Source organism: Crassostrea angulata, chromosome 5, assembly GCF_025612915.1.
Source record: "Crassostrea angulata isolate pt1a10 chromosome 5, ASM2561291v2, whole genome shotgun sequence".
Lineage (NCBI taxonomy): Eukaryota > Metazoa > Mollusca > Bivalvia > Ostreida > Ostreidae > Magallana > Magallana angulata.
The window spans coordinates 669,365-813,543 of record NC_069115.1 but is presented as its reverse complement, the minus strand read 5'-3'; the positions used below and the strand labels follow the sequence as shown (position 1 = coordinate 813,543).

General features: G+C 32.9%; 4 protein-coding genes and 5 pseudogenes across 7 annotated transcripts in view; 4 read left to right on the top strand and 5 right to left on the bottom strand.

The window, feature by feature from the left end:
- Positions 1-45,645, bottom strand: part of LOC128186191 (E3 ubiquitin-protein ligase TRIM71-like) — a 59,408-nt gene extending 13,763 nt beyond the window's left edge. For 2 of the 4 annotated variants that reach the window (XM_052855962.1, XM_052855961.1), the window contains exon 1: positions 1,329-1,449. Coding sequence is in view for 1 of the 4 variants with exons in the window: in XM_052855964.1 (XP_052711924.1) it covers positions 45,597-45,615 (19 nt within the window). In the remaining 3 variants the exon portion in view is untranslated. Of the gene's footprint in view, positions 1-1,328; positions 1,450-45,596 lie in introns of those variants that run through there. The other 2 variants (XM_052855963.1, XM_052855964.1) reach the window with 2 other exon arrangements.
- On the bottom strand, positions 42,300-44,896 carry LOC128186217 (E3 ubiquitin-protein ligase TRIM71-like; annotated as a pseudogene).
- An 8,820-nt stretch (positions 45,646-54,465) lies between the features above and the next one.
- LOC128186193 (E3 ubiquitin-protein ligase TRIM71-like) lies at positions 54,466-61,030 on the bottom strand. The gene is made up of 3 exons (XM_052855967.1): positions 60,921-61,030; positions 57,663-57,753; positions 54,466-56,956 (listed from the first exon to the last, which is right to left on the bottom strand). The coding sequence occupies exon 3, from the start codon at positions 56,923-56,925 to the stop codon at positions 55,246-55,248; it is 1,680 nt and encodes a 559-aa protein (XP_052711927.1). The 5' UTR covers positions 56,926-56,956; positions 57,663-57,753; positions 60,921-61,030; the 3' UTR covers positions 54,466-55,245.
- Positions 61,031-65,138: 4,108 nt separating this feature from the next.
- Positions 65,139-66,302, top strand: LOC128183604 (uncharacterized; annotated as a pseudogene).
- Positions 66,089-67,177, bottom strand: LOC128183603 (uncharacterized; annotated as a pseudogene).
- A 2,887-nt stretch (positions 67,178-70,064) lies between these two features.
- On the bottom strand, positions 70,065-99,981 carry LOC128186215 (uncharacterized; annotated as a pseudogene).
- A 10,018-nt stretch (positions 99,982-109,999) lies between these two features.
- On the top strand, positions 110,000-115,600 carry LOC128183602 (multiple epidermal growth factor-like domains protein 10; annotated as a pseudogene).
- Positions 115,601-117,855: 2,255 nt separating this feature from the next.
- On the top strand, positions 117,856-130,835 carry LOC128186213 (multiple epidermal growth factor-like domains protein 10). The gene is made up of 16 exons (XM_052856001.1): positions 117,856-118,124; positions 120,998-121,228; positions 121,869-122,123; positions 122,996-123,130; positions 123,444-123,581; positions 124,253-124,390; positions 124,531-124,668; positions 125,371-125,508; positions 126,703-126,840; positions 127,159-127,296; positions 127,527-127,664; positions 127,977-128,117; positions 128,474-128,608; positions 128,982-129,119; positions 129,216-129,245; positions 129,725-130,835. Exons 1-16 carry the CDS (start codon positions 118,040-118,042, stop codon positions 129,991-129,993), a joined length of 2,385 nt encoding a protein of 794 aa, XP_052711961.1. The 5' UTR covers positions 117,856-118,039; the 3' UTR covers positions 129,994-130,835.
- Positions 130,836-133,712: 2,877 nt separating this feature from the next.
- On the top strand, positions 133,713-142,819 carry LOC128183601 (multiple epidermal growth factor-like domains protein 10). Its single transcript, XM_052852703.1, has 13 exons — positions 133,713-133,720; positions 134,417-134,532; positions 135,472-135,690; positions 136,103-136,320; positions 137,361-137,373; positions 137,547-137,642; positions 138,223-138,360; positions 138,585-138,722; positions 139,243-139,380; positions 139,674-139,811; positions 140,574-140,711; positions 141,003-141,140; positions 141,466-142,819. Exons 1-13 carry the CDS (start codon positions 133,713-133,715, stop codon positions 141,768-141,770), a joined length of 1,803 nt encoding a protein of 600 aa, XP_052708663.1. The 3' UTR covers positions 141,771-142,819.
- Positions 142,820-144,179: the final 1,360 nt, after the last annotated feature.

Here is a 144,179-nt window from a genome sequence, read left to right as displayed (position 1 = left end):
ATCAGAGAATGAAAAATTCACATGGGTACTCGTGACTGTCGAAATTGGGCTATTTTTCGAAAGTGTACACTTGTGATAAAACAATACATACGGTACATAACATATATAGCTGTAGCTCTGTGAATAAATTTTGGGTTAGAAAATATAAAGCTACAGTCATACAATACTTACATGTACAAAAAAACTTTAAGGCAATTTGCCGCGTATAAAAATAACAGTATTTTTTAAAAAGATTTACATCATACCATACCACATTTTGTGCAAATAATCCATTTAAATAATTCTTCATTTAGTTTACTACTGTTAATAATTGTAGCTTTACCCGCCCCAAACTTTCTCCTATTAAACAACCTTTAACCGTACTCGGAAAGCGGATCAAGAACTGTATTTTTTATGTATGTAAACAAGCCGGTGTTCATGTATGGAGCGGGTGATCGGGGGTTCAGAGACAGGTAAAATAAAGAAATCTGCAGTAAATGGTTTGTGGATATTTTAGTATATATATTTACACCGAAAGTGATAGGGCAACAGAAGAGAAACGAATCAGACACTTGCCTAATGAAGACGCACATGTACAAACCTCCTTGCACTCTCCACTTCCGTTTCGTTCTTTCACACCATCGCTCAATACTTTTATTGACTGTCGATTGCCGATCGAAAGGTGTAGAAATCGAGGAATTCATACCTATCACTTTGACTGGCAAGTTAGTAGGTAATACATGTGCATTATACATTTACGGTATTTACATGAAATGAACGCTTAGCACATGCAACTTTTAAATATTATATTTTTTATAACGCCGTACTCTGGACCGTAGCTTGAGGCTATGGTTTAACGCCCGTTTACACAGAGAGAGAGAGAGAGAGAGAGAGAGAGAGTAGCACAGAATTTAAACATACGGGATAGTCGATTTTGAATGAATATTGGGGGGAAATAAACTGTTCTGAGAAATCCTTCAGCTCTGGCATTGCATAAGCGTATACTGATAACTCGGCCTAAAAATAGGAGTGAACCAATCATATAGTTTTCACACCGGCGGCGTGTATAATTTATGCATGACGTAGCTGACAGAAATGATCGTGACGCTATAGGAAAAGTCAAACCAAATCGGTTTTGATAATATCATATCGTGATCTTGGTTTAGCTGTTCTGGGGAGTATTGTTTCTATAAATAATACGTGTAAACCCAGTGCAGATATCTCGATAAACAGTGCACTGCACTTTCATTGCCCAATGAAAATACGAAAACCATGTTCTTTCAACTATAACCTATTCTAACATTCATGCTCCTTGAAAAAAACCCACAACATGTAGGCCTAGCACTTACAATGTTTCTTGGCGTCAATATCATTTACATTTCAACAGCGTTAAACGACCGATCGAGCTCCTCCAAAAGTTCGTCCAACATGGCGATTGCAGCAGGCGTTCCGACCGTGACCTAGACCTATTTGGGTTACGGGGCAATTCGTACCGAGACGTTTCGCTCCGACTGAGGATTTGTACCGAGACGTTAAATCTATCGGTTTATTCCCACGTAGCTATAATTCTGACATTCTTATTCCCACCTAGCTAAAATTGTGGTTTTCACACCTGAGTGAGCACTGAGTATAGTCTGTTTTAGGTGTGAACTAACGTTACCTGTATAAAACTCACTTGTGATATACTTTTAGAAATTCTTGATAATATGGATTTACAGTGTTATAAAAATGTTAAGAACTATCAATTATTAAAATGTTTCATATTTATAAATTAAATAAATAAAATAAAATTAAATATAAATAAATTAAAAAGGAAGATGACCATATATTATGTATTCTCATTTCTGATGTTAACATATTTTAATTTGATTTCTATTGTCATTCTTTTGAGCTACATGGATAAATATGATTCTGGCTCTCCAAAACCGTCAGAGTTGTAAATGTAATCATCCCTAGATAAACGCCTAGATAAAAAGGTGGAACTTTATCCGTACATATTTTCATTAACCTATTGCTTCATCACCGATTTATACTTTTTAATGATTTTTTGTTTGCTTGTTTGGTGTTTTTTTTTTAGTTTTTTTTTTTTTGGGGGGGGGGGTTGCTTATAACAACCTGTATATGTGTCTTTGAAATCAACAGATCCGGTTTTTTCATAAAAGGGGGGAATCAACTTTTCTACATTGCTACGTGCATTGTTTTAAAATCCATTGTAAAGAAGAAAATGTTTGTAATGCAAGTTAATAACGGGGACTTCACACAGTAATAATGTTGAAAAAAAAATTAAGCACGCATGCAGAATATTACATTATCAAGCGTTTCAGTAACTTTATTCTAACATTCTTAAATCATCTATCCACATACCCTTTTCATGTGATTAAAAAAATCAAATTTATAAAATGTTCTTATAAAAGTTAGTACAAAGTTTCCAGATAAAATTCTACACTGCTTTATATGCAATGTTGCAACAACAAAAAAATTACATCAAATTCATTTACTTTGATTTTTTCATTTCATCAGCAACTCCTTTCGGGAAAATTAGCATAGGAAGTGCAACACCATCTTTGACCAAAATCGTGACCATGCCCATTTAATGCAACTATGTCTGTTTACCTTCTCATCACTCAAAAGAATGAATATTGAGTAATTTTAAATAAAATAAAATTAACTCCAAGATGAATCATAAAACAAACCATTTTAATTATTAAAATTTACATCTATTAAATGTATTTAATTAATTTTTTTTTATTTTAAAACATAATCTTGAAAATTTGTCTGTTATTTTTTCATTTAATCAAAAATGTACCTAAGGTCAATAATTGAACAGACTATAGTTCACCTGTAACTAATTTCCTTTGATCTTTGACACCCTTACCTGTGCACCGTTCCCACTTAGCTAAAATCAGTCACCCATAGAAAATTCAGAATTTTAGCTAAGTGGGAAGACACCAATCTATCACATGACCCACAGTTTTAAAAAGGACCATCGACCAAGACGTTTAACGTATTTAATTGAGCTCAAAACTTATTGATAATGAAATTAATGATTTCAGAAAGTCTTATTTGGTGTTAGATCCATTATGATGCCTTCATTGATCAATTTAGTAATATTTTATGTTTGTTTATTTTTGCATTCTAATTTTATTACGTACCTTGTATCCGTGCCCCTGGTCCCTGTTTGTAGGCAGTGGCGTAGCTGCCGTTAGGCACTTAAGGCACGTGCCTACACATCATTTTAAGACCAAAAATTAAAAATGTTAAAATATCACATTTAATTAAGAAATTTTTTTTTAAAAAGCACACAGCAAATATCTTTCTTTTCCCTATTTCAAAACTCTGATTGTTTGAGGTCACAAATATGTGACGTCGATGATGCTAATGATTAATATATACGGAAAAAATCTTTTAAAAAAATCAAAATTTTATGTGCGAAAAGTGCCTAAAATTTGTTCCTGTGTGTTCCATAAGACATGAAATCTGTTTTCCGTCGGGGGGCTTCGCCCCACTGAACCCCCCACCAGGGCGCTGCTTTTTAAATAAAATCAAAAACGTCGTCTAAGGCAGGTTTTGCAGTTAATACCTAAGTTGCTAGTACACGCATTACAGATATAGACATAATATTTAATTAAAGAAGATGGGGGTAGAAGCCATTTAAAATGCCTTTTCATAAATGTTCGCTTATTGGGCTTTAGATTTTGTAAAGTTTGTCATGTCTCGTGCAAAAATATATAAACTTAACACAATATTCAATGTACAAGAAGTCAGTTTAAAATTATGGTTAGTCAGAACATTCATCAGAATCTGTTTGGCGTTCGTATGCATCATTAATGTTTGAAATGGATTGTTTATTAGCATTAACAGCGTAATTACACTGATGGCGAGAGTACGCAAGATAGCAAATGACGCCACAGATGCGGGCACAACTTCCTACAGTGCGGGCGCCAGATTTACACTGACAGTACCAACCATTCTGTTGGCATAGTGTACTTTACCCAAAGGTTGTAAGTGGTACTGTTTCGATGTCTTGATTGAATTCTTGTATAAATTAATCCAGATTCCATTTCAGACACGTCTATGTGGTACTAACCGTTTTCAGTGTGCTCTATGACGTAGGGAGTTGCTTGTCGAGCTTGATAGACACCAAATGTTAACTCTCTCACTTCATCCTCACTAATTAAGGACAGGAAAATCAACAAACAACATCCTTGAGATCAATTCTTTTCCAGGATTTAGAATTAGCTCTAAATGCTTGTTTGTCTCTTGTACTCAATTGTTTCAGAGCATTTGCGTTTTCTCGAAGATTGTATCAATTTAACATTTTGTAACAAAGACTAAGATCAGCATTGTCGCTGATTTGATGTGGCGGTCGGTATTTACTAATCATGCTGCACATTGTACGCACAAAATCACCAATATAAGGAATGTGGAATTTGACTGTTATGGAGCACATTGTTAAGATATGGCCATTTCTCTATCCCTCCGTTAGTTGCCCCAATAACCCACCAAATTTTGGTCACCAATCTTGACGTATTGGCTCCTTTCGTTGTATGTTGTTTTCTAGTTTTATGTAGAAATGACGGCATTTCTATTTGAAAGCCACATTCTTGAAGAAATCGCACCGAGTACCTAAAACCTCTGTCAACGATCAAAAACGTCTTGTTCCTTAAAAAAACCATGAAATTTCCGGCATTTGTTTTCGTAATGCGAGGAAGAATAGAGGAGTCATTATAGCGGCTTGACTAAGGATTTTTTATGTACTGAGTATCTAAGGCGTCGGAACTTGTAAGACAACCTTTTTGTATGTTAATAAATGTCCCATATAAAACAAGTATAATGTTGTCGGAAATTGGATTGGTAAAGAGTTGTGTAGAAATATCTATGATGTGACGGTCAACAATGATTTCCCGAGAAGTGTGATTGAAGCCAAGATTCATAGGAACAAAATCTTTAATTATTGCAACACGCGCAGTTCCTTACAATTACAGCTACCTGACGTCTGCTACGCATGCCACAGAGTGTAAAAAGAACTCAATTTGACAGATTTGGCCCCGGGGCCATAAAACTTAGACAAGCCCGGGGCCATAAAATTAAGACTAGCTTACTATTAATCTAAGTCTCACTTTTACAAAAGGAAAAGTGAGACTGAAATCGAAAGTGAGCTTGTCTAAGTTTTATGCCCTCTGTGCCTGATTTCCATTTGAACAGAAGTATGCCAATCGCAGTTTGTGTTTCGAAGCGAGGTTATATTTGATCTTGAATAAAAAAAACGTGTACTTTGAATACCTATCAAAGTGTTATAGTCTTTCAATATCAAGATTGAAATTTGACAAATTATGTGCATAATGCTCTTGTTTTGATTCCATTTGAGGTGAGGATAGACGTTTTCTTCCTGTAAGAGGACACAATAATATCTTGATTGGAATTCCTGTTTTTTCTAAGAAATGTTTTGGACAACATTTACATCCTACCGACACAAGCAAACCAAACAAAACAAAGCAATCAATTTTGGCTTCCGTTGAAATTTTCCTAAGGTTCGCTTAGAGCTACAAAATGCACACTTATAATGTGATTTTCCCACAGAACAAAAAGGAACATACACTGAACTAGAGCAGAGCTCGTGGCAAAGCCACGAGTAGGTCTTCCGTTGTTGCTGCGGGTTGAAAATATATGTGATATGGTGTCAAACGATTATAATGACTAAACTTTCAGTTCTGCTTTTGTTATAAAAACGTGTTGTGATTGAAAGCCTCTATATAAAACGTGTTTTGAAAAAGAAAGGAAGAAAATGTTTAAGAAAAACTATTTGTCGAACACAGTTTGTGTAATCGTTTCAAAAATTCTTCAAAAAATGAGATGTCTAATGGCGAGTTAAATTTTCAAAGGGTAGCAAGCATTGTTATAAACAGTATGTACTCATGATTCATGTCAGGAATTGTATTTTTTCTAAAAACCGAACCCGCCTACAAAACACGTAACCTTTTCTATGGGATAACTTCTTTATTTAAATCTTTCTAAATTTCTGAAGACTATGTGCAAGTTTAGAATTATTACGTGCTGACAAAATTTAGTATTAAGTCAAAATTGATGGCTTTTCTGAACTTTTCTACAGGGAAATGTGTGTCATCTGATATTATTTAATGATACGAGTAGACTTGGACATTCAAAATAATATATAATCAGCTAAAAAAAAGATAAGCGGGAGAATTTATGCGAAAGCGAGCATCTAAATTTTACACCAGATGGTGCTGTTTCATAGAGACACCGCTATGTAACGTGAATTAAATAACCTTATTTACAGAAATGAATATTACTTTTCTCGACAATGTAATCATATGAAAAATCCTTAATTTTATGTCAGTGGGTTGACTAATTAGATTGAAAAAAAACTTCAATTGCGCTTGCGTAAATTGGAATTCTGGGAAGGAATTAGACAGTCCGTGTTAGAGAAATTCGAAGAAGTTATGAAACTGGTTAGTTTTTAGATCAAACTGCGCATTGATGTATTAAAGGACTTTCATGGGTATCGTCTGCCCACGGTCCGTAATCCGTATGTGCAGTCATACATTGTATGTACATCGGATATTCATTGTTCAGCTAAAATTAGTATTCCACTGGCTGTAGCTAATCTTGTAAGTAAATTAAGTTGCATTACAACCTCATGATACACAACTTCAATTTAAAGGTTTTTTTTATCAATTTTCATACAATTAGCAATAAATAAAATCCCCAATAACGCACATCTACTTTACTTAAGTGTAACTTTGAGTAGCGCATATATTTTTGGGAGGCAGATATGTCGCTATATTATAGTCTGCAAGTCAAGTGAATTATCATGGTCTTTCAAAGAAATAGGAAATCTGTCGACACTTGCAGAACAAAATTTCCTTTGACTTCAAACTTTTAATTATAATACATTATGAATTATTCTGTTCATAACTATAGAAGTTTAGCGTGTTTAACAGGTTAATTTATTAGCCACATTCTCAGGTTACGATTTCACATCTTCAATGTGAAGATGATTGACTTCAAATAATAGTCTTATTGTTTATAAAAGCACCCTTCCAACTGTTACTCAATTACATATATTCTGAGAAGCGACACAAGATTTTCGGTCGCACGTGGCGATTGAATTAACACAGACTGACCGAATAAACAAACGAGTGGGAAAACGATACACGTTGAGGAGAAAATGTTACACATTAGGAGAAGTCACCAAAAATGATTTTCGACAGATCTGGATATCTTTTCGCCAACTTAAAAAAATCCAGCGCGAGCACTTGTCAGCGGGGCGGGAGGAGGGGGGGAGGGGGGCAGCAAACGAACAACCATGTAGAAAAAACTACAGAGTGATTAATATGTGGCCGATAGAATCTAATCTTAATTTGTTTAAAACTCATGTGAATATTCTTTAAAATAATCATCAAATGCCTCAATTCAGGACAATTCAGGACATTCTTTTATCGTGCTAGCACCTACCGCAAACATGTAACATGGGACTTTGATTATAATTTGATTTGATTTGATTTTTAAACTACCTTGTACGCTGTCGTATAATTAAATCAATGCTTAATCAACTGTACAAGTAAAATAAATTTATCTTTTCCCCTTAAACCTATAATAGTTGAAAACATAATAAAATATAGTTCTGTCCGTGCAAAATATGAAACATGAACGCGTGATAAGGTACATGTAGAATAACACGAGCCGACCGCGGATCATTGTCCACTCGCTTTGGATCTCCTCGGCCAAGTGCGAGGGATGATCATCATTTAATATTTGTGTGTGTGTGGGGGGGGGGGGGGGTAAATTTTTTTAGATATACAAACCAACCATTAATTTATGTCTGACGATGTTTCCGATTTGGAATAATATCGTTCATTGATATTCACTTACACTCAATTTTTAAAAAAAATGAATACAAGATGGACAAACTTTTATAACATAAATAAAACAGTTCTTGTATTTACGGCTATATAAACTCAAACACGTTCATATTCATCAAGTGTGCGACGCGGTGTGCGAATCTTATGTATTAGATAACCGCTTATCGCTAGCTAGTGCAGCCGTGGCTGATCACCTCGGCCGTGGACGAAGGATAGATTACGTAAAGGTACAACGCACAGACACGCACAGCTCAGAACCCAGGAAGATTTGAGAAGTTTGCAGTATAATGACCATATTCTATCATATAGAATTTCTTTATTTTAAACTTGAAACCCACAATTGATATATGTCACATATTGCTTTAGATTGAGAATGACATTGCTTTTTTTAATTAACTGAACGATTTCTTAATTGACACCTAATCGTTTAGTCCATAAACTTTTATGTGTAATCAAAACTAAAACAATTCTTGAGTTTGCGGCTAAATAAACTCATATATGAGAGACGCACTCTCGTGTATTAGATAACCGCTGACCGCTAGGTAGCCCAGCCGCGACCATGGTGACCGATTTTCTCGGCCGCGGGCGAGGGAGAGTTTCGTTAACTTGGCCAAATTGCCGCAAGTACTGGTCAACACGTATTACTTTTTACCCTCATATTATGCAATACCCGAACACAAAAACAGTTTTATCAGATCAATTAAGTCACAAACAACATTTTTTGCAGCGACGCCGATATCGAAAAATTTACCGTTTTAGAGTTATGAAGCAAAGACTTTTAAGGAATCTGGACCCCTCATTTTAGGGGCTAGCCCCTTTTTTATGGTATCAAATGAAAGCTCTTAATAGTTTGCACAACTTTTGTTCTTTATGTGTTTTGAAAAAATTTACAACTAAAAAGTTATTGAGCAAAGATATAAGCAAAATTTAACATTTTTTGAAACATAAATTTCGATGTAATTTTTAAAGAAGTAAACGTGGGTTAATCAAACATATAAAACTAGGAGGACAACGTTCAAGATGTCTACTTTAAAGATTTGTAAATTAAAACTACTTGCTACGGATCAACTCGGAGCCTTTGCAGGTACACGAGACCCACTAAAAAAATATTCAAAGGGGAATAACTCAAAACCGGAAGTAGCGATTGCGAAATATTTTGTGATATAGTAAGCTATTGTCATTTCCAATAAACCCGGAAAATTTGAATAAAATCTAATGACAAACAAGCGAGATATTACAGTTTAAAGAAACGTCTAGAAGAAAAAGAAGAAGAAAAATAATAATGAAGAATTTCCAACAGAATCAGTACAAGGTCTTCCGTTGGAAACGGAAGACCTTAATTAGTACTTTTTGGTCTGATCTGTACCTCTTTAATTTAGCGGTTCTGTGTGACACTGTAAGTCTGCACGGATTGCAAATTTGACTGTTTTTGTCGATATTTTCGCATTTCGAATTTTTTTGTCGATATTTTATTTAACATAATGTGTAATCCTATCACTTTACACACTGCGCTTCATCAGATCATAGTCATATTACATTTATATAAGAGTGAATAGTTACAATTGCTGTAAATGGACGTAGAAAGTTTTAGAGAGAAAGTAAAAAATTTGTACAGAAAAAATGTTCTATTTTTCACAGAAAGTGGGTCTTGTCTTCATGTTTTTGGCTTTTGAAAGTCTTTTGTTTAACCATTTCAGTTCAGTAATGAAACAAATGGAGAGTTGATCCACTCATTTCCTAAAAAATATTGTTTATTCATTTTGTGTGTTTTTTGTCTGTTTGTTGGTACATGCCTACATGGACATTTCAAATAAAAGTGTAGGAAACGTTTTTAATATTCAAAATAAATTGATGCCTCATATTATAAATATGGAAGCTTTTAAAGTGAAAATTGGATTTTTTTTTTATATCAAAACATCAACTGTCGCTGTATGGGCATTCTTTTCGCCCTATTCACTCATCATCTTTAAAGATACATGTATATTTGAAAAAAAAAAGACCGGGATACGTACTGCCAAGGAGTGTAGCATGTCCAGTACACTAGTACATTTTAAAATTATCACGTACATGAATCACTATCTGACTCTCAATAGGCCACCGAATGTATTTTCTTGATTAAACGCGAGAAATTAATATCAGCGTAAAATTCCGATATGTATACGTTAATTGCAAGTTTTAAACTTTCACTTATTTTTTCTGGAAGTTGAGAACTTTTAGAATTAAAACAAAATTTGATGCACACGAGAAATCACTCGCGTCTATTTTTTGATGTCGCCTCAAAATTTTCAAATGACAGTTTTTTTTTTTGAATTTTAAGATTAATAAATCACCCGCTCATCCCAATATTTTTTGCCTAGAATCCGGTGAAAATGAAATCAAACTGGTGTGGCCTTAAGGAAAGTATGTAGAAAATAAATTATCAGGAGAAAACGTATCCTGGAGAAAACAAACGTACCTCAGAGGCGGATCCAGCAATATGGAAAAGGGGGTGTGAGGGTTCTAATCGACGAATTGCAATACGTGTAAATTTGGTGTTTGCCAAAAAGCAATAACTTTTAAACGATTATCGTGCGTGCTCTCTTTAGATTTTTTGAAATGGAATGCCTACAAAAATGCTATTTATTTCACTACACTTTTACAAAGTAAGTCAACAGCTAGGGTGATTTTTCCACAACTTGCTAAGTATTGTTTACATAGGCTAAAGGTCAAAGGTGAACAGATTATTGATGTCAGACAATCTTACGAAATTTTTAATGTTACTTTTTTTTATAATATACACATTGAAAGAAAAATCAAACTTAAAAAAATCAAGCATTAGATTATTCCTGTAACTGTTAAAAACCTGAAGATTTATGTTCCTACAATATATTACAGGCGAGACTGGACAGGTAAATACAAATTTGATAACGTACGTTCACATATTTCAGGCATATAATATTATCTCTCCGCATTTCTTCGATTCCGTTTTCTGTTTTTATTTACTAATTGATCTTTAGATTCAAAATTGTATGATCGAGTAGCCCCACCCCTTTTTGAAAACGACATTTCTTTCCAGAGCTAATATACATGTTACGGTACATAGGCAGCGGAACCGGAGGGGGGGGGCGCCCTTTTTTTCTCGCAGCAAAGATAATAGTTCCTAAACTTATCTTGAAAAGATTGAAATATTGAGAAGTTGAAGTCATAGGTATACTATATATGGATCCGAAGCATTTATATATAGGTCTATACTGCTGTAACAGCAATTACGTGAAACTATCTCTCTCTCTCTCTCTCTCTCTCTCTCTCTCTCTCTCTCTCTCTCTCTCTCTCTCTCTCTCTATTAAAGACACCATGAACTCTCTGTTTATGCCACCACGAATTATTTCCCCGATTCCCGATCAAACAACAATGCAAATAATAACCCCCCCCCCCCCCCCCCAAGCAGATGAGCTACAATTATGTGCATAAACCATATATATTTTTGGGAATGTTTCAGGCACAGATTATATCATTTTTCTTTAAAAAAAAAAAAGTCACAGAGCACACGTATATATATTCACACGTATCATATATTCCATATCAACTAAAACAATGCTGAGTTTCTCCACTTGTCTACAAGAGTCTCAGTACGCCTATAACGGAGACTCCCCTTAAAGTGTGTAAGTACATGTAAGCATGACTGCATGAACACGTGCCTTTTTCTATTACTCTGAATTTAAAAAGTATTACATTAATTTTCGATATCGAAAGAGGGCAAGATCTGAAAAGTACGTCCTTAGGGCAGGCTATGGTTATGACGGTGATCAGTTTACCTAAAATTCTATAGGGACCATCTCTTATAATGTGAATACCTAATTGATCTGCAAAAAAGTAAGATAATCATATGCCAAAAGAGAAGATAGCAGGAACTTCATTTTCATTAAGGTCTTCCGTTTCCAACGGAAGACCTTATTGTTTTCGTACTGTTTCTTATTATTATTAAGGTCTTCCGTTTCCAGCGGAAGACCTTATTGTTTTCGTACTGTTTCTTATTATTATTATTTTTTTTTTCCAAATTTTGTGCACGAGATTTCTCGAAATCTATTCGACCGATCTCAACCATTTTTTCACAGATGTTTTGGCGTGATCTAAACTTAATACATTTTTCTTAATTTTTTCGTAGTCACTTCCGGTACCGAATTATCGGCCATTTTGTAATTTTCGACGACCGATTTTGTGCAGCTATAAACTCGGAAACCATAAGAGATATGAATATGAAATTTTCAGGATAGGTAGACGATAGTTTGAAGTTGTGCAACATGTAGTTGTTTAATGCCTGTTGCGCCATTTCTTGGAGCTCGCCTGGGCACGAAAATTGGGTACGAATTTTCATTCAAAATTTTCACACGTTTTGATTTATATCTTTTTATTAGTTGATATTTTGTTAAGACATGTATAACAAAAGTGGTAGATAATCAAAAGTTCTTTCCAACGAAATCAAGAAAAAGGGGCTGGCCCCTTTATTTAGGGGCCAAGGCACTCTTAAACTCTAATACAAATAACTTAAAAACGATAATGATTTTGTAATGCATTATAGAAGCAAAGTTGTTGATCGTACCAATATCTATTAGAAAAAATCATTGCCAAGCCCATTTATTACGTAATTAGGGATTTTTAGGGGCCAGAGTACTTAAACTTTGACGCAATATAACTAGAGAAGCAGAAATATTTTGTTAGACATCATAGAAGAGAAAATGTTTGAATTTATGATTTAAATCGATTCCACTTATCAAAAAACGAATTTCCGTCCCCATTAAGGATTTAAGGATTTAGAGGTCTGGCCCCTAAAATATTCAAACATTTGTATTTCAAAAATGAAGAACAATTTTAAATAGATATCAGAACAAAAAATGTTAGAATTTATGAGACCTTTCGATTTAATTTAAGAAAAAGGGGCTGGCCCCTTAAATTAGGGGCCAAGACACTCGTAAACTCTTTAACAAATAGCTTAAAAATGATAAAGATTTTGTAATGCATTATAGAAGCAAAGTTGTTGATCGTACCAATATCTATTAGAAAAAATCATTGCAACGCCCATTTATTACGTAATTAGGGATTTTTAGGGGCCAAAGTACTTAAACTTTGACGCAATATATCAAGAGAAGTAGACATATTTTGTTAGACATCATAGAGAAGAAAATGTTTGCATCAATGATTTAAATCGATTCCACTTATCAAAACACTAATGTCTGTCCGCATTAGAGAACTACAGGGCTGGCCCCTAAAATATTCAAACATTTGTATCTCAAAAATGAACAACAATTTAAGATGGGTGTAAGAGCACAAAATGTCTGTATTCTTAAGACCTTTTCACAGAAATCAAGAAAAAGGGGCTAGCCCCTTTAATTAGGGGCCAAGAGACTCGTAATTTCTATTACAAATAACTTAAAAACAACGCTTACAAATACCTTAAAACGATTAGGATTTTGTAAACCATTATAGAAGTAAAGTTGTTGATTGTAACAATATTAGTTTGTAAAACCCATTGCCACACCCACTGATGACGTCATTAGGGATATTAGGGGACTAAAATCTTAAATCTTTAATGTGCTGTATGTGATAAAGCAAAACTCTGAAAGGGAGGGGTTGAGTGGAAATTCTGAAATTTCTTTGATATTTTAATGGAATCGTTTAAAAAATTGAACGGAAGACCTACTCGTTACTCGTAACGAGATCGTATCTAGTTATTATTATTATTTTTTTCCACAAATTTTGTGCACGCGATTTCTCGAAAACTATTCGGCCGATTTCGACCATTTTTTCTCAGATGATAGCCAGTGGTCATAATTCTAGAAGTTTTTTGAAATTTTGAAATCGGCACTTCCGGTTCCAATTTACGGCCGATTTTGTCAGTTTTTACGACCCAATTTGTGCAGACATAAACTCAGAGACTATCAGAGATAGGAATATGAAATTTTCAGGATAGGTAGACCATAAGTTGAAGTTGTGCACATTGTAGTTTTTTGGCGCCAGTGGCGCCATTTCTATGAGCTCGCCTAGGCTCGAAAATTGGGTACGAATTTCGAATCAAATTTTTCATACGTTTTGATCTGTATCTTTTTATGAGTTGATATTTTGTCAAAACATATATAACAAAAAAGGTAGATAATCGAAAGTTCTTTTCAACAAAATCAAGAAATAGGGGCTGGCCCCTTAAATTAGGGGCCAAGGCACTCGTAAACTCTATTACAAATAACATAAAAACGATAAAGATTTTGTAATGCATTATAGAAGCAAAGTTGTTGATCGTACTAATATCTATTAGGAAAAAAACATTGCCACGCCCATTTATTACGTAATTAGGGATTATTAGGGGCCAAAGTACTTAAACTTTGACACAATTTATCTAGAAAAATAGACATATTTTGTTAAGCATTGTTGAAGAGAAAATGCTTGCATTGATGTATTTAATCGATTCCAGTAATCAAAACACCAATGCCTGTCCCCATTAAGGATCTAGAGGGCTGGCCCCTAAAATATTCAATCATCTGTATCTAAAAAATGAACAACAATTCTAGATAAGTGTAAGAACAAAAAATGTTCGTATTCGTGAGACCGTGCAAATGAACTCAAGAAAATAGGACTGGCCCCTTAAATTAGGGGTCAAGATACTCGTAAAGTCTATTACAAATAACTTAAAAACGATCAAGATTTTGTAATGCATTATAGAAACAAAGTTGTTGGTCGTAACAATATCACTTTGTAAAACTAATTTCTAAACCAATTAATAACGTAATTAGGGATTTTAGGGGACTAAAATCTTAAACCTTAAATGTGCTGTATGTGAAAAAGCAAAACGCTTTGTTAAGCATTTCAAGGGATATTGACAATCGTATGCATTATCTGAAAGGGAGTGGTTGAGGGGGAAATTTGAAATTTCATTTATATTTTAATCGTATCGTTTAAAAATTGAACGGAAGACCTACTCGTTACTCGTAACGAGATCGTATCTAGTTTTTGGAATATCTTCGCATCATCACACCATTGCGAATTTATTTAATATTCTTTAAATCCTACTGTTTTTGTGTTGTTTGTCCTCTATGCAAACTGCATGTTAGGTGAGGATTAACATTTCCTATAGCACCGCTTCCTAGCTTCTATTGATCAGCAATCAATCTTTACATGTACTCAATGCATTCCTTCACATACATCAACTCATGGCATAAGGGAGCTAACTCGCATTAAATACTCAAGCCTGACCAGTTTACCTGTACTGTTTGTAATTCTACCAAGTGTGTCTCAGTTCAGTTTATTTTCTCTCAAAACCATAAACTGATACATGAGGTACATAAACAAAAGGAATATTTCTACACAATTATATACACTGACACCGACGGTATAATATAAGCCCCCCCCCCCCCCCCACCGGACTTCGTCACTCTATCACATATTTGACCGACATAAACTCCCTTGTAATAATTTTACCAAGGACATCCCAAAGGATTTTTAGGCATTACTGTAGACATGAAGATTTATGCTATTTGCATATAAAGGCTCTCATAAAAAGGATTTATGGATATAATTCTGAAAAGGATTAAAGGCACTCACAAATCATATGCCATCATGAATCTTGAGAGATCCTATATATTATAACATTGGTGATATATGTACATGTATCCATTGCATATATCAAGAATATCATTGCTTTTTTGTGTCAGAAAAGAAAAGAAATATAAATTAGATCTGTACATTTAATTAACAAATATTTTTAAGGTCTTCCGTTTCCAACGGAAGACCTTATTGTTTTCGTACTGTTTCTTATTATTAAGGTCTTCCGTTTCCAGCGGAAGACCTTATTGTTTTCGTTCTGTTTCTTATTAAGGTCTTCCGTTTCCAACGGAAGACCTTATTGTTTTCGTACCGTTTCTTATTAAGGTCTTCCGTTTCCAACGGAAGACCTTATTGTTTTCGTACTGTTTCTTATTATTATTATTATTATTTATTAAGGTCTTCCGTTTCCAACGGAAGACCTTATAGTTTTCGTACTGTTTCTTATTATTATTATTTTTTTCCCCAAATTTTGTGCACGCGATATCTCGAAAACTATTCGGCCGATTTCGACCATTTTTTCACAGATGATTGCCAGTGGTCATAATTCTAGAAGTTTTTTGAAATTTTGAAATCGTCACTTCCGGTTCCGATTTACGGCCGATTTTGTAAATTTTTACGACCAATTTTGTGCAGACATAAACTCAGAGACTATCAGAGATATGAATATAAAATTTTCAGGATAGGTAGACCATAGATTGAAGTTGTGCACAATGCAGTTTTTTTATGCCAGTGGCGCAAACTTTAGGAGCTCGCCAGGGCTCGAAAATTGGATACGAATTTTGAATCAAAATTTTCATACGCTTTGATCTGTATCTTTTTATCAGTTAATATTTTGTTAACATATATATAACAAAAGTGGTAGATAATCAAAAGTTCTTTCCAACAAATTCAACAAAAAGGGGCTGGCCCCTTTTTTTAGGGGCCAAGACACTTGTAAATTATAATACAAATAACTTAAAGACAATAAAGATTTTGTAATGCATTATAGAAGCAAAGTTGTTGACCGTAACAATATATATCAGGTAAAATCATTGCCACGCCCATTTATCACGTAATTAGGGAGTTTAGGGGCCAAAGTTCTTAAACTTTAACGCAATATATCTAGAAAAGGAGACATATTTTGTAATGCTTTATAGAAGAGAAAATGTTTGCATTGATGATTCTAATCAGTTCCATTAATCAAAACACAAAAGTCTGTCCCCATTAAGGATCTAGAAGCTGACCCCTAAAATATTCAATCATTTGTATCTAAAATATGAACAACAATTCTACATAAGTGTAAGAACAAAAATTGTTAGTATTAGTGAAACCTTTCGAATGAACTCAAGAAAAAAGGGGCTGGCCCCTTAAATTAGGGGGTCAAGACACTCGTAAACTCTATTACAAATCCCTTAAAAACTATCAAATTTTTGTAATGCATTATAGAAGCAACGTTGTTGATCGTAACAATATAAATCAGGTAAAATCATTGTCACGCCCATTTATTACGTAATTAGGGTTTTTTAGGGGCCAAAGTACTTAAACATTGACGCAATATATCTAGAAAAGGAGACATATTTTGTTAAGTATTGTAGAAGAGAAAATGTTCGCATTGATGATTCTAACCAATTCCATTAATCAAAACACCAAAGTCTGTTTCCATTAAGGATCTAGAGGGCTGGCCCCTTAAATATTCAATCATTTGTATCTAAAATATGAACAACAATTCTACATAAGTGTTAGTATTAGTTAAACTTTTTGAATGAACTCAAGAAAAAGGGGCTGGCCCCTTAAATTAGGGGTCAAGACACTCGAAAACTCTATTACAAATAACTTAAAATATGTCAAAATTTTGTAATGCATTATAGAAACAAAGTTGTTGATCGTAACAATATAAGTTTGTAAAACTCATTTCCAAACCCATTGATGACGTAATCTTGGATTCAAGGGGACCAAAACTTAAATCTTAAATGTGCTGTATGTGATAAAGCAAAACTCTTTGTTAAGCATTTTAAAGGATATTGACGATCGTATACAATATCTGAAATGGAGTGGTTATCTGAAATTACATTGATATTTTAATCATATCGTTTAAAAATTGAACGGAAGACCTACTCGTTACTCGTAACGAGATCGTATCTAGTTAAGGTCTTCCGTTTCCAACGGAAGACCTTATAGTTTTCGTACGATTTCTTCTTCTTATTATTTTTTTCCACAAATTTTGTGCACGCGATTTCTCGAAAACTGTTCAACCGATTTCAACCATTTTTTCACAGAAGACGAGACTTAATATAAACTTCATACATTTTTGAGATTTTTCCTGTCGTCACTTCCGGTACCGATTTATCGGCCATTTTGCACATTTTTACGACCTTTTTTGTGCAGAGTTGATCTCAGAAACTATCAGAGATATGACTATGAAATTTTCAGGATAAGTAGTCTATAGTTTGAAGTTGTGCACTATTGTGTTGTTTTGCGCTAGTGGCACTATTTCTTGGAGCTTGCCTAGGCACGAAAATTGGGTACGAATTTTCATTCAAAATTTTCACACGTTTTGATTTATATCTTTTTATCAGTTGATATTTTGTTAAGACATATATAACAAAAGTGGTAGAGAATCAAGAGTTCTTTCCAACAAAATCCAGAAAAAGGGGCTGGCCCCTTTATTTAGGGGCTTAGGCACTCTTAAACTCTATTTCAAAAAACTTAAAAACGATAAAGATTTTGTAATGCATTATAGAAGCAAAATTGTTGATCGTACCAATATCTATTAGAAAAAACCATTGCCACGCCCATCTATTACGTAATTAAATTTTTAGGGGAGTAAAACCTTAAATCTTTAATGTGCTGTATGTGAAATGTGAGTGGAAATTCTGAAACTTCATTGATATTTTAATGGTATCGTTTGAAAAATTGAACGGAAGACCTCCTCGTTACTCGTAACGAGATCGTATCTAGTTATTATTATTATTTTTTTCCAAATTTTGTGCACGCGATTTCTCCGAATCTATTCGACCGATCTCAACCATTTTTTCACAGATGTTAGGGCGTGATCTAATCTTAATACCTTTTTCTTAATTTTTCGTAGTCACTTCCGGTACCGAATTGTCGGCCATTTTGTAATTTTTGACGACCCATTTTGTGCAGCTATAAACTCGGAAACCTTAAGAGATATGAATATGAAATTTTCAGGAAAGGTAGACGATAGTTTGGAGTTGTGCAGCATGTAGTTGTTTAATGCCTGTTGCGCCATTTCTTGGAGCTCGCCTGGGCAGGAAAATTGGGTACGAATTTTCATTCAAAATTTTCACACGTTTTGATCTATATCTTTTTATGAGTTGATATTTTGTTAAAACATATATAACAAAAGTGGTAGATAATCAAAAGTTCTTTTCAACAAAATCAAGAAATAGGGGCTGGCCCCTTAAATTAGGGGCCAAGACAGTCATAAACTCTATTACAAATAACTTAAAAACGATAAAGATTTTGTAAAGCATTATAGAAGCAAAGTTGTTCATTGTACCAATATCTATTAGAAAAAATCATTGCCACGCCCATTTATTACGTAATTAGGGATTTTTAGGGGCCAAAGTACTTAAACTTTGAGGAAAAAAAACTAGAAAAGTATACATATTTTGTTAGACATCATAGAAGAGAAAATGATTGAATAAATGACTTAAATTGATTCCCCTTATCAAAACACGATTTTCTGTCCCCAATAAGGATCTAGAGGGCTGGCCCCTAAAATATTCAATCATTTGTATCTCAAAAATGATCAACAATTTTACATGGGTGTAAGAACAAAAAATATTTGTATTCTTAAGACCTTTTCAAACAAATCAAGAAAAAGGGGCTGGCCCCTTTTTTTAGGGGTCAAGGCCTCCGTAAACTCTATTACAAGTAACTGAAAAACGATAAAGATTTTGTAATGCATTATAGAAGCAAAGTTGTTGATCGTACCAATATGTATTTGAAAAAATCATTGCCAAGCCCATTTATTACGTAAGTAGGGATTCTTAGGGGCCAAAGTACTTAAACTTGGACGCAATATCACTAGAGAAGTATACATATTTTGTTAGACATCATAGAAGAGAAAATGTTTGAAAAAATGATTTAAATTGATTCCCTTTATCAAAACACAAATTTCTGTCCCCATTAAGGATCTAGAGGGCTGGCCCCTAAAATATTCAATCATTTGTATCTCAAAAGTGATCAACATTTTTAGATGGATGTAAGAACAAAAAATGTTAGTATACATGATACCGTTCGTATAAAATCAAAAAAAGGGGCTGGCCCCTTAAATTAGGGGCCAATAGACTCCTAAACTCTATTACTCATACCTTAAAAATGATCAACATTTTGTAATGCATTATAGAAGCAAAGTTGTTGATAGCAGCAATATCTGTTTGTAAAACTCATGTTCAAACCCATTGATGACGTAATTAGAGATTTTAGGGAACTAAAATCTTAAATCTTTAATGTGCTGTATGTTAAAAAGCAAAACTCTTTGTTAAGCATTTTAAAGGATATTGACAATCGTATACATTATCTAAAAGGAGGTGGTTGAGGGAGAATTCTGAAATTTCATTGATATTTTAATCAAATCGTTTAAAAAATTGAACGGAAAACCTACTCGTTACTCGTAACGAGATCGTATCTAGTTAAGGTCTTCCGTTTCCAACGGAAGACCTTATTGTTTTCGTACTGTTTCTTATTATTATTAAGGTCTTCCGTTTCCAACGGAAGACCTTATTGTTTTCGTACTGTTTCTTATTATTATTATTATTATTTATTATTATTATTATTTTTTTCCAAATTTTGTGCACGAGATTTCTCGGAATCTATTCGACCGATCTCAACCATTTTTTCACAGATGTTAGGGCGTGATCTAAACTTAATACATTTTTCTTAATTTTTTCGTAGTCACTTCCGGTACCGAATTGTCGGCCATTTTGTAATTTTTGACGACCCATTTTGTGCAGCTATAAACTCGGAAACCATAAGAGATATGAATATGAAATTTTCAGGATAGGTAGACGATAGTTTGAAGTTGTGCAGCATGTAGTTGTTTAATGCCTGTTGCGCCATTTCTTGGAGCTCGCCTGGGCACGAAAATTGGGCACGAATTTTAATTCAAAATTTTCACACGTTTTGATTAATATCTTTTTATCAGTTGATATTTTGTTAAGACATATATAACAAAACTGGTAGATAATTAAAAGTTCTTTCCAACAAAATCAAGAAAAAGGGGCTGGCCCCTTTATTTAGGGGCCAAGGCACTCTTAAACTCTATTACAAATAACTTAAAAACGATAAAGATTTTGTAATGCATTATAGAAGCAAAGTTGTTGATCGTACCAATATCTTTTAGAAAAAATCATTGCCACGCCCATTTGTTACGTAATAAGGGATTTTTAGGGGCCAGAGTACTTAAACTTTGACGCAATATAACTAGAGAAGTAGAAATATTTTGTTAGACATCATAGAAGAGAAAATGTTTGAATTTATGATTTAAATCGATTCCACTTATCAAAACACGAATTCCGTCCCCATTAAGGATCTAGAGGGCTGGCCCCTTAAATATTCAAACATTTGTATCTGAAAAATGAACAACAATTTTAAATAGATGTCAGAACAAAAAATGTTAGAATTTGTGAGACCTTTCGATTGAATTTAAGAAAAAGGGGCTGGCCCCTTAAATTAGGGGCCAAGACACTCGTAAACTCTATTACAGATATCTTAAAAACGATAAAGATTTTGTAATGCATTATAGAAGCAAAGTTGTTGATCGTACCAATATCTATTAGAAAAAATCATTGCCACGCCCATTTATTACGTAATTAGGGATTTTTAGGGGCCAGAGTACTTAAACTTTGACGCAATATAACTAGAGAAGTAGAAATATTTTGTTTGACATCATAGAAGAGAAAATGTTTGAATTTATGATTTAAATCGATTCCATCAATCAAAATACCAAAGTATGTCCCCATTAAGGATCTAGAGGGCTGGCCCCTAAAATATTCAAACATTTGTATCTCAAAAATGAGCAACAATTTTAAAAAGATGTCAGAACAAAAAATGTTAGAATTTGTGAGATCTTTCGATTGAATTTAATAAAAAGGGGCTGGCCCTTTAAATTAGGGGCCAAGACACTCGTAAACTCTATTACAAATAACTTAAAAATGATAAAGATTTTGTAATGCATTATAGAAGCAAAGTTGTTAATCGTAGCAATATCTATCAGGAAGAATCATACTGACACCCGTTTATTACGTAATTAGGGATTTTTAGGGGCCAAAGTACTTAACCGTTGATGCAATATATCTAGAGAAGGAGAAATATTTTGTTAAGCATACTGGAAGGGAAAATGCTTGCATTGATGATTCTCATCGATTCCATCAATCAAAATACCAATGTCTGTCCCCATTAAGGATCTTGAGGACTGGCCCCTAATATATACAATCATCTGTATCAAAAAAAAATTGATCAACAATTTTAGACACTTGTAAGAACAAATATTGTTAGTATTTGTGAGACCTTTTGAATGAACTCAGGAAAAAGGGGCTGACCCCTTACATTAGGGGCTAAGCCACTCGTAAAGTCTTTTTCACATACCTTAAAAACAATCAAGATTTTGTAATGCATTACAGAAACAAAGTTTTTGATCATAACAATATCAGTTTGTAAAACTCATTGCCACACCCATTGATGACGTAATTTGGGATTTTAGGGGACTAAACTCTTAAATCTTTAATATGCAAAATGTGAAAAAGCAAAACACTTTGTTACGCATTATAAAGGATATTGACAATCGTTTTCATTATCTGAAAGGGAGTGTTTTAGGTGGAATTCTGAAATTTCATTGATATTTTAATCGTATCGTTTAAAAATTGAACGGAAGACCTACTCGTTACTCGTAACGAGATCGTATCTAGTTTCTTATTATTATTATTTTTTTCCAAATTTTGTGCACGCGATTTCTCGGAATCTATTCGACCGATCTCAACCATTTTTTCACAGATGTTAGGGCGTGATCTAAACTTAATACATTTTTCTTAATTTTTTCGTAGTCACTTCCGGTACCGAATTGTCGGCCATTTTGTAATTTTTGACGACCCATTTTGTGCAGCTATAAACTCGGAAACCATAAGAGATATGAATATGAAATTTTCAGGATAGGTAGACGATAGTTTGGAGTTGTGCAGCATGTAGTTGTTTAATGCCTGTTGCGCCATTTCTTGGAGCTCGCCTGGGCACGAAAATTGGGTACGAATTTTCATTCAAAATTTTCACACGTTTTGATTTATATCTTTTTATCAGTTGATATTTTGTTAAGACATATATAACAAAAGAGGTAAAGAATCAAAAGTTCTTTCCAACAAAATCAAAAATAAGGGGCTGGCCCCTTTATTTAGGGGCCAAAACACTCGTAAACTCTATTACAAATAACTTAAAAACGATAAAGATTTTGTAATGTATTATAGAAGCAAAGTTGTTGATCGTACCAATATCTATTAGAAAAAATTATTACCACGCCCATTTATTACGTAATGAGGGATTTTTAGGGGCCAAAATACTTAAACTTTGACGCAATATAACTAGGGAAGTATACATATTTTGTTAGACATCATAGAATAAAAAATGTTTGAATTAATAATTTAAATTGATTCCACTTATCAAAACACGAATTTCTGTCCCCATTAAGGATCTAGAGGGCTGGCCCCTAAAATATTCAAACATTTGTATCTCAAAAATGAGCAACAATTTTAAATAGGTGTAAGAACAAAAATTGTTTGTATTCTTAAGACCTTTTCAAAGAAATCAAGAAAAAGGGGCTGGCCCCTTTAATTAGGGGCCAGGGTACTCTTAAACTCTATTACAAATAACTTAAAAACGATAAAGATTTTGTAATGCTTTATAGAAGCAAAGTTGTTGATCGTACCAATATCTATTAGAAAAAAATATTGCCACACCCATTTATTACGTAATTAGGGATTTTTAAGGGCCAAAGATCTTTAACTTTGACGCAATATAACTAGAGAAGTAGAAATATTTTGTTAGACATCATAGAATAGAAAATTTTTGAATTAATGATTTAAATCGATTCCGCTTATCAAAACACGAATTTCTGTTCCCATTAAGGATCTAAAGGGCTGGCCCCTAAAATATTCAAACATTTGTATCTCAAAAATGATAAACAATTTTAAATAGGTGTAAGCACAAAAAATGTTAGTATTCTTAAGACCTTTTTCAAAGAAATCAAGTAAAAGGGACTGGCCCCTTAAATTAGGGGCCAGGGCACTCTTAAACTCTATTACAAATACCTTAAAAACGATAAAGATTTTGTAATGCATTATAGAAGCAAAGTTGTTGATCGTACCAATATCTGTTAGAAAAAAATAGCCACGTCCATTTATTACGTAATTAGGGATTTTTAAGGGCCAAAGAACTTAAACTTTGACGCAATATAACTAGAGAAGTAGAAATATTTTGTAAGACATCATAGAAGAGAAAATGTTTGAATTAATTATTTAAATCGATTCCAAATATCAAAACACGAATGTCTGTCCCCATTAAGGATCTATAGGGCTGGCCCCTAAAATATTCAATCATTTGTGTCTCAAAATGATCAACAATTTTAGATGGGTGTAAGAACAATAAATGTTAGTATTCTTAAGACCTTTTCAAAGAAATCAAGAAAAAGGGGCTGACCCCTAAATAAGGGGCCAAGGTACTCGTAAACTCTATTACAAATAACTTAAAAACAATAAAGATTTTGTAATGCATTATAGAAGCAAAGTTGTTGCTCGTAACAATATAAGTTTGTAAAACTCATAGCCACACCCATTAATGACGTAATTAGGAATTTTTAGGGGATTAAAACATTAAATCTTTAATGTGCTGTACGGAAATGTGAGTGGAAATTCTGAAATTTCATTGATATTTTAATGGTATCGTTTGAGAAATTGAACGGAAGACCTCCTCGTTACTCGTAACGAGATCGTATCTAGTTATTATTATTATTTTTTTTTTCCAAATTTTGTGCACGAGATTTCTCGAAATCTATTCGACCGATCTCAACCATTTTTTCACAGATGGTTGGGCGTGATCTAAACTTCATACATTTTTCTTAATTTTTTCGCAGTCACTTCCGGTACCGAATTGTCGGCCATTTTGTAATTTTTGACGACCCATTTTGTGCAGCTATAAACTCGGAAACCATAAGAGATATGAATATGAAATTTTCAGGATAGGTAGACTATAGTTTGAAGTTGTGCAGCATGTAGTTGTTTAATGCCTGTTGCGACATTTCTTGGAGCTCGCCTGGGCACGAAAATTGGGCACGAATTTTCATTCAAAATTTTCACACGTTTTGATTTATATCTTTTTATCAGTTGATATTTTGTTAAGACATATATAACAAAAGTGGTAGATAATCAAAAGTTCTTTCCAACAAAATCAAGAAAAAGGGGCTGGCCCCTTTATTTAGGGGCAAAGGCACTCTTAAACTCTATTACAAATACCTTAAAAACGATAAAGATTTTGTAATGCAATATAGAAGCAAAGTTGTTGATCGTACCAATATCTATTAGAAAAAATTATTGCCACGCCCATTTATTACGTAATTAGGGATTTTTAGGGGCCAAAGTACTTAAACTTTGACGCAATATAACTAGAGAAGTAGACATTTTTGTTAGACATGATAGAAGAGAAAATGATTGAATTTATGATTTAAATCGATTCCACTTATCAAAACACGAATTCCTGTTCCCATTAAGGATCTAGAGGGCTGGCCCCTAAAATATTCATACATTTGTATCTCAAAAATGATCAACAATTTTAGATGGGTGTAAGAACAAAAATTGTTAGTATTTTTAAGACCTTTTCAAAGAAATCAAGAAAAAGGGGCTGGCCCCCTTTTTTTTGGGGGGGGGGCAAGAAACTCGTAAAGTCTATTACAAATTACATAAAAACGATTAAGATTTCGTAATGCATTATAAAAGCAAAGTTGTTAATTGTAGCAATATCTATCTGGAAAACTCATTGCAACACCCATTTATTACGTAATTAGGGATTTGTATACATTATCTGAAAGTGTGTGTGTGTGTGTGGGGGGGGGGGGGGTAATTCTAAAATTATATCGATTATTCATGGTATGATTAAAAACAGAAATCGCAAGGAAGACCTACTCGTTACTCGTAACGAGATCGTATCTAGTGATACTAAATATTGGACCATCTTCTACAGAAGTCTTTATGTGTTTGGCGTTTAAGAGTGGTTGAAAAGAAGTTAGTGAAGTTTTGTCTGCGGTGGGTATGCAACGCACCCTTGGGTCCGCGCGTACGAATTTCATTCAGAGAGTGCCATCAAAAACATTTAATTTATGCACGTTAGGGTGTGTAAATGCCAAGTCGATGGACATAAATGGAGAGGCTAGGTCTGAATAAGGTTAGTAATCGCTTGAACATTGGGGGAAATGTCAGATTTAAAAGATGCGATCGGAAGGCAAACCGAAAGTAGAAATCGCGGGTTCAGTTTACACCTACGCGGGGAAGTCCAAAAACAATGGATAATGCATTCTGCACATGTAATACAGTCTTTAGAGAATGCATTCTGCTCATTTATTTCAGCCTTTAGAGTTGTTGTCACGTCGTTTACGAGAATTTTCTAATGTTTGAATTAAACGGGATCGATCTATTCTTGATAAAGGAAGAAATGACAAAATACGTAACATGTAAATTTATTCAGTATCAAGTCGATGACTTATATTTTCACAACTCTAACATTCGTAAGTCATTCATACGCTCTCTGTGGTCTAGATTTAATGGAATACAAAAATTATACATGCACCAGAATTATCATACGAATACTTACATCCCATGCATTGTGTACATTTGGATTCCCCGTACAATCACTAAGTGCCGTTTGATTTCAGGATTTCCTTATAAATTGTTCATTCCGCTCTATATTTAGCAGACAATAAGAATGAGGTCCGATGTACATTTACACCAGTTTCTATTTGGGTTGAGTGTAAAGTTTTGGAGTTAGAATTTTTTTCTACAGTACAAGTCAAGCAAGGCAACTGAAACCCAAAAGCCAAAAAAAGTATAACTCCGCAAAAAATGAACGCGATGGTCTGGTCTTTGGTACACTATTTTTTTAGGACATGAAGTTGATGTTCAAGACAAAACGAGTTTAGAAATCTGAATGACTGATGACTGAAAAAGGGGAGGGGGGGAAGGGGGGGGGGGAGGTGTTACGGTAACTTCTAACGTACGTTGTAAATAAATGCTATCAAACATTGAACGATTTTCTTGGGGCGTTTTTTTTTTTTCAATTTTTTTTGGTATGTTGCGTATGAGGGCTTCAGATAAAAATATCAAGGTCAAAGGTCATAGGTCAAGGTTATATTAGGAATAAAAATTAAAACACCACGTGTTATTTTTCATAGTCTGTTAGGAAGATCAATGCATGTCACTATGGACGGCTCTAAAGGGGGGGGGTCAAAGGTCAAAGGTCAAGGGTCAAGGTCAAAGGTCAAGGTCACTCTGAATTTTCGAACATTCATTCTTCAAAGAGAGAAAACTCTTGGGGAGAAAAAGCACAACTCGGTTAGGGGGGAGGTCAAAGGTCAAGGTCAAAGGTAAAGGGTCAAGGTCACTCTGAATTTTCGAACATTCATTCTTTAAAGAGAGAAAATTCTTTCGAGAATAATTTTAGTTTTCAAGTTATAATAGTCATTTTTAGGCCCCTCAAACCCCTTTAAGGTGTCAAAAAGTAGCCCCTCGGAGCATGTTTTATAAATTGTACTTTTCGATCTGAACAATAAACCGAAAAAATTTTGAAAAACGGATAAATAGTAAAACAGTTACAAATTAAGGGCTGTTTTTTTCTTTGGCCCTTCCAGACCCCTTATTTTTTGCAATATTATTCCTAGGACCCTTTTCAGGTCTGCGCATTGCGTTTATCATTATGTAGATGAAATATTAAAAGCTACACTCTTAAACTATGCGAGAAAACGTAAAACGCGTGAATTCGTACTGTTTCTTATTAAGGTCTTCCGTTTCCAGCGGAAGACCTTATAGTTTTCGTACTGTTTCTTATTATTTTTTTTTCCAAATTTTGTGCACGAAATTTCTCGAAAACTGTTCAACCGATTTCAACTATTTTTTCACCGAAGATGGGACTTGATGTAAATTTAATACGGTTTTGAGATTTTTTTTTGTCGTCACTTCCGGTACCGATTTATCGGCCATTTTGTACATTTTTACGACCTATTTTGTGCAGAGCTGATCTCAGAAACTATCAGAGATATGACTATGAAATTTTTAGGATAGGTAGTCTATAGTTTGAAGTTGTGCACTATTATGTTGTTTTACGCCAGTGGCGCCATTTCTTGGAGCTCGCCTGGGCACGAAAATCGGGTACGAAATTTTCATTCAAAATTTTCATACGTTTTGATCTGTATCTTTTTATCAGTTGATATTCTGTTAAGACATATATAACAAAAGTAGTAGATAATCAAAAGTTCTTTCCAACAATATCAGGAAAAAGGGGCTGGCCCCTTTTTTAGGGGCCAAGACACTTGTAAACTCTATTACAAATAACTTAAAAACGATAAAAATGTTGTAATGCATTATAGAAGCAAAGTTGTTGATCGTAACAATAACTATCAGAAAAAATCTTTGTCACGGCCATTTATTACGTAATTAGGGATTTTTAGGGGCCACAGTACTGAAACTTTGACGCAATATATCTAGAAAAGGAGACACATTTTAATAACCATTGTAGAAGAGAAAATGTTTGCATTAATGATTCTAATCAATTCCAGTAATCAAAGCACCATTGTCTGTCCCCATTAGGATCTAGAGGGCTGGCCCCTATAATATTCCTTCATTTGTATCCAAAAATGAACAACAATTCCAGATAAGTGTAAGAACAAAAAATGTTAATATCCGTGAGATCTTTTGAATGAACTCAAGAAAAAGGGGCTGGCCCCTTAAATTAGGGGCCAAGACACTTGTAGAGTCTATTACACATACCTTTAAAACGATCAAGATTGTGTACTGCATTACAGAAACAACGTTGTTGGTCGTAGCAATATCAGATTGTAAAACTCATTGCTAATTGATGACGTAATTAAGGATTTTAGGGGACTTAAATCGTTAATGTGCTGTATTTGAAAAAGCAAAACTCTTTGTTAAACATTTCAAGGGATATTAATAATCGTATGCATTATCTAAAAGGGAGTGGTTGAAGGGGGAATTCTGAAATTTCATTAATATCTTAATCGTATCGTTTAAAAATTGAACGGAAGACCTACTCGTTACTCGTAACGAGATCGTATCTAGTTATTATTATTATTATTTTCCAAATTTTGTGCACGCGATTTCTCGAAATCTATTCGACCGATCTCAACCATTTTTTCACAGATGTTAGGGCGTGATCTAAACTCGATACATTTTTCTTAATTTTTTCGTAGTCACTTCCGGTACCGAATTGTCGGCCATTTTGTAATTTTTGACGACCCATTTTGTGCAGCTATAAACTCGGAAACCATAAGAGATATGAATATCAAATTTTCAGGATAGGTAGACGATAGTTAAGAGTTGTGCAGTATGTAGTTGTTTAATGCCTGTTGCGCCATTTCTTGGAGCTCGCCTGGGCACGAAAATTGGGTACGAGTTTTCATTCAAAATTTGCACACGTTTTGATTTATATCTTTTTATCAGTTGATATTTTGTTAAGACATATATAACAAAAGTGGTAGAGAATCAGAAGTTCTTTCCAACAAAATCAATAAAAAGGGGCTGGCCCTTTTATTTAGGGGCCAAAACACTCGTAAAATCTATTACAGATAACTTAAAAACGATAAAGATTTTGTAATGCATTAAAGAAGCAAAGTTGTTGATCATACCAATATCTATTTGAAAAAATTATTGCCACGCCCATTTATTACGTAATTAAGGATTTTTAGGGGCCAAAGTACTTAAACTTTGACGCAATATAACTAGAGAAGTAGAAATATTTTGTTAGACATCATAGAAGAGAAAATGTTTAAATAAAGGATTTAAATTGATTCCCCTTATCAAAACACGAATTTCTGTCCCCATTAAGGATCTAGAGGGATGGCCCCTAAAATATTCAAACATTTGTATCTCAAAAATGATGAACAACTTTAAATACGTGTGAGAACAAAAACTGTTAGTATTGTTAAGACCTTTTAAAAGAAATCAAGAAAAAGGGGCTGGCCCCTTAAATCAGGGGCCAGGGTACTCTTAAACTCTATTACAAATAACTTAAAAACGATTAAGATTTTGTAATGCTTTATAGAAGCAAAGTTGTTGATCGGAACAATATCTATTAGAAAAAATATTGCCACGCCCATTTATTACGTAATTAGGGATTTTTAGGGGCCAAAGAACTTAAACTTTGACGCAATATAACTAGAGAAGTAGAAATATTTTGTTAGACATCATAGAAGAGAAAATGTTTGAATTAAAGATTTAAATTGATTCCGCTTATCAAAACACGAATTTCTGTCCCCATTAAGGATCTAGAGGACTGGCCCCTAAAATATTCAAACATTTGTATCTCAAAAATGATCAACAATTTGAAATAGGTGTAAGAACAAAAACTGTTAGTATTCTTAAGACCTTTTCAAAGAAATCAAGAAAAAGGGACTGGCCCCTTCAATCAGGGGCCAGGGCACTCTTAAACTCTATCACAAATAACTTAAAAACAATAAAGATTTTGTAATGCTTTATATAAGCAAAGTTGTTGATCGTACCAATATCTATTAGAAAAAATTATTGCCACGCCCATTTATTACGTAATTAGGGATTTTTAAGGGTCAAAGCACTTAAACGTTGAAGCAATATAACTAGAGAAGTAGAAATATTTTGTTAGACACCATAGAAGAGAAAATGTTTGAATCAATGATTTAAATCGATTTCTCTTATCAAAACACGAATTTCTGCCCCTATTAAGGATTTAGAGGGCTGGCCCCTAAAATATTTAAACATTTGTATCTCAAAAATGATCAACAATTTTAAATACGTGTAAGAACAAAAATTGTTAGTATTATTAAGACCTTTTTAAAGAAATCAAGAAAAATGGACTGGCCCCTTTAATTAGGGGCCAGGGCACTCTTAAACTCTATTACAAATACCTAAAAAACGATAAAGATTTTGTAATGCATTATAGAAGCAGAGTTGTTGATCGTACCAATATCAGTTTGTAAAACTCATAGCCACACCCATTGATGACGTAATTAGGAATTTTTAGGGGATTTGAAAATTAAATCTTTAATGTGCTGTATGTGAAATGTGAGTGGAAATTCTGAAATTTCATTGATATTTTAATGTTATTGTTTGAAAAATTGAACGGAAGACCTCCTCGTTACTCGTAACGAGATCGTATCTAGTTATTAAGGTCTTCCGTTTCCAACGGAAGACCTTATTGTTTTCGTACTGTTTCTTATTAAGGTCTTCCGTTTCCAACGGAAGACCTTATTGTTTTCGTACTGTTTCTTATTATTATTAAGGTCTTCCGTTTCCAACGGAAGACCTTATTGTTTTCGTACTGTTTCTTATTATTATTAAGGTCTTCCGTTTCCAACGGAAGACCTTATTGTTTTCGTTCGGTTTCTTTTTCCCTATTATTATTATTTTTCTTTTTTTTTCTTACAAATTTTGTGCACGCGATTTCTCAGAAACGGCTCAACCGATTTTCATGAAACTTTCAGATCTGATAGACAGTGATCTGAACCTTATAGGTTTTTTATTTTATTGATGACGTCACTTCCGTTTTTGAGAAACTGACGTTTTAGCGATTTTCAGAGGGGTGGCTTGTTCCTCTAAGTTCTCCTAAACTATAAGAGATATTGAGTTCAAACTTTCAGGGAAAGTAGACGAAAGATTGTAGATTTGCAATTTTATTTTCATTTTGATCTAGCTTTAAAGGCGCCGAAGCTCGCCTGGACCCGAAAATTGAGATAAAAAATTCCTTATTTTTTTGTGGTTTTCTACAATTATCTCTTTTCTGAAAAATATTTTGTTAAGACATGTAATGTAAAAAAAGTTTTAATTTACAAGACCTTTTCTTTGAAATCAAGGAAAAGGGGCTGGCCCCTTAAAATAGGGAATCAAAGGGCTCTAAAGTCTTTTATCTATAGCCCTTTACCGAGGCATATTTTGTTAAATGTTATAGAGGCAAATATGTTTATATCACAGTTATGTATCCAAGCAATGTTATGGTTTTTCCATGTGTTACGTAATTAAGGGTTTTTAGGGGCCGAAAGTCCAAACTTTCGATCACCCATACCTCAGAAAGGAAAAATATTTTGAAATGCAGTACAGAAGAAAAGTTGTTCAAAATGATGTTCTTAACAATATGCAACCTTCAAAATTTCGTTAAACGGCCCCTTAAAGGAGATAAGGGATCAGCCCCTAAAACCTTCTTTCTCATATATCTCCAGAACGGTAACAAATTTCTAAACACTTGTTGAACAAAATGTGTTTAGAATTAAGAGACCTTTTATTTAATATCAAGAAAAAGGGGCTGGCCCCTTAAATTAGGGAACCAAATGGCTCTAAAGTCTTTTATCTATAGCCCTTTACTGAGGGATATTTTGTAAAATGTTATAGAAGCAAATATGTTCATCTCACAGTTATGTATCCAGGCAATGTAATGATTTTATCATGTGTTATGTAGTTAGGGGTTTTTAGGGGCCAAAAGTCCAAAACTCTGATCATTCATATCTCTGAAAGGAAAATTATTTTGAAATGTAGTAAAGAAAAAAAGTTGTTCAAAATGATGTTCTTAACAATATGCAACCTTCAAACTTTCGTTAAACGGCCCCTATAAGGAGATAAGGGATCGGTCCCTAAAACCTTCTTTCTCATATATCCCCAGAACGGTAACAAATTTCTAAACACTTGTTGAACAAAATGTGTTAAGAATTAAGTGACCTTTTATTTGATATCAAGAAAAAGGGGCTGGACCCTTAAATAAGGGAACCAGAGGGCTCTAAAGTTTTTTATCTCTAGCCCTTTGCTGAGGGATATTTTGTAAAATGCTATAGAAGCAGATATGTTCATCTCACAGTTATGTATCCAAGCAATGTAATGATTTTATCATGTGTTATGTAATTAGGGGTCTTTAGGGGCCAAAAGTCCAAAATTTTGATCAACCATATTTCAGAAAGGAAAAATATTTTGAAATGCAGTACAGAAGAAAAGGTGTTCAAAATTATGTTCTTAACAATATGCAACCTTCAAAATTTCGTTCAACGGCCCCTATAAGGAGATGAGAGATTGGCCCCTAAAACCTTCTTTACCACATATCTCAAGAACGGTAACGATTTTCCAAACATTTGTTGACAAAATGTGTTCAGAATAAAATGACCTTCCATTTGATTTCAAGAAAAAAGGGCTGGCCCCTTAAATTAGGGGATCAAAGGGCTCTAAAGTCCTTAATCTATAGCGTTTTACTAAGAGCTATTTTGTGAAAGGTTATTTAAGCTGAATTAGGTATAATACGTTTATATATCCTGACAATATAATGATTTTCTCTTGCGTTACCTAATTAGGGTTTTTAGGAGCCAGAGGTAAACAAGTTTAATTTTTTCTATCTCAATTTGGAGAAATGCAAGTATTTAAAAAAGCAATATAAGGGAAGTTATAAAATGCGATACAAAAAAGCATAAGTTCTTCACACTTTTTTCCATATCATGTGTTTTTGTTGAAAATCAAATGCGATGATGTCATATTTCCTTCTAAAAATCGGACGGAAGACCTCCTCGTTGCTCGCAACGAGATCGTGTCTAGTTATTATTATTAAGGTCTTCCGTTTCCAACGGAAGACCTTATTGTTTTCGTACTGTTTATTATTATTTTTTTTTTCCAAATTTTGTGCACGCGATTTCTCGAAAACTACTCAACCGATCTGAACAATTTTTTCACAGATGATGGGAAATTATCTGAATTTTATATGTTTTTGAATTTTTTGTCGTCGTCACTTCCGGTCCGGATTTACGGTCGATTTTGTAATTTTTGACGACCAATTTTGTGCAGAGTTGATCTCAGAAACTATAAGAGATATGACTTTGAAATTTTCAGGATAGGTAGAGCATGGTTTGAAGTTGTGCACTATTTAGTTGTTTTGCACCAGTGGCGCTATTCCTTGGAGCTCGCTTAGGCACAAAAATGGGGTACAGATTTCGAATCAAAATTTCCATATGTTTTGATCAGTATCTTTTTATCAGTTGATATTTTGACAAGACATATAGAACAAAAGTAGTAGAAAATCAAAAGTTCTATCCAATAAAATCAAGAAAAAGGGGCTGGCCCCTTTAATTAGGGACCAAGAGACTCGTAAATTCTATTACGAATAACTTGAAAACGATAAATATTTTGTTATGCATTATAAAAATCAAAGTTGTTGATCTCTACATTATCGGTTTGAAAGAGTCATCGTCAGGCCCATGTCTGACGTAATTAGGGTTTTTATTCTTTATCTTCAAATTTTTTTTTTTTTTTGGGGGGGGGGGGGGTAATTTTGAAATTGTATCGATATCTCATGGTATCATTTTATCTAAAAAAAAAAAAAAAATTCGGACGGAAGACCTACTCGTTACTCGTAACGAGGTCGTATCTAGTTATTATTATTTTTTTCCACGAATTTTGTGCAAGCGATTTCTCGAAAACTATTCGGCCGATTTCGACCATTTTTTCTCAGATGATAGCCAGTGGTCATAATTCTAGAAGTTTTTTGAAATTTTGAAATCGTCACTTCCGGTTCCGATTTACGGCCGATTTTGTCAGTTTTTACGACCCATTTTGTGCAGACATAAACTCAGAGACTATCAGAGATAGGAATATGCAATTTTCAGGATAGGTAGACCATAGGTTGAAGTTGTGCACAATGTAGTTTTTTGGCGCCAGTGGCGCCATTTCTATGAGCTCGCCTAGGCTCGAAAATTGGGTACGAATTTCGAATCAAATTTTTCATACGTTTTGATCTGTATCTTTTTATGAGTTGATATTTTGTTAAAACATATATAACAAAAAAGGTAGATAATCGAAAGTTTTTTTCAACAAAATCAAGAAATAGGGGCTGGCCCCTTAAATTAGGGGCCAAGACACTCATAAACTCTATTACAAATAACATAAAAACAATAAAGATTTTGTAATGCATTATAGAAGCAAAGTTGTTGATCGTACCAATATCTATTAGGAAAAAAACATTGCCACGCCCATTTATTACGTAATAAGGGATTTTTAGGGGCCAAAGTACTTAAACTTGGTAGAAAAATAACTAGAGAAGTATACATATTTTGTTAGACATCATAGAAGAGAAAATGTTTGAATAAATGATTTAAATTGATTCCACATATCAAAACACGCATTTCTGTCCCCATTAAGGATCTAGAGGGCTGGCCCCTAAAATATTCAATCATTTGTATCTCAAAAGTGATCAACAATTTTAGATGAATGTAAGAACAAAAAATGTTAAAATTCATGAGACCTTTCGTATAAAATCAAGAAAAAGGGGCTGGCCCCTTTGTTTAGGGGCCAAGGCACTCATAAACTCTATTACAAATAACTTAAAAACGATAAAGATTTTGTAATGCATTATAGAAGCAAAGTTGTTGATCGTACCAATATCTATTAGGAAAAATCATTGCCACGCCAATTTATTACGTAATTAGGGATTATTAGGGGCCAAAGTACTTAAACTTTGACGAAAAATAACTAGAGAAGTAGAAATATTTTGTTAGACATCATAGAAGAAAATATGTTTGAATTAATGATTTTAATCGATTCCACTTATCAAAACACGAATTTCTGTCCCCATTAAGGATCTAGAGGGCTGGCCCCTAAAATATTCAAACATTTGTATCTCAAAAATGATCAACAATTTTAAATAGGTGTAAGAACAAAAATTGTTAGTATTCTTAAGACCTTTTCAATGAAATCAAGAAAAAGGGGCTGGCCCCTTTAATCAGGGGCCAGTGAACTCTTAAACTCTATTGCAAATACCTTAAAAACGATAAAGATTTTGTAATGCATTATAGAAGCAAAGTTGTTGATCGTACCAATATCCATTGGAAAAAAATATTGCCACACCCATTTATTACGTAATTAGGGATTTTTAGGGGCCAAAATACTTAAACTTTGACGCAATACAACTAGAGAAGTAGAAATATTTTGTTAGACATCATCGAAGAGAAAATGTTTGAAATAATGATTTAAATCGATTCCACTTATCAAAACACGAATTTCTGTCCCCATTAAGGATCTAGAGGGCTGGCCCCTAAAATATTCAAACATCTGTATCTCAAAAATGATCAACAATTTTAAATAGGTGTAAGAACAAAAATTGTCAGTATTCTTAAGACCTTTTCAAAGAAATCAAGAAAAAGGGGCTGGCCCCTTAAATTAGGGGCCAGGGCACTCTTAAACTCTATTACAAATACCTTAAAAACGATAAAGATTTTGTAATGCATTATAGAAGCAAAGTTGTTGATCGTACCAATATCTATTAGAAAAAAATATTGCCACATCCATTTATTACGTAATTAGGGATTTTTAGGGGCCAAAATACTTAAACTTTGACGCAATATAACTAGAGAAGTAGAAATATTTTGTTAGACATCATCGAAGAGAAAATGTTTGAAATAATGATTTAAATCGATTCCACTTATCAAAACACGAATTTCTGTCCCCATTAAGGATCTAGAGGGCTGGCCCCTAAAATATTCAAACATTTGTATCTCAAAAATGATCAACAATTTTAAATAGGTGTAAGAACAAAAATTGTCAGTATTCTTATGACCTTTTCAAAGAAATCAAGAAAAAGGGGCTGGCCCCTTAAATTAGGGGCCAGAGCACTCTTAAACTCTATTCCAAATACCTTAAAAACGATAAAGATTTTGTAATGCATTATAGAAGCAAAGTTGTTTAACGTACCAATATCTATTAGAAAAAATATTGCCACGCCCATTTATTACGTAATTAGGGATTTTTAAGGGCCAAAGAACTTAAACTTTGACGCAATATAACTAGAGAAGTAGAAATATTTTGTTAGACATCATCGAAGAGAAAATGTTTCAATTAATGATTTAAATCGATTCCACATATCAAAACACGAATTTCTGTTCCCATTAAGGATCTATAGGGCTGGCCCCTAAAATATTCAAACATTTGTATCTCAAAAATGATCAACAATTTTAGATGGGTGTAAGAACAGTAAATGTTAGTATTCTTAAGACCTTTTCAAAGAAATCAAGAAAAAGGGGCTGACCCCTAAATAAGGGGCCAAGACACTCGTAAACTCTATTACAAATAACTTAAAAACAATAAAGATTTTGTAATGCATTATAGAAGCAAAGTTGTTGATCGTAACAATATCAGTTTGTAAAACTCATAGCCACACCCATTGATGACGTAATTAGTAATTTTGAGGGGATTAAAACATTAAATCTTTAATGTGCTGTATGTGAAATGTGAGTGGAAATTCTGAAATTTCATTGATATTTTAATGGTATCGTTTGAAAAATTGAACGGAAGACCTCCTCGTTACTCGTAACGAGATCGTATCTAGTTATTATTATTATTATTTTCCAAATTTTGTGCAAGCGATTTCTCGGAATCTATTCGACCGATCTCAACCATTTTTTCACAGATGTTAGGGCGTGATCTAAACTTAATACATTTTTCTTAATTTTTTTGTAGTCACTTCCGGTACCGAATTGTCGGCCATTTTGTAATTTTTGACGACCCATTTTGTGCAGCTATAAACTCGGAAACCATAAGAGATATGAATATCAAATTTTCAGGATAGGTAGACGATAGTCTAGAGTTGTGCAGCATATAGTTGTTTAATGCCTGTTGCGCCGATTCTTGGAGCTCGCCTGGGCACGAAAATTGGGTACGAATTTTCATTCAAAAATTTCACACGTTTTGATTTATATATTTTTATCAGTTGATATTTTGTCAGGACATATATAACAAAAGTGGTAGAAAATCAAAAGTTCTTTCCAACAAAATCAAGAAAAAGGGGCTGGCCCTTTTATTTAGGGGCCAAAACACTCGTAAACTCTATTACGAATAACTTAAAAACGAGAAAGATTTTGTAATGTATTATAGAAGCAAAGTTGTTGATCGTACCAATATCTATTAGAAAAAATTATTACCACGCCCATTCATTACGTAATTAGGGATTTTTAGGGGCCAGAGTATTTAAACTTTGACGCAATATAACTAGAGAAGTAGAAATATTTTGTTAGACATCATAGAAGATAAAATGTTTGAATTATTGATTTAAATCAATTCCACTCATCAAAACACGAATTTCTGTCCCCATTAAGGATCTGGAGGGCTGGCCCCTAAAATATTCAAGCATTTGTATCTCAAAAATGATCAACAATTTTAAATACGTGTAAGAACAAAAATTGTTAGTATTCTTAAGACCTTTTCAAAGAAATCAAGAAAAAGGGGCTGGCCCCTTTATTCAGGGGCCAGGGCACTATTAAACTCTATTACGAATAACTTAAAAACGATAAAGATTTTGTAATGCTTTATAGAAGCAAAGTTGTTGATCGTACCAATATCTATTAGAAAAAATTATTACCACGCCCATTTATTACGTAATTAGGGATTTTTAGGGGCCAAAATACTTAAACTTTGACGCAATATAACTAGAGAAGTAGAAATATTTTGTTAGACATCATAGAAGAGAAAATGTTTGAAATAATGATTTAAATCGATTCCACTTATCAAAACACGAATTTCAGTCCCCATTAAGGATCTAGAGGGCTGGCCCCTAAAATATTCAAACATTTGTATCTCAAAAATGATCAACAATTTTAAATACGTGTAAGAACAAAAATTGTTAGTATTCTTAAGACCTTTTCAAAGAAATCAAGAAAAAGGGGCTGGCCCCTTAAATCAAGGGCCAGAGCACTCTTAAACTCTATTACAAATACCTTAAAAACGATAAAGAATTTGTAATGCATTATAGAAGCAAAGTTGTTGATCGTACCAATATCTATTAGAAAAAAATATTGCCAAGCCCATTTATTACGTAATTAGGGATTTTTAGGGGCCAAAATACTTAAACTTTGACGCAATATATCTAGAAAAGGAGACATATCTTGTTAGACATCATAGAAGAGAAAATGTTTGAATTAATTATTTTAATCGATTCCACATATCAAAACACGAATTTCTGTCCCCATTAAGGATCTATAGGGCTGGCCCCTAAATTATTCAATCATTTGTGTCTCAAAATGATCAACAATGTTAGATGGGTGTAAGAACAATAAATGTTAGTATTCTTAAGACCTTTTCAAAGAAATCAAGAAAAAGGGGCTGACCCCTAAATAAGGGGCCAAGACACTCGTAAACTCTATTACAAATAACTTAAAAACAATAAAGATTTTGTAATGCATTATAGAAGCAAAGTTGTTGATCGTAACAATATCAGTTTGTAAAACTCATAGCCACACCCATTGATGACGTAATTAGGAATTTTTAGGGGATTAAAACATTAAATCTTTAATGTGCTGTATGTGAAATGTGAGTGGAAATTCTGAAATTTCATTGATATTTTAATGGTATCGTTTGAAAAATTGAACGGAAGACCTCCTCGTTACTCGTAACGAGATCGTATCTAGTTATTATTATTTTTTTTTTCCAAATTTTGTGCACGAGATTTCTCGAAATCTATTCGACCGATCTCAACCATTTTTTCACAGATTGTTGGGCGTGATCTAAACTTCATACATTTTTCTTAATTTTTTAATAGTCACTTCCGGTACCGAATTGTCGGCCATTTTGTAATTTTTGACGACCCATTTTGTGCAGCTATAAACTCGGAAACCAGAAGAGATATGAATATGAAATTTTCAGGATAGGTAGACTATAGTTTGAAGTTGTGCAGCATGTAGTTGTTTAATGCCTGTTGCGCCATTTCTTGGAGCTCGCCTGGGCACGAAAATTGGGCACGAATTTTCATTCAAAATTTTCACACGTTTTGATTTATATCTTTTTATCAGTTGATATTTTGTTTAGACATATATAACAAAAGTGGTAGAGAATCAAAAGTTCTTTCCAACAAAATCAATAAAAAGGGGCTGGCCCCTTTATTAAGGGGCCAAGGCACTCTTAAACTCTATTACAAATAACTTAAAAACGATAAAGTTTTTGTAATGCAATATAGAAGCAAAGTTGTTGATCGTACCAATATCTATTAGAAAAATTATTGCCACGCCCATTTATTACCTAATTAGGGATTTTTAGGGGCCAAAGTACTTAAACTTTGACGCAATATAACTAGAGAAGTAGACATTTTTTGTTAGACATGATAGAAGAGAAAATGTTTAAATTTATGATTTAAATCGATTCCACTTATCAAAACACGAATTCCTGTCCCCATTAAGATCTAGAGGGCTGGCCCCTAAAATATTCAAACATTTGTATCTCAAAAATGAACAACAATTTAAGATGAGTGTAAGAACAAAAAATGTTTGTATTCTTAAGACCTTTTCAAAGAAATCAAGAAAAAGGGGCTGGCCCCCTTTTTTTTGGGGGGGGGGGGGTGGGGCAAGAAACTCGTAAAGTCTATTACAAATTACATAAAAATGATTAAGATTTCGTAATGCATTATAAAAGCAAAGTTGTTAATTGTAGCAATATCTATCTGCAAAACTCATTGCAACACCCATTTAATATGTAATTATGGATTTGTATACATTATCTGAAAGTGTGTGTGGGGGGGGGGGATTCTAAAATTATATCGATTATTCATGGTATGATTAAAAACAGAAATCACAAGGAAGACCTACTCGTTACTCGTAACGAGATCGTATCTAGTTATTATTATTATTTTTTTCCACAAATTTTGTGCACGCGATATCTCGAAAACTATTCGGCCGATTTCGACCATTTTTTCACAGATGATTGCCAGTGGTCATAATTCTAGAAGTTTTTTGAAATTTTGAAATCGTCACTTCCGGTTCCGATTTACGGCCGATTTTGTCAGTTTTTACGACCTATTTTGTGCAGACATAAGCTCAGAGACTATAAGAGATATAAATATGAAATTTTCAGGATAGGTAGACCATAGTTTGAAGATGTGCAGAACGTAGTTTTTTTGCGCCAGTGGCGCCATTTCTTTGAGCTCGCCTAGGCTCGAAAATTGGATACGAATTTTGCATCAAAAATTTCATACGTTTTGATCTGTATCTTTTAATCAGTTAATATTTTGTTAAGACATATATAACAAAAGTGGTAGATAATCAAATGTTCTTTCCAATAAAATCAAGAAAAAGGGGCTGGCTCCTTTGTTTAGGGGCCAAGACACTTATAAACTCTAATACAAATAACTTAAAAACGATAAAGATTTTGTAATGCATTATAGAAGCAAAGTTGTTGACTGTAGCAATATCTATCAGGAAAAATCATGACCACGCCCATTTATTACGTAACTAGGGATTTTTAGGGGCCAAAGTACTGAAACTTTGACGCAATATATCTAAAGAAGTAGACATATTTTGTGAGCATCGTAGAAGAGAAAATGTTTGCATTGATGATTCTTATCGATTCCATTAATCAAAATAACAATGTATGTCCCCATTAAGGATCTAAAGGGCTGGCCCCTAAAATATTCAATCATTTGTATCTCAAAAATGATCAACAATTTTAGATGGGTGTAAGAACAAAAAATGTTAGTATTCTTAAAACATTTTCAAAGAAATCAAGAAATAGGGGCTGGCCCCTTTAATTAGGGGCCAAGACACTCGTAAACTCTATTACAGATAACTTAAAAACGATAAAGATGTTGTAATGCATTATAGAAGCAAAGTTGTTAATCGTTACAATATCTATCAGGTAAAATTATTGGCACGCCCATTTATTACGTAATTAGGGATTTTAGGGGCCAAAGTACTTAAAATTTGACGCAATATATTTAGAAAAGGAGACATATTTTGTTAAGCATTGTAGAAGAGAAAATGTTTGCTGTGATGATTCTAATCGATTCCATTAATCAAAACACAAATGTCTGTCCCCAATAGGGATCTAGAAGGCTGGCCCCTAAAATATCCAATCATTTGTATCTTAAACATGAATAACAATTCTAGATAAGTGTTAGAACAAAAAATGTTAGTATTCGTGAGACCTTTCGAATGAACCCAAGAAAAAAGGGCTGGCCTCTTAAATTAGGGGCCAAGACATTTGTAAACTCTATTACACATACCTTAAAAACGATCAAAATTTTGTAATGCATTATAGAAACAAAGAGGTTGATCGTAACATTATCAGTTTGTAAAACTCATTTCAAAACCTATTGATGACGTAATTAGGGATTTTAGGGGAATAAAATCTTAAATCCTTAATGTGCTGTATGTGAAAAAGCAAAACTCTTTGTTAAGCATTTTAAAGGATATTGACGATGGTATATAATATCTGAAATGGAGTGGTTATCTCAAATTTCATTGATATTTTAATCGTATCGTTTAAAAATTGAACGGAAGACCTACTCGTTACTCGTAACGAGATCGTATCTAGTTATACATCCAATTCCAACTGCATGCAGTACACACATGTACATTAAATTATTTCTTTGGTTTACAATTAACGATGATATACACACATTTTGTGTACACAGATATTATACACAGTTTTTCTTAAAAATAAAATGCATACACATAGTTTGCATGTTTACATAAAGAACAAAATAGTTTATTTACAATGATACATACATACAGTTTGTTTCTCATCTATATAATATGATACTTGCACATGGTTCATTGACATATACACATACAATATACACACAGTTTGTTAACATAAAATACCCACACACAATTTGTTTACATATAATACACTCACAATATGTTTACATCAGATTTTGTATTTTCTTCACTTTACCTGTGTAGTGTTCAGCCACAAAGAGGTTGTCTCTGGTGTCCACACATAAACCCGATGGATCCTGTAAATGACAGTTGTCAATGTAGCGGAGGAACTGTCCGTCCTGATCCCGGATGTGGATACGGTGGTTGTACCAGTCTGCTGTCAGGATCCGACCCTGGCTGTCTGTTGTGATGCCGAATGGATTGAATGATTCCTCGGTAGTAGAAGGAGGACCAGTGTAGTAAACCGGAGTTTCCCGGCCTGATTGACCACCGCTACTGCACGGGCTCCATTGTCTGACACACAGATATCTAGGTTCCTGTTCTCACTGATGTATTTAGTGTTAAAAAATCCACAATATGAATAGAGAGGTCGTCCTTTGTCATTGTACTGAATACTTTGTTTCTCTGTGAAGCCAGAGTAACACACAACTTTTGTTTGTTTATAATCATCACTTTCCATGACAACTAGGAGGTCACCAGAGGAGGTACTACAGACACCGCGAGGTCTCCACCCCTGTAGTCTGATCACTGTCTGTATCTTTGTATTCTTCACTATGTTCACAGTTCTATCAATGTAATCAGTATAAACTAGACCCCCACTCCTTGTCACTGCTATTTCCAGTGGATTGTTCCCTGACTTGGTTTGGACTGACTTCACTAGTTCCCCCTGCAGGTTGTAGAGTCTCATCATCTTATTATTATAACTACACGCCCAGATTTCTTCATCACTGTGACAAGTAACACTGGTTAGAAGAGTATAAAAGCCTCCGTACTGTGTCTGTATGGTGGAAATGATCCGTGGCTCATCAAGCAGTGGTGTGAGAAGAGAGGATCCAGCTTCTGAGGTTTCCATGGTGTAGCCATGTTCCTCTGTTGTAATGGAGATTGTTGACAGGGAACCAAATTGTTGGTAAAGTTGTTCTGGGTTAATTTTCTGAGGGATAAAGTTTGGTAGAGAAACTGTGAGTTTAGGAGGCAATCTTCTGAATTCAGCAATCCTGGATTTGTAGACAGAGACACGGCTGACATCATTGGAGTCCAGTAACTTATTCAGATCAGCAATGCTCTGTGTGATTTCAGAAATGGTGCGTGTGATTTCATCTTCCTGTTTGTTTAAGACAGCCAGGTGTTTGGCGTCCATTTCATCAAGATCAGATTTCAGTTTCTGTATAATGGTGTCTATTTCTCTGTGCCAGACTTCTCCATGTTTGTCTATTGCTGATGTCAATTTCTGAGAGTTAATTTTTAGATCAGCTTTCTGAACTGTGATGTTGTTTACAATCTCTTGGTATTTGGGAGAAAGGATATTCTTAAGGGTGTTGTTTACTCATGGTTTGAGTTCTCAAATTCGAATTGTTATAAAGTTTAATGTCATGATTAAAATTTGTACTAAACACAAAAAGTATCTGCGAAATGAATTATTTTTGACATAACATTCGATATTTCTACTATATTATGGAATTATGCCAAAACAAAAATAGACTTATAGCCAAACAGAGGAAATTCGGACTAAATTTTGCAGATTTTGTTTTCCGCTTAGATATTTTTGGAAGTGCTCTAATATTAAAAGTTAAGATTTTATATTTTAGTCTATATAGTTTTGCATATTTTCTGTTAGTTTTACCTCATTTATTCATTATAATAACCGTATGGACCGAATTTAAAAAATATTGAAATATGAAAAGACACCATATCTCAAAATTTTGATCATTGACCTTATATAAATTATATGCCAACAGAATAAGATCAATATAAGTAGTTTAATACTATAAATGTTTTTGTATTATCATCATTCAATTTTTTGTAAAATTGGATCAAATATGGGTAGGAATTTAAAAAGTGATAGAGGAAATTCGGACTGGAATATTTATAAAAATTGTGAACAAAAACTTAATGGTTTGTATGTATTTAATATCACTGCCATTCGTAAATTGTATTTCATTTTCAAAAGTGTTGAGCAATTTGTATTATTTTCATAATTAAGAAAATCTGAATCATAGTGTAAAATTTTAAGGGATTTTCCTTTAATTTTCCAAAAATATACAATGGCCATTAACTCAAAAAGTAGGTCATTGACCATTTTTTTTGAAAATGAAAATTAACACTACAATAAAAGGTCTATAATGCACAATAGTTGGTTTTTCATTATCATCAGTGGAATTTTTTTTCGTTCTGAGTAAACGTCATCCTTAAATTCATTCAAATCTGTTTGTAAATCTTCTTTTTTACTTTTAAAGGTTTTAAAAATGTCAACCAACTTATGGCTTTGGTGATCACCAGAGGAAATACAAGGGGCACAAATAGGAATGTCACATTGTTCACAGAAATGTTTACACTGCTCCTGGGCATGTAATTGGCAATAGGGATAATTTGGAGTAGATCTCCGATCTTGGAACAGTACCACCTGATGTTTTTTGGATAGGTCCAACATATGGTCCCCAACACAAGCTTTGCAGAGATTGGTCTGACAGAAGTCACAGTGTAGTGGGGGGATAGGAGTATCACACACATCACAACGCACCACATCCTGGGCAGTACTTCGGGGGTCCATCGGCAAGTCCTTTATGTATAGTACATCTTCCCTGTAATATACATGTATACTTTTAATATTCCAATCCTATTGGAATTATTTGTATTTATATATACATAAATATATGTAAATTTTGTATCTTAATAAAATGCTTATTTATCATAACAAAAGTTTTCAATGTAATATATGCATCGTCATTCTCTCATTACGTAGACAAGCAAGCTAATTAACAACATATCAAATAGATTTAATTATATTTTTCATGATCCATAATTTATCAAAATCAAGATCATTGAAACAATTATCAGACAATTTCATTCCATTAATCTTTTTAATCCATCTTTGAAACTTGTTATGTCATTTAAATGAATTACAGACTATCAGAAAAATGCCAGTTTCATTCCTATTAATTTTCTAATGTACTGAAACTCCATTTGCTATAGGTTTCAAGATTTCCAGTTGTACAAGATAGTAATCCATTTTAATGGCAAAAACTGATTTCAGTTGACTGGTATATGACAATTATTGTGGTCTGTGATTCATTAATTTTGGCTGGCAATTAATTTTTACAAATTTAGTTAAATAAATGCTATGAAACTTAATGGGTGATTGGCCTACCAATAACAAGTTTAATATTTTAATAGATATGAAAGCACAATATTTGTTGTTATCGGTCTACTTTATAATGATTTTTACCGATACATTCCTGTAGCACATGACATCTACAAACCTTGTACACTTTGGTTCATGTTGACAATGTACAGATGTTGTAATGAAAGCTGGGGAACTCTGCAGTTTCTCAAAAGACAGACCTATAAATAATAATAAACAAATCAAAATCAATAACATCAATTACCAAATTTTGGTGTATAAAAAAAACAAATTTCATAACACAGATTTTAGCATCTTATATCAAAGGTTAAATAAGGTATCTAATCAGTAAAAAACCTTTTACATCCATAGAATTTGTACTTTTCACTACTGTTTTCTTTTATAACAACTTACAATGTTAAATGACATTGCAAAGTAACGAACAAGAGATATTGGGTCAGTGTGCCTTGCATTAATGCATGTCAATCTACTGGGGGGGGGGGGGGGGGGTAGGGGGCACTGTGTTAGGTTCCTTTCTTTAAAATAATAACAATTAACTATTTACATATTTTTACCCGAATGTGTAATAAATTCAAAAGAGAAGGACTATATTAACATCCTACAAAAGTATTTGTGAACAAAGAGTTTGGTTAGAAATCTGAATTATATATATATATATATATATATATATATATATATATATATATATATATATATATATATATATATATATATATATATATATATATATATATATATATATATATAGTATTCAATAAGCTAAAAAGTATGTATCTATCTTTTGTGTTGATCATGTATAACCGGTATTTTAGCCAAAACACATCGAAATAAACAAAAACAATTTGATCTTGAAATAGACCTTAACAATACAATGTTAAAGTATCATCATAACGTGACCTTGGTTTATCTGGGTTTTTTTTTCTATAAATAATACTTGCAATCCTGTTTTTTTGATAAACAAATTTCAAACTTTCATAGCACAATGAAAATACAAAAATGTACTTTTTTAAAGTTTAACTATTACACATTCTGACATTCATGCTCTTAGAATAAAAAGAAAAACAACATGAAGGTCTAGCGCTTACAATGTTTCTTATGTCATTTACATTTTAACAGCGTTAAACGACCGAACAATTTCCTCGAAAAGTTCGTCCAACATTGCGAATCAATCTCTCACCAGAGGGCGTATTACGCTGCGCTACAACACCTCTGTTAACGTCTAAATGCCAAGATTCTTGGCAAAACCCATTCTCAATCATGATATTATAAATTATAGTTTTATATTTATTCAGTCTACATTTCGATGTTAAAGCCTCGCTAAAAATATTGAAATAAAAAGATTTTTATTGGTAAATCACGGTAACAAACAAAGAACTATTTCTCGGAGTAATACTCCATTTCCAATGTTTTCGTAGCACTACTTTTTAGACGTTAACAGAAATGACCTAGACCATTTTGGGTTACGGGGCGATTCGTACCGAGGCGTTTCGCTCCGACTGAAGATGTGTACCGAGACGTTTCGCTCCGACTGACGATTTGTACCGAGACGTTAAATATATCACGCTCGGCAATCGACCCAACATTTCAAGATTAAGTATTTATTGAAGCTCAAGACGTATCGATTTTCTGATTTTTTTTTTCGGGAATGGCAGAGTCCCCCCCCCCCCCCCACATTTGTAATTTCTTGAGTTTTTTGGCCCCATGTAGTTTATTGCAAATCCCCTTGTGGTTTGCATGGGGTTTTCTATGGGGTATTTTTTTCCAAGCTAAAATCCACGGGGTTGAAGCTTTTAAATCAAAATATCTAAAATAAATATCTAAAAATGTTTCATTTTTCCCCATATCTTTATTTAGAATTAAGAAAAACCCCACCATTTGGCACTAACCTTTGTCTTATTTGGTGTAAGATCCATTACGACGCTTTAATCGATCAATTTGATATATCTTTTCCCGGCGGACCTACTTAATTTCTTGGACGCCCATTCTATGAATATTCGAAGACTAATAGGTACAGAATATGATAAGTTCATAACAAAATATGAAACATGTTATTGCAGCATTTAAGATTGAAATACCGCCAAAAGTCTATGCATCTTGCTTTTATTCTTATTAAGCTTACTTCTTTATTCTTCAGTATATTTACAGTTGCATGTCACTATGGTGTTTTCATATTCAGGCATATCCAATTTCACGTTGGTTCTCTTTTTACGGTTCTAAAACATTCCCAGCGAGAGTGGGGGTCGAGATATAATTTTGTATTGATAATTGGTTAATTTAATATGTGCGAATTTTCCAGGAGTTTTGGATCTTACCCTCTTTCTAAACCCACAATGCAATGCACCGTATATATAATCATGAAAGCGGTAACAACTTATTCGCTTGAGCGTTTAATTTTGAACCGAGACACATATCAGGCGTAGGTACTTGTGGTGGACATGACTGTGCGCCCCCTTTTCCCCCTCAATTAAAACAATATAATAAGTATATACAATGAAAACGACTGTGAATAAAAATGCCAAGGAGTCCTTAATTTCTGTAACCATTGGTTTGATCCGTTAATTTAATATGTTATGATTAGAGACAGGAAATGAAAACAGTTTTGTTTCCTCAATTATGGCGAAAACGATGTGGAGGTAGGGTGGCGCATGGTTCAGTCCAGAAGTACCCGTGGAACATGTAGATAAAACTAACATTTAATGTCATAAGATGGTGGTAGAAGCCGTGTGAAATGCCTATTCATGAATATTCGCTTGTGGTGTTGAGCTAAAACGGGTATTTAACTTTAGATACTGTAAAGTTTGGTACAAAAATTATGTCATGTCTCGCGCAAGAATATAAAAACTAAACACAATTTAATATTCAATGTACAAGTCATTTTATTTTTAATATTATGGTTAGTCAGAAAAATAACCAAAGTCTGTTTGGCAGCCGGACGCATCATTAATGTTTGAAATGAATTGTTTATTAGCATTAACAGCGTAATTGCACTGATGGCGAGAGTACCCAAGATAGCAAATAACCCCACAGATGTGGGCGCAACATCCGACAGTGCGGGCGCCAGATTTACACTGACAGTACCAAGCACACACACTGTTGGCCTAGTGTACTTTACCCACAGGTTGTAAGTGGTACTGTTTCGATGTCTAGATTGAATTCTTGTATGAATTAATCCAGATTCAATTTCAGACACGTCTATGTGGTACTGGCCGTTTTAAGTGTGCTCTATGACGTAGGGATTTGCTTGTCAGACTTGATAGACGCCGTTTCACTTCATCCTCACTAAGGACAGGGAAATCAACAAACAACATTATTGACATCAATTCTTTTCCATGATTTGGAATAAGCTCTAAATGGGTGTGTGTCTCTTGAACTCAATTGTTTCAGAGCATTTGCATTTTCTCGAGATATTATCAACAATTTATAACCAAGTCAAAGATCATCATTGTCGCTGGTTTAAAGTTGCGGTCTGTATTTACTAATCATGTTGCACACTATACGCACAAAATCTCCTATGTACTGAATTTGACTGTTATGTACCACATTGTTAAGATATAGCCAGTTCTTTATCCTTCCGTTAGCTGCCTCGACAACCCACCAAATTTTGGTCACCAACCTTGGTGTTCAAATTCAATCTTGAAATTGGTCAAAATGCGTGATGCTCTTGTTTTGAATTTGAAAGCAATCGGATACCACATTTGAAGCTACCGGGTGGAGAGAGACGTTTTCTTCCAGTAAGAGTACACATCAATATCTTGATTGGGATTCATTTATTTTTCCTAAAAATTTTTTGGACAATAATTACATCCTACCGGCACAAGCAAACCAAACAAAACAAAGGAATGAATTCTGGCTTCCGTTGGAATTCCCCTAAGGTTGTTCTAAAGCTACAAAATGCACACTTATGTGATTTTCTCGCAGAACAAAGGGAATTGACACTGAATAAGAAATAGTTTTTGGTCTGTTCTGTACATCTTTAATTAAGCAGTTCTGTTTGACACTTCAAGTCTGCACGGATTGCACATTTGACTGTTTTTGTCGATATTTTCGCCTCTGTCTTGTAGAATCTTAACAAGGCCTTTACTCACTAGACGTTTTATCTTCTCCTTTACTTGCTTTCTACATACACACGTATCGATTCGGTGAACCCATTGTTTACTCGCGTTTTCATGTACTACATGTATAAATATATGCCGCCCATTCGAAATATATTCTTGTTACATATACTTTTTAAAACATATGTGTTTTCTCTTTATTTTCATCTAATGTAAATATCAATATTGAATAAATATTGAATTAAATCAATTTTGTTAAAGAAACAAATTAATCTCTATGAAAGCATTGCAAAGTAACTAAATAAACTATTCAAAAGAGTTTCGCCCTGAAGAGGATTCGAACCGCCGATGACATTATCTCAATATGTAATCCCATGGCTTTACCCACTTCGCTACATTATGTCATTTTTACAGGATATCAGAATGAATATTTACTATTGCTGTATATGTAATTGGACTTAAAAAGTTTTCGAGAAAGAGTTAGAATTTGTATTTGTATTTGAATGGGTCTTGTCTCCATTTTTTGTATGGCTTTTATGAAAGCAGTTATTTATAGGTTTAAACAGCAATTGCATAAATTTCTCTCTCTCTCTCTCTCTCTCTCTCTCTCCTCTCTCTCTCTCTCTCTCTCTCTCTCTCTCTCTCTCTCTCTCTCTCTCTCTCTCTCTCTCTCTCTCTCTCTCTCTCTCTCTCTCTCTCTCTGTGTGTTAATGTCACCATCACCATGAATTATAGTTCCTGATTCCTGATGTATGTTCTCTGTTTGTTATATCCATGATCGCCCAGCAATGCAAATACATGGAATTAACACCCCCCCCCCCAAAAAAAATAAAAAAAACAAAACAAAAAAACAAAACAAAACAAACCAAAACAGAAAACAAAAAACAAAACAAAACAAAAAGAAAAAAATAGAAACAGCTACGTTACTAGCTAACGATAATTAATCCAATCTGTTTTGGGAGGCGACAAGAAGCAGATGAGCTGCAATTATGTTCATACAACATCTATATTTTTTGGAATTTTTCAGGGAAAAAATTCTATCATTTACCTTTAAAAAAGCCCCAGAGCACACGTATATATACACGTGGTATATTGTGACCGAGTAAATAATAAAGGCAAGGTTCTTTGCTTAGGATGTTTAATATGTACAAAAAGGTGAATCTGTAAATAAATATAAACACATTTAAATATATATATACAATTTAGTCACATTAATTCATTACGGTATAAATAAACCTTTAAACTTTATTATAATCTTTAGTTATAAGTTATTTGAAACCATATGCATTTGAAAATAACAAATTTTGATGTACAATAAATAATTGATTAATTTTAAATTTGCCCTTCTTTGAATTTTATCGTCCCGATAAAAATCAAAATTTATATATTCCATATCAACTAAAACATTGCTGAGTTACTCCACTTGTCTACAAGAGTCTCAGTCCGCCTGTAAAGGAGAATCCCCTTACCGTGGTAAGTACATGTAAGCATGACTGCATGAACACGTGCCTTTTTTTCTATAAGTTCTGAGTTTAAAAAGTATTACATTAATTTTCGATATCGGAAGAGGGTAAGATCTGAAAATGTTCCTTATAGCAGGGGGTGATTATATGACCATGATCAATTTACCTAAAATTCTACAGGGGCCCATCTCTTATAATGTGAATACCTAATTGATCTGCAAAAAAGTAAGATATGCCAAAGAAAAGATAGCAGAAACTTGATTCTTGTTTTCGGAATATCTTCGCATCATCACACCATTGCGTATTTATTTAAATTTCTTTAAATCCTACTGTTTTTGTGTTGTTTGTCCTCTATGCAAACTGCTTTTAGGTGAGGATGAACATTCGCTATAGCACCATCTCCTAGCTTCTGTTGGTCAATCATAGCAATCGATCTTTTCATGTACTCAATTAAAATGGAAAGGTATTCCAACCTACATACCGGGGTATTTATTTCAAAGCGAATTAAGTTCCGTCAGCATGGTCAGTTGACGTTTTATCAAAGGCCATAATGGCTTACGGGTTTGATATGACGTACTATATTTACATGGATCGAGTATGATTCCCTCTATTTCTTACGGAAACTTTAGTTTATTTATAGCTCTATAGAAAGTAACTAGCTACATGTAATTCATAGATCTATAGAAACTAACAGGACCGATATCACCAACCCCCATGTGTTGATTGGTCGAACCTTAGTGACCGAAACAGACAGGATTGAAATCTAGACGCCTCTTTTATCAATTGGTTGAAACCACCATTGCTTTTAGGAAAATCATAGACTGCATGAAATAATTATGATGATGTCAGACCCCAATTTGAGAAAATTTGTTTCTTTCTTTTATCCAACGACTGAATTACATTAACTGTAAATTCATTCAACTATATAGGACACAAACACACTTAAAACCAACATGCTCTCAAATATCAGTATACATTGTATTCCTACGCACTATGAACTTGCGCGAGAGTTGGTGCACGGTGCGTCGTAACAGCGCCAAAGCCAGCGCAAAATCACTGCGCGCAAAAATAATATAACCAAATGATGAAATGTACTGCATGTTATGTACTATAATTAATGAATTCTCATGAAATATACACCAACAAGTATTATTCCGTTTTATTTGTATTTCATAAATGTATATTTATTCATATTTTTCTGGGTTTTTTCTACTTTTTTAAGAGCTTTTATAAGAAATATAACTTCAAAAGGCAGTTCTAACACCTTCTGTTTTATTTTTTTCCCTTTATAGAGATAAACTCTTTAAAGGGGGGGGGGGGGGGCAAGAAACAGGCAGAACTATGCAATTACAGCAAACTTGTTTTGACACCAAATTTAATTGAAATTAATTACTGCACTATAACTTTGCAGTCACTCTCTCTTAACATGACATGTGTACACAGTCATTTTCAGAGGCATACTATACGATGTCTCTATGTTATAGTAATAGGCATACTATACGATGTCTCTATGTTATAGTAATGTGACATCGCTTCCGTATATGACTTGCAATCAAGCTTAACTGTATATTGTTTTCTTATTTGAGTACATTTGGTCTCAAGTTTCCAATATAGTTACGACAAATAAACAGTTCAATCATAGCACAACCAAGGTAACGCCATCGAGGGAACATTGTGCTATTTTTAGATCTTGGAAAATCCCCAACATTCGATAATGGCGGAGGTGTCGAAGAAGGCACATTATTTTAAAACAAGTAGTAATTGCCCCTCTATTTATGCATTTATTACCGATTTATAATCCCAGTTTCAATATATCTCAATCATAAGTTCAGTCCTTTAACCGTTAAACACTTTCCCCCTTGCTGAGATCGATGTCGATCAAAGTTAGCGACGCTCTCTGCGGGTGCAAACGTTTTGTGAAGATTGACTGAAATAACGACAACTTTACATTTACTTATCACTGTTAAGATCTGAAATAATTGGTAAAAGATTTTTTTGCTTATAATACATGTAAGTATGCATAGCGAAAGCATGGCGGCACTCAATCTCTACCCAGAGTTATCGTTCCTGCTTCGCTCCACTTATACCTCTGTTAACGTCTAAAAAGTAGTGCTACGAAAACATTGGAAATGGAGTATTACTCCGAGAAATAGTTCTTTGTTTGTTACCGTGATTTACCAATAAAAATCTTTTTATTTCAATATTTTTAGCGAGGTTTTAACATCGAAATGTAGACTGAATAAATATAAAACTATAATTTATAATATCATGATTGAGAATGGGTTTTGCCAAGAATCTTGGCATTTAGACGTTAACAGAGGTGTTGTAGCGCAGCGTAATACGCCCTCTGGTGAGAGATTGGGCGGCACTGTGTGATGCATGGTGGCCTATACCTCTATGCAAAAACGGCCTAGGGAAAACTCTGCATTTAATATTCATTCGCGTTAGATTTCGAGTTTATTTAAATAAAGTCAATTCATATTGGTTACAACAACATAAGTGATAATAACATATGGAAAATATAATCTTGCTTAAAGATATTTATCATGAACAACAAACAGTTAACTTTGCATCATTCGAATAGAACTATATTTTGTCGCGCATGTTCAGATAACTGAACTCTTTGCCGTAAAGATTATCCGGCAACTAGATGGCCGTAAGCCATAACAATTTACATACATCACTCATGGTATAAGGGAGCTAACTCGCATTAATTACTCACGCCTGACCGGTTTACCTGAGTGCGCTGTTTGTAATTCTATCAAGTGTGTCTCAGTTCAGTTTATACCATAAACTGATACACGAGGTACATTTATAAACAAAACGACTATTTTTGCACAAGTATATACAATTATTTTCAATTTACTTTCTTTATTAACCAATTAAAAGATCTCAAGGAAATAAATTTGAGATGAGAAGAAAAGATCGCGTGTTATCTTTGAAGTTTTTCTGAAAGGGTCACTATATATAGTGGTCATACCAAGTCGCGTATCAATTATTACACACAAAGAACAATACGTTAAGGCCTTTGGGCGTAATTGAATTTATTCACACGACCATAGGTACCTCAAAGTACTCACAAAATATTTCAGTTTATTTTGAAATAGAATTAACAAATTAAAACATTAAGGTCTTTTAGACATTCGAATATATTAATTTACATCCTTCTATCCATTCATCCGACACAGACGGTATAGCTTAACCCCCCCCCCCCCCCGGACTTAGTCTCGGTGAGCAAAAAACTCTATCTGATATTTGACTGACATAAAATCCCTTGTAATAATTTTACCAAGGACATCCCAAAGGATTTTTAGGCATTACTGTAGACATGAAGATTTATGCTATTTGCATATAAAGGCTCCCAAAAAAGGATTTATGGATATAAATCTGAAAAAGATTAAAGGCACTCACAAATCATATGCCATCACGAATCTTGAAGATCATATATATTATAACATTGGTGATATATGTATCCATTGCATATACCGTAAAGATTGCTTGTTTCAGAAAAGAAAAAAAAATATTTATTAGATCTGTACATTTAATAAAGAAATATTTTTATACATCCAATTCCAACTGCATTCAATACACACATGTACATTAAATTATTTCTTTAGTTTACAATTAACGATGATATACACATATTTTGTGTACACAGATATTATACACAGTTTTTCTTATAAATAAAATGCATACACATAGTTTGTTTACATATAGAACAAAATAGTTTATTTACAATGATACATACATACAGTTTGTTTCTCATATATATAATATGATACTTGCACATGTATGGTTCATTGACATATACACATACAATATACACACAGTTTGTTTACATAAAATACACACACAGTTTGTTTACATATAATACATACACACACAGTTTGTTTACATATAATACACACACACAGTTTGTTTACATATAACACATACACACAGTTTGTTTACATATAATACACACACACAGTTTGTTTACATATAATACACACACACACAGTTTGTTTACATATAATACACACACACAGTTTGTTTACATATAATACACACACACACAGTTTGTTTACATATAATACACACACACACAGTTTGTTTACATATAATACATACAGTTTGTTTACATATAATACATACACACAGTTTGTTTACATATAATACACACACACAGTTTGTTTACATATAATACATACACACAGTTTGTTTACATATAATACACACACACAGTTTGTTTACATATAATACACACACAGTGTTACATCAGATATTGTATTTTCTTCACTTTACCTGACTCAACGTCAGCCACAAAGAGGTTGTCTCTGGTGTCCACACATAAATCATATGGAACCTGTAAATGACAGTTGTCAATGTAGCGGAGGAACTGTCCGTCCTGATCAAGGATGTGGATACGGTGGTTGTCCCAGTCTGCTGTCAGGATCCGACCCTGGCTGTCTGTTGTGATGCCGCATGGACTAAATGATCCCTTGGTAGTAGAGGGAGGACCAGTGTAGGTAAACCGGAGTTTTCCGGCCTGATTGACCACCACTACTGCATGGGCTCCATGGTCTGACACACAGATATCTAGGTTCCTGTTCTCACTGATGTGTTTAGGGTTGTACTCACCAGGTGAATAGAGAGGTTGTCCTTTGTCGTCGTACTGAATACTTTGTTTCTCTGTGGAGCCAGAGTAACACACAACTTTTGTTTGTTTATTACTGTCCATGACAACCAGGAGGTCACCAGAGGAGGTACTACAGAAACTGCGAGGCCCCCACTCCTGTAGTCTGATCACTGTCTGTATCTGTGTATTCTTCACTATGTTCACAGTTCTATCATTGTGATCAGTATAAACTAGATCCCCACTCCTTGTCACTGCTATGTCCAGTGGACCGTTCCCTGACTTGGTTTGGACTGACTTCACTAGTTCCCCCTGCAGGTTGTAGAGACTCATCATCTTATTACGATAACTACACGCCCAGATTTCTTCATCACTGTGACAAGTAACACTGGTTAGACAATTAACAAGGCCTCCATACTGTGTATGTATGGTGGAGATGATCCGTGGCTCATCAATCAGTGGTTTGAGAGGAGAGGATCCAGCTTCTGATATTTCCATGGTATAGCCATGTTCCTCTGTTGTAATGGAGAATGCTGACAGGGAACCAAATTGTTGGTAAAGTTGTTCTGGGTTAATTTTCTGAGGGGTGAAGTTTGGTAGAGAAACTGTGAGTTTAGGAAGCAATCTTCTGAATTCAGCAATCCTGGATTTGTAGGCAGAGACACGGCTGACATCATTGGAGTCCAGTAACTTCTTCAGATCAGCAATGCTCTGTGTGATTTCAGAAATGGCGCGTGTGATTTCATCTTCCTGTTCGTTTAAGACAGCCAGGTGTTTGGTGTCCATTTCATCAAGATCAGATTTCAGTTTCTGTATAATGGTGTCTATTTCTCTGTGCCAGACTTCTCCATGTTTGTCTATTGATGTTGTCAATTTCTCTGAGTTTTTACTCAGATCAGCTTTCTGCACTGTTATTTTGTTTGCAATCTCTTGGTATTTAGGAGAAAGGGATTTAACTAGTTCTTGCAAATCTTTTTGTAGATCCTCTCCTTTCTTTTCATAGTTGGTATAAATGTCTACTAACTTATGATTTTTGTGACTTTCAGAGGAAACACAAAGGACACAAATAGGAATGTCACATTGTTCACAGTGAAGCTCACATTGCTTGGGGGAATGTTTTGTGCAAATGGGATAATTTGGAGTAGATCCTCGGTCTTGGAACGGTACCACCTGATGTTTTTTGGATAAATCCAGCATGTGTTCTCCAACACAAGCTTTGCAGAGATTGGTCTGACAGAAGTCACAGTGTAGTGGGGGGACAGGAGTATCACACACATCACAACGCACCACATCCTGGGCACTGCTTCGAGGGTCCATGGTCAAGTCCTTTATGTATGGTGCATCTACCCTGAAATATACATGTATATCATTAATTCCAATCCTATTGGAATAGAGTATATTTATTTATACATAAATCTATGTAAATTTTGTATCCTGATAAAATGCTTTTCTTATCATATTAATGTGAATGAAAGTTTTCAATGTAATATGCATTGTCATTCTCTCCTTAAGTATGCAAGCAAGCTAATTAACAACATATCAGATAGATTTAAGTATATTTTTCATGATCCACAATTTTTAAAAATCAAGATCATGAAACAATTATCAGACATGTCAAATGTTGGTCATTATTTCATTCCATTTCTCTTTTTAATCCATTTTTGAAACTTGTTATCTCAATTAAATGAATTACAGACTATCAAAAAAAAATGCCAGTTCCATTCCTATTAATTTTCTAATGTACTGAAACTCCATTTACTATAGGTTTCAAGATTTCCAGTTGTACAAGATAGTAATTATCCATTTTAATGGCAAAAACAGATTTCAGTTGACTGGTATATGACAATTATTGAGGTCTGTGATTCATTAATTTTGGCTGGCAATTAATTTTTACAAATTTAGTTAAATAAATGCTATGAAACGTAATGGATGATTGGCCTACCAATAACAAATTTAATATTTTGATAGATATGAAACCACAATATTTGTTGCTATCTGTCTACGTTATAATGATTTTTACCCATACATTCCTGTAGCACATGACATCTACAAACCTTGTACACTTTGGTTCATGTTGACAATGTACAGATGTTGTAATGTTGTAAAGTTCAGCTGGGGAAATCTGCAGTTTCTCAAAAGACAGGCCTATAAATAACAACAAACAAATCAAAATCAATAACATCAATTACCAAATTTTGGTTAAAAAAAACAAATTTCATAATTTGTACAGCTTTTAGAATCTCACATCAAAGGTTATACAGTATAAGGTATCTAATCAGTAAAAAAACCTTTTACACCCATAGACTTTGTACTTTCCACTACTGTTTTCTTTGATAACAACTTTAATTTCAAATGATATTGCAAAGTAACCAACAATAGATATTGGGTCAGTGTTCCTTGCATTAACGCATGTCAATCTACTGGGGGGGGGGGGGGGCAATGTGTGAGGTTCCTTTCTTAAAAATAATAGCAAATTAACATATTTTCACCTGAATGTGTAATAAATTCAAAAAGAGAAGGGCTATGTTAACATCCTACAAAAGTATTTGTGAACATTCAATAACCTAAAATTATCTGTCTTTATTAAATATATTTTGTGTTGATCATGTATTACATGTGTACCACTATCTTAGCCAAAACATCTTGTAATGAAATAAACAAAATCCATTTGATCTTGAACAGGTCGGGTACACTACCTTATATGGATAGCATTATTTAACACGTGACAGTATTTTCGGCAAACAGATTCTCCAATCAAATGAATGAGTTGCAATGCATAGCGGTCTATAACGTGTTTACGATTCAACAAACGCACGTGGTATTTGTTTGTTTTATACACAATATTTAATTGCTTGCCGGAATGTTTGTACATCTTGATTTTTACTTTAGAAGGTAAAAAAGGAAAGATTACGTACCATTAACTTTGTTCCATGCTCACATTAAAGGGGCATGGTCACGATTTTGGTCAAATTTTATTTTTCTGTTTTTATTATTTACAATGCTTTATGAATGCATTTCAAATAATGAAATGAAATTTGCGTGCCCGTCGATGAGTTTAAAGCAAGATACAGGGCTCACAATTCTTCATCATGTAAACAAGGCTCGTGCCCTGTTTTTGTTTACATAGGTTCAATATACCAGTAAAAAATCTTTTTCTAGATGATTTGTCTATATTCTTATTCTTTTTAAGCATTAATAAACAGTTTTTAACGATTAACACATTCATTTTAGGTCTAAAACTAGAATTTTCACATCAACATTCAAAATATAAACAAAAGTTTTGTTTACATAGCGAGGAATTGTAAGCTCTGTAACTCGCTTATAACTCAACAAATGACAATAAAATTTTGGTTGCCTATTAAAAATGCCTTATTGAAGCATTATAAAGATAAAAATCGAACAAATATTTTTTTTGACTAAAATCGTGACCATGCCCCTTTAAAAAATACTGTTGTTTTAGTTGATTAATTGTTGCTTCAAAAATGATTAGTATGAAACGACTGACAACCATACGCATAAAAGTACAAACATATTTTAATTAGACAAAAACATCACATTTGTGTATTGGTGACTTTATCATTGTGCACTAGAAATAAATACAGGAAACTGTACATTTTAACATATGTGAATAGCCACGGTAGTACAAATGCACAAATATACAAACGCTGAAGCGCAAGCTATATGCAGCATAAAGTATAGTTTGTCTGTTAAGCATTCTGATGAATGTCCCTGAAGAAAACATCAACGCGCGTTCTACTAATGTTGTCCCAAATATGGGGTATCACGTGAAAAAAAACTTGCTGCTTTTAATTCAATAGGACGTACCTCTCCTTTGAACATTGACAATGGGGTATTTAAATAGGTTAATATAAGTCCTCATATGCAGTATTTTTTAAATGTGAGCATAGAAATTGAAGTTCAGACATACCGGTAATTGTCCATATTACTTTCATAAATTCTGAAAAATCATTCAAAATGAGTTTCCAAAGGACAATTCAAAATGGTATATATTTTCAATACGCTTTGTATACACTGAAACTTGTAGTAGCCCACAATGCCTTGCAACTCATTCACCTGATTGGTTTGTCGATAAAAGTAAACAGATGCCTAATTTAGTATGCAAATTTATGCCGACGTCACAAAATATAGTGGTCTCGACCTGTTGAAACAGACCACAGGGGCTCGTCACGAAGTTTTTTCAACCTTGCATATATACCACCTCTATACTATAAAATACACAAGGGAGGAATCAAAACTCGGAAAAATCGCTACCTCCCGATTTCGGTCGCCTCGTATTAATTCTTCTCGGACGTTAAACCCTGCACTCTAGGTATCATTAGATCGGGAAAGGACCATAGTTTTTAGGAATACCTGCAAAATTTAAACATCGGCAACAATTTTAAAAGTTTTCACGCATTTTCTTCCAGTTTACTCTCCGGTGACACTTTCTTCGATCAGATGTTGCGCACCAAATTTATTTATGCGCTCTCATTGGTTAATTTTGTTGATCAAGATAAATCGTACGTTGACTCGTATTTTAGAGGGATATTCAAATGGTGAGTGAAGAAGTTCTTATTACGTGGTGAGTATATGTATTAATTTTCATATTTATGTAAAAATATTTTAACCATACATCGGACATTCGGTAGGACGTGACTATGTATTTCTTGCATCAAAGCAAGTTTGAATATCGTTTGAAAATCCCTCTAAAATACAAGTCCGCGTACGAGTTATCTTGAGCAACATTGAATTGACCAATGAGAGCGCAACATCTGATCGAAGAAAGTGTCACCGGAGAGTAAACTGGAAGAAAATGCGTGAAAACTTTTAAAATTGTTGCCGATGTTTAAATTTTGCAGGTATTCCTAAAAACTATGGTCCTTTCCCGATCTAATGATACCCAGAGTGCAGGGTTTAACGTCCGAGAAGAATTAATACGAGGCGACCGAAATCGGGAGGTAGCGATTTTTCCGAGTTTTGATTCCTCCCTTGTGTATTTTATAGTATAGAGGTGGTATATATGCAAGGTTGAAAAAACTTCGTGACGAGCCCCTGTGAACAGACCTAAACATTACAATGTTAAACAACTATTATCATATCGTGATCTTGGTTTAGCTGTTCTGGGGAGTATTGTTTCTATAAATAATACGTGTAAACCCAGTGCAGATATCTTCAATCTTGTTTTTCGATAAACAATGCACTGCACTTTCATTGCCCAATGAAAATACGAAAACCATGTTCTTTCAACTATAACCTATTCTAACATTCATGCTCCTTGAAAAAAACCCACAACATGTAGGCCTAGCACTTACAATGTTTCTTGGCGTCAATATCATTTCAATTTAACAGCGTTAAACGACCGACCGAGCTCCTCCAAAAGTTTGTCCAACATGGCGCTTGCATCAGGCGTTCCGACCGTGACCTAGACCTATTTGGGTTACGGGGCAATTCGTACCGAGACGTTTCGCTCCGACTGAGGATTTGTACCGAGACGTTAAATCTATCACATGACCCACAGTTTTAAAAAGGACCATCGACCAAGACGTTTAACGTATTTAATTGAACTCAAAACTTATTGATAATGAAATTAATGATTTCAGAAAGTCTTATTTGGTGTTAGATCCATTATGATGCCTTCATTGATCAATTTAGTAATATTTTATGTTTGTTTATTTTTGCATTCTAATTTTATTACGTACGTTGTATCCGTGCCCCTGGTCCCTGTTTGTAGGCAGTGGCGTAGCTGCCGTTAGGCACTTAAGGCACGTGCCTACACATCATTTTAAGACCAAAAATTAAAAATGTTAAAATATCGCATTTAATTAAAAAAAATTTTTTTTTTAAAAAGCACACAGCAAATATCTTTCTTTTCCCTATTTCAAAACTCTGATTGTTTGAGGTCACAAATATGTGACATCGATGATGCTAATGATTAATATATACGGAAACAATCTTTTAAAAAAATCAAAATTTTATCTGCGAAAAGTGCCTAAAATTTGTTCCTGTGTGTTCCATAAAACATGAAATCTGTTTTCCGTCGGGGGGCTTCGCCCCCCTGAACCCCCTACCAGGGCGCTGCTTTTTAAATAAAATCAAAAACGTCATGTAAGGCAGGTATTGCAGTTAATACCTAAGTTGCTAGTACACGCATTACAGATATAGACATAAGATTTAATTAAAGAAGATGGGGGTAGAAGCCATTTAAAATGCCTTTTCATAAATGTTCGCTTATTGGGCTTTAGATTTTGTAAAGTTTGGTACAAAAGTTATGTCATGTCTCGTGCAAGAATATAGAAACTAAACACAATATTCAATGTACAAGAAGTCAGTTTAAAATTCACCTTCGCCAGCCAAGGGTTTTCGGTCTGTTTATGGGGAGCAAAGTGAACCGAAAACCCTTGGCTAGCGAAGATGTTTAAAATTATGGTTAGTCAGAAAATTCATCAGAATCTGTTTGGCGTTCGTATGCATCATTAATGTTTGAAATGGATTGTTTATTAGCATTAACAGCGTAATTGCACTGATGGCGAGAGTACGCAAGATAGCAAATGACGCCACAGATGCGGGCACAACATCCTACAGTGCGGGCGCCAGATTTACACTGACAGTACCAACCACACTGTTGGCATAGTGTACTTTACCCACAAGTTGTAAGTGGTACTGTTTCGATGTCTAGATTAATTTCTTGTATGAATTAATCCAGATTCAATTTCAGACACGTCTATATGGTACTGGTCGTATTCAATGTGCTGGATGACATAGGAATTTGATTGTTGAACTTTATAGACACCAAATGTTAACTCTCTCACTTTATCCTCACTAAGGCTTGGAAATCAACAAACAACATCACTGACATTATTTCTTTTCCATGATTTGGAATTAGCTCTAAATGCGTGCGTGTCTATTGAACTCAATTGTTTCAGAGCATTTGCGTTTTCCCTAGATTCTATTAACATTTTATAACCAAGCCTAAGATCACCATCGTCGCTAGTTTGAAGTGTCAGCCTGAATTTACAAATCATGATGCACACAATACGCACAAATTCTCCAATGTAAGGAATTTGACTGTAACGAGCAACATTGTTAAGCCATTTCTTTATCCTTCCGTTAGCTGCATCAACATCCCACCGTATTTTTGCTCACCAACCTTGACGTATTGGCTTAGTTCGTTGTATGTTGTTTTCTAGTTTTAGGTTGAAATGACCGCATTTCTTTTCCGAAGCTACATTCTTAAAGAAATCGCACTGAATCCTTTAAACCTCTGTCAAGGATAAAAAAATCTTCTTCTTTAAAAAACCCACGAAACTGCCGGCATTTATTTTCATGATGTGAGGTAGAATAGAGGAGTGATTGTTGGCAAAGAAAGGACCTGCTACATCTACGATGTATCCATCTGTTGCTGTAATGACGAAAGGCTTAACTAAGGGTAGGTTTCTATGCATTGAGTATTTAAGGCGTTGGAACTTGTAAGACGACCTTTTTGTGTGTAAATATATATCGCATAGCCCCCTAACTCCGTCACTTTCGGGAAACTCCTCGCCGTTTGAAATCAAGTACGATTATGACGTCATTTTTTACATGTCAAAAATCTTTAATCAAATGTCAACAATTTGCAACGGTTAAATTTAAGAATGTGTCAAAAAATAACAGAATTAAACCTTGTTCATTTTATGCACCATTAATTGTGTGAAATCAGCTAAAACTTTTTCACGGGTGCACTTAAAAATCGATATTTCTGACATGCGGGCCCATTCGACCATTTACGGTGGTCAGCCATTTTTAGAGAGGTCAAGATAAAACATTTCACATGCAATACATTTTTTATTAAGGTAATTAATACATTTTTTTCAGTCCGGAATAGCCTTTATGCACTACTCTTGATGATAACGTCAAATGGCTCATGCCGATACTTTTGCCTTATACAGGGTATATAGATATCTCCGGTATATCGCTATTTAGAATATGCTACATTTCTAAAAATGTAATAAATAAATAATATAATAAGTAATATATCAATTAATGATATAAAATATTTGAAATATGTAAGGACATAAATCAAACGGCATCCATACATTCTGAAAAGGCCATTGTGATTGTTGTTACATGGACCCATTTTTTATTCTGGCGATCATTTCATTTCGATGAAATTAGATACAATTTAAATTGTATGCACCATTTTTACTTATTATAACTTGGCCTAGATACAAATGGAGTTTTAACAAAATTGTCAATGTGTCTTCAGTCCCTGCCATATCATAGAGCATGTGGGTGACGGAGTTAGGTTCATAAGATATAATAAGCACGCGTGATAAACGTCGTATTCAGAGAGCTTTTGAATAAAAATAAAAATATTTTTGTTAATAATTTTATAAATTATATTGTTACAGATTATATTTAGTGATTGCAAATGATAAAAACCACCAAAAATAATTTACAGAGAAACGCGGAAGGTTTTCTGCTTATGGTGACGGAGTTTGGGTATTCGGGGATATATGTCCCATCTAAAACCAGTTTAACGGTGTCGGATATTGGATCCGTAAAGAGTTCTTTAGAAATGTCTAAGATGGTGTGGTCAACGATGCTTTCCCGAGAAGTGTGATTAAAGCCAAGATTGGTAGGAAAAAAATATTCCATTGAAATTCCCTTAGGTTCGTCTTAGAGCTACAAAATGCATGTGATTTTCTCGCAGAACAAAATGGAGTTGACTCAATAAGTAGTTACTGTTGTTTTTGGTGTTTCTGTACCTCTTTAATTTAGCAGGTCTGTGTGACACTTTAATTACACCTTTACGGAATGCATATTTGACTGTTTTTTGTCGATATTTTCGCCTCTGTCTTGTAGAGTCTTAACAAGGCCTTAACTTACTAGACACTTATCTATCTTCCCCTTTACTTGCTTTTTACATACACAACAGCCGAATCCATGAACCCATTGTTTACTCGCGTTTACATGCACAACATGTAAAAATATAAGTCGCCCATTCGAAACATTTTCTTGTTACATATACTGTTTAAAAGATTTTTATTTTTATATATTTACATTTTCCAGTGTCTTTGCCTGTGATAACACTACGTATCGATTTTATACTTTATAACCCATTATACAAATGACGCCAAAATGAGGCGCCAGCAGGGTGTTCTTATTCTTTTTTAAATATTTAATCGTACGATTTCGGTCGGGGCGTGATCAAATCTATCATAAAGCCCTTCGGGCTTTATTGGATTTGATCACGCTCCGACCGACATTATCACCTCTTAATACTCAAAAAATTATTCCTTATTCCTTATTTAATTTAAATATCAAAATTTATAAAAAATTATCGTGTTAAAGAAACTGCATTGATTTGTAAGAGAGCATTGTAAAATGATTAAATATAGTGTAAAAAAAAGTTTCGCACTGAAGAGAATTCGAACCGCCGATGATAATATCTCAATGTGTAATCCTATTGCTTTACCCACTATGCTTCATCAGATCATGGTTTCATTTTTTTCAGGAAAGGACTATCCCCAAATCAAACACTCGTTTGATATATGACATGGTTCAAAGAATCTTGGGAAAAAAAAATAATTCAGGTAGGATAAAGTTTTGAATTGATATAATTGCAATATTATACTGACAATTCTTGTTTAGTAACGATGAGTGAATTTGAAACATTTTCATTTTTTAACAAAGGCTGGACAGGAGAAAACGAAAAAACCATTGCTGTTCTGGGCTCGAGAGGTCGTCAACCACTTTTGGTTCTGCTTGCTACAGCTAACAGAGGAGGATTTTATTGTAAGTCATAAGATCACATTACAACACTTTTTGCTTCCAAAATTCTAATAGATCTATTTAATCTCCTTTTGCTTTTCTTAACTTATCCAGGGTATGTGCTTTGGCGTTATTCATCATGTTGTCAACGAGCATGAATGGATCCTCCCGTACAAAGTAGGAGCTAGAAGTTCTTGCTTGCATGGGCCTCTCACGGAGGAGCGTGACAAGGGCTGGCTAGAGCCAGGATCACCTGCTAGTTTTGCGTTAAGAGATATAGTTCGCGACAAAAGACTGGTGAAAAAAATTCCATATTACTTGAATTGCAGGTTTGTACTGGCTTAAAAATATACATGTTTGCATAATTGTAATCATTTTGTCTTTTGAAATGAATGTTTACATCTTATTCACTTAATCATTATTTTTGGTTAACTTCTTTTTTTTTGAACAGGAGCACAGCTGCCTTAGAAAATTTCAAGAACTTGATCCTGAAATACACATCAAAGCAGCACTCATATACTCCACCTGTATACAACGCTAGGAACCTTATTGCTGCTTTCGAACTGTGATAGAGATATTTCAAGAAAAAGAATGGCTCTTAGAGGTAATCCGGTTTCCTTTGTTAAAATGTTTTAATTCCAAATTAATCCAAAGAGCAAAACTGTACAAAACATATTTTTTAACTCGTTTAGACATCAACGATACTTTAGCAAAAAGAGTGGGTGGTGGTCAACCTATCGGGATAAGGAAAAGAAGAAGTATCCGAGCAGCTGATGAAGGTCTGTTTGGAGAACAGATTACTGCATGAAATAGGGATGAACCAGACATCAGTATTAAGTGTAGAGGATCCTAGAAGAGTGTCCTCTGTTCTTGCACCAGTTCCTCCACCACCTACAGCAGAACTAGTGGCTGAGAAAAAGTATCGCTTCTCAGAGAGTCGTTAACTCACTAAGTGGACACGAAATGAAAAGGAAAAAGAAATGTTCAGATTTATTTAATTTGTTGTTTTTATTTGAAACTTTTCCCTTATTTCCCAAACACATCAGCTTGGAATCACCTTTCTATTGCCTGCACCAAGTTTACCATGAATCCACATAATATATTGCCTATAAGTCTTCATGATCGATTAAAGTTTTCGTCTCTTGGCTCTGCAAGAACATCATTGTGGTATCGCATCGCCACTTCCAACACAAGCTCATCAAGGACAACAGGTTGAACATCCTTAAAAGGAAATGCGTAATTTTATGAGAAATAAACTGCAAATTTTTAATGATTCTCATTTTGCTAAATAAAATCTAATAGCTATAGCTTACAAGCAGAAATGCTTACAGGTAATCTTGAGATGCAACTTTGACTGTGTTTGTTGCAGCATACCTTTTCTCTCTATGATGGCATTTCTCTACAATTTGAGCAAATGCATCAACTTGGGACTGTGACTGTAGTGTGATGGGGTTTTGGATTTTCACCATGGATTGTCTGGAGGATGTCGAGCATAAATAAAGGTTGCTTGGAGCACACTAATTTTAAGGCATCCCTGAGACCAAAGGTGTCTAGTGACGAAATGCAATTCTGAAATTGAATACATATTCATATGAAAAAATATAAAATTGAAATCCTTAAAAATATTAGTTCCATTATTTACTATATTTTTGTTTATTGCTGCCAGTACGTCCATATGACCTTCTCTTTCCTCTCTTGCTCTTGCTGCCAATTCCACACGGTTCGGTCCTTGGTCAGCTCTTCCTCTTCTACCCCCCTCTCCCGGCGCCACGGCGACCTCTACTCCTAGCTGCAGGAGTCTGCTAAGAAAAGGAAACATATTTTTTATAGGGCTATGGAAATTGATTTTAAATTGTAATTCGACAACATTTTTGTATCATAGTTCCACACATTGAGGGAGTGGGCTGTTAAATACAAACTTTCTAAATTTATTAAAGCTAACAAAATTAGACCATGCCATCATCCAACATCCTCCTCCCCCACCCCCGGCAAACACCCCACCCCACCCCATCCCCAAATAATTTTTTTTTGCAGCTGTATCCCTCTTAAATTGGACAGCATTTTCAACATTTACCCTTTTGTATTGAAACATTATTAAAAAATATAATTACACTTGGTAGAATTCGTCTTCCACGACCCCTTCATCTTCTTGAAACATCTGGTAAATATTTTTCTGATTCCTCTGATAAATTGCTCCTTGATCTATATGAGTTCTGTAATAAATGCAAAAAATAGAAGAAGGAGAATATGAATGAAAATAGCTACATTCTTTTTTAAATTCTTATTATTAGGGGTATTTTGATTGTTGGTTAAACAACAATTTAGAGTTATATAGCCCGTTTGTGTCGTTCATCCAGAGTGCATAACGTCTGCATCATCTTGAAAACCCCGGCGACACTACATCCAACACAGTAGATAAATGATAGTACATGTAAATCCAAGAAAGTAACAACGTTTCCATCCGTTCCTACAAAAACACTCAGTTTATAAAATCCATGCGATAATTGACATTGCTCGATCTGCCACAGTGTGTGGTTTGCGCATGTGCGATGTTATAACATACACAGGGAAACGGTCTACAATTTTCAGGAATTTTTGAAGTATCTGTGCCTCGATTTCAGTCTGTCTTGTTTCGTCGTTTATTGGATATATCTTGCCAGTGAAGTGGTTGTCATATTATTTTTCTTCAAAACGCGTTTTTACAAGTGTTTTCGTCCAAGGTAACGTGTTCGGGTGTATGAAATTCCTGAATGCGTTGAAGCAAGACGAGGGCTCTCGGCCTTATATAGAGGTGTGTAGCGATGAGCAGAACAATAGAAATCGACAACTAATATGGCGGTAGTCGGAGATAAAAGGGAAATAATGCGTATTTATGAATTCATGCCAGCTTTAAGAAATCCACGAAAGCATTAAAATGTATCGGGAAATTATTAAAAAACAGGGGCTTGCGGCCATAGAACATTACCCAGCCATAACAGATCAACAACTGGAGACCATCTACGATTATTTAACTAAACGGTTGGGAGATACCCAGATCTTGCAATACAAGGTAATTTCAATATCTCTGAAGAAAATACTTTTTACGTGTAAATTGAGCCACAGTCAAATTAAAGACTTATAAGTAATTGTAAACCATATAATTGCCAATGAATTCAATTTATTTAAATATCAGTATTCTAACAAAAGATATGGTTAAAAAAATAGGTCTTCCTTGATATCATGCTACATTTTGGAAAAAGGGGCAGGGAGAATTTAGCACAACTTACAAAAGATGATTTTGTTGTGATGAATGGAGATGGTGGACTGTTTGTTTACAAAACAAGGGATGAAAAGACCAAAAACCACCAGGATGATAGTGAAAGATCTTTAGATGGCAGAATGTATGAGATAAAAGTTATTAATTGATTAAGTAGTAATTTTAGACAGTTAGCATTTATATATAACTTTCTGTTACAACTATTGCACTTTCTGTTAATACATGTAATAATAAAAACTGCATACTTTCTTTTAAAAAGCAAAACAAACTGAATTTAAGGCAATAAATAACCGATTTGGTACAATTTCAGGTAGCGACAGATGTCCGATCCGTAGTTTTGTCAAGTTGATCCGAACCCACACTGTCCACGCTTGTTCCAACAACCAAGAACCAGTCCGAAGGATGGTGTTTATTTCAATAACATTGCAGTTGGTCATAATGGACTCGGACAGTTCATGCAAACTATCAGTAAAATATCAGGGATATCTACAATTTACACTAACCACTCATGCCGAGCGACAACCGTCAGTGTCCTCGATGCTGCACAAATACCGAGTAGACACATCATGTCCGTTACTGGTCATAAAGCAGAGTCCTCATTAAAAACCTATTCAGGAAGAACTGATGAAAAGACAAAGAAGATCATGTCGGAAAAAATCAGCGAGAAAATAAGAGAAAAAAACCTCTGCAACCTCTAGATGATAATGTACAAGCAGACTTTAACTTGGTTCCATTGACGGATTCTCAGGAAAATTGTCTCTTGGATGACTTAAACGACATGGATGGTGTGGATGACATTTTGCGTTCCATTGATGTCAATGAAAATGTATTCAAACCCACTGTTAAATCATAATTCAGTTCAAGCAAATGCCATGTTACCTGCTGCTCCAGTACTTAGAAATTGCTCAAATGTTACTATCAATTACAACATAACATGTTCTATAATACCTAAAATTATTTGAATAAATAAAGTGTTGTTATTTCAGGAAATATGAAATTACTCTATTAATCGATTGTTTTGATTAAATATTGCTTTATCAGTATAAAAGCACAACATTGATTTGAAAACTGCTTGATTGCTTTAAGATGTTTTCATAATTTTAATCTTGCCAATTCTTCTTTGGAAAATAATATAACGAATATAGCCCTTTCGCTCGGTCGATCCATAGATATATCGACTTCATATAAAAGCATATCGACCGAGCACGAAGTGCTCAGTTGATATACTTTTCTATGAAGTCGATATATCTATGAATCGACCGAGCGAAAGGGCTATATATATATATATATATATATATATATATATATATATATATATATATATATATATATATATATATATATATATATATATATAAAACATAAATATTTCACCATTTTTATTAACAATCTGCAGTTTTCTATATTTAAAAACAATATTCTTTTTATCATTTAAAGGAAAACAATCTGACGAGGTTGTAGATTATTTAATAAACATATCAACAAAAATGGAGGTTCGGTTGAAAAAAAACAGCAAGTATAAAAAATGGGATTTAAATCATACAAATTAAAGATATACAAACTTCAAACGTGCATTGGGTAATGATCATGCAGATAAAACATAACATTTGTAACATATAAAAGCACATGTAAACATCTCTGTTAGCATAATATCGATGGATATGAAATGGCAGTTATAATAGGCGTTCTTATTGATGACAAAAATACATGGATATGAAATATGTCTTTTAACAAAGAGTATTACGAAAGCAAGATTTTCTAAAAATTCATTTTTTTAATGAAACAAAATCTTGAATGAACTTAGTTGAAACACATTTTTGTAAAGATAAAGAGATAATCTTAATTTACAATAAGTATCAAAAGTTATGAATCACGGGTATACACATTTTCTATGAATTAAACACGTGCATTTTGCTCTGAATGTATGTCCTACATACTGGACACTGTCCAACCTTGGGGGCACACGTCCGACAACAACATATGTGTCCACAGGGCAGGAACACCACCCCCACCTCAGCGTCCAGACAGATCTTACACGTCCTCTGCTCCCGTAACAACCGGTTCTCTTCAGCCAGTTCTGTAAACAGAAAGTAACATTAGATCCATTAACAGACACGCCACACAAGTGTTCTGCTGTCTCTTCTAGCAGCGCTAAAAACATACAGGTCATAAACATGTCGAAACATGCATATTTATTCAAGAAAAAACTTCTTATAGCCAAATCAAACGACAAATGTTTGTAAGAAAGAATACACTTGGGTCTTTTTGTTTAGAAAAAACGACAGAAGCTTCTTTACTTCATCTTTTGTATAAACTAATGATCTACGTATTTTATAAACCAGCGATGCCAAATTTACTTTTTTTTGATACACAATGTTTATTACTCCACTAGTCTATACTATAAGTTATTTGATTGTTTATGTAATTTAAAATAATAATAAATATGTTGCTTTTCCCGCAAATGATTAAACTATGGGCTCAACGTAATACTTTGTTGCGTATGGTCACACAAAACGAAAACCAATCTGTTTATTTGAAGAAAACCCCCAGAAATTAACTTCCAATATTTCCCATTAGTTTTATACAGAGCTCTTTATCAAAAGGCAATAGATATAGTCTATTGTCCAGCCCTGTTAAGGTGGCTCACTACATCGTGAACTATTTACTCAAATAAGAAGTGCTCTACCGGCAAAACGTGTGTGAATAGAAAATTCGGACTAGTTGCATATTCATTCAACGGATTTTTTTTGCGTCAGTAAATCGGACCAGTAATGCATTGTTTTAATCGTCCCAGTAGTTCCCTGTAATCGTGGTATTTTTTATCACTTCGCACTCTCACGAGAATCAACAAGGCAATATGAAAACAATAACGATGTATATGACATACAGTCAATGTTACCTTTGAAGTTTACCTCAGTACACTCTCAATCAAAACTAATCGAGTGACCTCACAAAGGTTTACACATTGATCCGATGGAATTTTTCGGCGTCAGTAAAGTTTGACCCACAATCCACAGTACTATTGGTTTCAAACCTCACAGTCCTGTGAGGTTCAATTGAAAGTAAAGTTTTGAGAAACATATTAGATGTGTAATTTTAAGAACAACATGCTTTTTAAGAAAATAAAACAGTAAACTTCGCGTAATTTTATTTCTCGGGGAGTTTTAGAGGGTCAGACGACACTTTAATAAAAACTTCTTGGGCTTTCCGGGAAGCTCGGAAGAACACGTTTTTTTCCGAGCTTGCCGATGTAACGAAGAATTTTGACCCGGGTTGAAAATTGACCCGGGGTCATTTTTCCACGTTGAATATTGAGATCAAAATTGTTGAATAAAGACCCTAATCCGTTGAAAATTGACCCGCAACGTGGAATTTTGATCATGGAACCAGTTCAAAATTCGACAGCAAAGAAGCGCAAATTAACGAATCAATGTTTTAACTTGAGTTTATCTAATTAAAAATTATCAGTTTTTACTTATTTATTCTGTAGATTTACATGTTAACATGTTTTAACTGGGGGGGGGGGGTGTAAAAATGAGATCTTAATGATTTACATATTATCCCTTTAAATATGTAATAACTATTTTATTCATAATAAACTTTTCGCATATAATTGCTGTTTTGTGTGATATCCATGTATTTAAAAAAAAATACGTTTTTATAAAAAAATTGTACACATGGTTACACCTTAAACAAATAAGTTCAGTAAAACTCCTTTTTTAATTCGCTGGAGAAGTGTACTAATATAATTAATTTAAAAAAATTACAATACGTCATATTGTTTAATTTTGGTTTTACATTCACCCAGTAAATTGAAACTTTGATATTTTTCGTTGTGAATTTTCTGGGTGGGTGTATGTAACATAGTAAAATATCTGTTTAAACTTTAAAAGTTATGTTTTTAATGGTATTTACTTCTAATATAGAAAATAGTGTGTGTTGATAAAAGTTTTACTTAGATTATTAATTACGAGATTTTGTTAAGGGTATTTATCAAGTATTTTGTAATTTTATTGAATTAATATTTTCCCGCCAAATGTTTGGTGAGCGATTGGCCAATTTATCATGTGACATGACTGACCGGATAGACTGGTTTGACTCTGAGGGTGTTCTTTATATCTGCTCAGAGTCCAGGTAGGAGAAGGTGTGTTAATTTGTCTGAAGGATTTCAAGATCTGGTATGTTTGGTTTTAGTCTATATAGTTTTCTATTTCAGTTGTTCAGTCATTGAGATTTGGATTTAATTATAGCTTATTTATTAATATTTAACAAATTGCATGGTTAATTCATTTACAACAGCAGCGCACCTACCTGGCCTTAAAACTTAGATTTAGCTGTCAGAAGCCTAAATTCCATAATTTTGGTAAGTCAGTATTCAATATATTAATTTGTAAATAAATATGTAAATAACTCATTTTTATTATATTCAGAGTAGGTTCAGCAGAGATCACTTTGAATCAAATTCATATGCAAATATGTAGTGAAATATACAAGTGTTGTACAGTGTATTAGTATAAACATGTATGATCACAGTTTATTTAATATTTGATGTTTATGGCTTATACATCAGATAATTATATATTGTATTCAATGTTCCTTGTATTAATATATTTTACAGGGCTATTTATTTATTTATTGATCGATGATTGAATTTACCAGAAAGATAAAAGATGCTGAACCACACCTAAGCCTTGTTGTTTCATTATTCAAATGACCAAGGTTTACATGTATATCCACAATTTACAGTATGTCATATTGATTCTTTTGTGTTTGCACCCACACAGTTTTTTTTAAAAACTGTGGCATTCTGAATTTTGTATTCACACCCATCCAGCCAATAACAGTTTACAAAATGGTGATACGCTAACATGTACTCTTTGATGAACAATACTGTAGTAACTATAAATCTTGAAAGCCGATGTTTTAAGTGTTTTATTTGTTCCGTTAGGATAACTTCTGATGTAACTAAATATCATCAAATCGCTAATTTTCCTAGGCATTAACAATTCTGCTTCATGGAATATGTAGCAAGTGAGCAACCTAATTTTTGTACAGGATGACAATAAAATAATTTTGCTTTAATAGTTTCTAAATTGCTTTGATCACAAAAATTTAACATATTTACAAACAGTAATTGTTTTCGTCAATAAATTGGTAAATTACATTTTTTATAGAAATATGTACATGTAGTAGAAGATCATACAACAGCTTTTGAGTAGATGGTTGACTTTCCTATCACAGGCACCTACATTATTAATTTAATTTAAATGCTTTTTATTGAACGGAATGTTGAAATTATTGAATGGATTGGAAAACAGACATGTAGCCTATGTTAACCCTTTCAAACATACAAAGTCAAAAAGAAATTATCTATAGGCATAAAAAAAGTATTACAAGTTTAAAGAATATTTTTGATATTATGTGTATAAAAGACAGGGGATACTTAAATTTTAAATACTTATCTGAACATTTACCAAATATGATTGTAAGACATACTGTTGGTAGACATGTTCACTCACACCTACATTATCAAACCTATCTCCTTTATTTATACTTGCAGAGATACAAACAGAAGAAAGAGATTTTCATGATTCAGCCCACTTTAAAAGAACAGTAAATAAAAAGAAACTATATAATAAGTAAATATGCATGTATAATTTTTAAATAGGTTTAAAAAGTGTAACTTAAGAAAACCAAAAACGCTAAGGAGCTCTAATATAACTATAAACATTGGAAACAATTTTACAATTTTATTTATATGAAAAATCAGAACTACCATAAAGTATATGGTTCATATGAAAAGGTATACTAATGGCAATAATTTGTATAAAAAGTTCGTCCCTTTGTTGAGTGTATCTTGGATATCCAGGTGAAAAATATCACATTTCCTTCAGATTCAGACCCTCAGTATAAACATCGATTCTCATCAATTAAAAATTCCTAAAAAAAGTAGCGTGAAGACCATCATTAAAAATATCGTGTTTCCCCTAACTCGACCCTAAATTTTGAAGTTGTGTAGGTATAGGTAAATACTTTAATTTCTGCCAGGGCAAAATAATTTGAAAATGAAATAATAAATAAGTTTTTAATTGATTACAAATTAAAAAAAAAATATATGGCCAGTTATAAAACAAATTGTTATACTTTTACTGATGGGATGTAAAACAAATTTAATGTCGAATTCACAATTTGATATTGTTCATCTTAAATCTAAACATGTTTGATTCAATGACTACATGCATGTGCATGAATACATGCATTATCATTTGTATGTTGATGTACATGTAAGCCTGTATTTAAATATCATTTTAAAGGTCATAATGTACCTACTTTAAAGTATAAATTAATTTTTTCAAAAATTTGATTGACAAAATATCTAAAAGTATATTAAAACAATAATTTGATAAACTTAAGGTAGTGTAATAAATGTAAATATTTGTGAAGTCATATTTAATGATTCTACAACAATAAGGTTACAAAAAGTCACTACACTTGCAGAAGACAAGAAAATTTTAACCCAAATTTGAAACATAATGCTAGGGAAGAAGAGAATATTTTGATAATAAAGATGTTATATAAATTTACCCAATTTCAACTTTTTTGTATCTATTGATTTGAAATTTGATTAAGTCAAGAGAACTGTTTTAATATTTCAAAACAAAAAGTCTTTCATTTCACATGTACCAACCTAAATTTGGGGAGATTTGTTTCTCCCTAACAGAAATGTAGGGAGAAGTTTGACATCAGGGAAACTGTTAATATTTGATACAGCATAATTTACAAGAATGATGATATACACAGATTTAACCTTAATTAATATTGGATTAACCAAGTTGATAAAAAATAAAACAACTTCTTAAAGTTTTAAAAACTTGTTATCCAATCTATTAAATTCAATTTATTTAATGTATTCATATATTTTATGGATGATATATTTTGTAATTGTGTTAGCTAAATGACAAATATATAATCAGTCTCTATATACTTCTGTGTATTTTGGAGGTATAGTCCAACCTTTTGACCCAATTACAACCGTTGTCTGGAGGATCATTTAATTTTTAAGATAAATGTAGGCAACGGTTTTATGATTGTTTTGGCATTAATTTGGCAGATTTATTAACTAATTACAAGTTGCCAACAAATTGTAATATCAACACTAAAAGTAATAAACAATGGTTGTAATTTTTAATGCACAGTATACCCATAAATGATAAGACACTCGATTAATCACAACAATCATGGTTAACTGAGGCTGTGAAAACGTCTTCTGAATAAAATGACTATCATTTTAATGTCTCTGGGATAAATTAATACGATCGTGAACTCTGAATATAGGGCGACTTCAACTCTTTCGGAGTAAATTCTGGCGAAGTTACATGTACCGATCATAAAGCAAGTATTTCGCCAAAGTTGATGATCGAGACTATCAAAATGATTGTAAAACGAAAAAGATGTGGGACTTCTTAAAACGACTTTCAATAAAATCAGGTTTCTTAAAAAAAAATCTTTTCAATGTGTTAAAAAAAACCAATTCAGTCGTATTTAATTATGTCGGTCTCGAAATGGAAAACATAGATATTTTTAATTTTGGCCTACGGGCAATATATTTGTTAGATATATTTATCAGAGATTATGACAAGTTTAACTTTAAATTCTGTCACACGGGGGAATGAAAATCAGTTTTATGTCAAACAGTATTCCAGCCCGACTCGCCTGTTTCATTCCAAAGCAAACGGTTATCTTCTTAGCTTTATTTACGTAGTATTGTAATAATAAATGAATATCATGTTATCAGTCTCAAGATTTAATGATTAATCGGACATATCAACCTAAAAAGAAATCAGCCACGTCCACATAGGTATCGGACAGTATGAACATTTTTTAAAACTGAAACTTTCAAATATGTGCATGATTGTACATTCAAACCGTATAAAGTAAGTTACAGTTTAAATCAAAACTCTGAGGTTGGGGTCAATTCTCAACAGGATCAATTTTCAACGTGTCGTGGTCATTAGAGTTTAGAAAAATCTTTCTCATAGCGTTGAAAAATGACCCCGGGTATAAATTTCACGATTTTGGTCTCAATTTTCAACGTTGAAAAATTCAACCCCCCGGGTCAATATTCAACCCGGGTCAATATTCTTCGTTACACCGGAAAGGCCCGAGAAGCGATTGTTGACCAACGTGAACTTTGACGTCACAATAAGGGGAAATTACTCTAACTAAAAGTATTGTTAATCTGCCGAAATTACCAAAATCCTATCAAAATCTTGCAAAGCTAAAGAATGACGACAGTTTTTTTTAGATATAGGAAACAGTTGTAAGATGCATTCATTTGGATGAAGCTCACATTTATTCTATTCACTATAATTACGGTAATTTCCAGGAACGTACATGTAGCAACGTTTTTTTTTTTCAAACGGGGTTGGTGGGTGGATGACAGCCTCATCAAAAAAATCTTTATAAGCAAAAAGAAAAAAGGATAACTTTAAAAATCATAAAAAACTAATCCTTCAGTTCTTAAGCAGTTCAATGGTTTCTTTATTTTCACTTCCATTTACTACATGCTCCCAATTCCAAGGGGGCGGGAGTACAACTTCATTTTCATTTAATATGATAAGCAAATATTTTGAAGCGTAAATTAAAAAAAAAATGAGTTGTTTAAAAAAATTGAGGGGACAGCTCCATGATAAGTCGAATTTCTATATGATAATTGAAAACTAGTTAACACAATACTATTTTTATATGTAAGTTGAAGAAAAAATGTCTACTGCAAAAAGGGGATGAACTGACGTTACAATCACTTTCAAAGAGGAGATACAGTGCAATGAACAGTTATATTAAAATCTTTATTATTCAATAGCATTGTATTTGAGATTAAACTATTGTTTTACTTATAAATAAATGCATAACGAATCTTATAAACTATGAATTACGAAACTTTACTGAAAAATATAGTTTGTTTCTTTATTTGCAATCAAATTCATATAATATGTTGTTAATTTTTTTTTTCATAATTCATTGTTTGATCACATGCTGCGCTCGCCCCAAAAGTCGCACCGTAAAACATATTAGGCAAAAATGGGTAATTTTAGATGAAAAATTACGTTTTCAAAAATTTAATTCAGTTAACATAAACAAAAGCTCCTGGCGAATTCGAACTCATGATCTGCGCTTCAGGAGCCCAATACTTTAACCACTAAGCTACGACGATATACAACCCAATCGAATGATATAAACAGTTTAACAAAACAATTAAATCGCCATTTTTGACGTAGCGTCTTAAAAAGTATAAGTACAGGTGTAGTGAGGTACCTTAAAAGGTTTTTAATGCTATATAGCTTACTTGCAGCTTGGGTACGAAAGCTGGCATTGCCTGGGGATGCATCCAGAGGTACACGCAATGTAGAGATACTCCAAGGGACATGTGAAGACCCGGAATTACTTTCCAAAGTCAAAACAGCATGCATCAATTCCTCAGCATTTTGAAAGTTGTCACCTGGTTAGAACATAAAAATAACTGAAGACCACAATGAATTGTGAAGTTATCTTTATTGAAAGGCATACATTAATGATAGAAAGAATCCAGTGTAACGAAAAAGTACGGGGAATGTATTTAAAGGTATGACAACAAAATATTTTCTTTTCATAAACTTAATATCAAATAGAGTATTGATTTAAAACGATTGTCTCTTTCTATGTCAAAGAAGTTATTTGTCCAGAAAACGGAACCTGGAAGTATGAATCATTTTTAGCTATATTCGTGCGTGTACCTATTTTTAATGGCGCTTTGGAAAGGGCAGAGAGAGAAAAACTAGCATTTTGAAGAAATAAAACAGTGATTTTGAATCGATATTGAAGCACTCTGCAATGAACGATGATTACTTAATTTTGAATAATATGAAAGCAATATTCTTAAGTGTATTAGCCTGTGATCAACCTAATGTTTTTCCTACCTAACCTGTATCCCTTAATCTTTTCTCTATCACTTTTTCTACGATGTCTCGATCTACTCCAGTTTCCAAAACGGCCCGGACTACAGGTAACTGCATGTTAGCACGAACGACTTCAGCATCCACTCGATATTCTGATGTATATTTGATTTCAAATCGATCATTAAAGTCATGATAAGTACATTATGTTTTATCACATATTTCTCAATCAAAATAGCCAATGCAAATTCACTAGCGTAAGACCATGTATTATAAACTAAACTTGTGCTCGCGATGATTGAGCACGTTACTTTATAATGAATTTACCTAGCTAGAGCTTAACGAATAACAATCATTGATTTCAAACTTTTGTGTACAATGCCTTTATTGTCATTTACACAAAATCGACTTTAGCTTTAGAAATTTATTGCTTTTTATTTCTATTTCTATATACCATATTATAACTCTAAGGTATAATTTTATTGTAATCTTTTGTAATAATAACAAGCACGTTAGGCTACTAAACTGGACTTAATTATACAATAAGTTTCATTAAACCTTAGGAGTCAATCAATTTTAACATAAACAGGTAAAATCTAAGTAGTAAACATTATGACCCATATCGGTTAAAATATCTCACCAGATGTTAGAATACTAGTACTGAGACTGTCACTGCTTGTATAGGGGTCTGATGATGACAGTATAGTATCTGGAAGGATAAAGTCGCTCCCTTGATTTTCTTCTAAATCCATTGTAGGGGAATATTGGGTAGAGTGCATGTGAGTCCCAGCATTCTGCTCCAAAACCAGTACAGCATTCAGCAGGTCTTCAGCATCCTGATAGTTCTCTCCTGATGATATATTAACATGTGTGTATTCTTAGACATAAGATTTAAAGTGCAGGTGTACTGTGACATTGAAAGACAAGATATCTAAACAAAAGTTTATTATAATACCAATTTCGAAAAAAATATGAACTTAGACATTTATACCATTAATTAAGTAGTTTTAAATAATATGTTTTAGTATATATTATTGTATGATTGTTAACTTGGGTAGATGTAAAATTATGTGAATTCTCAAAAACCAAACAATGTCGGAAGCATATATTTCAAAATGAATTGCAGGATCTAAAAGATTAAAATTTCAAATTGTTTTTACCACAATAGATTTCATGGTTGATAAATACATTAATGCATGAATAATTAGGTAAGAACCATACTTTTTTCAATTCGACATATTGCTCTGTTGTAAAGAGCTGCAGTGTTGTTCACGAGTCTATAGCTGAGCGAAAGGAACGACTCAAAGCGACAAAAGGCGAGTTTTTGTTGATCAAGAAGAATCAAGAACATGTTGTCTTCGGTAGATAAACATAAACCTGAGAGTATGATTTTGATGAGTGCATTTCAAGTAACTCCAACCTGTTTCTATACGCCTCTTCATTCTGACCTGGATCTCGCTGTTCTTATAACCCCCTACCCATTTCTACAATCCCCGTCTTTAATACCTTCATCACGCTGTTCAACTAACCATTTACCTGTCTCTATCATCATCCTCTCTATGACTTTAATCAAACTGTTCCAGTAATCTTCCTACCTGTTTCTATAAGCCGTTTCTCTATGACCTGCATCACGCCGTTCCAGTCGACCCCCGTGTCTAGAACGGCTTCAATCATAGGTTGTTGTGTTTCAGCGACATTTTCTTGGCTGACTGTTAAACCTCAGATATAAAAAATATTAAATTTATCACATTGATTGCACTCCCTCCTTTTTAAAAAAAAATCCACAGTAAAAACTCCTTTTCTGAACAAATTTTGGCTTTGCACGCAAATAGTGTAAAAAAGTAAATGCACAAGTTACCAAAAGGTTTGCGAAAAAAATTTGATCAGGTTTGGCATTGTTGTTACCTTGGTGAGACACAAAATTTTGCTGGTAACTCAACACTACGTTCAGCAGCTCATCGGCGTTTGAGTAGGTGTCACCTGGATAGAATATCAACGGTTGTCTCATTTTGATATAAACTTTTTCTAGGCTTTCAAGGTCAAAATGCAGTCAATTTTACTATTTTGGACCAATTTTAAAAAACATGAACGTAAGCTTATCAGACTTACTCTGTCAATGTAACCTTTACCTGTCTCTCTTAGCCTCCTCTCTATTGCCTGCATAACATTCTGTCGATCCACCCCTGTGCTCAAGACAGTTTTGACAATGGGAGACTCCATTAGGTTACGAACTGCCCTATGATCAATTTGGTTATCTGAGATTTATGTAATACGACTATATATTAGAATTACGGAAATGGTAATGTGCAATTTAAATTTATTATAATCATTACATTTAAAAAAAAATTGTGGATAATGTGTTATCACCCTTTTTTGAATTACAAGTAATTGTAATGTAATGCATTACTTCTTGTAGACCAGTAATGACAATTACTTTTTAATTACATTTAAATTACATTTCAGGCATTTTTCAGGCCAGACCACTGTTCTTTGACTGACAATTTTTTCGAAAGTCTGATGATGATTAAATGATAAAATGCCAACGTAATGTGTAAAATGACATACATTCTTATATTTGTCTACGATATGACTTAATAGGTAACGGCAAATAAATAGTGTTTTTTTTCTTTTAATATGTAATATAATTCAATACTTCCATTAAGTAATTGAAATTCCATTTATTGCTATTGTAAATGAAAGTAGTGGCTATTGAAATTGAAACGGAAAGAATTCCAATATGAATTTAATGTTCTTAATATCAAAGTAATTGACCCAAAGTCTACGATATATTTTTACCGATTAATAAATATGTTTACCAACCATTTTAAAATCAGTGCGTTTTTGTATAAAGCATCATCAGTGCTTTGTAATCTATACAAGTATCTGAGTCTTTACCTTTGCTATTGATTAGTCTTTTTCTCTAAATAAAAGTTAATAAAGGTACACTTACTTAATATGGAAAACCTCAATATGTTTGCTTAATTATTAAACAGTTATCCCTTTCTTTTTTCAATTATTTTATCTATTAAACCTTATGATTGAAAATTACAATCGGGTACCATATCTTTGTAAAAGAAATTCTGAAAATATACTAACTTTGAAATTTGGCTATTAAAAACTTTCACGTTTTTACTGACAAGGTGCAAACACAATATATACTAAAATGTAACCTTCAAAAAAGTAATTTAAAAATAACTTACATGAGATTAATGAACGTTAATACTCATTACCTGAGACAGTTAGTGAAGGTAAAGAAAGAGAATGGAATTCTAAATACACATTGGTGCTCCCATGTTCCTCCTCCAAATATTGGGCTGCAATCAGCTGGTTTTCAATATCTAAGTGATCGTACCCTAAAATCATACACAAAATATTTTCTTTATTTTTTTTCAAAATAAAATGTATAAAAGTAAAATTCAGAAAAAAATTCTCCAAATCGATTAGATTGCAATATATTTATTTATATATATATTTATATGTTCAATAGATGGAAGATAAAATTCATGAATTCAAAATAATATATCAAAATTAGGAAGGGAAAACTATACATAATGTATAAGAATAATCAGCCAATCGGTTGATGCAACCTTTTCTTTTCAAACTAATTAAAAAAAATTGTTTTGATCCTACCCGTGTTTGAAGTATGTTGATTTCTCGAGGAGGGATTCAACGTTAATGGCGGAATAGTTTGCATTGCGTTGGTATTCAGGAAATCGGAATTCCGATCCATGGATAAGACAGAATTTAACAGATCATCAGCGTTTTGGTAGTTGTCACCTTAAAAGAATATCAAACTTTGTATGTTATATGATAATTGTTTTTGGTGGTCAGGGAATGAAATTTATTCAATGTTTGTAAAAGGTTAGCTGTTTAAAATATGTATTTGGCTTGCACGCTATTTTAGTTTTTGGTTGACATAAACGTTATTTGGTCATTGAGCTTATTTTATATTTATTGCTTAAGCGATATTTTATATTCTAAAATAATTCCACGTACGTTGAAAGATGAATCAATATTCATCATAATGAACCATTTTAATAGTAATTAAAAAAATATACCATGTATATGAATAAAAAGTTCCTATCTGTGGTTTAAAGTAACTTGATATTTAATCTAAAGAATAGCATGTGGTGAGATAAATTACAATGTTTATGATGTGGAATTGCTTTAGAGACGCTGAGGTTTAATCCAACTCTCAATTGCAGTTATGTATCAGTAAAACTGTCTTAATCTTAATCCTTTTTATATACCTCTTTCCCTAACCCTCCTTTTAATTTTCTGCATCACAATATTTCGATCAACTCCTGTCTCCAGAATATTTTGGACCATAGGTGATTGCATTTCCTCAAGAAAGTCTTCATTTTCACCTAAAAACATTTCATAAATAACATGTTTTACGGTGTGACCGTTGGGGCGAGCGCAGAAGGAGTCACACATCTGTCATCATTGTTAAATGCAACCCGTGGACTTAACCAAACCAAAAAACTTTGGCTTTCTCTCGAAAACTTTTACCACCGCAAGGAACCGGAAGATATCAAACTTTTATTCCAATGGTCCCTTCCTAGGTTTATACACTTAAACAAAAAATACCACTGAGCATTAATAAAATGTTAAACAGACTTATTAAAATATTTTGATAAACACAAAGCCGGTTTTTTTTTTTAATTTTTTATCTCTTCTTTACCTTTTAATAATGATTATTAAAATCAATAAATTGTTTGTCTGTGTTATTTCTCATTTTGTTCCTTGTTGTTACCGGTGCTTTAGTTTTCCTCTGTGACATTAATTTTGTTTTTAATCTTTTTAATTTTTGTACGCTATACATTGTAGACATGTTCCCTCCCCCTTTTTTTAGTGTGTGATATCCAATATTATTGAAAAGTTTGACCACATATGCAACTATAACAAATACATGTAGATATTTTAACAGTTTAATTTTTTCTTTTATTCATTCATTACAAAATGACGTGGCTACACGTAGATTTAATAATAATTAGACTTTTATTTTTTAATAAGTTTTTGTCACCTACCTAACGTATACAATGATTGGATCAATATGACAATAAATTTAGCATGGAACTTGCATGTGTATTTACTGAGCAAAAAAAAAATCATTAAAACAAAACTAATCAGCCAAAGAGTCACCGTTAATAGTGAGCGCAGTATCAGTATTAACGGTGACTCCCTACTGTGTACTTCCTACACGTTACATTCAGTACAGATGCTTGATCCACTTCTAAATGTATCGCGGGAATATAAATATGGAGGGTAATCGTGTTCAAAAATCCAGACATGTAAACTTGTAAATCCGAATATGCAGTCGTGTTGATGTGTGAGCCTGAGCATGAATATGTGTAATTCTGATCGTGTAACCTATAAAACTCGGGCATAAACACGTGTAAGATTTGACTCAGTTCCTTCGCATGATGCACATTTTGCAACTTTATTGTTTACATTAGTTAATTAAACCTTCAACTTTGCACACTTTCAATCCGTAGTTTCTGCGTTTGTATCTTCAGGCTCGGCAATAGCACATCTGACATGATACAAATTAACAGATGTAAAGTCTACAAGTTTGTCGAATTTTGACATGACCTTATATGGCAACTGCCTTGCTGCGGGAAAAGGCATGCAGTAACCGCCGGACCGGAATGAACGAAAAATAAACATAATATTCAGCTAAACTGTTGCAATAAGCTTTTAATGAACGACACCTTTTCTATCGAAAACACCGGTATTATTTTTAGAAAAAAAAAATTGAGGTATGATTGAAACTGGACCAAACAGGAAGAGGTTCATGTAGAAAAAAAATTGTTGCCGATGTGACGAATGCGCTAATTTCCGTAATATAATTCTCATGGAATTATAAAAGGAAATGCCTAATATCTTATATCTCTAAAAAAATCGAACAGTTTTCAAGATAGGAAGTTGTTCTTTTACAGATCATTTATACGTATATATCAGAAGTATGCAAATTGCTAGGATTTTGATTTCTGATAATTTATAAAAATATCAGCTGTTGAACTTAGTCATTTTTGGGCAAAAACATTGCATATAGAGTACCCCATTTTTACTCTTGTTATTTTTCTGAATTTGTTAGAATAAACGACCTGCAAGGATTTGGTAATTTTTCGCGGAAAAATTTATGTTACTTTACATGTATTTATACTTTTTGTTTTGTAAGTGAAAGACAAATAATAACACAATCTTCAATAATAATAAAAAAACTAGCGCATAATTTATGTGCGCCGTAAATTGAAGTTTTACTATGGGAGGCACTGTAGCTCAAAGATCGTTCATCTGTATTTTTAGACAGGGAGCTACAAACCTGCAGGTAGTTCACAAGTGGCTGTAAAGCTGTATTATACTAGCTCTCCAGAAAATTTTTATCAGCCAACTTCACAAAGTGAGTCTGTATTGAACCGACATTCAGGACGTAATACTCAATCCCGTAATAATTGCTTAAAATAATTTTTAAAAATGTCAATTTTTACCTGCATGATAGGTTTTTTTTCCCTATATATTGCCGACAATGCAAAGAAACATTTCTAAAAATAATTTATACACATTTTAATTTCACGACAGTTAACCTTATCTTTGGAATTTTTATTCATTTTTTTTAAGAGGGTGTCGCTTCTTATGTCTCATATAACGGGGTAATCACAATCTCAAAACCAATGTCTTTAAATAGTTTGTTTTTCTTATCGATAACTTTGCAACTCAGCTGACGGACCCCGTGGAATTTTTCGCGTGGGGGGGGGGGGGGGGTCTTGTCACAACTTTTTGGTAGCGGTAAGGATGCATTTGGAGATATTTTCTTAATTCAGCCGAGGCCTATACTTTAACAATTTGTTGCATGTACTCTAATAACAGTGACGTCGGAAGCAAATTGAAGGGGGGGGGGGGGAGCTAAACTAATCATGAAAAATAGTGACAAGAATTCCCATAATCATGAAAATTCTAATCCGTAGGGGGGGGGGTATACCAATAAATCCATTCTTACCTGCCCAATTTTCCCCCCAAATCATGAAATTCCTAATCCGTCGTGGTGGTAGTGGTGGTGGGGTGTGCTAGTATACCTACTATGACTCTAATTTTCAATATCACTATTAATATTTCATTCTCTTTAAGGTTTTTTAAGGAACAATTTTGTTTGTTGCAAGGAAAAAGTAGGGGGGTTGAATCCTCCCTGTTGCTATGCTCCTAATGGTTAGGTCTAACTTGGCAAAAAAGTGGGGGGGGGGGAGGGGACTTAGCCCCCCCCCCCTCCCGGTTCAGACGCCTATGAATAAAAATGCGTATATATCTTTATACATGTGTATTCAAACAAAGTCATAAATTAAATGTAATTTTTTTCAGTTCTAAGAGGATATCTGAAGCCGATCGAATTCTTTACTCGCATCTTTTATACATTCTCTTGATAAAATGTACACCAATCTCATTATTTAATTTTCCGAAAAATGATATTCTATGAAATGTTATCGAGAGATAATATGATTATATGCTTACCTAATATTTTTTTATTTATTTATTCCGTCCCTATTCCGGCGATTACGGCATGCCTTTACCTGCAGCTAGCCTTTTTCTATCAGTAACGTCACTGTTTCCATATAAGGTCATGTCAAAATTCGACAAACTTGTAGACTTTACATTTGTTAATTTGTATCATGTCAGATGTGCTATTGCCGAGCCTGACGTTACAAACGCAGAAACTATGGATTGAAAGTGTGCAAAGTTGAAGGTTTAATTAACTAATGTAAACAATAAAGTTGCAAAATGTGCATCATGCGAAGGAACTGAGTCAAATCTCACACGTGTTTATGCCCGAGTTTTATAGGTTACACGATCAGAATTACACATATTCATGCTCAGGCTCACACATCAACACGATTGCATATTCGGATTTACAAGTTTACATACATGTCTGGATTTTTGAACACGATTACCCTCCATATATAAAACGCCAGATCACTGAGACGTCATAATTAACTTTTTGCGCTCGACAGTTTTCGTAAATTGTCGGACAAATTCGGGGAAGGAAATGACGTCATAGGTACAGTTTTTTACGTAAGCATATGTGTTGTTTACTTTTATGTTTTTAAAAGGATTCTTTATTGTTAAATGAAAATGATGTATGCGAATTACAGGTAAGAATTTTCCTTAGAAACGCTTCCTGTTCCGCCAAGTTGCTATGCACCGCTAAGGATCACTGGGATAGTAGAACGTTTTCACGCGGGTCCACAAAATTTTCTTTGAACAATGTGCAGATTTCAACTCGAATTTCCTCCGTTCGTACACGTTGTCTATGGAGCTCGCTACGCGAGCGGCGCTTCGCGCCGCCTCGCTGCGCTCGCTATAAAAAAGAGACAAGTAGCTCACCATTTAATATATTTGTCATAATTTATCATTTTGATTTTCTTTAATGAATCTTAATTTTGCCCAGTTGAGAGGTAATCAATCGCATTGGATGCATGATTTTAACTATAGATCGATGAACAACACTGAAATACTTTTTGCATGCATTCTCCCACCTTAAATAACACCAAGTTAAAAAAAATTTGGACTACTGTCTCAGAAATTGATAATGAGCATGATTTTGCAGATGATTGACTGTTGATTTTTTGCTCCTCCATGTCTTCATCGATCTGCTAGAGCAGGTTTTATTCTAAATATTGTGCTGGCCACTTTCTTTATTTGAAAAATCATCATCCCCGGTAAATGATTTTTTAAATTGTTATATTACAAACTACCAGTTTTTTTTATTTTATTGAAAAAAATCAAATATTTTCTAAATGACAGTTTATTAAAAAAAAGTTGTTTAAAGTTTTATCTCACCTGAATTGTGAGTTTGCACGATATCACCGTTTGACAAAGAATCTGTAGGAACTTCCAGGGGCGAATTCCGTCCTCCAGGATTTTCTTCCAGGGTTAAACCCACGTTCAGTATTCCTTCAGAGTATCGGAAGTTATTGTCTAAAAGCAGCATCAAAGTTCTACATTTACATTTTGCAAAAACGTAAATTATATTTAATGACGTTGTTTACTCAGGGTTTGAGTTCTCAAATCCGGATTGTTAAAAAGTTCAATTTCATGAGTAAAATTTGTTTTAAATACAAAAAGCATTTATGAAATGAATTATTATTGACATAACAATTGATATGTTTACTAAATTATGGAATTAGGCTCTGACAAAGTTTGACTTTTAGCATAACAGAGGAAATTCGGACTGAATTTTTTAGATTTTGTTTTCCACTGAAATATTTTTGGTAGTACTATAATTTTTAAAGTTAGGATTTTATTTGTTAGTCAACATAATTTTGCATATTTTCTGTTGGTTTTATCTTGTTTTTTTCGTTTAGATAATCGTATGACACACACTACAAAAATATCGAAAAATGCTTAAAAATGATAAAAGTCACCATATCTCAAAATTTTGATCCTTGACCTCATATAAATTTAATGTAAGCAGAGAAAAGTCAATATACTTAGTTTAATACTATAAATGTTTTAGCATTATCAACATTCAGTTTTTTTGTTTGATTGAATAAAAAATGGGTAGTTATTTGAAAACTGAAAGAGGAAATTTGGACTAGAATATCCATAAAAATTGAGAATGAAAACTTAATGTATGTATCCATTTAATGTCGCGACCATTCATAACCTGTTTTCATTTGTTAAACAGTTAAGCAATTTGTATTATTTCTACAATTAAGAAAATCTCAATCATAGTGTAAAATTTTTATGGATTTTTCTTAAATTTTCAAAAAATATTCAATGACCATTAACTCAAAAAGTAGGCCATTGACCTACTTTTGGGAAATAAAGAATTACACTACCATGTAAGGTTTATAACACACAATAGTTGGTTTTTCATTATCAACAGTGGAATTCTTTTTCATTCTGATTAAACGTCATCCTTAAGTACTTGTATAACAAAGAATCAAAGGAATATTTGAAATATAAAATATAAAATATTCTGTATCCCTTCAGAATTCGGACGGGCTGATGTCTCTGTAATCTTTATGCATAAGTTTTAAATGTACAACTTATTCACATGTCATGTATATATACTTTCAGTTAAAATAGAGCATTAAATGAACAAACAACATTTAGCATAAAAAAAATTAATGCCAAAAACATCCCCCTTCCACCAAAAAAACCCCAACATAGTTGAGGAAGCTTTTGAACTAAAACCACTGTATAAGATTGTCCATGGATACATTCCTTTTTGCTTAATGAAGCTTACCTGAGGTTGGAGTACCATTCCTTTCACGACTTGGGAAAGGTGAAGAGATGTGTCCGGTATTGCCTTCATGTCCTTGTTCTACATCTGTTATTTCTAGAAAATTGAAGTCATGAACTTACATATGGAATTCGCACATTTAAAATAAAACGTAAACTTTGTGAAATATGTTTTAAAAAAATTCTTGCATGTACATAGTGTATTTTTAATAGAGCAGAGGAAAAATTTGATTTCAAATATTTATGATAATTAATAAATTTAAAATCCAATCAAAACTGGTTTGTACTCTTTGTCTTACCAGTGGTCAAAGCACGATTGCTACCGCTGCGATAATTGGGATCTAAAGGTGGTGAGTGCCTTTCTACAATGTAATCGATGACATCCGAATCCACGTTTAAAATGGTTTTTAACAGAAACGTATTATTTTTTTTGTGTTATTGAAAACTGAATATAAATCATTAATTCCCAATAGACAAAATGAAATTTTTTATTGGGTTATAGCTAGACAAAAATTATTTTAATATATTTAACATATTAAACCATTTTTGAGAATTTTTAAGATTTTGATTTTAGAACGCTGTTTGTTATAGTAATGTTTCATTATACATTTCATGATTATACATTAATTTGGTATTTTTATTATTTAAATAACTTCGTTCTAGTTATATTTGATAAAATTGGCAGTTCTCCAGTTCAGACATAGACATAACGGTAGATATTCCAAAAAACGCTGTAGATATTCCAAAAAGGCTAATTAGTCCATTGATCTATTTCTTTGACACAGTTTATCATTCTATTTTGATTAGAGCGCTTATCATAAATTATATGCTTTTTTATAAGTTGATCATCGACTCATCAAATCTTGAATGTAACGGATCTTTCTCATGCAGTATTGTTTAATTACAATGTAATATTTTGAACGTTTTTTTCAGTTGAATCAGTTTTACTTTACTTAAAAACAACAATACACTTTCGTTTTACTTTTTCTAATATAAAAAAAATATACTGCGTATCTGACAGGATTTCAACATTTATTTTCAATTATCCTTTGCGATCTACAGTTTATTTTCAATTCACAAATCACATAAACATATATTTAGTTGTGTTTTGAATCCCATGAAGTTTACCTATTCGGTATTAACAAAGAAGTTTCAGTATATAAATACTCTCATTAAAAAGATCAAGTTTATACCTGTACCGACCGTGTCGCCTTCCGAGTTAGTGTTCTGTATATCTCGATCCGTAACATATTCTGTTTGCTTGCGAAATATTCCACAACAAAAACAATATAATCCACAACTACCTCCGCCACTCATTCCTATATAATGAATACATTCACACCAATGAACAAAACCTGATCTAGTTTAGGATTTTACGTTGTAAACAGACGAAAGATTTACGGATAGATTCGGTGCATGTGACCTAATTCATCAATATAGGTGGTATGAATACTTGTACATATTTTTAGAATGAAAGAATTCGAAAATGAAACTAAAACAAATATCAATCGAAACAAATGTACACTTCTAAAATTAAATTAAGATAAGTTAGGCTAAATAAAATAAAGTCATGCTTTAATCATGCAAATCATTCTAACGATGGTAAGAAATTGACAATAAAAAGTGTTAAAACTGTTAATCTAAATAAAATGAAAGTAGAAATTCAAAGCGGTTCAGGTGACAATTGGTGTGTATGATCTAGCTTAACTGGGTGTACACCACTGAACACAGATGAACACATTTTGTATTGTATATCAAGTGTACTTAAACATATTAAATGGTGTAGCATAGAAAAAATAGGTTTAAATAAGACGGACAAGGATGCATTTTTAGCAGAGAGACTGATGCTCATATATGTTAAAGGTTTTCCCTTGGTCATACAATTAAAATAAATTTGTTAAATGTGTTTTGTGGTGAAATCTAATTCAATATATGTATATGTATAATTATATATATATATATATATATATATATATATATATATATATATATATATATATATATATATATATATATATATATATATATATATATATATATACACAAGCTATGTTTGCTTTAAATGCTTCAAAACAGATCTACTGTGGTCAATCCGTATATCAGGTTATACAGAGTGTATAATTCTAACGGGGACAAGAAATCCTGAAATTTAAGGTTTTTTGTTTAACTAAGATATGTTAAGGTAAGGGACAGAGCTTAATACAATTGTAAACCAAATTGTTAATATCTTATGGTTAACATTCAATCGTTAGTATCAGGGTAAAAAGAGAAAAAAAAATATGTCTTCTGCATACCTACCTTTCATTACTAATTTGATGACATTGAGAGCTGTTTTACCTTAACCCCGGCTTTGTCTATCGATTACTAAAACGGTAAAATGTATAAACTATACATAATTAGCCTATGCGAATACTATTTAAAGTTTTTGAATAGCAGATGGAATTAGATGCGCTACGTGTTGAATTCGAAAGGACGTTTGGTGCGTTTAAGAGATAAAAGTAGATACAACGTTATAGTTAGTGATTCGTTTTGTTATGGCAACATTTAGGTGAAACACACGATGGAAACATTAGAGAAACATTAAATGGATTTAGATTAAATTTAAAACTTCAATATGATTTTCTATACATACCTATCGAATTCATGTAGAATGCAAACAACTTATGATTATAAATTTGCAAAAGTTAATTCTACGGAATGACTTCTTACCATTTATAATAAAAAGTAAAGATAATAAAACAATTTGATTTTGTTCCGCAGTGGTATTGAAAGTAAAAGATACCCAAAAGTTATAAGACAAATAAAAATAGTGTTCTGAATTCGGCTAAATGTAAAAACTTACCTAGTGTGGCAATAAATATGTTCATGAGAAATCTTTGAATACGGCAATAAAATGATGACCGCCATGTGTTAAAAAAACCCCGATTTTTCCCTCGTTTTCGAGATTATATTTACAACAATAACAGTTTTGAGACTAATGCTGAAAAAGCATGTTCAATTTTGTGTTTTATTTCTTTTATTTATGGTAAACTTAAGCAAGAATCTTACTTAAAATGGGGATTTATTAAACACAGAGTTTAAAAATGATTTAAAATTGCGAAATTTTCCATAAACTTCTTTTTTTCAAATATTTAGTCATGCAGACAGGGTTAGGTATTTAAATAACTGTGAAAAATGTGTCGAAAGATTATTGTTAACTTTGTTTTGATCGTACGTATATCAATGATTTCTCTGTCTGTATCTCTCTCTCTCTCTCATTATGAATCTCTCTCTCTCTCTCTCTCTCTCTCTCTCTCTCTCCCTCACTCTCTCTCGCATTGTAGGGATTAACTAATCTTTCATTATATTGCAGAAACCATCCAACTGTTTGTCTTTTTGACTTAAGTTAAATCTACCAAAAATTTACTCACGTGATTCACACATGTCACCTTTATAACTAGCAACACATCCATTTAAACATGTCCCGTTAGTATTGGAACACTGACTCACGTCACGACAATGTCCACATGTCTCATTGCAGTCAAATCCATATGTACCTTCATCACAAGCTAAAATCAATTTAAAATGATTGTTATATGTTTAAAACAAAAGCTACAACATCACTGAACAACGTTAAACATTTTTCTTAACAAATAGTTGAAAAGTGGAAACCAATGATCTTTCTTTATATTTGAAAGATATATTAATCTTCAATTTAAGTCTGAAGCCACGAAATTTATTGATTTTGTATCTTTTGACGACAGTTCTGGTTAGTTTTTTTAATATTTACATCTTTGGATCACATACAAGTATGAACAGGTGACTGGGCTTTCCCTGAATAAACTTTCTGATTAACACAACTGTTAAGAAGTAATAAAGAACTCGTCACGTTTTGTAGAATGTTCCCGCTGGAGAGCGAAGAGGTGAAAAAAAGCCTCTTCCTGAATACAGTGATTGTATTCTTATTAAAAATTACATATCATAAATATCTTTCTTTCTTTCTGTTTGGACTACTTATTTATATTTTTACATGCATTTCATGCTAATTAGCTTAAGAGTGATTTTGATCATATTTAGCACTACGTGTATATTAGTTTAAAATTAGATAAAATAAATATAGAAATCATCCCACAATACCTTCTTGACAATAAAGTCCTTTCAAACCTGGGAGACAGCTGGAATCACAGGAACCATTGACATGGTTACAGCCTACGCATGTCTCGCTACAATTCCCTGAAAAATGTTGTCATAAAATATCCACTACGACAAACTGAAAGGAATAAATTCAAAACACGTGTGGGCAAAATACATATTTTTTTCTTGTATACAGTCATGATTATTTATATGTTGGCAGTTATGTATTGGTCAAAATCAAATGAATACATCGATTGGACGTCCGGTCATGTGTCTATTTATCTGATAAAAACTTTTGCAACTACGAGAGTTGTCCCAAAATCAATGTTTTTAAGTAATTCGAAGACATATAGAAAAAAAAAACGTGTGCCACAAGGAACTACTTAAGCTGTTTACACAGTTCACCTTCATAACCAGCATCACATCCGGTCAAACATGTCCCATTGATATTGGAACACTGACTTACTTCATGACAGTGTCCACAAGACTCCCTGCAGTCAACACCATACAGTCCTTTTTCACAAGCTAAAACAATTTGTTGGTAATTACGCAATTCTATTTGTAACATTGGTATTGTAAAATTAGATATATTTGTCAAGCATTTTTATCTACTATAAACTTAAAAAAAACATTTATTGTACACTGTGATTTATGTAGTATGTTTTAACTTTATTTTACTTTTTTAACATCATAAAAGGGTAAAATCAAAATCTAAAGAATTGTTTGGTTGCACAGTTTGTTTAATGTAGACTGTTTTAACTTTCTTTTTGCTTTCTCTAACAATAGTGCTCAATAAGTCAATATTTACGCATTAACACAGTTCAATACATAATACACAACACGATTTACTAACGTTGCTGGCAGTAATCTAGGCTGTATCCTGGTTCACACCCATCTACACATGTTCCGTCCACATGATGGCATTTCGTCTTGTTTCTGCAGCGCCCACAGTCAAGAATACATTTGTCTCCGTAATTCCCTTCTTTGCATTCTGTTATGACGAAATTTTCGTGCGTCATGGCGTTATTTAAATGTGGCAACTGTCTATAATATGCCTAACTCTGTGTTAACTCAAAACGACCAGCACAAAGCTGTGAATTGATATAAATAGTACCAATATCAGTCACAACCATAGTTTTAGGCAACAAAAAATAAACTCTCAGTCATCGTGTTCATTGATTTAAAAACTTCTTCGAAACAAAAACTTTTTCTGATTCCAACGGTTACTTTTAATTTTCATGGAAAATATAGTTAATAATCATTTGACAATAAATCGTTATCCTAATTTGCTAGATACTTATTTGGAATGTTAACGATGACGTAATTTTCAGCTGGAAAAAAATAACGAATCATTATGCTTAAGCATTGGCAGAAATATATTCTTAAGCATATACTAAGACAACATTCTTTCCTTATTCCATTGTCTCGTGCAAATCAATTTTTTAAAGAAAAATTTCACTTTTTATCAGAAGCTCGCCTATAGGTAATCTTAATTCTATGAATATTCTTGATAAAAAAATATTGAATGATTTGAATTAGACAACAACAGTAACAGTTTTTGTATATGACAATTTACCTTGCTCACAGAAGTCCCCGACCCATCCAGGCTGACAACCAGACTCACATAGACCAGTAACATGGTTACAGCCTTTACAAGAACTTTTGCATTTTCTAGTACAATCTTGTCCAAAATATCCAGCTGAACAAGCTAAAATTCCGAAAAAAATTGTGTTCAGTAAAAAAAAGCGAAACTTTTTATGATGCGCATTACATCTATTGTGGAAATCAACACCAAATAGATTTCAAGAAGTTTGAAATATGTATCAAATAGAGTTTCAGCACATTGGCACAGCGCTATCAAGATGCATTCATCTTTTATTCATTGATTTGATTGCAGAGGGCATATGATCCTGCACTTGTATCCTTTATTTTAATATAAACCTTTTGACGGAGGTAAAACAATATTAACTTTAATAATTAGTTAATATGCATGCGTTTCCACAAAACCAACTAACTTAGATCTCATCTTCAGCTTACATCGTTTATGATTCAATTTTTAATTCAGTACTTCTCAAGTGAATTCATCATCTCAATAGAAACTAGACTTTGACCCATGCGTGCATGGGACGACATTGCATACGATATCAGACATTTACGAAACAGACATCGACACACCCGTATTCTTGACATTTACATAAAGAAGCTTTAAGCCTTCAACAATGCTTTAAATTTCACTACACTTTGCCTAATTAGAATAATCTAACTATCTCGGAACAGGCCTTCACCAGAGTTAAAATACCTCCCATATACCCGTAATGTAGCAGAAAACTGCAGAATCGCCCCGAAACGATTTTGGAGAAAATTATTGAAATTGCATTAAAAATAACAGTCACATTATTTATAACAAACCATTTTGAGGCTGTAAAATTCCTTTCATCTAAAAAATTTAATTCATATCGTTGAAGAATTCAACACTTTTTCATTAACGTTTTTACTTGCTTGAAATTTACACACCCTGTTGACATTCGGAACTTCCGGGGTTTTCCATAGTAATTGAAATGTGTAAGAGTTATCTTCCGTATTTTCTTTGATGAACAGAATATAAAGCAAATTTCTAATGAAAATTTACACGTATTTGTATTATCGTTTCTGAGTTTATCCATGCAAATGTGATATTGTGAAAACATAAACTAAAATGCCTTTCATGATATAGGGTGGATCCAATGCGCATGCGCAAGATTATTAGATTCTAAAAAATTCAGATTGTTTCCGGAATTTTTGAGCAATTTTCGTTGATTATCAATTCGCAAAACTTGATTGAGAAAAAAATAAAAACATATTGGTAATATTTAAGTGGCAATGATATTTAAAATATATAAAACATGAGACAGTAATTTTCCAGATTTATCAGTATTAAAGGCTAAAAATTCGAGTCTATTATTTTAACAAAGTACTATAGATATCAATTGATGTTGCCGTGAATAATTATATTACCATTTTCACAGCGTTGACCCCTGAACCCGGGTCTACAGCTTTGACAGGTGCCAGTTTCTATGTGACAGTACTGACAGTTAGCGTCTGGACAGGGTACAGAACAGTGAGATCCGTAAAATCCTGTTTTAGGACAACCTTAAGACAATGATAAAAATTGGCAAGTTAGATTATTGTAAATATTGTACCAAATGATGAACAAGAGGCCCAATGACAAAAGGAGCAAAACTCAGATAAGTTGATAAAACGATACTTTGAATTAAATGAAATTAATTTGTGAACTCATTCAAAGTTCTTCATTCCGGACTGTTTTAATTGGCTATGACAATTCTTCCTTTAAATTTATACAATATTTCATATTACCTATACGTAAGCATATACGTAAGTACTCTTATATCCAAGTTGTTAAGCTGCAGTTTTGGTTATTACGTTCTTATTAATCGGTTATGGTTTCCATAAACGTTTATTTGGTTAGCATAAGTTTAATTACAAACTTGTTTCTTATTAACACAACGCAAATAAATTACATAAAAATTGTATGTGAATTAAATTTACTTTACAATTTCCTGTATCGATAGCTAAATCATGACCATTGCTATCACTGTTTTTTTTTAAACTATTGATCACGTACCATAAACTTCAACTTCGCAGAGGTTACTGTAAACATTGAGGGTGAAGCCTCGGCGGTAAGTATTTCGTCTCTCGTTGTAGTAGATGACGTATTGTCCATGTGCATGACAGGTGGCGGTGAAGACGGCAGGGAGGGTATATATTGTGAAGTGGTTGTCCTTGAAACATAGAGTCCCCTGATGCATGTCTGTAGTTTGTGAGACGTATAAAGAGAATCCAAGATAGAAGTTGGCATATGTTCTCTGGAAATCTGCATTTTGAAACAACAATAATAATATCGTAGTAAATTAAATAAAAACAGGAATGTCTTGCAAAAGCTTCTTTACTTTGAGTCTCTCTGTTTGTCGTTAAAACCAATAAACAATAATAAAAATAAATCGAATTGACTAGTTTTCAATCTGAAATTGTAAACAAAAATAACATCGATTTCATATTTGTATTCGTGGAAAAAAGGATATTAATCTTTACATATGTCTAACAGGAGAGTGGACAACCTGGTTTTTACTCCTATAAAGATTAATACTAATACTAATACTCCTATTAGATTAAAAATCAAAAAAACATCAATAATTTTTGGAAAATAAAAACGGACTATACATCTCCGTAATCAAAACCTCAAATACTATATCATGTACGAGGGCTTTCCAAAAAGTTTATAGATAGATATTGGATACCGAAATGTTTGTCATAAAACACAAAAATCAAACTTGAGTTGTTTTGAATGCTTCTCCCTAAAATCAAACAAACTGGTTTCTGCATTAAAAGGGTCCCAGAGGTTATGCACCTCCGAGAGTAGATATTGTCTAAACTTCATAGAATTCCTTTAAGTTAAGACTATTTACTGGTTTTTCTTTAAAAAGTTGTCAAAACTTCATAATCTTCAATAGAGATGCAAGAAGCATTGTGTTCGTCATTTTCATGCGTCAGCGCGCCAAGATAAAATTCTGTGTCGACTTGGCTAAACATTGATAGAAACGATACAATTGATGGATAAAACAGGAAAACATCGTGATATTTCGAGATCACTAATCCACAAGCGGCACAAACTATTTTAATGGAGCGTGGGGTTATACGGCTGGCGAATCGAATAAATGCGGTTTATTACTCTAAGGTAACCGAAGGACTACGAAGTTATAAAAACGTCATTAAAATTTAACGTCAGCTTGGGTTGTGCAGCCTGTAAAGGCAAAGTACATGTATATATAATACTTTCATGAAAATAACGTAGTTATGTTGAATGACATAACATGTGTCTACGAACCTTTTAGACAACCCTCGTAGATATACAACAGTATATATTGTTAAAAATGTTATGAAATATTAAAAAAAATAATCAATTTGCTTTTGTCTAATAATTTTGTATTTTTCTATTCAAATCTTAAACATGTAAAATTACGTAATACAATCACCAATAGTTGAAATGTTTGATTCTGTCACTTAGGGGATTTTGTTTTTCCCCGTTCAAACTTTTTGGAACATTTATTAGATGTAAAGTTATTTCTATGGGCTATATTCACAATGATATCATTCATTGTAACTATCTATGATTATTTACTTTAAACTAATTGAAACCAAGCTTTGCTTAGACGAGCCCACTATTGGTCTTGATCTTTCGTTTCTATTTTTATTAAAGTGAGAATTTCAGTAAGCTTGTATAATTGAGAAAAAAAAATTAAAATTTAGTTTATGCATTCACTTTTACATATGGCATTGATTATATTGTCTCTTTCATAAAAACAATCTTTTGAAGGACAACCGCCGTACAGCGTAATAATAATTAGAGGTAATTTAAACAAATAGAAAATACAACAACATTTTTTCTCGTGTACAAGTTGTGTAATTTTTAAGTCTTCTAACATTTGTTTTTACTTTTACCTAATGTGGGTGCATTGTTTGTCAAGAAGTATATGGTGATGTGATGGATGCTGTGGATGCTTGTTAGGTTCACCCACCAGGTGGCGGTTTGTTTGTAATCAGCCGATACAGCACATTGACCTCCCCACAAATTCAGGTCAGATTTACGTCCGTCTACAGCGTTACTGGCGTCGCATCTAACGTCGCCTGATCTGTATGGGTACAGTTGATGTGCTGGTTTGTTTAGAGCAACATTAACTGTAAATCCCGAAAAATATTATTATATTTTCCTTTGTAACTTCCTGTTGCCTGTGCGTTTCTGGCAGAATTTCAGTATTTGAATTCAATTTGATAATTATATATCTCCTAATTTTTTGGGAAAAAAAATCAGTTAAATTAAGACAGCGAGATTTGTTAAACAGAAGACTATTATAAATTACCCCCACCACCTAAAAAAAATTGAAATTAACGCACCAATCTGTAACTCACATCAACACATTAACATCAATATACATGTATTGGCACTGATCAAATATATTATATAGTTAAGTTCTTTAAAAAATGTATGTTTTTAATTTTTTTCTTTATAAAGACTACTACGGTTAAAAGAGATAAAAAGCAGAATTGAAACAAAAAAAAAAACAAAAACATTAACAACAAAAACAAACCGTTCAGTGATTTTGTTAAACCACTGCATGTTAAAATACATTTGAAATAATGTTGATTACTTTTATTAACTACATTATATAATACACACTTACCATATAACGGGTATTTTCTGCGGCTTGAAATTTTTGCGGTTTAACCCCTTAAAAGTATCAAATTATATTCTGCGTTTTCAATTTCTGCGGTTACATACATATGTTTACCGGATTTGCCTTAGGGAACGTAAACTAGAGAACTAAACTTACATATCTTAAAATCGACATTCTTACCGTGTTAACGGTGATTGAGAATTAGCTCTCAAATGTTTTACAAGTCTACTAAATACTGCTTGTGAACTTTTCTCAGATAATTTTTATTTCATACTCGACTAAACACACAGTCCTTATATCTGTTAAGCTATAATTGATATCGCACAGGTAACATGAGATAATTAGGTGTGAAATACGACGCAGAGCCCCCTAATAACAGACTGATCACGTTTGAAAATTATAGCTTGTATTTTAAATTATGTCAAAATTAGTGATTTTTTAAAAAGAATATTTTGCATTTTGAATTTTTGCGGATTTTACTTATCCGCAAAATACCGCAGAAAATAAACAACCGCAGAAAATACCCGTTATACGGTATGTTGCTTGACATTTCAATTTTTGTATAATATTATATGATGACAGTACCGAAATGCCATTTTTGAAAAGTTTCTTGGCTAATATTTGTCGATCTCTAATAAATCGAGAGGGTTGAAGTGTCGTATATGTTATAATTAAACTTCTTGAAAAAGACATGTTGTATGATAATATAGAAACAAATAATTCAAATTTTTAAACTATACTTTTTTACTTATATTAATCTAAAAATATATTACCAAAACCGTTTGTGATTTCCATAAATCCGAAGAACACGCACATCAAAGCCATGCCTAGAACAAAACACGCAAGGACTGAAGTTGTATTATTATACAAAATTAACAGGATTTTAGCTTACTTCCGTGATTTTACAGGAAACAATTCCATCTTGATAGAGCAATACACTTTTTAAAATGTATTACATCAAAGTACTATAACATATCATATTGTCTCTTAGTTTTGGCAAAAATATGTTTCAAGCGTTTTTGCAAATGCAATATATCAGCTATTGATATTTTAAGCCAATTGTGTTTATTTCATATCTTGAAATACATTATCTTGAATGATATGGGTCATTTCGTCTTTCTGTATTAGCCGCAATTACGATGACACTTTTTGTATAATGTAAATATTTTTGTATTTCCCAAAGTGGTTCTATTTTTATTTTAAGAATGTTTTTGTTCATAATAGGTTATAGAAGTGTTGCTATGTTCGGTTTAGGAAAAAAATTCGCAATGAAAAATTGAGGAGCACACATTTGTGAAGCATTTTTGGTCACTCTGATAACTCTTTATAGCTTTATTGGTTTAGAAGACTAAGTGGTCAACAATTTAGCCATGGGATTTACCTTATTCTTTCTTTTTTAAAACTATACACGATCTTCAAGTACAGAAGAAAAAATTACTTGTTAGTTTTAATATATGAATATTTCTATATCTATATTCAGTCGTTTCTTTATGGAGATCAATAAAGTATAAATAGGGCCACGTGTATTCATTTCCCTTACATTAAAATTTTAAGGTAGATAGTTTGTTGACCATCCCACCTCTTTAACTTTAAATTGTTAGATTAAATAGTTTTCTTTATTACGTAATCTTAAAACGATTTTTTAAACTCACCCCTGGAACATGGAATAAATTTGATGCATATATAAGTCATGTTCTTAAGTCTTACCTGTAGCAATTATAATTATTTTGTTTATACTAAATATGTTTGCTGCATGTCTGTAGGTCCTAGTAGGCAATAAATGGATTTATGCTTTGGGAGCGACATTGTTTTACTTGCGCTATTGTTTGGCTTATCAATCTTATTCGTACACATTCTGTACGATATTTGATTCCAGTAAACTCTTCAGGCATTTTACTTTTTACCTAAACTGGCTCTGATATTCTCTAAATTACTAATACCAGCCCCGCAAAGTGAAGTAGTGTAATTTGCTTATATGTAAAATAGGCGACTCTCGATCTGGACGTGACTTTAACGTACTTCATTTTTCGAAGTCTGTCAACGTGATAAAGAGAAAGCCTGAGTTAAGTTAAGCAACGGCATCAGTAGTAATTTAGTAATACACAACACTCTTTTGAACTCGTGTGGTGATAAGGTTGACCAGCCGAAAACAAACGCACGCTTTTGTGTGCCGAAAATTGCAACATTTTGACACATAAGGAAATGTAGTTATCAGATCGTTCATGTCACTTTTTTTGCAGTCGGGAGCTAGAAATCTGCAGCCATAAATACATCTATATCCATGGTTATTTTCGCAACTTCCATATGAACTTTATTTACATAATAAGATAAAATAAAATCGTCAATAAAGTCATGGTATCTTTGCATCTGTCTCATGCGCATAATTCAAAAATCTAATTTATTTGATATGACAAACAACAACCATCTGTAACGGCCTTTGTTGTTGGTGCGTATCATATCCAAAAAAAAAAACCCAAAAAACTAAAGGAAATAGTTTTCATTTGTGAATATCAATCGTATATTTATAACATAAGGATGCTTATAATTTTATAATTTATAGTTAATATAATGTAAATACTTTAAAAAGTTTTGATTTTATCTTACTTATAAAGAGTTGTGGTTTTCTCTTGCTTTTCTATCTAAACCCGGAAATAAATCATTGAATTTAAAAGGCTAATAAACAAGTGAGTGCTTGAGAGTAATACATTACATTATCGCACATCTACTTATTCAAATTACTTTTTAATTTTATAAATAGACAATAAACAAAAGAAACGGATCTACGATATTGATTTTAATTGGTACTTATGAATTAACATCTGCCTCTACATGACCACAGTTAGAATATAACATTTTCATGAAAACTCACGGAGTTGAATGTTACAGACCGTGTGTCTTGCACGATTCAAAAATTGTACTGCGGAAATTCATTCATTGTTAAATATCGTTGTTGAATTTGTAATGTCGGGACTATTTTGCGAAATGTTGGAATTAAAGATTGTTCATGTAATTAATTCTTACTTCGTCCGTAAGGTCAATTGAGAAATTTGTTATACAATAGGTAAAAGTTAAAAACTTTTAGTGAAAACAGACTTTAAAACATTCTAGAACTGTATCTTTGTTGTTTCAAACAAAAATTGCATTATATTTATAAAAATTCACACATTAATATAAGAGGTCTTCTATAGAGGTTTGAAAAATGATAAATGTTCACCAGACTTAAGAGATAAGAAAAGAAATTAGTGAATTACAATGTGAAAAGTTTATATATGTATTATTGTGTCCTATCTACTTAGTGTTTTTTTCCCATGTGAAAATAGTAATTGTCTTGGTGTTAGGGTGTGTACTTGTTATGTCATGGAAATGACAGCTGTCATGTTGTTGATTGGAATGGGCATTAATGTCAGAGAAAATCAAGATTTTGTACGATTATTCAGAAAGAGTATGTCCCGATCTAAGATGCAAAGGGACAAAGCATCCCACCCCGTAAGTATTTTTAGGGCATTGAGAGTAGTGACTTAAGTTGGCTAAAGGCAATTACATCTTCTTAATGAATGGGTACCATGTAGGAGGAAGTCAGTCACGAGGACCTAAAACTGCAGAGTCCAGGAACATACATGTAGTAGTTCATGCGCATTAATGTGAGGAAGTTGAGGGGATAAAACTAGTTATTTTACCCCGGACTTTACAGTTTTATGGAAGGCTATATGAACGCAGATACCAACCCAACAGTGACACAGGAACACCAGAAGGAGAATACATCGAAAATGATGCGTTTACTCTGATGAATTTAATGACTAATACAGCTACATTGTACTACCCAGACTGGACTTAAAGCAACAGGAAGTGCTCCAATGGAAGGAGATTAAAATAATTTTAAAATAATCTGAAGCCTTAAAGGGGCATGGTCACGATTTTGGTCAAAAATTATTCTTTCGTTTTAATGTTTACAACGCTTTAGTAAGGCATTTTAAATAGGCAACCAAAATTTGATTGTCATTTGTTGTGTTATAAGCGAGTTACAGAGCTTACAATTCTTCGCTACGTAAACAAAGCTTTTGTTTACATTTTGAATATTGAAATGAAAATTCCATTTTTAGACCTAACATGATGTGTTAATCATTAGTAACTGTTTATTTATGCTTAAAATGAATAAAAAGATAGACAAATCAGCTTGAAAAAGATTTTTACTGGTATATTGAACCTATGTAAACAAAAACAGGGCACGAGCCTTGTTTGGATAGCGAAGAATTGTGAGCCCTGTATATCTTGCTTAAAACTCATCGACTTGCACCCAAATTTCATTTGATCATTAGAAATGCATTCTTAAAGCATTGTAAATAATAAAAACAGAAAAATAAAATTTATCCACAATCGTGACCATGCCCCTTTATGTAACATTGTAGTTCTTCTTGTTGGGCAAAAGATTTTAAACAGGTTACGTATATATTTAATTTTTGAAACTTTAAACTCCTTTTGGGAAGGCTCAGTTTGCCCTATGTGTCCGACTTTAACGGCTTAGAATATACTATCTGAGGATGATTGCATAGTAATCTTAAAATTTTATTTTTTTCTATATATTTGTATGTTTAACGTTAAACCGCTCTTAGGGCCCTTATATTAGTCCAAGATCACAATTTCCCCAATCCAAATTTTATACCATCAGATCACAATTTTAAAAATTTAAAATTTACACCATCTGAGGATGTTTGCATAGTAATATCACACATTGCAGAATTGTAGTTCTTGAGAAGGTATATGAATATTTTCGCAAAATAGTTCTATATTGAAATTTGTTACCCTCTTGGGGCCCCTACGATCCCAACTTTATCAATTCAGATTCTTCACTAATATGTAAACGGTGTGACCGTTGGACCGAGCGCAGATTTAACACAGTGCAGTTTGATTTTTGTATGATAAAATCTATTTAAAACGCACACAGTGGGATCCGCCTGCATGGTTGCCTACTCATACCATTCGTCAAACAAGAGGCCCATGGGCCACATCGCTCACCTGAGGAACAATAGGTATGATAAAGTCAGCTTAATGGATTCATAATACAAACAATCTGGACAATGTACAATAATACATGTAGATCATGTATATATAAAATCCATTTTTCCCCTTTGGAACTCGGATAGCCCTGATTGCTGCTAATATTTACAAGAGCAGACTTTAATTACTGCTCCTGCACATATATAGGGACTCAATGTTACGCAGGCAGGGATGTCCGCACATCTACGCAACTCGACAGGTACCAACGTTAATGCAAGCAGGGATGACCACACACTTGCGCCAACAGCTCAACCTAACGCAAGCAGGGAGTGCCGCACATTTGCCCTAGAAAGGCCAGAACACCAGCAGGGATGACCATACACTAGTGCTCCGCTGAAACCACCACAAGCAGCTATAACCGCACACTTGTATCAATGCGATACAGGGCAGGAAAGAACGCACACTCTGTATCATACATTAGAAAACACGAAGATTAGATAGAGCAGGGGTGTCCACACACTCAATCTATCCATACCTGTTCAAGTTTAACCCTAAACAGTCGCTCATCATAATGCAATAGACACTGTCCCTATATATGTGCCGGCCTAAAATAATTCATAGTATCTAAAAATTGGAAATCAAAAATAAACAAACTAATCCGGCCCAACCCAAAACTACTTATGCAGAACAACTTATATACATTGAATATTTATTATTGTATAAAAATAATCATCACAATAATTGGTTAACAGTGGATGCATTAATTAAAATAATCAAGAATCAATAAATCAAGGGCAATAACTCAATACAGTAATACAAAAAGATTCTAATGAAAAAATAGCTGCCTGCTTCAATTTTATAGTCATATCACATGTTGAGTATTGCAGTTCTCAAAAAGATCCTTTACAATTGTTTATATATGGGATATTTAGCTGCATCAAACTCTGAACCTTCTTGTGAGGCCGAAGAATTGTCCTGGAGCCAAAGTCTTAACAATTATAAAGAATCATCTTGCTGATCCGTTTCTAAGAAGAAGATTTTTAAAGATTTGCACTTTATATTCCTATGTAAAACTTTAACACCACCCCCCCCCCCAATGTGGCCTCACCCTACCCCCGGGGATCATGATTTTCACAACTTTGAATCTACACTACCTGAGGATACTTCCACACAAGTTTCAGCTTTCCTGGCTGATTAGTTTCTGAGAAGAAGATTTTTAAATATTTACTCTATATATTCCTATGTAAAACTTCAACCCCCCATTTTGCCCCACCCTACTCCCAGGGATCATGATTTTCACAACTTTGAATCTACACTGCCTGAGGGTGCTTCCACACAAGTTTCAGCTTTCCTTGCTGATTAGTATCTGAGTAGAAGATTTTTAAAGATTTACTCTATATATTCCTATGTAAAACTTCGACCCCCCCCCCATTGTGGCCCCACCCTACCCCCGGGGGTCATTAATTTCACAACTTTGAATCTACACTACCTGAGGATGCTTCCACACAAGTTTCAGCTTTCCTGGCTGTTTAGTTTCTGAGAAGAAGATTTTTAAAAGATTTACTCTATATATTCCTATGTAAAACTTCGACCCCCCATTGTGGCCCCATCCTACCCCCAGGGGTCATGATTTTCACAACTTTGAATCTACACTACCTGAGGATACTTCCACACAAGTTTCAGCTTTCCTGGCTGATTAGTATCTGAGAAGAAGATTTTAAAGATTTACTCTATATATTCCTATGTAAAACTTTGACCCCCCATTGTGGGCCCACCCTACCCCCGTGGGTCATGAATTTCACAACTTTGAATCTACACTACCCGAGGATGCTTCCACACAAGTTTCAGCTCTCCTGGCTGTTTAGTTTCTGAGAAGAAGATTTTTAAAAGATTTACTCTATATATTCCTATGTAAAACTTCGACACCCCATTGTGGCCCCATCCTACTCCCAGGGGTCATGATTTTCACAACTTTGAATCTACACTACCTGAGGATACTTCCGCACAAGTTTCAGCTTTCCTGGCTGTTTAGTTTCTGAGAAGAAGATTTTTAAAGATTTACTCTATATATTCCTATGTAAAACTTTGACCCCCCATTGTGGGCCCACCCTACCTCCGGGGGTCATGAATTTCACAACTTTGAATCTACACTACCTGAGGATGCTTCCACACAAGTTTCAATTCTCCTGGCTGTTTAGTTTCTGAGAAGAAGATTTTTAAAGATTTACTCTATATATTCCTATGTAAAACTTTGACCCCCCATTGTGGGCCCACCCTACCCCCGGGGGTCATGATTTTCACAACTTTGAATCTACACTACCTGAGGATGCTTCCACACAAGTTTCAGCTTTCCTGGCTGTTTAGTTTCTGAGAAGAAGATTTTTAAAGATTTACTCTATATATTCCTATGTAAAACTTCGACCCCCCATTGTGGGCCCACCCTACCCCCGGGGGTCATGAATTTCACAACTTTGAATCTACACTACCTGAGGATGCTTCCACACAAGTTTCAGCTTTCCTGGCTTTCTGGTTCTTGAGAAGAAGATTTTTGAAAATTTCTCGAAATTTTTCATTAATTTCTAATTATCTCCCCTTGAAAACGGGTGTGGCCCTTAATTTTCACAACTTTGAATCCCTTTTGCCTAAGGATGATTTGTGCCAAGTTTGGTTGAAATTGGCTTAGTAGTTCTTGAGAAGATGTTGAAAATGTGAAAAGTTTACGGACAGACGGACAGACGGACGGACAGACAGACGGACAGACAGACGGACAGACGGACGACAGACAAAATGTGATCAGAATAGCTCACTTGAGCTTTCAGCTCAGGTGAGCTAAAAACTAAACGTCTCGTGCTCAGTCTACATTATGACGTCATATTTCAGACGTAAAACGTTCAAGTTTTGTCTTCGGAGATAACCGAAGAGAGTTACGTAGAGTTCCGAATTTTTTTATTTCTTCTTTTATTGTTCATCAATTTAATTCATATGAATACCGCTGTAATAAAATTGCATACTTTGTTCAGTATCTAAAAGATCAGTTCCTTGACGTTAATGTTTTTATTTTCCGTCTGATAATTTGATAAGACATACATAGAACAAGTCGTGTTTCTTGATTGAAGCACTATTGAAACTTATCTGGTGTCCTCTTTTATTTCTTTTAATTCAAGTTACCTTTTATTGAAACACTAGAAAATTTTAATCGAGTTTAGGGGCAATAAACATCGATAAGTACCAGTCAATCAATGATCGAACTAACTTTTTAAAAACAAAATGGCTGCCAATATGGCGGCGCCCATGGCTGGAAGAAATTTTTTTTGGCCTTAGAACCCCTGATTCAACTTTCATTTTTCACTGATTTTCTTATATATACGTGTTACCATTAATCCTCGCTTCGCGAGACGGGCTTCGCCCGCCTCTCGCTGCGCTCGGTATAAATACAAGCTGTGGATTTAAATATTGGCATTTCTGGTGCAGTGGTTTTCGAGAAGAAGATTTTTGCAGGCATAAAGGTTTTTTTTACTGTTTCGTTATTTTCCCCATTTTAACAAAGGTATCTCTCATGATTTTAACAATTCTGAACTTACATACGTTTAACATATGTTCATTAACGTACGTTAAACACATGTGGTACTTAAAATCACGTTAAACGTACGTGAGTTCACATACGTATCACACATGTTAAACTTATGTGAAACGTATGTGGCACATTTTGCTGTCTACATTTGCACAATTGTCATCAACTCTTAAACATTCATTGCAAATCTAATCTCTACTAAATTATAAATAGGACCATTACAAAACTTCCTTATGCTCAATACTTGATATATTCGATAGTAATTTCATAGGATTAAAGATTCGGATACCGATATAACATTAGATTTTAAATAGTCAAATCCGGATTATGAATAATATATTCGAATCTTCCGTTGTTCATTTAGTGAAGAAGTTAACTTCCTGTTTGGTAAACAATGACCCTTTTTTTTTCTTTTTTCAAGCAGATTTAGCGTATAATTATAATGCTGTTCAATATCAAAACTAATGCTCTTTCATTAAATGAGGACGCAAATAGCAATAAATAAAGTTCTACACTAGGCCTGGAGATGTAAGTAAGTAAATAATCGTCTATTTGAGTGTCACATTCTCCAATATTACAAGTAAAATTTCATATAGTTACAATACATAAAATATTGGCACCCTGCCTTTAAAGACATATGAGACACTAAAAATAGGACAGGTTATTCCCCTTTGCCTAAAAAGTACAACATACAGCAAAACAATATAATATCTGCATATTTCCTTCCTTTATTCATTTAAACAAGTGTTTTGGCTAAAATGTCTTGTACAATTGGGTTATTCATTAAAAAGTATAACTTTTTTCATTAAAATCTTCAAAGTTTACTTCAATGTTTTAAGACTTTGAAAATAAATCAAAGCGCAAATCACTGTAAAATTCACAATGTTTTAAAAAGTTTTTTCATCCTCTAGAAAATTATTGGCACAAAATGTTCATGTTCTAAAAATCAATGGAGTTACAGGCTTGGTTTGGCCAACTGCTTTTAGATTTACAAATCTTTAATTAAAGAAAGGATCCAATTGTATATATTTTTTTTTTAAAAATCACTATATTTTCTGAACAAGAACGAATTTGCAAGAAACCTACATTTATTATTTTAATATGATTTAAAAACAAATCTTTAACACAAATTTTTCTTAACATTTAAATATACCATTAACTTGTTTAGTCACAACGTATTTTGAATAATAACATCAACATATTGCAAATGCCATGAAAAGATTTCATAAAAACCACCACAAAGGTGATTTGCTTTTATTTTCTTTAATTGAGAACATTATTAATAACTTTACCATTTGACACACTATAATAACCAAATTGAAAATAATATATGAATAAACAAAAATATGAAATTAATTACTATTCTTAAATTTTATATTAAACAGTTTGCCTAATAAAAAAAACTTTGCTATACAACATGTAATTATAAATGAATCTGCTAAGCTTCATGAAAGAAGACATGAACTACACTTGCTTGTTTAAACACCAGCTTGATTTTTCCTTTGCTACGATTAGCTTCTGAGTCTTGATATCGTAAGATAAATATGCTTGACCAGTGTGTGTTTTATCGTTTTGGTTCGTCATTTATCAGCACGTATAGATATTTCACAAGATGACTGGAATTGAACTATCAAGCTCCAGTCATCCTGACCAATGAACAATATTATTCCTTTATAGTGCAAATGCTGACATGGGGCATGTTAACATGAATATCAGAAACTTGAATATACTTTTTGTTCTAAATTTTATATGAAGACGTTTGTTACCACCATCTTGTAATAAGAACAACTAGTAGTAGGAATTATGACAACCATGAACGTATTATTGATTGACTGAGATATTGAAAGTAAAGTATTTCGTGGAAAAAAGAAACTATTGTATGCGTGTTAACACATTTTATCACAATGAATAAGTGCATTAGATTCAAGTTAATGTTTATCACCACCTATGTTTATTTACCTTGATAACTGTCCTGTTTAAATTCAAGCAAGGTAAATATAACTTACCGATGATGGCGTACGTTGCGGTCGAGTTGTTTATTCAATTTCTAGGCTTAAAAGAAGTAACATCTTATAGTAGGTATTTGAGTCGTTCATTTTTCACGTCATCTGAGTCACTGAAATAAAAATGTTCTACAATAATGTCCGTCGTCTGTAAACGGCGGTTTAAACTTGGGAGATTGTTCACCTACTTTTTCTTTCTTTTTTTTTTTTGCTGTCCACACTTGGTCCCTGTTTATTGTGCGTTTTGTTTCGTAAGTCGGGTGTTAACATTAAAAGACTCCTTCAACTTCTTCTTTGACCATAAGATTATAATACCAGTCCGATACAATTAGGATTTTAACCGTCATTGGTTGATGGAAGGACATTTGTTTTTATAATAATTTGCTTTTTAACTTTTAGTTAATCTGGTTCACGACCAAGGATTACGCGGAGGGGCGACAATGAGTTCAGTTCCGGCCAATCCGGTCTGGTCCGCCGCTAACGCAATAGATGGGGATACAAACCAGAACTATACGGCCAATTCTTGTGCTATATCCGATATCTCTCACCAGAACAACTCAGTCTGGTGGTAGGTGTGGTTACAGCGATCGTTTAATGTAGTCAGAGAATGAAGTTAGAGAAAGAAAGTGAGAGGAATAACGAGAGAGAAAGAGAGAAAGAGAAAGAAAGAAATACAAAGAGAAAGAGAGAGAGATATGTTAAACATCTAAAAGGCAACTTAAACATATATGATGACAAAGACATACTATAAGAATCATATATGGCAAATAATATGGTCCACATATATGTGGGTATGTTTCTCATATGATCGGCATCATATGATTTGATATAAATATGCACAAATGATTATCACATGATCCTAACTTAATGCAACACATATGGAAATCATATGTGGCGAAATTGTCTATGAACACAAAATTAAAAGGTTTTTAAGAAGGAAATAGTTAATTTCAATTTATATTTTGCCCCAAACTGTTAGGATAGTTTAATTAGTCGCTCTTCTGTAATCCAAACTACCTACGATTTGTTTAATAATAACATATTCAAAGATTTAAAAACATGTCTTATAGAATGATTTTTTTAAGCTTATAGGAATGCAACGGGTTTCTCAATATACACCTACAATAAACAGGTCATTAACCCGCTGAATGACCCCTAACACCTGGTGTATTACCACGACGCTCTGTCCGGGTGTCCGGCATCGGTGATGAATATTACAGTCAACATGGTGACACAAGGGGTGGTGTTTATGAACCTGCGACACCCGGGGTTTACTTCTACTTGTAAAGATGCAGGTTCCTCATACACTTCGATTGATATATGCGAGGTTAAAGTCATGGGTAAGCCTTGTGTCATATGTTAAATAAACAGCATGATTTCCATGATTAAAGAAGCTGAATAGGCACGGCAATTTTAAGAATATATTTATCTCCTTTAAAGAGAGAGCTTTGTATGATGACATTGGAACATATCTTAACTTTTCAGCTATAATAATACGAATTTTTCTTTATTAGATAATAGTTTAGTGGTAAAAAAAATCATAATCAGAATTAAGATTGTTAAGTAGATTTAATGAATGATTTGATGACCATCCAGACTCTTTAAATATGAAATTGAACGCTCAAAATGTAATAAAAAAGTTTCTCGAATTGTTTCATTTCACTTACTTAAGCTTGTCTATTCATTTATATTTCTTAGGCTGTGATGACAGTAGATATGGTGTTCGATGCGGTCGTGAATGTTTGAATAAATGACCGACACTGTGACGCTTTCATTGGCTCCTGTATACACGGGTGTACTGATCCTAATGCTTTAACTTCTGACTGTATAGGTGATTTATACTGATATTTTAAGACAACTTTTCAATAAAATAAATCGAATCATAGAAATGATTATTACACAAGCTGAATTATAAATTCTGACAGTAAAAACAAAGCCTACAAAATGTATATATATTTATTTATTGTGCACACGATTTATCGCACATGATTTGGTTTTAACTATGACTTGCTGTTGCTGTCAATGTTATTCTACAAAAGCCGATCTGTTGGACGTTAACTTGCATTGTACGTTAGATACGCAACGTAAACAATATACTGTGTTTTGTTTTAGTGTGCAGTGACGGGACATACATTTCTAGTGGGATGTGTGTCAGGTGCCCGGGGAGATGTAAGAACGATTCCCCCTGTAATAAGTTGACGGGTCGATGTGTCCAGGGATGTGATAAAAACTGGACCGGACAGTTCTGTGAAGGTACTTCATAATAGGAGATAATGAATGTATATACATATGACAGTTCGGTTTTAAAAGTGCGCTAACTACTACACTTAAATTCAACGATCAAACGTTGTTTTGTTAGCAAAAGGAATAACATCTTGATAGGTCCTGTATGCTTTTTCTGCCTTTCATAGGTCTCTCTCTCTCTCTCTCTCTCTCTCTCTCTCTCTCTCTCTCTCTCTCTGCATTTATTTCTTAAGCGCACTAACATGAATAAACTAAGTAAACAAATATTGATGGCGAAATTCAAATTGGATTCTAGAATGCGTAGACGGATTCTACAACAGAGGCTGTAGTGGGACATGCGGTTCCTGTTTCCATGGACAATTCTGTGAGAAAATTAATGGACACTGTACAAATGGATGTAAGGCAAATTATCAACAACCGTTGTGTAAAGGTATTTGAAACAATGTGGTGTAATAATGAATCATTATAACAACGGATTTGTTGTATATGTTTTTTGTTAAAAAGTTTGTATGTATGCATTTGACCATTGCCGACATGAATAATACTATGCACAACTTTGGTTTTTATAGCAAAATATACCGATAACGATATATATTTTTTAATAAATTTTTTGAACTTTGCTACCGACATCCCCTTGCAGATATATATTACTGCAAATCAATTGTCCATTTCTATATGCAAAAGGAAATAAATACAGAGGGAAAATTCCTTGTAAATATGACGCTGATGTTCTGGATTTAACAGTTATCTTTCTTTATATTCTATATTGAAAACTCTGAAGCATGTGTTCTAAACATGTACACTGTACTGTTTATGGACTACAAGTACTGTGTCAAAAATAAATGATCACGTGTTTTATAAAATATATTTTATCATTTATATACAATTAAAGTATTATTTGTAACTTTATATTGCGATTGTACTATTCATGAAAGACAACTTTAGATCAGTTGTGAGAAAGATTGACGAGGCAGCCAAAGATCATTTTACTTTTATAATACAGTAGGTTGGCGTGTTTCTGTGTAGGATTATAGATTTAATATACGATATGTAATGTATTCATACTTTCCTTAGACTGTGCTCCTGGTTTCTATGGAGACGACTGCCATGAAGAGTGTGGGAAATGTAAAGATGTCGCAGGCTGCAATTGGACTTCCGGTTTGTGTCCAAATGGCTGCAAAGAACACTGGGTACCACCACTGTGCAAAGGTAAAAAGTTGTGATCATGATAGTTAATGACAAAAACCCTACCATGTCATATTCTATATCCTTTTTCCTGGCATGCTTTCGTACAAATAAGTTTCCCGCCATGTGCCTACCTGGAAACAGAGAAAATTGGGCACTACCGTCATGCGCAGGCAGAATGCTTGGATATTGTTATCTATTATATGTGGGTTTTTACCTACGTGTATTTCGACGAATGCATATACAATATCATGTTCGTTTGGGATGCATTACCTTAAATGGGGGCATAAATTTACAGTGCAAAATTTGGCAATTTTTCTTATAAGGAACATTTGTAATAAATCCTGATGATACTGCAAATTATTTTATTTCGTGGTGGCAAAATGTTTGTGTAATTCATGGGTACATTCACGATCAATTTCCTCCAAAAATTAATAAATTGAGACAATAAAGTCATAATTCAATCTATAGGTATTATAGGAAATTAGTCCTTAGGAACCAGTAAAAATAAAGCAATCTCCGAAAATTGGCCCCCACAAATGTTTCTGAATTCACGGTATCCATAAAAAAAACTTTGTTGAACAAGTTTTACCGTAAACTTACAGATTAATTAGATTTGAATGTACTGAGAGATCGATTTCCAAAACAGTAGTCATGAAGAAAACTTTTATCTACCAGAAAATCTTATATATGAAGGATTTTTATCTGGATTTACAAAATTTTAATCAAATGAAATTTTTTTCGGACACTGGTTTTTAAATTCATATATAGTATTTTATCCGAAATGAGCTATTAGACCTGTTTGGGAGGAAGAAGGTTCAGTTTCCTGCAATGTATGCCATAACATTAAACAGTTGTTTAAATCTCATGAAAATACTACTATACCGTTTTGAAAACGTAGGTGTCTTAAGTTTTAACTTTTTTCTGTTTTTAAAAGGTAAAACTGATTTCATTTATAAACCTTATTTCTCAGAATATGCCGAAAATGATGAATAATGGCACATTTTCTGGTAGTTGTTTAAAGAGAAAAATGCATCCAAAGCCGTCACTCACAATGAAATGAATATATTTTATGCAATATCACGTTAATTTAATTGTGGGCGAGGGCTGCACATACAATGTATAGTTTTCTACAAAAAAAAACTATGGAAGAAATTGTGTCTGCTGCTAAGTTTAAAAAAATATATGAGGAAATGCACTTCTTGTGACATTTGAATCCCTAATCTGGTAATTTTTATACGGTCTGAATGTTCAGGTATTCGTGTGCATATAAATGCTGCACTTCCATTTTTGGTGATATTTCAAAAAACTGTAAAACAGGGTACAATATAACTGAAAGTGTACCTACTCTTAGTTCCAGCATCTTAAATCCAAAGTCCGATTACTTGAACTCGACACAATCAACTTAAAAACTGCAGATCTATCGCTCTATGGAACATTGAGCTTGTGGAAAATAAAATTAACTAATGAGCTCAAGTTTTGTGTACGGTGAATTGTAAAGATTTAGGGCGAAAAAAACCTGTAGTTCCCGATTGTCAAATCGATTGTTCTCAGATTGGGTGCTACAGATCTGCAGCTATAATCATCTAACTCAATTGGAGAACGGCATTTAACTGACTATTAACTATATATAACCTTGATAGCCATTGAATAAGTAAATAATACATACTACAGCACACTATGTGTTAAAGAAGTACACTATGCTAACCATCATATCAATCATTAAATACTAAAAAATAGGCTCTAATAAATGCATATGCTTAATATTCGCAATGATTCTGGTAAAGGGAATTTCAAATATGTCTTCAAATTGAAAAAAAGATATATGTATTTTCTTTGGTTTACCCATTAGAATGTGAACTCTATAAATACGGTCCTAACTGTGCGTTTGACTGTGGACATTGTAAGGACAACAAACCGTGTTCTATGGACACAGGGGACTGTCCAAGTGGATGCATGGAAGGATGGATGGGGAAGCACTGCATCACAGGTAAGTAACGTCAACATTACGGTGGTACGCATCCTGTCATTTGTGTATCAAACTGATTCACTGTTTAACTCTTAATTCACTTTTGTTTAGTTATCCCCAGCGCTGACAAACAAGGAACTGAAAGTAAGTAACAGTAATCGTATTTGCAACTACTTTATTTGTTTCTAAACAACTTTACATTAGTATGACAATAATCTGTGTATTTCTGTCTTTTCAGAACCTAGGTTTTTTACTCTAGCCGTGGTTTTGTTAGACCTTTTTACAGTTCTGATAGGTTTTGTGGTGTTACTTAAAATTTATTTGAAGCGATAAACGTCCTCACAACATAATGACGAGAATCTATTGGAAGACTTTGAAACAGAGAACCAGGAAACGGATACAGAATGCAAAGAAAATCAGAAAAACGAGAAATTACTATCAGTTCTTTAGGTTCTAGGAAACGTAGATTATTCTAAACCCTAAAATATGCTTTTTCTGCCCCCCCCCCCAGTTTTTTTTAACAAGATCATCTTGGGACGTTGAATATTTTTTAAAGTGAAGTGTAAAGACCCCTGTGTAACGTTAGCGATACATGCTGTATTTCCTGTCATAATGATACTCCATTAGGGGTACTACCGGTATATATATTAAGCATAACATTTTCGCATGCATAATATCAAATACGGAATAACAAATACAATAATATATCTGTAGTTAATGATTAAAAACGTTTTAAAAGATTTAAGCAATTGTTCTCATGTCTATATTATACACAGATAAGAACAACTGGATAAATACTGGTATGTTAAATGCATAGTAGACAGAGTTACAATAAAGCATTGGTTGTGTTTTAGTATTTTTTTTGAATTTTTACCCTAACATTCAACTTACTATGTTTGATATGGCGAAAGTATGGTTTGATACTCACCATTCAGGTTTTGTATAGGATTATCGATGTTCGTAATCAAAGCACTTTTTAGTTCACCTGAATCAAAGTAAGATTAAAGTGATTAAAGTTATATTAATTAAATCAAATTAAAGTGAACTTTTTAAAATAACACTTAACACTTAACAATATGTTGTGAAGGCATCCTCATATCTTGATCTTATCATTAAAAGGTCACAGTGACATATTTTGCAAATTGTAGTTTTACTTTAAAACCCTAACCCTGACCCTAACCCTCACATTTTTGATTTTCCAAAGCATAGGGTCAATAAATTATGTAATAACCTTATATATATATATATATATATATATATATATATATATATATATATATATATATATATATATATATATATATATATATATATATATCGTTCGTTCGTTTTCCAATTTTGTTATCTTTGATATGTTTTTGACATATGATTATAAGCTTGATTTTTAAAATGTTTGTTGCCTCAGGGTGAGCGGTACAACAATTATGACTAATTGTGATAAAATCTTGTCCTTCAAAGTTTATCGTACCAGCTATTATAACCATACGATCATTATTAACTTCGGCCACTTCACAGCAATTAATTGTAACAAAAGTGTATAAGCTGATGCATTTTAGAACTGAAGATATGATGTCTCAAAAGTAGATTTCACAGAATTGTTTTTATAATGTTTTATGTTTCTCGGATCTTGAAACATATGAGGCCTGTTAAGATGTATAATTCTTTAAAAGACTTAAATTCTTTAAATTTGGAAAGTAATACAAGAACTATTGTTCAGGCGAGCAAGGTGGCCCAAGGGCTATACGTCTACATAGAATTTTAAAGCCTTGAGACAAAAGCAAGTAAAAAGAAACTGTTTACTATAATCAAACTCGGATTTAAAGGAAAAAATATTTTTGTTGTTTACTTGATATAAAGTCATCAGGATAAAATTAGATTCATAAAAAGTTACAACGTTAATGTTTTGATGATTTTAATGCTTGGATTACTGCATTACTTATTCCTTATAATAATTTTAGGTACATTGCATAATATAATAAAATATATTTAAAACTAGCATTTAGATAATAGTTTATTAGAAGGATATAATAATTAATTAAAATATGAGTAAGAATCAACTTATCATCTCTGTGCGCATTGCCTTCTTTTAATTATCAAGAAAGATATGGTCTGTGATTGAAAAATGGAAGATGCATTAAGTCGTGTTTATTTTGTACATGCTATGACAATGAAAGCATAAAATGTCTGATGTAATTATATACGTCCATTAAGATGGTTTGCTATTCGTGGTCATTTTTGATTGTGTTGATCTCCTTCAAAGAAGAACTCTATATGAAAATATTTAAAAACGTTCAGATTTAACGGATAAAATATATGATTTTTTTCTTAAACAAACAAATTTTCGGGTAGATCTGATAGTTAATTTGTTGACCACTCAGCCTTATTTAAACTTATCAAAAATTGTTAAAAAGAATGACAGGTCTGGATGTTTTTCTAGGGCATCCTATAGCAATAAAGGACGGCATTTAATATTTAATGGAATCCAAATCATTTTACGATGCAAACGTTCTTTTCTTAAAGGGCTAACAACATTCAAATTTATTTCAAACTTATTACAGCTAATTTTTAAAGTCTAATGTTTCTCGAATTTATCTTGTAAATCTAATCTATGCGTCTCGCTATTTAAGTTACTAACTAAAGATTTTGTTAAGTCAATGCTTACTCTCTATCATTTAATAGCTCAAGGAAGTATTGATTCATTATAAAACGCAAGAAAAAAGTAGTACCAACCAATCATTTCCTTTCTATTTGTTTGTGTATTCCTTCAACTCGTCTAAATTTATTAAGATCCTTCTTGGGTAGTCTAAATCAAATTTAAGGTTCAATTTATAATTAATGGAATGTGTTTAATTCGGTTTTCATTTTAATCGGCGCCTATATATGAGTTGTGTTCAGCTATTACTAGTTTTGTACACATACTGGTGTTATACGTGTTTCGACTATGATCTACCTGTCAAACATCGCTTTGTTTTATACCAATGTCGTCATAACATTTCTCCATTTGACTGAAACAACACATTCCTATGGTGAGTGAAGAATATTTGTTCTTTTTTTTTTTATGTCATTGGGCTTTTGTGTAGGATATATTATGCACGAATATCTTAAACATGCTTTTATTTTGATGCGTGTATGTATCACTTTTATTAATCAACTCACCGTATTTCATCGTATTGTTTGTATGGATGCCAATGATCGTGTATAATTGTATATAGTAATGTAAACATGGTAATCTTTGCCACCGTTTATTTTCATTCCTTTCGACATCGTTGCCACCGAATTTAAGACTTCACGAATTACAATGTATAATATTATCTTTTTTTAACACAAGTCTGTCTGGGCGAATACTATGCAAACTGTTTACAAGTGTAGAAAGGCGAAAATTACACGGGTTGAAATTGACACTGTATACAATAGTTAAGTTAATCTATATTAAAATGATGACATTGGGTAATAACGAACAGTGTTAAAAATCAAAATCTAAAAGGACAAATGCAAAACAGGAGCAGCACAAACACTGACCACTAAGAAAGTAAAAGTAGGAACAGGTTCCATGGAGGAGTGAGCATCTTCTGCTGATTGGTCACATCCACTAGTTGTCGTAATAAGGGAAAAACGGAAAAAATCGTAGACAATAAAGTGATTAATTATGTTATAACAATAGGAATGAAAAAGTCAGTCAGTATGCCTTTCAGTGGAAGATTAAATTTGCTGATAAGTCAATAACAAACGAAAAACGTTTTCAAAAAGATATTTGATTGCATTAATGATTACTTAACATTAATCCATTATAAAAATATTTGGGCTATGTCTGCAAAATGATATTGTACATAGAAAAAAGCAAACAGCAAAATATTCACTTTGGACAAGTCTAAAATTGTTTTGTCATTTTCATTGTGAAATTTAACTTAAAGTTTTGTTATCGAAAAACATGGAATATTTTATATTACTTTATAAGTGCAGCATAACACTGGAAGTGTTTAAATCGTATTAAACAAGAATCATATCATAGTCAAACGATGTATAAAAAGGAATATTTAAACGAGATAGCAACACGATGCATAAATAAAACATAATTTTTTTTTTTAATAAAGATCACTCAACTAAGGAATATCGCAAACCAATTTTATACAGAACGACACTAATGAAAGGCCTTTTACACAAACATATATACTTAACCGAAATTTAAAAAAAAAATACTCTTTTTGGTCAATTAAGTAGAAAATTAAAATTTCAAAATAATTTTTCCGACATGAAATAACAGTTCATATTGCTTTAACTTCTCATGGTTCTCTTTGTTTAACTTTTTTATAAAAAAAAAAAAGTAAACATCGAACATGCAAATAATTTATTGTATTTGTTTAACAGCACAATGTCAAAAATGAGTAGGGGTTAATCTAAAGCAAGGTTTGGATCTAAATAAGTCCATTTGCAGCGTCTAATATAAATATTTCCGCAGAAAAATATTCAGCGGGATATGTTAAACAGCCACAGTGAAAGGAGGAAACGAAACCACGAATATTGTTTGAATAAGTTTCATAACATTAAGTCATTTTAATTGAAAGTAATGTCAAGTGCAATGGGGAAACCTTTGCTTCTCATACGTTTTGTTTAAAAAGACATGTCACCCGGAATAGTTCAGATTATCTGATTTTTATAAGGACGTATTTATTAAACGATATAAGCTCTCTATACAATTTAATTAAAAACGCTTAACAACACTCATCTATTGATTCTTTTGAATACTCATTTTTTCTTTAAAATTTTTATTACGCACTTTTCATACATATTGAACAAATTATTAAAACTACGCATTTCTTATTTGAGGTCAATTTTTTGTCAGTCGTCAGGTGTAATCTTTTAAATAATGTTGTTTATTTTATCGAAATATTTAGCGATTCATATATTATCTTTTTTATTTGAAGTATACATAAATATTTAAAAATTCTTGACGCCGCCCTAAATGTCAGTGAGAGGGAGTAAGCTATAAAATTAACATAACTTTAAACAGTACTTTTTAAAATGTATATCTTATAGAATTCTCAGTGATTAAAGGTGCCTCGATTATGGTTGTAGTTGTTATAGCCCAATTTGTTTTAGTGCTAGAGCATGACACGATAGTCCTCCTTTAAATGGGTTAGCTCTTTTTTAATTTGTATTCATTGTAGCAATTTTAAAAAAATGAACACTACAGTTGTTCTATTAAATAACCATATGGGTTTAAAGAGAGAGAGAGAGAGAGAGAGAGAGAGAGAGAGAGAGAGAGAGAGAGAGAGAGAGAGATTATACAATATCATACCAATGTATTTATGAATTTTCCCTAAATTTTGAAAAAGAAGATTTGAAACATGCGTAGGATGAACAAGAGAGATAAATTCATAATTATGAATTGTATGGAACATTGCTCTTTTGTTCAAAACTTTTACCTTTGATTCTACGTAGAATCACTCCATATTTAGATGTTTCTAAATAAGGACAGGTAAATAGGTGCAATGGATTCATTTTTTTTTTACATTTGCACTACCAGTTCCTTAATTTGTATTGTCAAACAATCTCACATTTGTAGTCATCCATCTTAACTGATTTATTTTTAGGATTTATGCTTTGTTAAGATGCATAAAGAATTATCATTGCCGATTTATTAACAACCCACCAAAAATGAAGATAAAAAAATCCCTTTAACTACTTAACTAAAATGTATCTCACAGATAATGTAAGTGTTAACGTACTCTGTAGTGACTACCTTTATTTTCACAAAAAACCCAATATCATTTAATAGTCATAAGGCATTGTTATATGATGTAGTCACATAAAAGTTGATTGTTGCCCACTCTGCTTAGTCAAAGATGTGATAAATAAAACCTATTAAAAGATGTCTATGCAGTGCATTTTCTTTTTGCAGTTAATGTTGCCTTGTATAAACCAGCATACCAAAAGCACCCCGCGTACCCTGGCTATGACAAATATGACGCCAGTAACGCTGTAGATGGGCTCAGGTCAGACCTCAGATGGGATGGAGGACAATGTGTCGTGTCACGTGGTTCTGATACCGCCACCTGGTGGGTCAACCTGACCACTATCTATAGTATCCATCACATCACGATTTACTACAGAACGGATAATTCAAAATGGGGTATTTTGAACTTTATTGTATATTGGCATATGCAGTCTGTGGAATACACTAATTAGCATTTACTGTATGCTGTTTATGTTTAACATTCGACTGTTTATGCATGTAGCATTTTCGGCGGAAAGTTGTTTTCACTAAGTTATGTACATTTCTAAATAGCTTCAACATATAAACATGAATTGGTGCTTTCTGAAATAAGCTCATACCACGTAAACTTCTTGAAAAACCACTTGCCGCTTAATATTGTACATGCTAAATATGCTTTGTCTACAGCATTATTTCTTTTTGCTCGCACAAAAGCAAACATGTTTTAATTATGTAGGCTATTTTATTTATTTTAGTCAGGTTTTTGCAAAAAATAAAAAAAAAATATAGCAACAATTTCTGATAAAAATTCTGCATATTGCATTCTATTCTATATTTAATTGATCGCTAAATATTCCAATGATAATTACATTAATAACTTGATATTAATCGGATATAATTTTTTTTTATTCAATATACCCAAAATTGTTCTTTTTGCGCTATAAATCAAACTCGATTCGATGCATATTTTTGATTGTCAAACCTGCGTTTGAATAATATTAATTTTATCATGCATTGTTTCTGAATTGTCTTTTTCATAGTTGAATTTTTTTTCCAGGTAGCAATACATTTTTACCGGCAAGCTTTTTAGGATTTTCGATCTATATCTCGAACACGACCGACATTCTACAGGGGAAGTTGTGTTTCAAGGACAGGAACTTTACACTTTACACAATACCTGCCGTCATAACAGTCAATTGTCCCGTACATGGACTATACGTCATATATTACAACGAGAGGCTCCCACGGGTTTTTCACCCGGACGGCTATTCTGTGAACGCATACAATGAGCTTTGTGAAGTGGAGGTGTTCGGTAATTAGTCTTTAAAGATATAGATAGTCGTGTCCATCATTACAGTATATTTACCTCATTTTAAAAAAGAGCTATGTCTAGAAATAGAAAATTTTTTTTTTCAAAGGACTATGTATGGTATTTTGCATTTTTGGCCCCCAGAATTAAAGTTTATAAAACTCTTTAAAAAATAGTTGAAATCAAATAAAAAAAAGCGTGTAAAAGGTTATTACTACAGTGACGTCATAATATAAAGATGACGTCATGAAGATCGACTTATTTTGCAAAATATGGATGTTTTGTAGCAAAATATGGGTGTATCCCAATGGTTTTTGACTGGAAAACATCGAGCGCAGGCTTGCTCAAGCACCATTTTTTTAGTATGTGTATAATTATATTAAAAACAGCATATGTTAAATTCGTACTTGAGCAGAGCTGCGCTCTATACTTTCGAATGCGAAATATTAAGAAAAAAAATGACAATATTTTCATTTGTTTGCAAATTTGCGGGAATTAAGTAATATTTAAGACGTCATAGACAAACACTGCGAATGAGCAACAAAGACTAAAATCAAGATTAAAATGTTAGGCATCCACCTTACTATGATTTATACGGATTTGATTTTTATAAGATAGTATTAAACAATTTGAAAAATGGGGCAGATATTTGACAATACCGAATATAGTCCTTTTTATAGATGATCTATTTTGATTTCTTTTTACTTAATGTTAAGTTTTAAAATCATAGTTACCTACAATGTAAAGTTATCTAAAAGGTATATTTTTCTGACTAAACAGCCTCTGTGAATATCAACAACTATTCATTCAATTATAATTATAATTGATATAAAATAAATAAAAAAAATCAAATAAAATATAAACTGCTCTCTAAGGTTGCCCTACAAGTGGATATTATGGATCCAACTGCTCCATCCCCTGTCCAGACGCAAACTGTCGATTCTGTCACATAGAGACGGGCACCTGCCAAGGCTGTAAACCTGGATATCAAGGTCAACGTTGTGAATTAGGTAAACTAATACACTGTCACCATCCAATAACGATACGAACACAATGTTATTTCGTTACATATGTGCTTTCATGAAACAAAAAAATCAACAAACGTTTGCTGTGCACATCTATGACAGTTTGATTAATTTAAAAACAACATGGATACTCACCAAACCCTGCTTTTGAGCCGTTTTAAGAAAAACATTTCAATCGCTTGAGTAATGAAAGTAACTGAACATATTCATGACTTTGTTTTTAAATTATTCGAAAAGAAAAACTAAATTTAAATATCACTGTCTAATAAAAGTTTGATTTGTAATTTTAATTTCACAGAATGCTCAAATGTTAAGTTCGAGGACGGTTGTCACCGAGATTGCGGATATTGTAGAAATATGTCACTTTGTCACCACGAAAACGGAGCATGCCCAAGCGGATGTGAACCCGGATATAAACAATACGATTGCAAACAACGTAAGTCAGAATATCCTCATATCATTCTCATTTTAAGATGCATTACCTTTTGTGTTGATATAAGCAACACCTCCAACTCCCAAAAAAAGGAAGACTGAATCGTAAAGATATTTCAGTAAAATTTAGTTCTGCAGGTGAAAGGTAGCAATGCAATTCAATAAACTATCAAGCTATCTAGTACATTTTTTTAACATAATTGATAAATTATAAACAATCTTGCTCAATGTATGTGTACATAAAAGTATTGGAAAATCGGGCAAAACAGACCCCCCTCCCAAAAAATAAAAAATAAAAACACACCCCAAAAAAACCTCCCAAAACAAGACAAAACGTGAAACACACTTGTAGCATCAGTAAGGTCCCTTACAAAATTACTTATTTATTTAATTTTCTATATAAAACATAAATTTTAAGAGAGTGTCATATTGTAAGAGTATAACAAGTCCAGGCGAGATGTACAGACGACTTTACTAAAAATTAGAATGAAATAACTAATGTGGCAATTAAATGATGAAGAGGTTTCTGTGTATCTAAGTTCATCAATGAAAATAAATGAATATAATTTAAGTTTTGCAATAAATATGATATAAGCATGTGGTAACATTACATAAATAGAAAAAATCCCACACAAAATGTGTTAATTGTCTTTCGATTTTTTATAACACGTGTAGCTTGTGACAAAGGATTCTACGGGGTTGATTGCAATGAAACGTGTGGTAGTTGCCTCGATGTCAGCCAATGTTTCCACATAAATGGGACGTGTTTGACTGGATGTTCTGCTGGTTATCAAGGGGAATTTTGTAAAGCACGTGAGTACATTTATAGGGATATAGAATTCATAAAACATTTCATATACTTTTAGAAATCATTTCAGCCCTATTTTGTTACGTTGTTGCAGCTTTAAACAATTCTTAAACAAAACAATAACTGAAAATTATCAATTTGACAGCTTGTACCAGAGGATCGTACGGCATTAACTGCAACGAAACTTGTGGTCACTGTTTCAATGGTAGCCAGTGTTCATCAATAAATGGGTCGTGTCCACGTGGGTGTGATACTGGTTATACCGGGGACCTGTGTACAACAAGTAAGTACCGGGGACCTGTGTACAACAAGTAAGTACCGGGGACCTGTGTACAACAAGTAAGTACCGGGGACCTGTGTACAACAAGTAAGTACCGGGGACATGAGTACAACGAGTAATTACCGGGGACCTGTGTACAACGAGTAAGTAGATAGGATTTCTACATGTACAACTGTTAGGATATTTATGACATTATACAGTTGTTGACTGGGGTCAAGGGTAACACAGTTAACAACTGTTTTGTTATAACCCTTCTAATCAATAACACGTTTTTGCAGAATGTGACGTCACCGGTCAACAATCTTTTTTAACAGTCGATTTTAACAGTTCCAATCTAACAGTCCCAGTCCATCTGTCAAAATGCTGAACTTTTTTTCGTATAGAGTTATATAGTAACTGTTTTACAAGGGAATAACATATATTTTTGTTTAACTGTAAACGAACTTTTTTTGAGACAACATTAGTTCGCAATTTAAGGAGATAAACTGTCTCGTGGTGTATAACTTTAACAAAATATTTGAAAATTAGTATGCAAAAAGATATTGAATGAATGGTGAGAGGAGAGGATATAAATGTTTGCGCTGACGATTTTTACGCATATATTGCGAAAATTGCCCGTAGGTAAAAAAAAGTTTGGTTTTTTAGTATCTAACCATTTGTAAAATGTGAAATCTTATAACGGGTACTATTTTGGGGTTATGATAGGTTGTGCCAACGGAAAGTATGGCGATGAATGCAAGGAAGAGTGTGGATATTGCCGTGATGTGAAACAGTGTGTCCATAGCAACGGTTCGTGTCTCACTGGATGTAGTGATGGTTTCCAGGGGGAACTGTGTAAAACACGTGAGTACATTCCACGCGGCTATGTTAAGGCTGCCCGAAGCTAAATATATATCGAAAAATAATACTTTTTTAATTATCGAAAAATGCTTTAACCGAGCGAGTTTCTTTAAACTTTTATTACATAAGTTAACAGTGGCATCCAACACTATATTTGATGTATTTTTGTGACGTCATATATTTTTCTTAAGCACGTGACGGGTGTCTTCTAACACGGTAAATAATCTATAAAAATCGCATCGGCACAAGTGAATAATGACATTAAATCAAAAATATTTTTATGAAAAATCCTTCGATAAGTAATGTATTTTGCAGTTCTTGCTGGGGGTTCATATAAATATTTCGTTTATTTGAAATATTGTCAAAACATTTCGCACCGCCATCGAAATTAGGCACAATTTTACCTTTTAGGCTCGATTTACACAAAATCGGGTCAATCGGTAGGTTTCCCCTAGCAAGATTCACAGTGGTACTTATTTTCTCTCCCGATTTCACGTAAAATATACTAAGATTGTTTTTATCGTTCACTTGTGCCAAGCTGTTTTTTATATGCACATACATATCACCATTCATTAGATTACACGTAGCAGGGAGAGTCTCAAAACCATTAGTTTATGAATAGTTATTTACCTATAACGAAGCTTTAAAACTGTTGATGTTTTTATACTCCATATCGGTGATATTGAATTTAGTATCACTAGTATTTACAACAGTGTCTATGTAAAGGAATGAAGCGGTTTTATTATGCACAATGAATATCACTTATTACGTTACGATACATTCCCTAAGAACGATCAAAAGGAATGCAGATCGTGACGTCAAAGTTAACTATGACGTCATATCTTATGAAGTACAGACAAGTGACTTTCTACATATCGCTGTGAAATTAATCGGGCAGCCTTAACATAGCCACGCAACCAAACTATTCATTAAATGTTTGGACATCCATACTTTAAAGTTAAAGCACATTGACTTAAAAAATGCATACATTTGAAAAACTGTATATCCGGTTATTTTTGTATTATCTAATTTTCGAGCTACGAGAAATTTCCCGAATCGCTGAAATTGCTGACGCAAAAATGAGAATATATTATCTATCCTACTTTTGAAAATTTTGCGACATGCAAATAAAAATCCGGGTGTACAGTATATACATGTAAATAAAAGAATAATCAAATGTAATAATTCAAATTAAAGGTTGTGACAAAGGACGTTACGGGGTTAACTGCTCAGAAAATTGTGGAAACTGTGCAGACATGAGCAAGTGCTTCCATGTGAATGGCACGTGTTTGACAGGCTGTGCGGCCGGATTTCAGGGTGAACTTTGTAAAACACGTAAGTATAAACCAACCAGAACTCAAGTTTTTAAATACAGTAAAACACGGTTATAGCGAACACGCTTATAATGAATTGACGCTTACAGCGAAGTGATTTTCATTCCCCGTGACTATATTACATGATGTAAACTTGACGGATATAACGAATTACGCTTATAACGAAGCAAAATCGCTCGTCCCTGGCGCTTCGTTATAACCGTGTTTTACTGTATATAAAGGAATATCATAATGATCGAAAAATTGGTTTAACTTATGCTTGAGCATGTTTACTGTCCGGCAATGTCAGAGGATAAATGTATGATTATATAAACACTAGGTTGTGATAGCAACCTATACGGAATTAACTGCAATGAAACCTGTGGGAACTGTCGTAACGATGACCAATGTCTGAATACAAACGGAACGTGCTTATATGGATGTGCCGATGGTTATAAAGGCGACCTGTGTAAAATTCGTGAGTACATGATATTGTTATTCATGCTTATGTCCACATATAGATATATGATATATTGTCCTGCTTTATTTTTGTTGTATATGTCTTTTTAACTTGAAAGGCTGTCAGAATGTACGGTATAGTGATCAGTATATTTGAATGAGAAAGAAACGTTGTTTTGTAAAAGGATACATGTAGATATATATTTTCCCACTTATTCTTGTCATGGAAATGTCTGTTTGATATGACAGCCTGTGAGAATGGACGGTATGGGGATCAGTGTAGTGAAACTTGTGGACACTGTAGCGACGTTACCCAATGCTCTCACATTAACGGAACCTGCTTAACCGGATGTAAGCCTGGTTACCAAGGAAAACTATGCAAACCACGTGAGTAGTGTAAAAACGTAACGCTTTGTAAGCAAAGAAGATGTATAGTTATGAATAAATACATTGTAGGTTAACAGTTAGGTTAGACAGCTAGGCAACCGGTACGCTAGAAAAATATAATTGAAAATATGCTGTAAAAAAGATAAACGTTAATGTTATGGAAACTTTCTTTTTGATTTCAAATGAAAAACGTAAAGATGTCTCTCATCACATAAACAGACATGTATTTTATGTATCATATGCGACTATTCATATTAAAGCACAATTTTTGCTTTTTGCATTTAAATATTTCATTTTATTACCAATCTTCAGTGTGCAATTTTAAGTCCAACACATCAAAAGAAGAGTGCGTATTTTGCCTCGGTAATTGCAAAGATGATTCACCTTGCACCAACTTGACAGGGGTGTGTGCGAACGGATGTAAGAACTATTGGACTGGGGAATACTGTCAAGGTGTGCGATTTGTCACCTCTGTGTTTTATTTCTAAAGATATATTATTTATAAGTAAAAACTATTACACAAATTGACTTTTGATTACTTATGCTATAATTAAAAAAAATCTTTGAATTGCAAAATAAGAGCTTGGTTTTTGTTTAAAAATAGAGATAAAAAAAATTTCAAAAAATTATATATTAAAATGTTTTTATGTTTCATAATAAAGCAAGTCCAAACGTTTACATGTAATCTGATCAACCCTTTTTATAAATGCAATATAATGTACACATGATTAGGAAAATTAAGTTATATCTTCTGATGTTTATTTTTTAATTTTGTTTTCTTTTGTGTTTTTTGGTATTTTTACGTATAGATTGCACAGTTGGTTTTCATGGAGAAGACTGTAATAAGAAATGTGGACAGTGTGTGGATGGAATACCTTGTAATGTGTCATCTGGTATTTGTCCATCGGGGTGCCAAAACTACTGGGTAGGACCTATGTGTACAGGTAAATATAAATATAATGACCAATATGTTTATCAACAAGTAAAAAAACATTAATTTTAATTTGATTTTATCTCTGTATATTTTAATGGTTTTCAATGTTTTTCGTTTTGGTTTTACATTAGCTGTTAGGCAATTACAGTGTCAACTGTTATGTAAAGAAGGGTTCCGATGGTTTAATTTACGTGTTTATATGCCAAAATGTAACAATTACAAAGTAGATAAAGCGCACATAAAAAACCTAACCGACTTTTGATATATATTTGCAGAGCGGAACTGACAGCTAGAAAGCAGCTGACTACTGAAAAAAAATCAATCAAAATTTAATTATTTCTCTTTTTATACGAAAAAATCAATTGTAAGGTTAACCCTTGTAGAATGTTTGCCTTACAAGTACGGTCCAAATTGCTCGTTGGACTGTGGTCATTGTAAAGATGCTGGTCCATGTTCCGGGGTGACTGGAAAATGCGCAGATGGATGTCAACAAGGTTGGACAGATGATTTTTGTTTAACAGGTATGAGTACATGTAAGATCGTTTCCGTTTCAAACAATATGAAATAGGCTTTGGACAAATCATATATATTTAATTTTGAAATACTTATATTTTTAGCGATTTCAACAGACATTTTCGTAACAAAAAGTAAGTTATATTTGCAATTCAAGAAAGTAAGATCTTACAAAGTTTCTCTACACCTTGGTAATGATAATTCTAATAGTCTACCAAAATGTTATTGTCAGTTGTTAGTTTTTTTATTTGCTATTAAATCTAAGTCCAGGACATTTTTGGTTTAAGTTTTTAATGCTTAAAAATGAAAAACACTGTGAACTGTTTTTTGGTTCAAAACGAATTAGAAGATAAAAAAAATAGCGTGAAAAAGAACTTTGACCTGTACATCAAACCAACGAAAAATCAAAAACATGACACGGACCTTCTTTACGTAGGTCTGTATCTTGCTGATGACTCTACGGCTGACCCCCAATATTTGGTTGATAGCTGGAAATGTATTACTAAAGCATTGCAACCGATTAAAATAGAGAAACAAAATTTGACCCAAAAAAAATCAAGATCATGTCCCTTTAAATTCACGATGTCAATATCCTTACTGTTCTTTATTTTAGGCGAAGGGATATCGACACTATATCTCTATGCCATCATAGGTGCTCTCGCCATGTTTCTATTGGTAGCCATTGTTGTCATTTTCCTCAAGGTAGGACGGAAGTCTACAAATCCTTACCATAAACATCCCACTGACGACGCCAAGCCAAACCTTCAGAACGCTTCAAACAATTATGACAGCTTAAAACGACCCGGGGGAATGAATATTTACTTCTCATTGGAACCGAAAAAACAAGAGTCGCATTATGAAGACATTAACATAACCATATGAGATCACATTTATATAAACATCGAAGTTCAAACACTTCCATTAACAATAGTTAGTTACCTATTTTAGTTACATATTTTAGGATAAAACTTAACTGTACTTGATATGGTGTCAATCATTGGCATTGTGACTAAATTGCTGCCACGTTCTAAAAGAAAATGATATTTTGTTTTCTAAAGATCTGATTCTGCATCAGTAACAAAATTTGCCAAAAAGAATCCTTTTTGTAATTATATTTTTGGTACTTTTTCCTAAATTATTTTCTTTATTGAAAAGCGAGTTTGGAAGAAAAGACCGTTTAAGAATAATCATTTTTGAATTTTTAAAAGAGACATTTCCTGCTTAATATCATTAAATGAATACGTACACATTCAGCACTTTATGCTTGATGGGATTTTGATGTTTGATATTTCGTGTTAAAAAGCAACCATAAAAGACAAATTTCAACAAAGTATTTGACTATTATTTGCCAAGTAAATGAAATGTGGTTTTTTTTAGTTTTACACATAATAACAGGAAGGGTGGGCCTTTTTTTTTTAGAATAAGACTTAATTTCAAAATGAAATCAGTCTCTGTAGATTGGAAAGATTTGGACTTAAATGCATTAAATGAAATCACATTTAAAGATTTCAAAAAAAAAAAAAATGGCAAAATATCAAAATACATATCGGGAGTGAAAATGTCCATGAATTAGTTAAACGTGCCTGCATAGCAATCAAGGTGAATCCCTACTCGAGTGACATCATCATTGGTATGCAATGAATTGAAAATTAATTTATGTAATGATCAATTTTGGATAATCACATACCTAATGTTTAGACGTTGTATTATTAACATATACTAAATAAAAGTATCTTATCAATATTTGCTTTTTAACCATTTTTACACTATAAAATGTTATATATTGTTTCTAATGTACAAACATTGATCATTTGTACATATGTAATGCTCAACACTAACATGCTTTATTTTGGGGCTTTACTCCTAAAAATGAAGATTGTTACATTTTAGAATAGAAATAATCAGCGTTTGTCGACAGAAATATTTTAATGTCATTAAAAGTGACATAGATAGAACGTGTTCATGTTTTATAGAAGTTGTTAAAAGAAAACAAGCCAGTTAACAACTTAATGATTTTATCTTTTATATGACATCATATATAAATCTAAATATAGAATATATAAATGTATGAATATAGAATAATTCTTTATAACGAGTGTGTGAAAAGAAAATTCTATCTCGGAGTTTTAGACGAGGACCTGCCATGTTCTAAAGCGTGAACCTTAGAGGTGGAGTTCCACTATACCACACGAATATGTTATTAAGAAATATAGTACGAGTTTTCATGAATGTTGCAGAATAACCTCCGAGATCGAGAAATCTTGTTTAGATATATAAAAGCCGAGGCGAAGCCGAGCTTATTATATTTCTAAACAACATTTCGATGCCGACTTATGCCCATTTATTAGATATTGATAAGACAATAACAGCAAAACAAAGGGTGCTTAAAATAGATTAATTATGGAAAATTTTTTCATTTGTCAAACCCAAATCTGCCGATCAAGAGTTAAAACATATCAGATAATAGAATACTAGTATTTTCCTGTCTTTTTTCGGTCGCTGTGGTTTTTAAAAAGTATGTTGTAATTAGACTTTTATATATATATATATATATATATATATATATATATATATATATATATATATATATATATATATATATATATATATATATATATATATTTATCTGTGTGTGTGTGTGTGTGTGTGTGTGTGTGTGTGTGTGTGTGTGTGTGTGTGTGTGTGTAAATTGTTCGAACTTGGGTCTTCGGGAAATCAAACAATCAATATTTTTCTATGATACGTTAAAAGGGCATACCGTTCATTAGAAAAAAAAACAAACTTCTCGTCATTGTTTTAAGTTAGATAAATCTTGTCAAATAAGATTAAAAAATGAATAAACGCAAATATCTTTATGAACACACACGCTAACGCAGGTGAAGATTGCAACTATTTTTTTCTAGTACACGTAGTAACACACAGGATGCACAAACGATCATTCAGATTACATGACTTGCTTGTCAACAGTAACTGTGTTAGCACTTTACGCATTTTATGTGAAATAAGAACATTATCGACATATATCATGACAATGATCAGACAATATCTTATAAACTTAAATTCTTTGTTATTTAGTCTATATGTAAGCAAATTCTTAAAGTTTAGTTCACAACTTTGCTTCTTGTGTCATAAAAGCATTGACTCCAACATGTCCTTTTAAGAGGAGTCAATGCAAGCAATGTTGAAATGTTTAGATTCGTATATTTTATAATTGGTTTCCTAGTGTTCTCTGACTGCTCTAATGCATGACCACACTTGATATAAGAGATAGTAATGTAACATCTCTCTCTAAATATATTTCATTCATTGCAGTTTTATATATGTCGAAAAGGGAACAACACCCTAACTTAAGCATGCGTATTTTTTTCAACACAGGAATTCGCCAAAATGTCGAGTACACTTTTGACCTATATTGCGTACTAAATTACACGCGTATCCAGCTCATAAACAAACACTTATCCTTACTTTTTAAATTGAGCAATTCGTATTTAATTTTGACAATGCAGCCTAACTTATGAATACAATGAAGTGGTTTTAACAAGGCTGTATTGGCTTGTTAAATGTTTTGACAAATCAAGAATAAATTACACCCTTGAACCCGCCAACATTGCAATTACTAAATAATTATAACAGCATCTTACACAGCAGGAAGTTTTTTAAACCATCAAAATGAAAACCACTTGAAAATTGGCAGTACATAACCTTTGTAAAGTATTATATTTATTCTATAACTTCTATTTCGACCGAATGGCATTATTTATAAACTATGATTTGATAGGATAGTGTGAAGGGTTGGTATTTTCAGAGCGATTCTAGAACGAAATCACTGATGCTATAGTTGGTGTTTTATTCTAACCCAACTTAATTTGTTATTAAAGTTGTAATTCTATATTACGTAAACATTCAGTACTGTTAAGAAATAATAAATATATTGTGATGACATATAGTTTTCTATAATGCAAGAGTACACCGAATTTAGTAATTCCCATCTCTATCTGAATTTACTGTCATTTAACGAGCTGATGAACACTTATGTCATCTGAAACTTAAAACATTGTCAAAATCGACTGTACTTTCACCTTTTCTTATGATTTTGTGTTTATTTGAATGTCTTTATAATTTACAGATATATTATACTATGTACCTACTATACGAAAAACCTGGTTTTTAGTGAATAAACTAAAATGAGTGATATGTTTGTTTATTCATATGTAACACCAAGCCTTCTTATAATTGAGATAACAACTATAATATGTCCCAAGTTTCTGCTTCTACAACGTTTAGCTCAATATTTTGACAATTATAAATGCATTTGTGCCTAAACTGCTTTTTTCAACAAGAACAAAAATGTCCAATTTTAAAACGCCCTATCCACCGCCTCATTTTTCAATACACAGCCAAAAATAGACAGTATAGGGGGATTTCGCATTGCAAACAAATAAAATGTGCCCAGATGATACCGTTGAAAAATTGTGCGAGATGTCCTGAGTATTTCTTAATGAAAAATATGAACACATTTCCCATTATGATTCCCATTAGGCATTTGTTCATGTTAAATGATTTAAAAGATTTTTTCCTTACATGGATCTTAGCTCCACTTCATGGACAAGTATGTCTATTTCCATAAACTTTAGTCGATAAGTGACGAAAACATGTACCTGCTGGGACAGACTATTATAACTATTTTGACCTTATTAATACGCTGTTGTCTCAACAACATGTTATCATCTAAACATTTATCGCCAACACCAGAATATTATCATCTAAACATTTATCGCCAACACCAGAATATGTCTGATAATTTCAAAAGCATCTCAATTTACGTTTACATAATTTAGCTTTCAAATTTAATTCTTAAAGGGAATATAAACCACAATTAGAAGAAACTTCAGGACAAAATACAATTTTTTAGTTTTTTTTTTACATTCTAAATTGATTAAGCTTATAGTTTTGACATGTTAAAGGAGATACACAGCATCCATTTTCCTAAAGATTATGTCGTTATTACATCGGTTGCCTTACGTGTTGTGTTTTTTTTCCTTCTCAAAAATCTAATTGATTTCTTTATGATATCTCAGTTTATGAATTTGAAAATACATCTAAACAGAATGAGCGACAGACAAACTCTATATTTTAAAAGAATCAAGTATGCATGTAGACCCGCCTTGCCATTGGTGTTTTAACTTCCTTTTCACTCAACAAGTTATTATTGCGTTTGTGAATTTTCAATTTGAAAGTTTATTATTTGTCAAGACTTCCAAGCATCTCATTTGACTTTGAGTTAAAAAAATATTTTATCTAAAAGCGCTTTAACACGAACTGTTTTGACCATACAATATTCTAATCATGTTGTTCCGCTCGCTGACAATTCTTATAAAATCATCGTTAGCCTAAGTCTCCTGGCCGTATCCGGTGCATTTGGTGAGTATTATTTAAAGATTGATAACACATTGTATGATTAACTTAGGAAATAAAATTTTTCCAAAGAAAAACAATTATTTGAGGTTATGAAAAATCTGAACACATTAAACCTCTTAAAGTTATTTAAGAGCTAACAGAGATTATTTGAAAGAAAGCGTTCATGGTTTGAAAATGCATTAACGAAGTAAAGGCTTGTAGTTTATGATTTATAGCAATGCAAACGGTATATTTTGTAGCGTTTTCTAAGTTAAGAGATGGCCAATTAACAGTAATGAATACAACCATGAAGCACCAACGAAAGGACTATATATGGTTTGAGCCTTAAATGGCCCCCAAAAATGAACATTGTCATTTTACTGTAATACTTTGTTTTATTCGTACAGATATACATTTGAAGTTTGTTTTCATAATTTTCATTTTGAGTTTAGTGCCCACAATTTAAAAATATGACATCATAAAGTTTACCTTTTCCCGTCATTTTCTCATTTTTAGCATAAAACGGCTTGTTTTGAGGAAGTTTTTCTTTAAAGAAACATTGAGCTACTACTTGAACAAACAAAATATTTTCACCAAAGATGTATTTTTCCAATACTTATAAGTGACAAAAAGTTCTTTCTTGTTCAAAGAGTCGCTCTATATTTCCCATTCGAAAAAAGATAAGAAAAATGTCAATTTTTGGTTGATTTTGATTGAATTATAAAAACAGCGTCACTTCTGACGTCATATACTGCCAGTGAGTGCATACAAATCAAATAAATGGGTGAAAAACATATTTCATGTCAACTCTTTTATAAAATAACACAACAAACTAATGTACATGAATCATTTTCAAAATAGCAAATTTTGAGGGCCAAATTTGACTAATATCATATATAGTTCTTAATTTAAGTTATTTTATTGTAATCAAGAATAAGTGATGAATGTGCTTGTTTTTGGTAGTCAATATTGCACTGAATAAACCGGCATATCAGAGTAGAGTATGGCATGACGAAGACGCACAAAATGCCGTAGACGGTCGTAAATCAAATCAAACGGGGAAAGCTGGAGAGTGTTCTAAAACGTATGGGGATCAGAACGCCACCTGGTGGGTGAACTTGACCAGCATCTACAGAATCCATCACATAGTGGTCTACTACATGAAGTACTATGGACATTGGGGTTAAGCTAACACTTTAAATCTGTTTTTACATATCTTTCTTTTTGCATTTTTTAAACATTTCCTAAATAATACCATTATCTGAATATAACAATATTCCGCCATGAACACATGTACACGTATTTAGATAAAACATAATTAGGCCTATATTGTACGTGTACATTAAAGGAATGTTTTTTTTTTTCGTTTTATGTAGTTGGTACTTCCCGAATTTTTCATAAGTTTCCTATTTTGCTGTATATGAGTGATGCAACATTAACGAGAGAGTCAAGAAAATTAAAAAAATAAATTCCATTATGTACTAGATTTATACTGACATCACCATAAGTCACTTGTAAGCAGGTAATTCACTATATTAAACAAATTAAATAATGACAACTTATATAATTTATTGATGATTGCTTGTTTAAACAGGCAGTGTTGGATCATCTGTTTATGTATCCAATACAACCAATATATCAGATGGATTTATGTGCTTCAACGACAGTAACTTTTCAGTTTTCACCGTACCTGCTATTGTTAACATTTCATGCTCGACAAAAGCACAATATGTAATATACTACAACGAGATACGACCAGGTGTTAAGTATCCTGAATCTAAATTTACATATGCGAAAAACCTGCTTTGTGAAGTAGAAGTCTAGAACTTTAAGCTAAATTTAGTCAATTTCATATTTCTAATAATCTTGACAGAATCAAATGCATTTAATCTTCCCTTTAAAGTTTTTGGGATTAATGCTAAAAAACTAATAAGTTACGATATGTTACCTTTAAAGATCGAACGGATTTTCGATTAGCCTTATCTTTTTAAAGCAACTCCATACTCATAAAATTCTCGGATGAAGGTTAAATTAAAAAAAAGAACTGATTCCAACTCAGAAATGTCATAACACTTTTTGAGATGTTAGAAAAACATAAACTACAGCATATTTTAGAATAAAACCGTATTTTGTTTGTTGATGTAAAATCTTTGATCTTGTTTAGATTTATTGTTACCTGTGTCAGAAAACCACAAATTATTTTAAGATTAATCGCTAGGATAAAAAATTAAAGAAATTAGACATGAAACTGAAAGAAAATAAAAGTCAGACAACGAGATATAACCCCTTAGCATAGATAAAATTAATAAAAATTGGAAATTAAGGATAACATTGAGTTGTGAAAAATATCTTGAACTTAACATTTATTCTAATTACTGTAAGTTCCTAAATAAACGCGAGGAATTAATATCCGAGTTAAATCGCGAGAATCCCGTCTCGCGAATTCTAAATCTCGCTTTTAATGTTGGGAGACATGTAAAATACGTGAAACTATGATGAAATTTCGGCATTTGCGATTTTTTGTTCTCTCGAAATGATGGTAGATCGTTGAATCGCGGAATTAAGTGCTCGCGTAAAATAAGGAATCCACAGTACATCCATGTGATTATATTCACGTAGAATATATAAAACTCTCCTGCGCAAATTTTTAAGACATCAAAATCTCACAAAAAAGTATGACATCACAGAACACTGGATCTATTTTATTTTTTTTTCTTATTGAATAAAATACAAATATTATATTAATAATCACCATTTAGAGCTTTTCGTTCATTTTATAGCACATGCATTTTTCAACACTTCAATCCAAATTTATTGATTGCTTTGACATGTTAAATAATCAATAAAAATAGCATGACCTGTTTTGTAAAGTAACCGGCGTTTAATTGTTAAAAAAATTAATTCATTGATACACACAGCAAATGTATGTATGGGGATACGAATGATTAGAAATGAAGAAGAATTCCTAATATTAAGCCTTTGGTAACCATCAGTTGTTTTTTAAGGATGTCCTAACACTGGGTTGTACTATGGAGCAGACTGTTGCTCAAATGTCAATTGTCAATACTGTTACATGGAAACAGGCGCCTGTTTGGACTGTAAACCTGGTTACAAAGACGAAAGGTGTCGATCAGGTAATCAAAGACTAGTTTGTCTGCTATATATCTCAATGTTAAACTCAGGAAATCAATTCTTTATATTTTTTCAAACATTCCACATTTTATGACATGAACAACCTTTCAAACTCATACTAAGAATCCAATTAGCACACTTACAATCTATTAGATCTGAAATACGATCAGTAATTTTCATATAAAATGGGATCAACAAAGTAAGCACACGCATAAAAAATGTTAGATAATTTCTGAAAATAATATTTTCATAAAAAACTATTTTTGCAAACCTTAAGATGCATTTATTATGTAAACTGTTGCATTGCTATGATTCTGATTAACATGCAAGTACTTCCGTCGTATGTATAGTACGAAGTAACAAAAAGTTCAGATACATAAAAACACACTTTGTTTTTTGTTTTTTTTGAATTATTGACAACTCATATCTACCTCTAAAAATGCAAAAACATATTATTTTGTCTTTAAAATTTATTTAATTTTTTTATTTAAACCTTTAAAAATTTTTCCCAGAATACTAATGGCAACCATGTAAATAATTTCGTTGAAACGTTCTTGAGTAGTGTTGACATATTGTTTTTAGAATGCACAAATGGGAAATATGGAGAACATTGCCAGAATGATTGTGGACATTGCAGATATGTATCCCAGTGCAATCACATTAACGGGACATGTGTACATGGATGTAAGTCCGGGTATAAACAACCAACGTGTACACAAAGTACGTATATTAATTATGATTCATAATTTTTAAAGGACATATTTAAATGTTGTGCAAGTTTAATATAAAGATTGAAAGAGAGTTTGTCTCCGTTTGAATGTTCTAACCATTTGTCTATATTTGATTTTATCGTAATTTATACAGTCATATTATTCATAGAAATTGTTATTATATTATGATTGATACAAACACATTATCATAATTATTATTGTTCGTGATTGGAGAGTGTGAAATAGGGTCATATGGATTGGATTGCAGTGAAACCTGTGGACACTGTCTAGATGTCCGCCAGTGTTCCAATAACAATGGGATATGTTTAAATGGCTGTGATGCTGGGTATCAAGGTGCAGTCTGCAAAATACGTGAGTACATGTGTTTTATATGCTGTAAATCAAATATGATTCGGTATGAGAATGTTCTGCGATCCTCTAGTCACAAACAGTTCTCTTATATAAAAAAAAAATACAATCGCTTACCTGTTTGTTAACATTATAGTGTTTTGTAGTACTACATTAGTTGATAAAATTATTTGTTTCTCTACTTTCGTTTTGTTTAACTTTTATTTCTATTTTTTGATGAAATGGGATAGGATAAAACAAGATCAAGCTTATTTTCAGGATAGGAAGCAGGATATATGATTTAAAATAGAGTATTATTGTTTTATGAACATTTTCGATAGCAGCACTGTAAACTACATATTAATCGCAAACTAGTTAAGCTTAAATAATTCTCGAAATAAAGTCACTAAGATATGTATAGTAAAACGCATATGTATGTCAAGTTTATTTCAATTATGACTATGATTCTTAATCGTATGAAAAATATGACGGTATTTCTTAAAACGTATTTCGTCATTGATGTGAGTAAAATCATTTCTTACAGAATGCACTTCAGGAAAGTATGGAAAGGACTGTCAGCTTGATTGCGGGCACTGCAAAAACATGATGCAGTGCCACCACGTGGATGGAACGTGTGTAACCGGATGTGAACCAGGTTTCATAGGAGATACGTGCAAAACAGGTACATCAGAAATGTTACCGAACACATTGTTTCTAAACAGTAGCACTCATCTTTCAAAAGCAGTTCTTTAGAGCACATTTCAATTTTGTTTTATTTGCATCACATTTTCTCTTTTTTATAATAGAGAAAATGACACTCTATTTAGATATACCACGAGGTTATGCAAATATCAATATACAATGATGTTTTATTTGTCACTTATTTGGTAGAGTCAAATAAATCATTCATAAACATATAACATTAATATTTTGTTTATTTTTATGTTTATATTTATGTTATAATTGAAAATAAAGTCTGCGACAAAGGATGGTATGGTGATCAATGCAGGGAACAATGTGGTCATTGTCGTGATGCAAACCAATGTCTGCATACAAACGGAACATGCATAACGGGGTGTATGACTGGGTATTACGGGGATTTATGTAAAACGCGTGAGTAGAGGATTTTTTTAGCTAAAAAATATCCTCAACATGTAGACAAATTAATGTTTTTTATTTTGCATATTGAACATGATATTAATATCATTTTCATTTTAACATCTTAAACCAAGTATAACAACTTGTATTTATGTTAATTGAGGTATTTAGAAAAAAATCCAAAAGATATATACCATTCAAACACAACGTATTTGCACGTCAATTATCTTCCAATTTGCTGAGTTACAGTATTGACAACTTATATTTCTTTCTAAATGAATTTCTTTACGGATTGCAAACACTTTAATACAATATCGAGTGTGTATATAAATAATAAATAAATATTTAAATTGAGTACAGCCTGTTGTAAGAATAATCCAGAAAAGAAGATACCAAATGCTCTTGGATTTTCCATTAATTTGCATTTTAAGTGTTTTTTATTTGATTCTCCTACTATGAAAACGCCTGCGTCTTTCTGATTTGAGCTTTTGTCACGTATAATTAATATTATTTAATGTTGATTGTGTTGTTTCAAAAGTATAGTTTATCCGGTTGAGCACTTCGGAGTTTTGTTTAGTGCACATCCCTGATTGACAACGCCTCCTTCTAAGATGGTCTTTGAGTAAATAAACAATTAATTTGGTGACACGAGCTGAAATATTTCTTTACAGATTATATTGCTAGCACTGGATACTAAAACCATGAGTGTAAAATAATGATGGTAACTTAAAAAAATGTTTTAAAAAATCAATGAAAGATGACGATTTTGTGTTTCAGAATGTACACACATGAAGTACGGTGATGGTTGTCAGACTGATTGTGGACATTGTAAAGATATGGTGCAGTGTAACCACGTGGATGGGGCGTGTCCAAACGGATGTGAACCCGGATATACACAAGACAATTGTACACAACGTACGACGATGATTCGCTATCAACTCCTTGTTGTTGGTCAAACGAAGCAAATCAAAACATTTCTATATATCCGTTTTACTTTCATGCATAGAAAAATATTGATATGCAAGCAAATAAATGGTTAAACAAACAATACAATGCAACTAAAAAGTCAATTAAAAAAATAATCCAAAGCACAAGTTTAGTAATACATTAAAAATTATAGAAGGATATATATTCAACATACCCATATTAATATTAACCAAGATTATCTTTTATTAAAACTGTCTTCAAAACACGAAACTCTTGCAGATTGTGAGATAGGAACGTATGGAGTTGACTGTAATGAGACCTGTGGACACTGTCGTGATTTAAACCAGTGTTCTTACACCAATGGAACATGCTTCACTGGATGTAATGCTGGTTACCATGGTGCCCAATGCAAAACAGGTGAGTATATAGACTAATTGTGTGGGCAATATAAATCATGATCTATTAGAATAATGAGGTGTACTTCTTTTTATTTTAAATTTCATATATATCTGTTTAATTAAATTACATGTTCTAAGTATTTGTAAAATAAAATAAAAAACACCTATTGGCAAAGTAAACTGTCGCATCTTATTCAATGATCTGCAAATGATGAAATTTTTGTGTAATATAATGAATACTGATGAGACCAATAAAAAAATATTTTATATATTTTTTTCATGAACATTGTTTCATCAATTGGATCTGGTAAATATGTTGACATTATATGAACTTTACGTTTCAGTTGACAAGCTGTCTAGAAGAACCCTTCTCTTTTTTATCTTTTCGTTATGTTCGATATTGGGACTGACATGGATTTGTTGGATAATCTCCACAATTTGTAATAGAAGAGGACGGTGTGGACAACAAAATTTCAAGCAATGCAAAAAGGAAGTCCAGGCTGAAGATTTACATATGAAAGCTGAAAGTGAGCACATGGCGCGGATATACGACGATACAAAGTGTAAGAGTCCGGTGGAAAATCAGACGTGTTTCAATGTTCCTGAAGACAACACTTATGTTGAAATGAAACATATTTATCAAAATTGAATAACTCTACGGAGCTTGACAGCAAAGCGCAACTTAACCATTCAATAATTTATGAGCTCCTTTCCAGGTGATCAATGGCGATCAATAACGAGCTTCAGATTTTGGTTTTATTTTTTTTTATATATATTTAAAAATCCTTTGAATTATAGAAAACATAGATTCCATATTGTCGCAGGTCAATTTTCCTTATAGATTAGAGATAAAATTTGGAGAGGCTATATAGAAAAATGACAAATTTATAGTTGCATCAACCGGAGCCTTTATAGTTAGGACAATGCCATGTACAATGCACATCACTTAAATGTGTTCCTTAGTTAGAGTTACCTTTGTAGCAGTTGGATAGGCAAAACTCCAAACATTTCTCAGGATGAAACGTAAAAGTACAACACTGAATACTCAGGGGAATTTACAATAAATGTAATAAAAATTATTTAACATCCGTCGATGCCCAATATAAAATTGGGAAGTATACCCCCCTCTCCAAAAAAAGGAAAATAAAATAAACAAGGGGTGTAAAAGTCATTACAATAATGATAATCCTAATTTTTTTTTAGCTATGAAGTTGCAGGGTTTCGTGTTAGTGAATGCAAATACCTTGCAAAGAATTTTGTTGTACAAAGTGAGTGTAAATTTCATTGACTTGATATTTGTTTTCGTTTTTTAAGTAGCTTGTTTTTTTTATGTTTGACATTGTTTGTATTAGGTTCAATGTTTAAAGGGACTTGGACACGATTTGAGATCAAACATTTTATTTTTTATGTATAAAATGGTTAACTGGTGCAATTTAAATGATTGACCAAAATATTAAATGTTGAAGTCAAGTTACAAGCGAGATACAGAGGTAAGAATTGATAGTTATGTAAACAAAGCTCGAGTCTTATAGTTGTTTACAAAAAATGTAATGTAGAATTTTAACATTTCTTGGACCAATTAAAATGTAAAAACCATTTAAACTAATTCAATATCTTTATAAATACTATTATCATCAAAAGAAAGTTATATTTGATTGAAACCTACACCAATACAACACATATGTAAAAATGACAATATTCGAGCTTTGTTTACAAAACATCTTGCTTAGTACTTGATATTTGAGTTTCAAATTTTGACATAGTATTATAAATTTCTATATTTATCAGTAAAAACATAAAAAATGGAAAAACAAAATTTGAAAATTTTAAGTCAAATCGGTTAAAGTCCCTTTAATGTACTGTTTTTGTGTTTCATATGTAAATAGAATAATTTTGTGTTTTTGTATTTGTAGCATTACATGTAAACATAAGTTTTTATTATTGTAATCTAATCCGTGTCAGTACAGCATAGACAGACGTGACATATATTATCGTATTTGTAATAAATCACAAATATGTATTCCAAACAAAAAATTTGATAAAATTATGATAGTAAAAAACATTGGTTATAGTTTTGTACCTTTCTTAACGTTGGAAAATATATAGCATGATATCATGATATACACATTTACTAATGACGTCGTAATCCAACCTGCTATTTTTAAATAGAGAGTTGTAAAGCTCCATGTAGATAATCAAAATCAACAATAACCTCTAAACTTAAATCAGTTTGAAAAAGTTCATTTAAAATTTGTTTTTAAGAATATAGTATAGTTTCGCGAATATTAAATCTGTATTATTTAATCTTAAATAAAAACGTCAACTAGACTTTAAATTTCGACGCAGCGATATTTCATATTTATAATGCTTTGAACTTATGTATTATTTTCATGTTGCAACGAAGGTGTATAACTTTTTAAATTCTTAAAAAAAATAATGATTGTGATTACATCATGATACATAATAATAAATAAGTCCTTGGTATTTTACAACAATGTAGTGAGTTCTCCTTTGTGGGTTCTAACTACGAGAAATATTAATATTCCCTACCTTACATTATGTTTAATTTGATTATTATAATAAACTGAAATCACTTTACTTTGATCTCAAATACGATTGAATACATATATCTTTTCCCCCATCTGCTTAAGTCCCCAGGTCAAAACGTCTAAACCTTTACGTCACAGCAAGTGTGCTCAACCAAAACTACACAAACTTGAGTCTGGGAGAAATGGTTATAAACAACCTCGTAATTTTTTTTTTATATTTATATAGCAATTCAAGAACATATCGATCTCAAATGGTCAGACTGCATTGATTTGAGACATCGCGATCGACAGCTGAACACTCCACTCCTTACTGTTCTGTTTAATATGTTTGTGAGCTATCTGCTGTTTAAACCCCGTAAAGCAGAATGACTGCCTTAGATACTCTTTTAAAGCTCGTTCTATTATATCAAATGACCAGGTATCATCGGAACTTGATAAAACCAAACACAAAGAATATTACATAGCTTAGGAAGCAACTTAATTTTAACCAATTTACCAGGGATGACATT

Bases quoted from the DNA above. Each gene is read 5' to 3' on its own strand.
- LOC128186193 (XM_052855967.1), bottom strand. From the start codon at position 56,925: ATGGACCCTCGAAGCAGTGCCCAGGATGTGGTGCGTTGTGATGTGTGT.
- LOC128186213 (XM_052856001.1), top strand. From the start codon at position 118,040: ATGATCTACCTGTCAAACATCGCTTTGTTTTATACCAATGTCGTCATA. The intron at 123,131-123,443 runs GTAAACTAATAC...TTAATTTCACAG, and splicing joins AGGTCAACGTTGTGAATTAG to AATGCTCAAATGTTAAGTTC. The intron at 123,582-124,252 runs GTAAGTCAGAAT...TAACACGTGTAG, and splicing joins ACAATACGATTGCAAACAAC to CTTGTGACAAAGGATTCTAC.
- LOC128183601 (XM_052852703.1), top strand. The intron at 138,361-138,584 runs GTACGTATATTA...TCGTGATTGGAG, and splicing joins ACAACCAACGTGTACACAAA to AGTGTGAAATAGGGTCATAT. The intron at 138,723-139,242 runs GTGAGTACATGT...CATTTCTTACAG, and splicing joins AGGTGCAGTCTGCAAAATAC to AATGCACTTCAGGAAAGTAT.